Source organism: Tympanuchus pallidicinctus, unplaced genomic scaffold, assembly GCF_026119805.1.
Source record: "Tympanuchus pallidicinctus isolate F22 unplaced genomic scaffold, pur_lepc_1.0 scaffold5, whole genome shotgun sequence".
NCBI lineage: Eukaryota > Metazoa > Chordata > Aves > Galliformes > Phasianidae > Tympanuchus > Tympanuchus pallidicinctus.
In genome coordinates, this window is record NW_026294769.1 from 30,012,207 (window position 1) to 30,131,955 (window position 119,749).

Here is a 119,749-nt window from a genome sequence, read left to right on the forward strand (position 1 = left end):
GCTAGCAGAACTTTGCTGCCGAATTCAGACTGAGAACAATTTTGGATAGAATTTCCATATCATAATTTGCATAACTGAATAGTGTTTTCCACTCTTTTGCTATGCATTTACTGTGCAGGGGGGGAAGAGTTTTTGCCTTTGATATTGCTTCATTCTCACCTCTTTTATGTCATTACAAAGAAGTGACAAAAATGGCTTATTGTGAACAAATCTGGTAAAAATATTCCCAAGAAACAACAAAAGCCTTCTGTGACTAATGAATCTGACCTATCCAGATGTGTAATCAATCCTGTTAATAAGTTTACCCTCATCTAAGAACTCAGACTGTTGAAGTGCAGTTGGAGTGATGGAGGTATATGAGGTTTTGCTTAAATGTTTGGCTTGTACAGGCAAAAACAGTCTCTCTGGATTTGTGTACATCTGTTTCTATCTGAAAGTAATACCCAAAGCAGCAAGAGCTGGAATATCTTTTGGTGTTGATTCAAATGGTGCATGAAAAATAAGGTCAGTTCTCTCTGGATCAGCACCAATTTCACTATTTCCAGTCAAAAAGTTATGGTGCTTCTTGTTAAGACGTTCTTGGATGGGACTGGTGAAAAAACTGCAGCATGCCACAACAGTTCTTCTGGACTGGTGCGCTACCCATGGAGAGATCACTAATAAATGCTGCTAACAAATCTGCCCTTCTTGACCTCATGCTGTGAAGTTACCAAAATAATTAAAAGAGTTCCTATATCAAATAACAAAGCCCTTTTTTGACAGAGGAATGTGTAATGTTTGTAGATTTTCCTCTCCAGTAAGCTGTCAACATCTTCAAAGGCAAACAGGAAGATGTCTAGTGGTGAAATCACAAGATAGGGAGTCAGGAGGTCTCGGTCTATTCTTGGCACTGTCACCATTGCGCTATGTGACACACGGCTCCTCTCTGCTTCGTTTCCATCTTTCACCATGCATAGCAGTGGCACTCATAGACACTGCACAGCTGTTACAATGGTAGCTCATATCCATAATAGTTAAGAGAGACTGAGGAAATGGTGTTTCCAATCCCTGCCTAGCACATGTGGAGAGGGATCTGGGGATCTGAGCTATGATGAATGCCATGGGTACGAGCAGCCATCAGGAAAGTGCTGGCAGCAGGAGGTTTCTGCAGGCACCCTCAGCCCCTGGGCATCTCCAGCAGTGCAATTGTGCAGAGAGCTCTGACTGCCTCTGAAAGATGCGCAATGGGTTTTTTGCCTTGCAGAAAAGCTGAGCTGCTTTGCTGGGAACATTAACCGCTCTCCCATGAGTGCACGTACTGGTCACAAAGGTACCATCATAATAGCTGTCATTTAATCTGATGTTTGTCTTAAGCAATGAAGTTTCAGCAACAGTCCAATCATATTTCCATGCAATCTCTAAAGGCTTCTTTTTCTTTTCTTTCTTTCTTTTTTCTTCTGAAATTACGTAATATAAAGAGTCTGGTTTTTTTGTTTTTTTTTTTGCTTTTGCTTCATAAATGATTCCTTGTTAGACACAGTGGAAAAAGAACACCCTATGACAATCCAAAATGAAGACATCTGGCTTTGTGTTGGTCTAACAACATTAGCAAACATCCCACATCTAAAAGAAATAAGAAACACTATTTCTGTTATGTGTTCATTTGCTTTACTTTGAAAAGGCACATAGCACTTAACACATATTTTCAGTAAAGCACATATTTCTTCCTGTTGTTTCCATGGCATTTCATGGTTTCAATGCTTGTCTTGCCCTCTGCAGTGGAGATCATTAAAATAATCAGAAAAGTGAACCAATTTTCACAGTCACGACCTCACTCTGCAGTACCCTCCTGTGTTATCCTACCTTGCAGCCAGCAGCAGGAAGCTCACCCAGCCGTGACTGCAGGTAGAATCCTTTACACAAAGAGGAGATGGAAGGGGTCTGCAATTATCTAGATGCAGCTACGCCATAAGCTCACGCCTTTAATTTATTCAGAATAACTTGTTTGTCTGTCCCTGACGGGTGGAGCCTTCCAGCAAGCAAGTACACTGGATGATGCAAAATAAAGATGTTCCCATATGAAAAACGTCTCTCTGTCTGTTGGCATTTTGGTATTGCTTCTGAGAAGAAGAATAGAGCAGAAGGGATTTCAAGCTTGAATTAGTGCTACTAGGAAAGTCTTAACCATTCGTCTACATCCGGGCTTTCCTTAATGTGTGGTCTTCAAGACATCAGAAAGGAGACTGTGAAACAACTGTGAAAAATTAAGGCACACATGCTCACATATTCCCACAGATACAAATAAGGGAGCAGACAAAAGGGGAAAAATAGAGCTAATCAAGGTGTTTTTGTGTCCTCGCCTTAGTGTTTGGTTGTAGTGACAACCATTCTGGCAATGCCATGCAAGAAAGTGCTTGGACTTTGATCTCTCAAACCATTTCATGATCCTTCAGTTAGGAGGCCTGATAAACATGGGCAAATGCCTTTAGTGAGGATAACATGTCCACTAAAAAATGGAGTTATATGTTTATGTTGCAAAGAGAGTCTGCTGGTAAAATCTGTTAGTTTGAGAATGCTCCTTTCTGATAAGACATACACCAACAGAACTTCACAGCGTGACTCTTGATGAAAACCACCAGGAGGTAGGCTGACTGATGAAATAGCTCTACCAATAAGTGAAGATGGGCATCTCTGCAGCTGCAGCCTTGTTTTGATTTGAGGGAACTGCAATCCTCCTTGCAACCTCCTCCACGAGTTGGCATCTGCCTGGTTTGTTACGCCCCTTTTGTGGGGATGAGCAACATCCCAGGGCTTGTGCTGCCACAGCTATCCCCAGCCCTCCTCTCCCACCTCGGAGGGAAGCTGTTGGTGCTGAACAGTAGGAGAGTTTCTGCAGGACAGCTGGGTTAGCTCCTCTTCCAGCCCAGCACTGACACAGATGCGCAATCAGAACTCTGTAGGACAGCCAAGATTTACGACAAGCAAACAAATGAATAAAATAAAGGTTTAGATAGCCAATCCCTAATTTGTGTAAAGCACGCACCTACAGAAATCATTCTGAACATGACTTTTTGACCCACATGAAGAATGAGAATGGCTTGGTATTTACATGAGCAATTTACTTGTTCTTGCTTATAAGAAAGAAAAGTCCAAGAAACTCCCCATCATTAAGGGCCAGGTTCTAGGGCAGCCACCAGCAGAGCTGGAGCTCTCTTAGGTGTGAACGAGGATGTATCAAGCTATGAGAGCTTGTTTTAGGATTCGCCACATTTGCTTGTACACACGCTTAGCTGATGCAGCTTCAGTGCTACTCACAGCTTTGCTTCTTCTTTTTTCATGGCCATCTGTAATTTTGACTCATTTCTTGCAAAACTGCCCTGCTCACCCTGCACAGCTATCTAAAATAAAAGATCTTAGCTCATCTTAGCTGGCTCTTCCTTTCCCTTTTTTTTTAAATTGTGGTTTCATTAAACTGCTTCTGCTCTTGTGACTGGAAGGAGCTCAAGCAGATGTCACACACTGAGACAGTCAGCCCAGGTAGAAGTGATGGAATCGCCATCCCTGGGGGTGTTCACAAAACATGGGCATGTGGCACCGAGGGGCATGGGTCAGTGGGTATGGTGGTGATGGGTTGGACTAGATGATCATAGAGGTCTTTTCCAATCTTAATGATTCTGTGATTCTAAGGCAAGGAAGAAGAGCCCAGAAATCCTGTACAGCGGCATTTCCTTGTAGGTTAAATTGTCTGTCAGAGCACTGAAATCTTCTGCGTCTCTGCCTTGGACTTTCTCTTTTCCACAGCTGTCACCACAAGTGTTTTCTTTGCTGTTAGCTTGCCACGTGGGAATCAGTGGCTTAGTATGCATAACAGTACAGCAAAAGTTTAGAATATGCTACAAAGCTTAATGACAAAAATATGTGTAGAATCAAATAAATAAAAATCTTACTTTTGGACTGGTTTCTGTGGGCGGAAGGTTGTTCTTTCATTTCATTTTAAAGCCTTGATTCATTTTTGCAGTGGTAAGCAATGTTTTGTTTCTAATTTGGTCAGCTTCACTGTTCTTCACATGCGATAATCTATAAAAAGCAAGAGCTGCACTAACTGTTAAACAATAGATTTAGGATACCTCTTTTCTCTGTTGTCTCTTGATCCAAGATCTTTTTAAAAGAATGTGATGTTTACAATTTGATGGAAAATGAGATCTTTTACTCATCTTACAGGGCTTAGCACCCGGGGCCCCACCAAATGGATGTCTCTTAATCACAGAGCCGAACAGTTAAGCTGAAAAAGATGATTCTTTTTAACATAAGCCATGCAGAAATATGTCTTGTGGAGGCCTCTCAGTATGATGTAATACACAAAATATATATAAACACAGGAATCATCCTGTGAAGTTTTGCAATCATGACAAACTATTCATTGCAATGTTTTGTTGTGTTGGTTTGTTTTGTGTTTTTTCCTGAGAGGGAAAGCTAATCTTAGCATTAGAACAGAGCCACATTCAAAGTAAAAAAGTGAAAAGAAGGGGGCTATATTTGTTTACAAACAGCTTGAATTTGCATAGATCTTCAAAATGTTTCAAAGGAAGTCTGCTGAATTTTGCACCAGCATGTAGAGAACTGCAGTAGGATTGGTATGAAAGGAGAGGGAATGGGAAGGTGAAGATGGGCAACCACGTGCAGAGCAGTAGGGCAAGGTCTGTAAGAACAACAGTGCCTGAATTAGCCATCCATGAAGATCCCAGCAGATCTGTGGGATGCTTCTCAAAACAGTGAGACATAGAGGTGAGCTGGGATGTAGCAATTAATTATTCTCAACTCCTAGATGGTGTGGAAGAGGTGCACTGAAAACTGGGTCATTGTTACTAAGCTGAAATGAAACCACAAGATGTGGAGAAGACTTCATAGGTGACATCCCTTGTTCTAGCTGCCAGAGAGTCCTGATCAGACCACCTAGATACTCACATCTGGAAGCCTGAGTGTTAGACAGACAATTTGAGTGTATATACTCTGCCACTGTTTGTCAACATGAGCGTATGGACTCAAGTGCGAGTATAATTGAGATGTATTCAAACTTTCATACAAAATCACCTTTCCCTCTATATGGCCTTGCTTTGATCTTTGCTATATCACTGCTAATGTTGGAGCATTATTTCCTGCAGACATGTGGGAAACTCCAGCTTTTGAACAACTTTGCATGCTGTTACGAATCAGCAACCGCTCTGCCACCTGCATGAACACAGGCAGGTTCCAACATAATTTGCCTCAAATACAGATACAGAGAGCAGTTATGCATCCAAACCCACCATATGTTTGTTTAACTATATTGGATTTGCACAGCTTTCCTTTCGGACAGTGAAATTTAAAAAAAAAAAAAGAACAAGAAGTAATCCTCTCAACACATAGAGAAATCTTGGCTGCACTAAAACCAGTGGCAAATATCCCATTGACTTCAGTAGGTCCAAGATTTTGATTTGGCTTCTGTCTTTCAAGCTGCTGAATTTGGTAAACCATCATCAGAAAGAGGAAAAATAGTAAAAGTACTCTAAAAGGACCTATTCAAAGAGCAGTTGAACTTCAAATAAATATTTAATAGCTTTTAAAGGACTAAACAACACAGAGTCCTATAAGGGACAAAACAAAAAAAAGTATCTATTCCATTCACTTCAATGGTGGCTCGTTCTGCTTCTCAGGAAACAAGCAGCAATTTCTGTATCTACATTTGCATACATCTTTGAAATACATTTATTTCCTTCATCTAAAGTTTGTAATAAACTGCCATCCTGTCTTCGAACGGTACCTAAAATATTGGCTGGCTTTTCCATCGAAATGTTTTCCTTTGCAGCAGTGCATTTTTCATCAAAATGGAAACATTTAAAAACATGTTGATATAAATGAGCCCCCCCCCCTCAAAGACTTTCAGCACCAGCACTGACTATTTCAGGAACATAAAATTCATCATAACTTCATTTTGACATTCCAAAATGATGATGCTATTTGTCTTTTATTCATTTTACAATGTTTCTATAAAGTATGGCATGTTACAAACTACTGCAGTTGGCAGGAGAGCAAAATGTAATGCTGTACAAATGAATATCATGGTTGAAATATTACACTCGTTTCTTGGGCGGTGTCATCTTTTTGAATTATTATTGTGAACTGCTATTTAACACTGAATTAAGCGTTTTTCCTTGATCACAGTGTCTACTCATTGTTGCAGAGAAGTGGCATGTCACATCCCTCCAAGTATTTCCTGTTTGTATTGGTACTGAACAAGCTGATAAACTGTTTCAAACCAACGGAAATAGGAGACATTTACATCTACAAGATAAAAACCTTCAGTGAAAGGTAAGCAGGAGCCCATACTAACAATTTTTTTAATCTTTCTAATAAAATATGGTGCCGCTGAAGTTGGTATATATATTCTGATTTCTAAATGCTAAAGATGAAATTATCGATATAAAAATGTAAAAACACAAAATAAGAAATACAGAAAATATTTTAAAAATCTAAGCCAAAATTTTTATTTCTATAACAGCCATGGGATGTTAAGAAAATAGGCTTCAAATTAATCTCTCATTTGATTCAGAATAAAAACACATTTGGAATGGAAAAAAAAAAAAAATCATAAATGCATAAATTCGATGTTTTGACCAGGACTGGTATTTGCACAAACAAGTTAGAAAACAATTCCTCTTTGCAAAAAGCACCACATGGCTATAAAACAGCATGTGTCTGAGCAAGCATTCAATCAAAACTGCTTGAATTTGGAATGGTATTAATAAACCATGAAGGAATTTGGCCATTGTTCCAATATCAATTCATATATCATCACTATATATGGTGTTAAACTATATATAGATTCCTTAATAGCCAAAAATGCTGCCCATTGGCATAATTGGGAAGTAGAAATCAAAGTGAAACTGTGTAATTACACATAAACCATGTTGGGTCACTCTTGCCAAGAAAAGCATTAGCAAAACTATGGGTTGCGTGACCAGCTAATTCCCACAGAATAGTTAGCACATCAGGCCATGAAGGAGCTCTTCACCTGCAATCCTTGATCTCCCTGCTCCTACTCTGGCTGCACATCTGCCTAGGCTAGCGTGTGAGATCAGACATCAGCTGCTGACAGTTTACGTGACAGTTAAAGACATTCAGTCACAAGAAACCCTACAAGCAACAGCAGGAGGAGAGAATGGCTCTGAAGTCATTCTGCTGATTCCATAACACCAGGATCTGTAGCTAAGCAAATACTTTCTGTTGTCTGAATACCTCATGCGTAAAGGTGTTTCTGCATGACTAGCATGAGGCTGACATAAAATCACTAAGAACAGAGAGAAAGCAGATCATGTCCCAGTACTGTGTTCTTCATCTTTGGATCTCACCATGTAGGAAATTCTGTTCAAGTCTTCTTGTCTGTTGATCAAATGGCCACATAACAGTGGACAAAATTGATCTCCAGGATTATCACCTCCTGCCACAGTAGAGTTCCTGGGGAAACTACCAAATTCAGCAAAGAAACTCCAAGGTGCTGAAAATGAAGGGTTCAAGGGAGCATATATACTTCCAGTTGGATGGAGGAAGCTGGATTGTGAGTATGCTATGTAACACACGATTACATATTGCAAATGATATAACAGCAGAGAGGATTTTCATGTTTTTTGGGCTGGAAAGTGAACAGAGAGTGGAACCCATTCTGTGAAGACATTAAAAAAAAAAGAAAAAAAACGTAAAAAATGTTACAGATTCCATCTTTTCCAAGCAGCTTGTACAAAACACACGTTCTTGGTTTAGCTTCACTCCGGCAAGTTCCTCGCAGGCACCTAGTATGCATAACAAGTGCAGTGGAGCCAGCTTAGGCTGTCAGAAGGATCACGATGATATTTGCAGTCTGCCATCTTTCTAAATGTGTAACTCTTCACATCCAAATGGATAATTCAAACGTTACAAGATCATTTATTTTGAATAAATGGAAAAGTGGAGCATTACTCTAATTATTTATTATTTTAAAACCCTGCAGATGTTAAAGAAGCTGGTACATGAGCAAGCCCAGATATGCACCCAATTGCACGGCTAAAAAGACAGTCTTTGTGGTCCTGTTGCTAGCTGAAACATTTGTCAAGGCAGGTATGTACTGTTCTCTGAATTCCTGTATCCTCTTAGAGCCTGCAGTCTGTCGATTCATCACAGTTATCACATCTCCTGGAAAATGTGAAACAGTTTTTCTTAAATAGGAGGCTGCACTTCCGTGTTCCTTTCCTTCACCCCAAAGCTGCAAAAATGTCAAAAGTGGTAGGAAGAGTTACCAGAAAGCACTGTTAGTCAGAAGGAACTCTCCCTCCAGGAGGGGGAAAGGAGAGATGGCTGCACTACAGCCAAGGATATATCTGACTATACTTGCTGGCAGCAGCTCATTTCCTTTCAGGCAAGCTAGTATTTGTTTCCATAGAGAGCACATACAGCCAGTTCTCACCCTCATCCCAGGAGGCGCTGAGCTGCTGCTGAATCAAGGTTGCACAAAGACAAATGAGCCCAAAGGGAAGGGGCAGGGAAGCAGAGACAGCTTACACTCATAAAATGAGAAACACAGAGTTAGGAGAATTACAGAAACAACAAAATCCATCTGCACTTTGGAAGGTTCTTCTACCAGCAGAGCCTGGGAAGTCCTTTCCCCCCCGTAATGCCTCTTATATATCATCCAAACCTCAAATTCCTCTCTGGAAATGAGTGTGGATGGGGCTATATTTCCCTGTGGTTATTTTTGAATGACTCAAAACTTTTGCCTCCCTTTTCCTTTGGGACTGAGGGGCTGTACCAACCACTAGCAAATATTTGCATTCCATGCTTCAGTTCTGTGAAGGAAGTGGCATCTGGGACAATGTGGCACAACAATGGCTTAAAAGTCTCAGCTTTAATTGCAAACATATATTACCAATATGTAAAATAATACAATAACATAAAGTTAAGTTCTTTGATTACATTGAGTGAGCCTTGCAGAGGGGAACAGAAAGTACACGGTTCCATAGCAGATTCAGAAATCCTGCCTTCACTACAACTATACTATCACTTCTTTTTGCTGGGTCAAATCAAATTGCCTCAAAGCATCTTTGTTGCATTACCACAAATACCCCCCACTTAATACACTGATACACTGATTGGGCATACCTCTATGCTCTTTTTAGGATATGTCTGGCAAGATCAAGGGAGAAAAATCATTGTCAGGAGCATCTGGTGGTCTCCAAACTCAACTCAATACTGAATGTAGCAGATCAATCAGCGGCAGCAGATGCAGATAAGGTTGAGCAATGTCTTCTTCACAAACAAGATCTCCCAGGCCTTTGTGCCTAGCTGTAATGGTTAAGGAAAGAAGAAACTCCTGAAAGTGGCAGGCAACTGCATCTCTTGGGAAACCTAAATGCATACATGTTCATGGAAGCAGATAGGGTTTGCCCAAGGGTCCCAGAAGAGATGGCTGTGATGTGTCATTGCATGTCATCATCATCTTTGAAAGGTCATGGAGGATGGCGGAGGCTGCCAGTGACTAAAGAAAGACAAATGTTACAAACCTTCAAAAAAAGCAATAATGACAGTATGGGAAACTACAGAATAGTAAGCCTTGTATTGACCTCTGAGAAAATCCTTGAGAAAGTGTTGTTGGCTTCTGGGCAGATGAAGGAGAAGATGACTGGGAGCCAAGGATAAATCACACCTGGCCAACCTGAGGGCCTTGTGATGAGATTAGTATACCTGAGAATGAGGAAGCACCAGTGGATTTCACTTTTCTTGATTTTAGGGATTCTTTCAACATGGTTTTCCACAGCAAAGTACAAGCATATTAAAGATGGAATGCTACAATAAAGGTGGTGGACTGCTCAATGTGCGAAAAACTGGCTGGGCATCAAGCATAAAGGGTAGTGATTAATGCTTCACCCCCTGTCTAGAGACTACTGACAAGTGAGGTCTCTACTATTTTATACCTGTATTATTACTGACCTGAAGTAACTGTTGGGCTGCAATCTCATTAAGTTTGCAGATGAAACCAAACCACAGGGAGCCTAGTCACTGTGCGTGAGAGCAGTGCTGCACACTCTGGAGGAATGGGTCAACAGAAATGTTTTGAAATTCAAGAGCACGTAGAATGTTCTGCACATGGGATGGAATAATCTACTGCAGTGAGACTAGCTGCCCAGGGAGCAGCTGTGTGGGAAGGGAACTGGGGGCTGCAGAGGACAGCAGGGTGAAGATTTGCAGCAGTGTGCCCCAGTATCAAGGAACATTGTGTCTACCTGGGCTGCATTAACAGGAGCACAGTGATCTTCCCTTTTACTTGGCACTTTTTAGACCGCATCTGTATTACTGCAGCCAGAGTTGGGCCCTTCAGTACAAGAAAGACAGCCAAGTGGAGTGATTTCAGCAGAGGGCCATCAGGATGGTAAGGGGCCCTGTGAATAGGGATAGTGGAACCACGGCTGGTTCAGCCTGGAGACAGGATGGCATTGGAGGCTCCTAACAGCACTCCTGGTACCTGCAGGGAGGTTATGCAGAAAAAGGAGCGGGGTTCTTCCCGGTGGTGCACAACGGGAGTGTGAAAGACAATTGGGATATGACAGGATATATAGAAAAATGGTTTCACTCCTAGGACAGCCAGCTAGCAGCAGCACAGCTTGCCCAGGAAGGTTGTGGGGGTTTCAAGGTCCAATTAAGCAAAAACCTAAGCAACTAAGTCTGATCTCACAGCTGGCCCTACTTGTAGCAGGGAGCTGGACCAGAGGCCCGAAGGCTCCTCCAAACCAAATTACTCTGTGTTATAATTTTGTTATCCAAGTAACTTTTGTCCTCTGATGCTTCTTTAAAACATTTCTGCATATATTTCAATATTTGTTTCTTTGCAAGTACTTACACAACATCCTCTTAATAATCAGTAGGAAAATTGAGCTTAATTACACAGGCAAGTATCTCAAGTGGAAAAAATACACGTAACAAGCAGACTAGCTGCCAGTTACCGATTTTCAAGTATACTTTTAAAAGTAATACAGAGCGAAAGTAGTAACTCTAGTAACTTAGAAAACTAAATGGCAACCTAAAAAACTGAACTCCTCCATACTTGAACATTTAAATAGCCTCCAGCAACAGCAGTCAAGGGATGCCTTGCCTTGCTGTTCTTTCTCTGGGAAATGTTTCTTGCTTGTGTTCCATATGACATATGGGTTGAACACGATGTCTACTGTTGCTGCATGCTTCACATTCCTCCCTGCTCTTGCAGTTCTCCATTGCCCAAGAAACTCTAGACATCTATGCATCATAAGGGAAAGCTTTGAATGAACAGATGCCTGCATAGTTGTTCTGCAGTTCATACTGGTTTGGGCAGGTTTGGACCAAAAACTGCTCTGAAAACAAGTATACCTGGTCTCTTTCAGAGAAAAAGACAGTATTACAAATGGCAGGATGCAAACTCTGCCCTTCAAAGTGTTGTTTTATCAATGTGTAACAGAACCCTTCCCACTCCATCACAACTGTCCCTGCAGTAACAAGAGAGCTTGCAAGTAAAACAGAGCCAGCCAAGGCTTCACTCTTGGTCTCCGTGCTTTTGTCTCTCTGGGACCACTCCTAAGTTCACATCATACAGCTTTTTTCCAGGCCACCCAACTGAACTGCTTGCTCAGAAAGCCATCCCTGCTAACCACAGCCAGCTAAGCTATGGACCTTTCCCCCAGGCCACCTCCTTTCACAAGCTCTGTGCATCAGATGGGCTGGAAAAGAGGCCAGAGCGGGTGGAGGGCTTGAGGCCTTGCTGCATTCTGTGAAAAGCTGCAGATGTGTTGCCAGATTGTAAAAGAGATTTTTCCAATCCCAATACTCCACTGGAGCACCTGCATTGAAATGGCCTACTAACAGTGCTAGTTTGCTGAACTTTAAACTGAAATGTGTGACTATCCTGTCCACGTACATACAAGACTCTGCAAAACAGCTGCATGCTGAAAAGTCTTAGAATCAAAAAATCATACGATCGTTAAGATTGTAAAAGACCTCTAAGATCAAGTAGTCCAATCCTTCACCCATCCCCACCCTGCACACTGACCGCGTCCACACAGTTCTTGAACACCTCCAGGGATGGTGACTGCACCACCTCCCTGGGCACTCTGCCACAGCATCCCCATTTTTTAGGAGAAGAAGTTTTTCCTAATATCCAACCTGAACATCCCCTGGAGCAACATGAGGCCACACCCTCTTGTCCTATCACCATTACATGGGAGAAGAGGCCAGCCTCCATCTTGCCATGACCTCTCTTCAGGTCACTGTAGAGAGCAATAATGTCTCCCCTGAGCCTCCTCTTCTCCAAACTGAACAATCCCAGTTCCCTCAGCCTCTCCCCATAAGACGTGCTCCAGACCCTTCACAGCTTTGTTGCTGCTCTCTGAAGATGCTCCAGGGTCCCAGTGATTTTCTTGCAGCGAGGGGCCCAAAACAGAACACAGTACTCAGGGTGTGGCCTCAGCAGGGCTGAATACAGGGGGACAATCACCTTCTTGATCCTTTGGTCATCTTTCAAGTGGAGAAAAGGACAGTCTGTCTTCCGTCCTGGAAGGTCCAGATGGCTAACTCAAAGCTAAAGGTCAGGAGAGGTGTTATCAGCTGCCATAAGGTAGATAAGAAAGTGAGGCAGACATCAGTGGTGACCAGGAACTTCAGGTCTGCTGCATTCTTCAACACAGTCGTGACAGCTCAGTAAAGTGTCTTTTGCTCAGGTAAGCTTGTGGGTAAGTTTATATGGATCTAAGAATGACGCAAGTGTACATATCTCATTTCTTATGCATTTGCCAGGCAGAGAAATTTGACTTTTCTGCTGGATAGAAAACTTCATTGGGCTTTTGGAAGACCAGGCATCCTAGAATGACAAGGAAGGATCAAAATCAGCTTGTTCCCTGCGCCCTCCTCATAGATACCTCCAAACACATTTTGGACTAGCTGTTCCCTTTACAAGACTGCAGGATAGATGAAAGATTAAAATCACTATCCACCATGGTCGTTCCTTCTTCATTCCTTAACTGTTTTTGGCCTTTTACAAGAAGTTACCCAATACTTTCCATTAGAAGGCCCTATAGCTTTGCCAAAGTTCAGTCATTCTAGCTGTAATTTCTCCTGCTGGCTAGATGCCTCTGGCTGATTTTGTTTGGATCTCTTTTAATAATTTTTTGGAAAATTTTCAGTCATTTCCAGAAAGAACCTATGGGGAAAAATGTATATATTGTTGCCTATGTCAAAAACTTACAGACATTTTGTTTTAAAAACTCTTATTTCCCAGGCTTTGGGAAATTTGGTGAGTCAATGATCCCTAAGTTTGGAATGGCCTTTTCTCTTTCCCAGTGGAAGCATGCAGAGCATAGAAGAAAAATGTAAACCACAGATCTATATAGCAAAGATGATTTCAATTCATTATGAGTTCTGCTTCACTTGTTGTAAAGGTCAGAGAGTGCGTATGAAGGACGAAGGAGAAGAGGCAGGGGAAAAAAAAAAATTCTTGCTTTCAAAACTGGTGTCTTCAGTACTATAGAACAAGACTGACTCTGCCAGAAAGCTCCTACGCGATGTGAGCAGCTGTGTGGGGTTTGCTTGGGATGGAGTGAGTTTTCTTCACAGCAGCCCATGCAGTTCTGTCCTTTTGATTTGTGGCCAAAGCACTGTTGATAACACCAAGGTTTTAGCGACTGCTGAGCAGTGTTTGCACAGTGTCGAGGCCATCTCTGCTCCTCATTCCATCCCTGCAGCATGTGGACTGGGGGAGGGTGAGAGGCAGGGAGAGAATACAGCCGGGACGGCTGACCCCAAGTGACCAAGGAGATATTCTGCATCACGCTCAGGGAGAAAACAGGAAGGCTTTTTTTTTCCAAAAGTAGTCACTGCTTAGAGACTGGCTGGGCATCGGTCTGCTGGTGGGAGGTGGTGATTGATTACCTTTGCATCAGCTGTTTTTTCTCTTGGTTTTGGTTTTTTCTTTTTCCCTTCTCTTATTCAACTGACTTTATCTCAGCCCACGGGTTTTTCTCACTTTTTCTCTTCCAGTTCTCTACCCCCGTTCAGTTGCAGGGCAACATGCAAACGACTGGGTGGGGGCTGAACTGCTGGCAGGGGTGATACACCACAGCATCTCACCAACATCCAGCTCATCCTGGCTTGTGACTTCCCTTGTTTTTCTCAGCAGTCTTCGTAGGAGCCCTATGGTGTCATTTGCAGAAGGGCTGAGTGCTCACCCCTGCCATGGAAGTCAGTGGGATCTAGCTTGCAAACACACAAAATACTGAGTATGACTGCAGCTAGATTGCAGCATTTGTGCCATCTGCAGCACACCTAATGTCACAGTCTTTCAACACATGGGTTTGGGCTCAGGATTGCTTTCTGTAGGCTTCACACACATGGAAAGCAATTAGAGGAAGGGCAGAGGCAGCAAAATGTACAGCTAAGTCTCGTGGGGCTGTGAGTTGAGCTTTTAGCCAACCCTGCCAACCTAGAAGTGGAAGGTGCTCTTGGGTACGTAGCTTGCACACTGCCTGTAACCCTGAGTACTCTGAGAAATCAAAGCATTTCAAATGAAGCACTGCATAAAAGAGGATAACTTTTAAATTTAATTTTCCCATATCTCAGTCCTATAAAATGGCAGTCATAATACTCCTTATTGCTGGCAAAGATGCTTGCAAAATTTAAGTCACATTTGTAAAATATATAAATGTTACTTTGATGATAGGCATGGAGGAAATAAATTATTTTGTCTTCAGAGCAGAGCCCAAATGTTGTAGTGAATAGTACCTAGAGGGACAATGAAGAGAAGATAAAATACTGAATGAGTATTCACTAAATGGATTTAGTCCCTTTTCTGTACTGAATAAAGGAGAGCTACTGGAGAAGAGTGAACACGTTACTGCAACCCAACATCTATATAAATACTTTTTAACAATAACCCCAAATGCATACAGGTAAGTTCAGGTCACACAGGCAATCTTTCTACTGGCATTTGCTAGCCCATGAGCGCTTGATTTCACAACCTCAGAAATGTTCTTTCACAGCAGTTCCTTGTGAATGGTTTTTATGAAATCTGACAAAATGAAAATACATGGGATGTCTCCAAAACTCTAACTAATAATTCAAAAGAATAACTAGTGTCACTTAATCTACCTGAAAGAAGATAGACATACTGCGTGCAACTGATGATAACATACATGATCTCTGAAGCAATATGCAAGGGACTATTTATCACTATCTATCTTTTTGATTCATCTGTTCCCTTTGAAATCTGTTTAGTCTAAAAAGCATATTAGAGTGGCTATCATTTATTGTTATATCCTAACAAGCAAAACTTCAAAGGTTCCACATACTCTATAAACAGTCGTTTACATAAATTACGGATGTGTTCTACATAGTAAAGAAAATCCTGTGCATTTGGAATCACGATGTTCCCAGATTTCCAAAATATATCCTGTACTTTTTTGGGCCAAACTCAGAGATGAGGAGTTGTAATTTAATATTCCCCTGACCCCACTTACACCCACTTGTTGAAGCGTCGGGGAGTCCTGGTGGGTGTAACTCACATGCTGAAGAGCCAAAATACGTTGTAATAAAATTAACTTAATGCAGGGAGGATGCTCTGTCTTTCTGCTTTTCTTGCTGTGTCCGTCTCCTGTGGCCAAGCAGTATACAAGAAATACTCACTGAGTGCCTGCTTGACCCTGATGTCTACGAGGGAAGAGATCAGGAAAACTAAAAATCTGGATGTGCCATGTGGATCTATACTGACATAACCAGTAAATCTGGGGAGAAGGCACATCTTACTGTAGTGTCATGTCAGTGTCTGATGGAAAACTAAACTGTACGTCAGCTTACACTCTCCAGTGTCAGATCATCTTATGATGACATCTCTACACATCATCTTACTTTCAGGAGAGCTTTCACAGATGGGCAGACGTATACAGAATGTGCCTGGCCATCCCTGAACTATACACAAAACACATGGCATGTAACAACATCTGTAAGATGCTACTCAGAGTAGATAGAGCCAGCCTCTCCAAGGAGACTGCTGCTTGCAGGCAGATGAAGATAACTGGAGGCAGCAGGTTGCTGGCATTTGGAGAGCCACAAAACATGGCAAGATCTTTATCTGCTTCTACCAACATGACCCAAAACATGCTCAGTATCATTCTGATATACTCCAAACAACTATCTGACTCTATCAGATCCTGAGCAATCAGAAAGTATTTCTGAGGAAATTGGAATTACCTTACTGTGTTTGTTGAAATAAATCAACACTATAAGCAAACAAAATGTTATTACTAATCTATATGAAGCTATTTCCACTAGCATCCTAATAAAATCTGGCATTATTTGGTTTTAGTTTTTCCACCCTTGAGAGTTAGGCATTCTAGCAATGAAATTATTCTTCATTATGTGAAATTTTGGAGCACTAAAGTCAATTTTTCATTGCCTTAAGTGCTCAGCAGATGCAACAGCTACAGTTGTTTTCAGTAATTCTAACAAAATACTGTGAAAAAAAAAATTGTTTATAAATTGCCAGAATAAAATTTTCCAAACTTTCTGACCCAGCAATAGTTACTTTTCATTCAAATTTAAAAAAATAAATCATAATGATGTATTTCATCAAATACAAAATACATGACAGTTCTCCCTAAGTATTGTCTGTAGGCAATTGTAATAACTGCACTTTTATTTGCATTCTATCCATTTGTTCTTCTCTAAATTCAGAGTAATGTGACTATCTGCTCCATTCTAGAGCCTTGCCATGTCATCCTTTCAGGAAGTCAAGATTTTAGAAGGAAAAAAGTCAATTCACAATTGACATAAAAAAGAACTGGTGCATAAGCCTTAGCGTCATCAAAGTTCAAGCCGTATCTACAACAAAAGTCTGTTTCTCTGAGTAACTTCAGCAGGCTGAAAAGATAAGCAGGTGCTTTGCTGCTTTCAGAATCTCTTTCAGCTTCCCAGTTTTTCAAAACAGGAAAGGGAAAACAAAAAAAAACAAACAAAATGCCTTGTCAGAGACAAGTCTACATAACTAAATACTTTCAAATTGTGATGCTAATTACACAGATTAAGGAAAGGCTCATTAGATTTAACTAAATTATCAGTAAATAACTTCACCATTTGTGGATTTAATAAAATTAATAGTAAATAACTTAGCCGTTTGTTCAGGAGCATTTACAATCCTATTACCCAGATCCAAGGATGATTTCTTTGCTCTGGGCACAGATCCAGAATGGTCATTAAAAACAATACGAAATTGTTGTGGAGAAAAAAAATTATCATTAAAATGTGTCGTAATACTCAACTCTCACTTTTAAAATGCACATTTTGTATTGAGCCCAAATGATGCAAACTTCAGACAAATGATCTCCCACATACAGTTCCTTCTTCACACGCAGTTCTCTTCAATGATGCATTCAAATCTTTTTCAGATTTTTGTATTTAATTGTTGCCTTTTGTATTGCATGTGGGCTCAGGCTGTTAGAAGGCTGTCAGTCAAGGAGAATGCCACACATATCTTTTAACATGCTTCCAGCATCTCTCTAAGGCTCATCAAATTGCCAAGTGGCCTGTGGTTGGAGAAGAAAGGAACGATTCTGACAAAACATTGTAAGTTGAGCTCTAGGAAAGAGGCAGGTCAGAGGAATGGACTGTTGTGGTGTCCAAGCGAGCAGGAACTATACACATCATGTTTTTGCATAATTTCAGCAAATTCTGCACAATTTGTTCAAACATACAGAGAGATTACATTTGTATCTTTTGAATCACTGTCAAGATTGAACACATTTTGCAGAGTAGAAGTGAGTGTGAACTAAATTAACTTCCTTGCTATTCAAGGGAGGACTGTAGCAAGGAAAACAAGAACAACCAATGTGACTGGTAACTACTTATGGTCACATTATGCTGCAGTGCTCACTTGGGTGACTCATTTCATTATTTGATGAATAAATTTTAGTAGGTCTGACTAACCAAGTCATATTGAGTGGATGTAGTATTTCAGATGGACATTTTGGGACATTTTTGTTGCTTAGTGTACAGGAGACTGAAACAGAGACAGTGGAGAAGAGACCAGAATTCTCCTGTTAAGCCAAACTGCTTTTGATGGAGAGGCTATGTGCTTCATAACATCAGCAATTCAGTGATATTAGCCTCATTAATTACATTTGCTAAAGTACCCTGTATCCATGAACCATCACCAGTGTGGCTTCCCCTTTTATGTGTTCATTAACCCTAAGACTGATAAATGTGACAGTAGCTTTCGGAAGCAATACCTACTTCTAGTAAACAGAGGTGGGTCAGTGGGAAGAAAGAACATTGAAATGAAACTTAAAATACTTGAGACTGTTCATCTCCCCACACAGAGACCTTGATGGTGATCATGGCCATCCTGAAGAGCGGGCAGCCGGCTCTCAGCCTTGCCCACTCTGGATGCAGCCAAGGCAGAATGGATGGTTACATGGGGCTGCAGAATGACATCTCGTCACACGTTGCAGCAGAAAGGACACATCCATTTGAAAACCGTGTATATTGCACATTACATGGCCTGTGCCACTTGGAGACTAAAACACAGTGATTGCCCATAGTGATATTTCTAGCCACCTACAAATGTGTGTTCTTGTGAAGGCATGCTTTTTTTGTTATTAAGTAGGCATGTAAGCTTTCTTATGTAGTTATTAAACTTGTGTTTGTGTTAATACTTATATAGTGCTAACAAATTCTGCAAGATTTGACATCTTCAAGGTGAAAATCTACTTATCTGTAGTGTGTTTCAAACCATAACAACATTCAGAATGAAACTCAAATTACGGCAAGCTCAAGTAATGACAGTTCTGAAATATTGGATAAACACAGTCTTGCAAACAGTGAAAAACATGTTTCCATGCTTTTCATTACGATAAAGGAATTTGAGAATAAGCTTTAAGATGGCCAAAAAAATCTCTTTTTTTTTTTTTTTTGTATATTTGCAATTCCATTTTCGTTTGACGTAAATACGTTACCTGCGTATTTTCAAATGCAATGTGCAGAGTTGAAATCAGACACTGAATTCAAAGAAAAATATGACCATGTCTCTCGATCAGACTTCTGTGAAGTGTCTCTCACAAGAAAGAAACACCCCATGCTTCACAGCCACACCTTATTCATGTCACTGCCTTTTGGCACTATGAACATTTGTGAACAACTTTTCAAGGATGAAGTGTAGGAAGAACAAAACACCATCAAAAATCTTTGATGAACACCCAGAGAACTCACTGCAAATTGTGGCTGCTGCCATTGAACCAGACACTGATGTGTTAGTTCCAAAAAACAAGGTCACATACCCTTTTTGTTGCCCTTGTTTTTTCTTTTAATAATAATAATAATAATAACAACAACAACAATAAAACACATTAAAACGCTTTATTACTTTTAAACATTAAATATATTATATATTTTAAATGTGGCCCAAGACAATTTCTCTTCACTCCACGCAGCCCAGGCAAACCAAGAGATTGGGCAACTATGGAGTAGAGGAAAGATTTAACACACAAACAACAGTGAGATGTGTCAAAGAAACCATGAAAACAATAGAACAGTTCACAAGTTTTCTGAATTTCTTTACTAACACATATTTTCAAAATTTTATTAGTAGGAGACCGTCAGTTATTTAAATATGTAAAGGATACATAAGAAATCTGATGTGGAATACAAGGTACGTGACTAAAAGAGAACACAGAGGCATCTTTTAGAAATACGAAGTCTCTCACTATCTCCACAACTTACTAAATGCTTTTAAAATCACAAGAATTGAGGTAGATTTGGGGCCTAATTATTAATCACACTTTTTTATGGATTCTAAATATTCACCATTTTTCTTTCAACAAGTAAGGAGTACGCTTCCCTCTGATACAGGAATTCGTAAGTCACAGACCACATGGCTCTTCACTGTTTGGTTGCTATCCGTCAGTTCCTTATGGTTACTCTCTGAAGAGCTGAAAGAGTTATCAGCAACTGCTTCTGCTGAATTTTCTAAATTCTTACACATTTCTGCTCCTTGTGCATTTTGTGATATCATAGAGTTTGGTAATTCTTTCTTTGCATTCCTTCAGCGTTGTGCTCTCAAATAGTTTTCCTTCAGAGAAGTGGGGTTTCATTACTGTTCTATATTCAGTGCTTTATAATTAATGAAAAGATTTCTTCTTGGAAACATATCCACGGTCTTTGGATCAGAGGTGGGATAGGCTTTTAGTTTGGGAAGCTGATCAATATTGATTCTTCAAGAAAGCTGTAAGTTGACTTAGGATCCAAAATGAATGGTAGAACTGACCAAGTATTAATCAGTCCTACAAATACTGTCAGTGCTGTTGGTTTAATCCAACACTCTACTGCAGGACTTCCTTAATTAGCTGATGACTGCATTCAGATTTAGCAGTTTTATTCATGACTTGCACCAAAAACAGATATTCCAGTCAACAACCAGAGTGTCAGTGAAAAGCTGAGTCATGTCTCTTTGATACCTGAGCCCTGCTTTAAAGTAGCAAATGGCTCCTGCAGCTGGTGTGCACACATCTCTGGAGGTATCAAGCTGGAAGAGAATGAGTACTGCAAAACTTGCTCAAGAGGTTGCTAAACCAATCAGAAAGAAACATTCAGATTTCTAAATCCTGGCTTCAATTTTTGTTACATTTGATGAATTTACTCCCCCATTCCTTGCTCAGGAAAGACCCTACCTGATAGGTTTATAGTGTTTTTTGACCTGGTGTTAAACCAATGCCATGGTATCACACTACAACTCTGCTGGGATGCTGCGATCCCATCAGAGCCACCAAATGGCTGAAAAGACCATATAGCACCATTCCTTCTTTCAGCATCGTCCCATGCAGCAGGCTGGGATATCTCCAGCTGCACCGCAGAGCCCAAATCACTCACGTCTCCTTTCTGCAATGGGAAAGCCCCTCAGGCGCCTGCACTGCTTTGCTCATCCCCAGAATGAATCGGCGTAGGGTGCACGAGCTCTGCTTCATCAGCACTGCTGTTACAGGTTGGAGTAGGATCACAAACCTGTATTGCCACCTTCGATTGCCAAAGTAAGGGCAGGTTTGCAGCAAAACCCCATGCGCCTTTCAAGAAAACGGGAGCCTAGAAATGCTGCATTATTCCTGGCAACATCCAGAATGAATGAAATAAAATACAACCAGCCTGTACATCTCTAACCTCACAAATATTTACACACACTCTTCAGGACACGCATTGAGGGGATTCCTTTGAATCCAGCAGGACTTTTCGGGGCTGAGCGCCGCACGTCCCAGCCGATGGGTATGCATCCGCGATTCGGGATTTCTCACTTGGGTACCAACGAAGCGTTCGGACTGTCAGGAGACCAAAACTCCGTGTGCCTGCCACACGCGCAGGGAAGTCAAGAAGGGATACCGCATCCCATGCGGGATGCCCACTCATCACCGACGGGTGACGGGCGAACTTCATCCCGTCCCACCGCCATCCCAGCCTCAGGCGGGGCCCCGAGCCCGCCCCCACGGCCCGGCCCCGGCCGCGGCCCCTTCCCCGGGGCGGAGGGAGGGAGGCGGGGCCGGGCCGCTGCTCGGCGGGGCCGGGCCGGGCCGCTCGGGGCTGGCGGCGAGAGGAGCCGCGACGGGCGGCAGCGGCAGCGGCAGGGGCAGCGGCAGCGGGCAGGGCGCGGCCGGCCCCCGGCATGGCCCGGCATTAGGCAGCCAGCCCACGCCGCGCCCCGTGCGTCCTATGCGAGCCGCCCCGGCGCCAAGATGAAAGGTAGGGACGGCAGCGGGGAGAGCGCACACGTGTGCGGCGGGCACCGGCGGCGGGCAGGGCAGCGCGGGGAGCGCGGGGCGGGCGGGGCGCATCCCCGGCTCCGCGCGGGGCAGCGAGGCAGAGCCGGAGCGGATCCTGCCGTCCCCCTGCGCCGTCCCGCTCTCGGCACCCGCTCTGCGTTCCCCTCATCCCCATCTCCGCTGTCCCGCGGACGAGACTTGGAGTTCTCCCCCAGCGGTTTGTTTATTCCCTGCCAGCGCTGTGCGATGTTTCGCGGTGTTGCTTCTAAACATCTGGCAGTGATTAGGTGCCAGCGGAGGCTTGGCTGGCTTGTGAAATGTATCTGGCATATTGCTCCTCAACATCCACCGACTGGAAAATATTTGGGCTTTGCTTTGCATCTGTTAAAGCTGAAACTTTGTTTCTTTTTATCTCGTTTTTCTCTCTCCCTCTCTTGTTGGGTGAAAGTCTTCTCTTCTGCCGACTGACCCGTCCCAGCAAGCTGGGACTGAGATAATGCCCTTTCAAAGTCAAATAGGCAGACTGCCGAATCGATGTAAGATACACTGGGGGACTACAAGAAAGCCTGTTTAGAAAATCGACAGCCTTGCAGTGAGAGGCAGAGCTCATGCACACCGGAGAGCAGTCATAATGGGAACATGAAAGGAAAGTGTAGGAAGAATCGGGAGTTCGCAAGAGTTGGGTCTCAGTTTCCTTCGGAGATGAAAGTACACTCGAAGGGTGGAAGGGAAAAAGCACACACGAAAATTGCTTTTGGGCAGTGGTGTGGCTGTGCTTGGATTGCAGGGGCTGGTGCCAGATGCCAGATGCCGGTAAACACGGCGACACTGACATGGAGTTTCCAGGGCCGGGGACACCGAGTGGTGCGATATTGACTCGCTTTGCCTGAAGGGAAGAAAGGCTTTGGGGGATTCTGATTCTGGTTCCAGTACCTGGAGGGGGCCTACAGGAAAGCTGGGGAGGGACTTTTTATAGGGGCATGTAGTGACAGGTTGAGGGGAAATGGCTTTAAACTGTAATAAGAAGATTTAGAGTAGATATTAGGAAGAAATTATTTAATGTGAGGGTGGTGAGACACTGGAACATGTTGCCCAGGGGCTGTGGATGCCCCATCCCTGGAAGCATTCAAGGCCAGGCTGGATGGAGCTGTGAGCAACCTGATCTAGAGGTGTCCCTGTCTATAGCAGGGAGTTGAAACCAGATGATCTTAAAGGTCCCTTCCAGTCCAAACCATTCTATCAAAAAAAAAAAAAAGAAGAAGAAAAAAAAAAAAGAAGAAAAAAAAGACTTCTATTCTATTCTATGGCTCCACAAGCCCACCCACACTATTTGAGTTACTGCTGGTGTTGTGACATAATCTCCCCACAGGGCCCTGCAATGTATTTAAAATAATATATTTATAGTGTATTTGTATGTTACTCATGCCAAAAGCTTTGTCACTGGCTTGTCACTAAGGGTGTAAGTGTCATGGCAGGAACAAACCAAAGCAATGGGAACCCAGTAACATCAAGCCATGGGTGTTACCACTGTGGCCTTGCTTTGGGACTGGAGCAGGGCTGTTGTGCGGGTCAGGCAGGATGGCGAGGGCAGAGCAGAGCAGTAACACATTGGAGCAGCCAAGCACTGTGCTGCATGGCACCTGGAACAAGGCACTGAGCCCAGTGAAGCCAGCAGGTGCTTTGCTGTAGCAATAGGTGGGTACAAGACATGAGGGGGCTGGAACTAGGTGATAATTGGGGTCCCTTCTGACCCAAGACATTCTATGGGTCTACGATTATATTTCTGCCTCCTTCCACTCTGCCTGCAGTGCTGTGTTTTGCTGAGTGGAGAAGTGGCACTTGGATAGCCATGTGCTCACAGCCTGGCAGGGGGGATGCTCTGTTCTGCTTGCCAACTCCTGCCATCACCTTCCCCAAAAGCAATCACAGCCATCTCATTTCTACCTCCCCTAGAAATCAGTTCCAAAACATGCACAGAACCGCTAAATGATGGTGCTAATAATCGAAGAAGCCTTCCAACCTATCATCAAGTGCCATTGCTTGTGTCATGGAAACTGCAGAGCCAAAGCAAACTTTGACTCCATGTCTTCTTTCCCTGATGCATATTTGTTTTTTCATAATTTCTCTTTAAACTTGATGGGGGTGATAAGTGGAGGAGTCGGTGCAGTGACACCAATAGCAAAACGATCTGTTGATTGCAGCTGTCTCTGCATCTACCCTCTCTGGAGGACGGAGGAATATCTAAATAATTACATCACTGAGTATCTGTACGGAATAAATTATATTTTCCACTGCTGGTGTTTGTAACGTGCTGTGTTTTAAATCAGTAAAATAAATGGAAGTTTACATTTGATGTGCTTGCAGTTGGATTTGCAGCAAACTACACTGAGCTCACAAACTTTGCAATACTTTTAAGTAATAATTCATGTAATTTTTAAAGGGACTCAGCTGGTTCACAGTTACATATATTTGTATCAAATGATATGTTTTCTTCTAAATTTTAGTTATGTATTGGGGAATGAGACACTGTTTGTTGCCTAGGAAACAACTGAAAACAGCTTCCCACAGTCAACACCACATGCTCAAAAACATCGACCCAAGTGAAGAAAGAGGAACACATTGTTAAAACTTTTGTGATACCTTTTGTAAAGATCATCTGAAACCATATCTGTAACTGGTCCAGTCATGGCTGCTGTGGTTTTGCCATTTGCAACGTGGCTTTTGTTTGGACAGTGACCGATCACTGCTGCCCCAGATCAGGCACTGCCATGGCCCAGGTGGTTTTGTGGGATGATGGCTCTGGCACAGCAGAGGAGCTCTGTATCCTTCCATGGATCCTCCTCTTCTGATCCATTCCTCCCACCCTGCTGACTGCACTGCTTGGAGAGCGGCGCTCATGGTGGACAAAAAGTCGGCTGTGCTGTAACAGGAGGAAGCATCTGGAAGAATGCCCTATCCTGTGCAGTGCCTCTCATATAATAACAATAACAACAACAACAACAACAGCAACAATCTCCTCTGCATTCTAATTTAGAGCCCAGATGCAATCTGCAGGTGAAGCTTCCACCTTCAAAACGGGAATGTGCATGCACCGTTCAGTTGCTCTTTCACAAAAAGCCTTGAAATAAATGGTCTGTTTACATGATGTCCACCTCCTTGGCAGATTTTGTCTTTCCCTTGAATCATTTTGATGCCACTGCTGTGTTTGTAGAATAAAGTGAGGTTGCTAGTGGAGAAACGTGTCTCTCTCCCTCTGTAATCTTCCCATGCACAAAATCAGATGAGTGGTTGTCTGCAAAAAGTCCTTCCCAGGATAGAAACAGCAAACTGCATGTTTCAAACAACCCAGCCCAAAGCGTTTTGCAGGAGCCAGACAGCATCTGAAAACCAAGGACGAGGAGCGGAGCGATCCAATAACCTTCACTCAGTGCAGTTATAGCACGGCTCATATGAATATAGTGACATAAACATGAAACATATGCAAAGCTCGGAGTGGTGTGTGTTGGACATGTCACAGGACCCTACCGCAGAAGTTCAAAGGCATGAGCGGCTACAATAAACGTGTGATAAAATGCAGAGCAAATCCCAGGCAGTGCTACTCCACAGCCGGTGTAACCCGGACTGGCTGGTAGCGATGGGGGTTTTTAAACATATGTATGAGAGAGATGATCATGCATGCGTGTGTCAAAGGATATTCTCCTCAATGCCGAAGAGGAAAGAAAGCAGAGTTTTAGGAGCTGTGAAAATAAGAGGGAAATCTGTTTTTGCACAGATAGAGCTGTTACTCTGCAGGTGGCTATTGAGCAGAAGTAGCTAGTAAGCTATTGAATGCAGGGTTATTTTTGATAAGAAGTCGTGACTGTGCATCTTGACTTTGAATGTTCTGACTTTCCTGGCCACACAGGACCAAGAAGAGTGAATGGAGCTGTGTGAGGAAGGCTCTTCCTTCTGCTGCTTTGGAGAACAGGAATTTATTCTGGACGAGTTTCGCTACAGCTGAGAGCTGAACAGAGCCCTTTTTTGTCACGATCACTTAATGCTTCATTGAGATCCCTGCTCAAAGGCCATTGTACTCACAGGTCCAAACACCTCTGCTGGCTTGGTTGGCAGGGAGGGGGGGAAACATGGTCCTGCACAGGGGTACAGCTGGTACGAGCTGGCAGAGCTAAGCCAGAATCATAGAAAGAGAGTGCAAGAAATGTCAAGGATGAAGGCAATTCAGCACTGCAAAGGATGTGTGCCTAGTTATCTCCAACTGCACGAAACACTTCTTATCATGAGGTTCTCTTGTGTCAAAACAGAGATATCCCCAGTGGAAAGCAAAATAAAGACACCTTTTAGCAGGCACTGAAGGTGAACATGATCCTCCTAATAGTGTGAGTGTGGTCTGTGTAAGCGAGGGATCAGGGCAAAATGAATTGTATTTGGAGTCTGACTGCTCCCACCTGAAGTTACAATCCCTTTTGGTGCATAAATTTGAGGTGAAGACTGGGATGTCGCTAGGAAACAAAGTGGATGACTTATGGGAGGCAGTATAGGAGTGTGGCATTCAGGAATGCTGCTGTTTAATGCTGTTGTTAATTGCCTCCTCTAACATGCAGACAGAGAGGCTAAATTTTTCAGTGCACTAATGAGAACAGATCTGTTTGCCCTTAAATCATTATGCTGAAATATGATATGATTTAATAAACCTTTAACTTCTAAGGTCGACCCTCTGCACTGTGCAGCTGGTGCTGGCCCCAGTGCTACAGCTTTGCTCTGAGGCACTCAGAGGCTGTGCAGGTTTTGGTCAAGAAACACCACTGTCTGCTCTCATCATTTCATCCCTAAAAACGAAACTGGAGCTTTTTAATCTTCTGTCTCTTTTTGTGCACTCTCTCCATTTTGGGGCTGTAGGAGTTGGGCTGTAGACCAGGACCATAGCACTGAAAACCCATTTGTAATGACCGTTGGTTTTTTTATTATGTTTTATGCATGTGTTAACTGATGAGAGACACACAGTCTTGCTTTTGGATTATAAGTCTCAAGAGAGAATCGATCACCTGGGACTTTGCCTCTTGCTTTCTTGTGATACTGAAAGCAGACCAATTCCTGGTTGTGAAGGACAGGGATAGGGAGAAGCCTCAGTTTCTGTCTGGATCTAGCCTAATGCCAAAGGATGCTGGGGGATGTGAGGAGGCAGACTTTCTCCTAGAGCTCACAGTGATGAGGCAAAGGACTGGGTGGAAAAGCTGCACTCAGAGCCAGCCACAGTAATGTGTTGGCTTGGGACTGTGTCAGTAGGGAAGGGTTTTCAGGATGGGTTGTGTTCTTACAAGGGAGGACTTGTCAAAACAGAAGCAAAGAGAAAGACCTGGATATGAAAAAGATCTGTACAGAAAAAATGAGTGGAGAAAGTCAGGGAAGGAAAGTGAAATGAAGCATCTGTGAAGAAAGAGGGGTCAAGCAGTTAGTGCAAGCAGGAGACTGTCCAGAGTAACAGCCATGAAAATCAGTGGAAACCAATTAGACTGATGAAGTCATCAACATCTGAAGGCTGCAGCTGCTCCCTGTTCTTCTGCTGGCTCAGTTTCACCAGTAGGTCAGCACTTTGAAAGTAGACCCTCTTAATAGTGACCAGAAACACATATAAATCTGATCACTCCTCAGAAAGCTTTTGTAATCTGAGATGAGAAAGATATTGGTGCTCACTGTTCTCTTCTGTCTGAACGATTGTTAATATTACAGAAACCTCACAAGTGGACAAGTTTTGTCTTTTGGAGGGAGGGCTGATGTGGAGAGGGCAGCCTTGGGACACTGCAGTCGGTTCCTCCCAGGGGCACCATCTGCGTCAATGCTGATTTATGGGTTCACAAGAGGATTATCATAATTTTTTTACTAATGGGCACAGCGTCTTCACAAATGGTTAAAAAATAATTATAAAATGTATTCTTAGTAAAATTATGAGGACTGTTTCAAAAGCTGTGCCTCCTATCTTGTAATGTTGTCCCACAATGTCAGAGGCGGATGTTGGTGGTATTGCAGTAGGGGTTGAACCTTCCCACCAGTATCTCATTATGTGTTGCTGCCATGAGATAGATGGCAGCAGAGGGGCAGTCTGACAGAATGGCGTCTGACATGGAAGTGCAAATGAGGCAAAGGTGTGTCACTGAGATCCCCTATGCGGGAAAATGGCACCTATTGACATTCATTGACACTTGCTGAACATCCATGGAGTGCAACCAATGTATGCGAGCACAGTGAGCAGTGGGTGCTACATTTCAGCAGCTGTGAAACAGTAGATCACCACTGTTGTGGTACTGGGAATGAGAGGGTGGTTGGACTAGATGATCTTGCAGGTCGTTTCCAACCTTGTGATCCTATGATTCTATGATTCTATGTTGGTACATATTTTTACAAGCACAGCATGCAGGCTCTTCTAGCTGGCAAAAACGTAGAGCCAGTAGTGGTGATTGTTAAAAAATAATGTTCTGTAGGAGAGCATTTGCTTTATTGAATAGTGTTATTGTGCTCTTTGTATCTGTTGGTTTTTTTTTTTCATGGAAAAGAAATAGGAGGCATTACTTTCACATCAAGTGGCATATAATGAATTTCACAGAGTCGCACTGAGATACAACCATATAGGTCCCATTAAACTGGTGAGAAATGCAGGGCCTTAATGATTAAAGATCCTGGAGAATGCATATTATGTGGAGATTTATTTTAAAGGAAACTCCTATACTGGATGTCATTGTTGCTGCAAATTACTGCTATAGTCCCAAGTTCCCAGTGTGGTACTTAGGGGTAAATTCTAATGTGCTGTAAATCCAATTTTCAGGGGGCTATAAATTAGTACCTAAAATCTGAGGTGAAACTTGGTATGATGATTTTCAGCCCAGATGCCTCCTTCTCTCCTGAACTATATTTCCACAGAGTTTGAAATTTTATTCAGAACATTTGTGCCTTTCCTTAATTAAAGACTTTCAACAAAGATTATTTTCTAAATCCATGTTTCCCATGTGGACAATTACTAGGAATAATTGGATGCTATGTGTCTGTAGCCAGCATATGACCCAGTATCTTTATGGTTCTGAAGTCTACTTTGCTTCATTAGCTCACTATACTGAGACTGTTGAAAGACGATAGCTGGACATGTGCATTAGTAGCTTTGTGATACACCTCCCATGTGTCAACAATGACACCCATTAAAGCAAAGAGATAAAATGGAAACAATTGCCCTAAAACCACAGTGCACCAAAGACTTCTCAGATCTGGTGCTGTTTCAGGGAAGGGACCAAGTGATGCAGTGGTTATAGGTCCTGTGTAGTCCGAGGGCAGATTTAGCATCCTTGTCAGCTCTAGCCAACCTCTCTCTTATTTGACCTAAGTACAGACTGCAAAGTGACCTGTGATTAATTTATTTAAGATTTAAGAACAAGAACCAGAAATTACACGGTTCTTCTCAACATATTTTTGCTTTGCCTCTAGCAAATTAATCAAATGAGAACCCAATTTGTTTTAGATTAAATGAATTCCCTCTGTTGACTGTGATAATCCCCAGTTGAACCACCTTCCACTCCCTTGAAGCACTGTACTGTAACTTATTTAACTCTACAACTGTATTTATTAGAAGTGTTGCAGTAACGGTTTATAACTGGAAGGCAAGCAGCATTTGGCATTTCTACTCAGGAGGGAGGTTATATTGCCAAAATATCTCCAAGCCTTGGTTTTGGATCAGAGCTTTTGTTTTGTGCTAACTACTTAAAATATTTGATGTACTCCTGCTAAGCTACAGATAGCCACTTATTTTCAGCAGATTGCTGTGAGCTCTGAGTGCTGATCTGTTGCTGGCCTCCAAGGGGATTCTTGTAAACCCGATACAACAGGTCTCCAGTGGTCCTTCTCCTGTGCAGTTAAATACAGTTGGTTGTTCATGTGTTTTGCCCAAAGTTCTCTTTTATTAACAGACCCTCAATCTGCCAGAGCTCAGTAGAAGTCAGTGGAATAAGAAATGGCTTTTTTTTACCAGATCTTTTCTTTGTCTTTCTTATTCTAGATTACCTCTTTCAGCTGACAGCTCTGTAGAGCAGTCTGTAACTAAGCTGTGGATATCTTTTCAGCACTAAGGAGTAAATTCTTCCATCTAGGATGTAAAAATGGATTCTGCTTTGTTATCTGCTTCAGGGAGGAGTATGTTCTTCTTATTTTGCACCTAAGAAAATATTCCTTGCCTACATATAAATATACACCTATGTAGCAGAAATAATGCATTCATTCCAGTTGTCTTTGAAAAAACCAAGGGCTGAATTTAAACTGAAGTAAAATATTTCAAACTCAGAGTTTTCACAACATCAAACAAAGCTGTCCTATAGCGGTTGCAGCCACATTGAACTGTATGGACAGCACTGATGTAAAATATTATATCATTTTTCTTAGTGTTAGCCACAGATACTCAAAACTCATGTATTTCTTCCACTCCGATTTTTTATACTGTCTTTAAAACCATAAGGTATAAAAACATCTGGAGGTTTTCTTACTATTTACTTTCCTAATTGGTGTGTATTTTTTTAACCTTTGTAATTCATCACAGACCACGTTTTCTCTGAAAAACCTACACATTTGCTTTTCAATGAAAAATTGGATTCTCCTGTATTTCCCTAATTCAAAGATATCACAGAGCTGTGACATTTTTGTACACTTTGTATGAATCAGGAAGGTTTTCAGCGCTGGAACTTGTGGCAGAGAACTGAGCGTTTGCCAGCTCGTCAGCACAGTGCTGCGAGGAGCAAGCTGGGGCAAATGGCTTTGCCTCAGGACTTACATTTATGGGCTTGTTTCCCAGCTTTATTTTTAATATTTCAAACACAGGTTTCTCATGAAGAACCACTAAAACTTTCAACACCTCCTACTCTCTTTTTTTCCAAGGGATGCAGCGCTGCTAATTTCTGAAAATGTAGTCTGATCTCATTTTATTCATTATCTGCCTCGCATCTTTATTTCCCTTAAGCTTGTTACACAGCAGTTAATATTATTCAAGATTATTTATATTACATTTGAAATATGTAAACACTGCATTTGCAATGTATAATTTGGGCAAAGGTCATAATGGTGGTTGTGACTGAAAGACCTCTGAGCTTAGATTGTTAAGGCTTCCCCTAAACTACTTTGTTGCCTGCTGCTAGACCAGCCCCTGGGATTAAAATAGATCTTATCTGATACCTGGATTTTAGAAACAGGAGGCCAGCCCATTTGCTGACAAAACTGGCCTAGCCCATCCCCACTTCATTTCAAATGCCACTACTGCTCTTCAAAATGAGAACTGGAAAAAAATGATCCCTAGCAAGCATGTAACATTGAAAATATTAAGAAGTACATATGTATATATATATATGCATACATCCACATATATATATATACGTATATAAGAGTCCAGAGAAACAGCAGGATGACAAATGCCTTACTAGAAGTGAACACAGTTGGCCTATGTGTGAAAAACCAAATGGGTGATTTCTCCCTTCAGCGACTGACGAGAATAGAGGAAGGCCTTTGGCCCGGTCCAGTATTAAATGTGGAGGTTGGTGGCCCTGCCTGTGGTGGGGGGTTGGAGATCCATGATCCTTGAGGTCCCTTCCAACCCTGGCCATTCTGTGATTCTGTGAAATGCCCTTCAGAGGTACAGGGCCCTCCGCTGCTGGCAGCAGCAGTGAAGGGATGTGAGGGCCTGAGACGGTGGGAAGGCACAGCCCTTGGCATAAGGGGGGCCCTGGGGAGGAGGTGCATGGGCCTTGGAGATGGGGTGCAGGATTAGGCCACAGGGCTTCAGCACGGCCTGGCTGCACAAGGCAGATATGGATCAGACAAGGCAGGTTATGCTCCCAAGAAACAGGAGGCGATTGTGTTAGCAAGAGAAGGCAGGAAGCTGAGGGCTCTGGCACTGATAACTTTTCTTTGCAGCTTTTATCTTTTGTGCAAGAGGGGAAGGCTTTTCCGGAGTAATTTACTGCTGGGATGAGAGGCTTGGCAGTTGACTCCTTGTGGTCACTTGGTTTATTCGTATTTGTCGTGTTTTGTCAGGTGACGTCCTCAGATAATATCTGGTACAATGGGGAGGTGTTCTTTGTTAGAGGATAGTTGCTGCCTTCAAAATCAGGATATGTTTGTTTTGCCTGAGGAGTGCCCACTGGTTCTTGCATTTCCTTGCATAAAATGAGGGTGAAGATAGACAGGAGCACCTCTGGCAGTGAGCAAAATGAGTATTACCTGGTGAAGAATCTGAGTTTTGAGCTGTTTTGTTTAGACTTTGCTGAGCCTGGATGAGGGCCATATGTTTCCTTCACTTGAGTCCACCCTCCCACAGCCATGCTGTGTCCCATGTCAGCTGCAGCACCAGCCTGGTCTCACGATGCCAGCAGCCTGTTCATGCACAATAAGGCTGTGGACACCAAAGGGCTACCCAAGCCCAGACTCATTCCCATCATGCATACTTATCTGTCCAGAACCTGCTTTTTCACTGCAGCTCATTAAATGTTCCATTTTGGTGAATTCCTTGGCTGGCCTCTGTGCTTCTGTTTCTTTCCGTCCTTGTGTTAATGTAGGATCTTGATGGGACATTTGCAAGTGAGGCGTCTTTCTTGGCACCCAATGCAGCAAGGGTAGTGTGAAGGCTCAGCAAGCTGAATCTCCATAGGATGCAGCAGCTGTGTTCAGTGGGATGCAGATTTCTGCCTTGCCTCTACTGCAGTGCAATCAAAAGCTCAAGAGCAGGCATATTTTGGTAGGGGCTGCTGTCAGATGCTGGTGTTTTCCGCATGGTAGGCTTGCAGCTCTTGGGAAATGATGCAGTAGGTGCTGATTTAAAAGAGCCCTGGAGTCTTCCCCAGTGCATGAAATGGCGTGTGCAGAAGAGGAAATGGATCTCCTCTGTTTCCTTCTAGAAATCAGGAAGCAGGAGTTGGGCAGTGGGGTTGTACTGCTCTTCCTGGGAGCCAGGTTCCAGCAGCAGGCACAGCTCTCGCCTTGCCCTGCCTCAGCAGAAGGAAGGGCTGGGCTGGTAGCAAGAGACTGAAAAAAAAAAAAAAAGTAGTGAATGCATTTTTTTTCTGCTGATGCCAGCCTTTTCCTTTGAGTAATTGCTGCTGGAAGGAAGTAGAAAGAAATTAAGCTTCTGACAAAATAAATATGTGATTAATAGCATTTTGCTGCCTGCCGACTGAAGATGAGAACAAAAGAGCTGAAATATTTTTTGTCATCTGTTTGTATTTGTCAGTTCTCTATCCCACTGTTTATCAGATCTTGGGGTAAAGCTAATGCACCTGTAACAAATTCTTCCCGTATTTTTCGAGTGGTAGTAGTAACCTGGTGCTCTGTCTTTCTTTCTGTCTCCAGACGATTTTGCAGAAGAGGAGGAGGTGCAGTCCTTTGGCTACAAGAGGTTTGGTAAGTGGCAGCAGGTCTTTCACTGCTCTGTGGCGCAGCACTTACCTTAAGAGAAGCAGCTGCTATTAAAGCCTCCTTTACTGGCCTGGCAGCATGATAACATGTAGGTACAGTCCCATCAACCCATTCAGTCTAATGTCTGGCCAGCAGCAGGTGTGATGAGAAGTCATCAGCTTTATTACTAGACCCTTGCATGAAGCAGTGTTATAAAAACCAACCCCACACTTCATGAGTGTGCCAGATGTGCATGTACAGAAAAGTACATGCCCCTGAAACTTCTGCTGCCCCTGCTGTGCTCTTCATAGATCCTAAATTATGCACAACATGGTCAGCTGTGGTCATATGGGACCTCTTCATGCTCTGCAAAGTCAGAATGGCTGAGCCAGGAACAATTCTGTGAGTTTATCTCTAAAAAAAAGGAGCAAAAGCTTATGGGATGATTGTGTTCTGAAGCAGTCCTGGTGATCAAAATCCCTTACCACAGCTTTACCTTCTCCTGATTTGGGACGTGGTGATAACTTCAAAACATGGTTAAACTCTCCTGCACAGTGTTTGAGACTTGAGCGTGTTCTTGTGCTTCTGTATATACAGGGAAGCTCTTGCTTCTATTTTCTCTTGAATGAACCTAAAGGTTTTACTTAATACATTGCAATGTAACCTTTTATAAACCACACCTTAAGCTAAGAATTCCAAAGAGATAAATTCTTAAAATCATATTGGTCACTCTCTTTTCTTTTTTTTGATGGTGGTTCATTGAAAATGGCCTTGTCATGTGAAGGAAGTAGTGTTGTGCATCTATCACAGCCCTCAAGGCTGGAACAAGAGTCATTTTCAAAAAGGAAAAGGCTGAACTGAAAAAAAAGAAAAAAATGTCAATAATTCACCTCAAAAGAAGCAGGGGGAGGCACGCTCGTGGCAGTAGGCGTACACAGAGGCTGAGAGGTGGGATCACATTCGCATGACCTCTTCCACCCCCTGAACTGCTGCATTGCTCCCTGCTGTTGAGCTTTATTTTGGGTACGTCAGCCAACCACAGAGCCAGCATCTGTGGCTTAGAAAGTCCTGCCATAAGGCTGCACGTAGGTTTTTTTCTGCTTTTTGTTTTATTCCTCTGGACTGGGCCCTGGAATAGCAAAAAAAAAAAAAAAAACCTAAAAAAAAAACTCTGCAGAACTAGGAAGAAATTTTAACTGTTCTGCATGTTTTCAGGAGTGCTTGTAGTTGTGTTGTGTTTGTCAGGGTGAAGGGAAGGTGAGCAGAGTAGCAGGGGCAGGAGAAGGATGTCAACACTTGTGGAGGTCCCTGGAAGGAACAACCAACTACAGGGCTGTTTTCACTTCCTCAGAAAGACTGCCTTAATGTGTTCCCATTTCTACAGTGATCGCAGCATCTCCAGGCAGCCTCTGAGCTGAAGGTGATGCGCATCTTTTAAAAACCTAGATCCACTGACCAGTCACTTCCAGTACTTCCAGAGAAGCACTACAGGAGCAAAAATACAGCCAAGTAGTTCAGGACCCATAGGAACTGTTATGCTTGTTGTCCCAGCTTGTGTTCCTTCTTGGCCTTGCGTCCTCTCTGATAGTAGCAGGTTAAATTGTGGGCATTTGGATAATGAAAAATACTATTAAAGATATAAAGAAGAAAATAAACTTATTATTGGTAGTAAAGAGAAAGAATGAAATACTCCTTTCACATCACTGTGAGATTTTACTTTTGGCAATAAGGGGTGTGATTTAGTGATGGGTCTCAGTAGGTCAGACTGACAGGCTTGATGAGCTTGGAGGTCCTTTCGCACCTACCTGATTCTATGGTTCTATGGTTCTATGATAGTATGATTGGAGAAGCCCAAGGCAAGAACCAATCTTTGCTATAGAAGCCCTTGATAAAAAGGCATTTTGAAGGAGGCCTATCCTGTCTGAAGGCTGGTGCTGTGGAAATCAGCACTTTTTGCATAGAGCTGCTGAAGCAGGCAGCAATAACAGCAGCAGTTGGTTGGTTGGTTCAGGAGCCATTCTGTATGAACAGCTGCGTGAGTATTTTGTGACTAGAGTAGTCCCTGTGTGCTCTGTTAACATGAGACAAAGTAGAAGGACCATGACTCAGGTGCCCTCGGCTCCATATTTTGGAAAAAGTAAGCCTTGTTTGGAGCAAAATGTGCTCCGAGAGGGAGATGGCTAAACCACAACTGCTTCATAAAGAACCCGTTCTGCAATGAATCACTGCTGGCAGCTGGGAACACATGTTGGTCAGCACTTGGCTCACAATTCTTGACTTCAACTGCTTTCCTAGAGTTCAGCTGGGGAGTTTATTATTAGCTGTCTTGTTGCTGGACCCTGCCATTTGCTTCAAGAAAGCAAGAGATGTGCTGAAGGGTGGAAGGCACACTCGGGCAATTCTCATTTTGGGAAAGAAGTATTTGAAAAGAAGATTGAGCAGTCACCATCCTGCCAGCATGCACTGCTCCCCATTTTCCTGAACATTTCTCTTCTTCCTCCTCAGATACACTAATTTCAGGGAGTGTATTGTGCTACTTTTTAGTCCACCAAACTCTCACTGCTTATATTAATCCAAACACACTGAGCATATCGCAGTAACATTTAAAAATATTCATCAAAGATGCAGACAGCAAAGTCAACACCAGCATGTGTTTACTTCTGAGTGCAGGACAAATTCACCACAGGGAGTCAGGGAGGCCGAGGAAGATGCTCTTTCCAGCTGCCTGGTGCTGTTTGCTTCTTCTCAGTGGGTGCTCCAGATGTGCAGGGATGCAGCCAGAAGGGCACTATCCAGTGTCTCAGGTGCCCGTGGCTCTGGGTTGTGGTGGTGAGAACATAACGAAGGATGTTTCTTATTGCTGTTACTTCATCATAAGTCACTGCCAGGCTGCTTTCAAGTGATCTGCTCCAGATAACAAGCTGTGCCCATCCATGGTTTTCCTCTACCAGATTGTCATCAGTGTTAACCCTTTCCTTAGGCAATGCTTTTGGTTTGTGTATCCCCTACTTCCTCTTTGGGAAAGAAGGAATGAAGAGAGGGCAAAACATGCTTTTCAGAATTATAGGGTTTTTGAGATGCTAAATCTCAGGCTTGAGAGCTCAAATCATAGAATCATAAAGTAATAGAATAATTTGAGTTGGAAGGGACCCTTAAAGACCATCTACTCCAGCTCCCCTGCAATTAACAGGGACACATACAGCTAAATCAGGTGCTCAGAGCCCTGTTCAGCCTGACCTTGAGTGTCTACAGGACGGAGTATCCACCATGTCTCTGGACAGCCAGTTCCAGTGCCTCATTACATTTAACATGAAATATTTTTTTCATTCTATCCAGTCTAAATCTCCCTCTTTTAATTTGAAACTATTTCCCCCTGTCTTATCACAACAGACCCTGTTGAAGACTCTGTTCCTTTTGTTCTTATAGCCCCCTTTTAGATACGGAAAAGCCACTATCAGGTCTCCCTGGAGCCTCCTCTTTTCCAGGATGAGCAGCCTGGTAGATATTAGGATGAGGTTTTGACTCTTCTCTGGCTCTGGACATCAATGAAGGCACAAGAATTAAAGGGAGTTAATGGACTTTTGAGGTAGCATGTCTGATCTACTCAACTTGTGGCATTCCCAGGCAATAGATGCATAGACAATTGCAAATTTAGAATTTCTGTGTTAATGCTTTAGAACTTTAAACCTGCACTTAAAAGAGCAATTAGTGTACAAATTTCAATGTGAAGTTATTCAATGAATAGTTTGAAGCTATACCACAACATGAAATAACTGGGGAAAAAAAGGGAGTGGTCTTTGAACTGATGTGAAGCCCAATTTTAATGTTTCAGAAAGCAGGCTTCCAAGAATAGAGCTGAAAGCCCTGCTGACAATGAGAAACCTCGCAAGGAATAAAAAGACAGGGCCAGTACACTGCAGATAAGCAGAAGACTAAACAGTTTGTGTGAGATAAGGACCCTTTTTTTGCCGTTAAGAAACATAGCCAGAGTTGGAGGCTATCAGTTTGTCCTCCATACTAGGGCCCACCTTGTCCCCTGTCCTCCAGACCATGAGCTGGGATCTTTCATCTCCCATAGGGTATGCTAGTCATGATGTCCAGTCTGTGCAGCAACAGTAACTTAGCTCCTGAGCATCATTCCAGTTCTAAGAATTAAATCTAGGTATTTCTAGACCAGAAATGGACAAATCATCTTGCGAGACAATAATGAAATCTGCTATGCTAGAAAGAGTTGAGAAAAATGCCTCTGGTTTTAAAGTATTCTTGGAAAATATGACAGTTTTTTTGCTGATAAGTTGCTGAGGGGCAGCTGAACTTGATCCATGTGATAACTGCTTTCTCACTTTATATTGTTTTGAATATTTTAGGCAGAGAGAAGCTATATATCAGTTGGTGTGTGTGTATATACAGATGTATATTTATACCTTTGGTAGAATACAAATGGAGAATTTTAGGAGTTTAACAATAAAAGCCTTATGAATGGTTTACAGAGAAAAAAAAATTGATATTTTATAGACTTTCAGAAAGAGCTTAATATGATATATTTTCCTGCCTGTAAGTAACAATTTAAATGTGATTACGGTAATCCTTCTTAAAACTTGTGGCTTGGACTTTTGTGATAGTTCAGGAATAACGTTAACTCATTAACACTGCACAAAAAGCCTAACTTCAGCCTTTAACCCTGGATAAACCCAGGCCATTGTTCACATCTGTAATACCACACGTGGAAAAATGCCTGGCATCAGCATGATGGTGAGCTACATCCACACAAACCTTAAGCCTGTAAGAAAAATAAATAAGTAAAGATCTAATCTTAAGGAATTTATCAACTTTTCTTTATGGTTTGTAAATGACCAGCAAGGGATTTCAGGTGCCACAAGCCACAGAGTTCTCTGGGCATTCTTTCACATGTGTGCCAGTGACACACAATAGTGTGGCTCAGTAATAAGTCAGGAATCACTGTTGTTCACAAAGCCAGAGGAAAGTCTGGCACATTGCTTCCAGGCCAGCGATCTTGCTGCTTTTATTGGATAGAGGTTCCATCTGCATGGGTCTTGGGGTAATTAAACCTACACTGCATGGTAGTATCAGCATGTCTGTTCAGTATAGGCCAAGAAATGTCACTTGGAGACAGTCTTTCCACTACAATGGCCGGTGGGACAAAAGGGGGCACCCAGGTGAGCCCAGTGTGGACAGCATGTCCTGGGGCTGGGGCCTTGGGGGCACACTGGGGACTGCATGTATATGCAGGAGTTCCTTTGTTTTTTTTTCTTTACCAGGGTGCATCCAGAGTTCCAGGGCCATTGGAGTTGAGCTCTTGATAAAAAAATTAAGAGGAACATCTGTGAGGAGCTGGAGTCAAGGTGCTGCATGCCTCCAGCTTTGTCCTCACTCTGTCAGCAGCTTCGGGATTATCACTGATACCTTCCAGCTGAAAATTTAAAACTGCCAAAGCTTTCCATGCTGGTAAAGATGGAAAATAGTTGAGGCACCCTGAGTGATCCATCAGCATCAGACAGTAATAGTGCGATCCAAGAAGCTGACAGAGCTGTGTGTTCTGTGCCAGCATAGCCCAGAGATGTCAATGCTGTTGGGGTTGATGGGCTTGGGCTGCCCCTCTCCAACCTCTCCTGCTGTGTCTGCATACAGGCCTCGTAAGGAGGCCTCTTAGCAGTTGAGTGGGTGACCAGAGTCATTCCAGCTGTGTGCTGGTCTGCAGGCAATCTATTTTTTATTGTTATGTGGGGTGTTTTTTTTTTCAATCGAAGTACAATTAAAATTCTTGACATGTTTCTTCCTACATTGCATCTGCATGCCTGGAAGCATACCTTCTCAATCAATCTCTGTCTTTCAGAGATGTGCTGAAAGGTGGCATGGTCACTGCTACATGTGAAGTCTGCCCTCTGTTTTTCATTAGGGCTGTAAAATAGGTGTGTGGGCTGACTAGAGTGTTGTATTTACAAATGGAATGAAAAATATTGGTTGCACTGTAAGCAACACCTGGGGATTTTGTATTTGTTTCCCCATAAACTAGCTGGACAAATAATGAAGCACTTTGCATCAGGTTGCTGCCAAAACACCTAGGCTGCAAGTTGCGTTGTTCTGCATCACAAACCATTACCTGTGAGAGAGATTAATGCATTAGAACAAAACTAAGAATTGTGTTTTCAGCTTGGTGCTGTTTCTATTGAAAGGAGCACAGGAAAATTGTGGAAGAAGTGAAAATTTAAGATAAGAAGCCATCCAAAGAAGGAAGAGGAAGATAAAATATTTGGAGATACCAGCTAGTGGGTTCTCCCAGTGCTGCTGTTGTAGCATTACTGATGTCCCTGGTGAAGCCTTTTTGAGTTTATCGAAAGCAGAGCTCTGCCTCTGCGGCTAGCAGCTGCCATATGCTGCTCTTTACAGCCTGCTGTAAACTATAAAGCTGCAAGTGCCCAGATGTATCTGAATGATCCTTGGCTATTCTTTATTTGCTTCTGTTATCCCACACCAGAAAGCTGCTGTGCTGTGCTTACTGCTGACAGTGACATTTTAGAAGAGGCACACTGGTGCACAATGAGGCAGAGGATTCCTTTTCTTATGGGGCATTTTCCTCAAACCAGACCTAATGGTCTCTTCCCTGTTCCACCGTTGACAGCCAGCATCTTGGAACTGGTGAGGCCACCAAAGTAATGTTTCACACACTTGTTCTGAGCCAATTTTATGATGATTTGCCAGGAGAAAATTTTATTTGTGAGGATTGAATTCCTGTGAAATCTAAATTTAGGGCTCAGCATTTTGCAAGCATTTTGCTTGCTTTTAGGTAGCCAATAAAGACACCCATCCTTCAAACAGTGGTAGCAAGGAGAGACAAATGCTGAGTGAAGGTATGGCCATACTGAGCAAGAGCTTCATGTTCCTACTCACTTTGAGTCACTCCACAAGTCTTGAATTCCAAGTCTCCAAACTGTGTGGGGAAAACACATAAATGCTTAGGGAAAAAAACCGGTGAGAGCTAAAGGAGATAGTGTAAATAAGGAATCACAAAAATACCATATTTTGCCATTCAGAGAGATGTAGACTGGCTTGTGCCCAGGAGAACCTCATGAGGTTCAACAAAGCCAAATGCAAGGTCTTGCACCTGGATCGTAGCAACCCCTGCTATCAATACAAGCTGGGGGACGTTAGGATGGAGTACAGCTCTGCTGAAAAGGACCTGGGGTTAAAGGTGGATGGCAAGCTGGACATGGGCCAGCAATGTGCCCTCACAGCCCAGAAAGCCAATTGTATCCTGGGCTGCATCAAAAGAAACGTGGCCAGCAAGGCAAGAGAGGTGATCCTGCCCCTCTACTCTGCATTGGTGAGGCCTCACCTGGAGTACTGCATCCAGATGTGGAGTCCTCAGGACAGGAGAGACATGGACCTGCTGGAGCACCTCCAGTGGAGGGCCACAAAAATGATGCAAGGAATGGAACACCTCTCTATGAGGACAGGCTGAGAGAGCTGGGTCTGTTAAGCCTGGAGAAGAGAAGGCTCCGAGGATATGTGAGAGCGGCCTTTCCGTATCTGAAGGGGAGCTGTAAGAAGGAAGGAGACAGACTCTTTAGCTGGGTCTGTTGTGATAGGACAAGGGAGAACAGTTTCAAACTAAAAGACAGGAGATTTAGACTGGATAGAAGGTAAAAGTATTTTATATTACAGTTAAAAAAGCACAAGAACAGGTTGCCCAGAGAGGTGGTGGATGTCCCATCCCTGGAGACACACAAGGTCAGGTTGGACAGGGCTCTGAGCAATCTTCTGTAGCTGTAGGTGTCCTTGTTCATTGAAGGGGAGTTGGACTAGATGACCTTTAACTCTCCCCTCCAACCGAGCAATTCTGTGATTCTGTTTTAAGCTGTTTTTGCCTATCGCAGACACTGACAAGGGGCAGCATGTTGCTTCACTAAACTAAAATTAAACCAAACTCTACTGTGCTGCAACACAACAGTTTAGCCAAAGGAAAGCTGGAATAAAATTTTATCCAGTCTCAATTAATCTCCTGCATATTGCTAAACTTCAGCAGAACAGGCAGAGTGCCCAGACATTTCCACTGATTCTGCTTCAGCAAGGGTTGTGCGGGTGGCTTAGGGGTCTGGTAACAGGTAGGTGGTGGGGGACCACGAGTGGGAAAGGGCTTTGTGAGTGCCTGGAGCTGATGGGTCCGTGCATTATGCAATGGGAGCTTGGAGGTTTGTGTTCTGCAGACGCTCTTCGGCTCAGTCAGGAATGTATCTGGAAAATGCACCCTGCCAGGGTGAAAGACAGATGCCTCACATTAATAAAGTTTGTATGGGTTTTCCGGGTTGCAGCTAGTGGCTTCTAATGGAGGCAGCTGGAATTTTTGTGGAAGACAGAGTACAAGACCCAAGGGATCCACTTTTCAGCCCAGCTTGTTGGGAGGTTTGCATTAGTGGTTCTTTGCAGATGTTCAGTGTGTTGGTAGCCGTTCCATAACGCCATAAAGAGGCAGGGCAGGTAGGCTTCATTTTAAGGATATCAGGCACCAGGATATCACACAATCATGGAATGGCTTCATTTATAGGGGACCTCCAAGCCCACCCAGTCCCACCCCGTGCCATGGGCAGGGCTGCCACCAGCAGCTCAGCTGCCCAGGGCTCCATCCAACCTGGCCTTGAGCGCCTGCAGGGATGGGGCACCACAGCTTACATGGGCAGCTGTGCCAGCGCCTCACCGACCGCTGAGTGAAGAATTTCCTCCTAACATCTAAGCTATGCTTAACAGGGCTTCGCTGCGTGTGTTTCAAAACAAGAACATTTAAAATTTTGAAAAACGCTGATCGATTTTCTTGATGTAATGTATTTTTGTGTTCGCATGGTTTTGGCCAGGAACATGGAAAATACCACTGAGTTTTATATTCTGAATTTGCCCAGGAACAGGCATGCAAGCTTTTACTTGCCAAACTTGTAAGGTCATTGGAGCCTACTCGGTCGTGTCCAAAGGCAGGAAAAACACTGTCCTTGTATATTTTGTTAAGAGGCTATGGCATGATTTCAGAGCATCTGTGTATGTAGGAACAACCAGTAACTGGAAGATTTTCTACATACATTTCTACTTTATTGTATAGAGAAGAATATGATTACCAAAAAAAAAAAAAAAAGAAAGAAAAGAAAAAAAAAGAGCAAAGGGATTTTTTTTTCCTTCCTCTTTTAACCCCAGAAGTTAATTGGGTCAGATGGAAATGTGGCATATCATGCCCAGTGTAACTGATGGTTTCATTCTAAGTCTGGCCTGTCAGAGTTGAGTTTGGAGTGAGAGAGCTCTTGTCCTTAATTAACATTTTGCACGACCTGAAGCCAGAGTAATTTGAACCCCCGCTGCGAAGTTTCAACGTAGCATCTGTGCACAGCTAAATTCACTTCTCCCCAGCAGTGACTGCATATCGCTGCTTGTTTATATATCAGTGTTTAGATATCATTTTCATTTAAATACATCCAATGTGAATTTGGGTCATTGTATTGGACTGTCTAATAGCTTGACTTCAAATATACAAAACCCAGACATGTGGACATTTAGATATCCTGTCGGTTCCATCTAGAAAGACAAGTGTGTTCCTGGATGTTCCCAAGATCAGGAAAACCAAACACCTATGAGTTCGGTTCTGCTTCTCATCCTGCTCCAAGACCGCAGTCGAGAGTTCAGAAGTCATTTTGTTACCCCAAGCACTGACACTGCATATACAGTTTCCTAAAACAGGCCATCAAATCGCTGCTCCATAGAATCATAGAAATATAGAATCACAGAATTGCTCAGGTTGGGAAAAAAAAAAAAAAAAGTTCCTTAAAGAACTTATTTGTCTCCTTAGGAACACAGCTTTCTGGTTGATGGATGGTACTACGTGCTTAACCTCTTTCACAGATTTTAAAAGTGACCACATGCATATTTCAGCACTAAGCAAAGTTTCTTTATTAAGTGTACTGGACAATACTCAGCATGGCTCATTTCTGAGGGGAAGCAAACAAAGCAACATCTGGTTCTTCTGCTTATTGCAGTGGATCTGAAAGAGCTTTCCAAAAACTCTAAAATTGGTGTATTTGTTAAGTAGTTTAGTTTAGCGAAAACTAGGAGAAAGCTTTAAGGTGTATGTGAGGGACTGACTAACCAAAATACTGGAGGAAGCAGAGGAGGAACAGATGTGTCCATCTGGGTCATCAAGCAGAATTAAAGTATACAAATTATTTTTCAGAGGTCCTTAATTCAGGCCCTGCTGGATTTTCCTCTGTCACTGATCAGCCTTTCTGCAGGTTCCAAAACTGCACATGAAACCACATCAGTGGAAGATCCCTTTTTTTTCTGTGGTGTGCACAGGAACTTTTAGGGACATGGTGGGCATGGTGGGAATGAGCTGATGGTTGGACTAGATGATCTTAGTGCTCTCTTCCAACCTTAATGATTCTATAATGATCTGATCTAGGAAAGAGCTCTGCAGTGCCATATGGAAACCACACATCCTTCTGCATCTTTCCTAGTGACAGCAGGGGCAAGGCAGAGGTGTGTCCTGTCCTTTTGCTCTACTCATGTCATGGAGTAGGTCAGCACAAGGTAAAAAGCAAATCTCTCTCAGTCCCAGGCTCACTACCAAGCCAACTAAGGCAGGGAAATTTGGTAGCTGGAAGAAAACCCACCAGTGTCAGAGAGCAGCCTGTAAAAACCATAAGCTTCAGAGCCAGCCTTTTGCTGCAGCTTTGCATCCCAGCCCCTGAGCAGCTTGTATTTGTGGCAAGTGGCTTTGGGGAATGCAGGGCTGTGGGGCTGTTTTTGTTCTCAGCCATCTATGCGAGAGGTTACTGTGAGTAGTTCTGTGATTTAGTAGAGAGAAATAGAGCTGTGTTCTCCACAACAAACCCTTCCTATTGCTCTTGGTTTGAATACCAGTTGAGTCTCTAATTACGTTTCCAATGGAAAGAGAATTCCTCATTTATTGCAAAGAATGAAATTACACATGCATGAAACCAGATGCCCTAATAAAAACCCCACAAAATAATCATAAGATCTACAAGAACATGTATTTGTCCAGCAGATGATTGAGGTGGTCCAGAAAAGAATGAGGGGAAGTCTCTTTGCAAAAGGAAGCAGAAGAGCTGACAGTGAAATCAGAAGTCATCTTATGTCAAAGCAGGATTTACGTCACCATGGTTCTCTTAATTTTGAGCTTGCTGTTTGCGCTGATGTGGCACTATAATTTAATCACTTTATTTTCTTTTTCTCCCTCCTGGGAGATTTCTAAAACACTCTTTTAGAAAGAAAAATAAATAATCTCTAATGTCTTTTCAGTTGTTCTTCTGGGAAGACTTGTGGTGAGTTAAAAGAAAATAGTGAGTGAAGCTGTGAATGGGAGATGTTTCCAGGGTGGGTGTGTTTGAGGTTTGTTTGGGTTTTTATAATACTCTACTCCTATGTCTATTTTTTTTTTTTTTGTCTTCTTTTTTTTTTTTTTTTTTAATAGTTTTCATATGCTTTTAATACAGTGGAAATTGGATTAAGAAACTGCTCCAAATTCCACCAGTGATGGAAGCTTTGTGGAGAGATGTGTTGTAGGACCAGCTCCACTACTGCACGTACACCCTGAGGACAGTTCTGCTGGAGAGGAGTTGAGATCCTGGTCTAGTCTTGCAGCTTTTGCTTGGACAAATATGCAGCAAAGAGTTTTTGCAGTCGCTTTTCTCTCCTTTTGCTTATAGATCCATACCTAAAGTGGATTTCTAACCTCTTAGTGTTCATGGGCACACTGTTGTTGACACGAGAGTTAGTGAAGCTGTATGATGTCAGCGTGGATCTTTCTTCTGCCTGTGTTGAAGTGTAATGCTAAGAGCAGCACAGAACAGAGGGAGGTGCTGCAATGCACGTGAGATGCTCTGGGGTTGCAGCTTCCATCATGAGGGTTAATCTACTGTTTTGTGAAGGCTTCTCAGCACAGTTCATATCACTAAGGAAAAAATTCTTCTCTGAAAGAGCAGTGAGGCAGTGGCATAGGCTGCCCAGGGAGGTGGTGGAGTCATTGTCCCTGGAGGTGTTCAAGAACCATATGGTTGTGGCACTGAGTGACATGGTTATTGGGCATGATGGGGATGGGCTGATGGTTGGATTGAATGATCTTAGAGGCCTTTCCACCCTGAATGATTCTGTGATTCTAAGCCTATTCACAGAAAGCAATGCAAAGCCCTGCTCCAATAATTCCCATGCTGCTCTCATCCTGCAGAATGAGGTTAAAACATCTGTAGTTTGGAAAACAGTGGCGTCCTGTCCTAGGAGAAGCATGGCAGTGCTGACCTGCTTCCTGTCTTTATTATGATTTCTGTGCTATAACCGAATCTCGGCTGGAGCCAGTGTGGATGGGCACCATCCCGACACAGCTGTGTCAGCAGGGCAAGGGCTGCCACTGCTCACATCTGCATGGCTGGCTGCCCAAATCCCAGTGGAGGATTTGCGACTGACAGGTTGTGCCAGGCAGCACTGCTTGCCCAGGTGCCTCCGCAGTGCTGCTCTGCTGCCCTCCTCCCTTTCTCCCTAAGGCCACAGCTTGCAAGGGTCACCAAATCTCACTCTCCCCTTCTGTTTGTTTTTCCTTCTTCCTTGTGAGGCTGATGTGCACTGGCTGCACTGTCGGGCTGGTGTTTGATCTCATCCATGCACGGGCTGTGTGTTTTTCAAAGTACTTTGCTGCCAAAGCTGACCACTACTAAGGGAGAGGAAAAGCAGTCAGCAAACTTCCATGCTTACAAGTGTGCTGCTTTAAAGCTCTGCAGATCACATTGCTTGTTTTTTCAGACCAGCTCACAAAGATGTTGCCAGCAAATTTCCAGTAAACTTGACATTTCAGTGAAAGTGGCTTCTTAGAAATATTCAAGCAGTGGCCTATGGAAAGTTTTGGCGAAAAACCAGGGGGGAGGATCTGTAATCTATATGCAGCTCTTCCTGGAGAAGATGAGATATCCAACGCAGTTAAGAGGATTTTGGACTTTCCACACAAATTTGAAGTACAGATTTGAAGATTATGCAGTTCACATGTAGGCAGAGAAGTAGTTCTTTTGGGGAGTTCTTGCATCAAGCTCTTTTTAGAATGCATGGAAGCTGTCTATAGCACAGTTTTCTCATAATAATCTTAAACAGCTTTTAGGAATCTGAGAATCTTCTGACTAGTTCTCACAAGTGCTTACCTCACAGGTAGATCTGCTGTAAACAGGTGCATCTCCACTTACTAAAGTTGTATGGTCCCCACTGGTGTCTAAGTGTGAAATGATTTGGCTGGATTTGATACAGGGAGTTAAATGATGCTCATGCAACCCATCATAAAGGTTTAAATAAAAGCGTTGTTTTAAATCACAGTTCCTTTTAATACATAACATGCCTGTGGAGACTACCAAGGCAAGGCTGGATCGGGCCCTAGGCAACCTGATTTAGCTGTGGATATCCGTGTTCATTGAGGAGGAGTTGGACTAGATGGCCTTTAAAGGTCCCTTCCAAGTGTAAGGATTCTATGATTCCATGATTCTTTAACACTCATCATATATTGTCATAATATTTAGTGAGTTGGAGTCAGGCTCTCAGTGAACAGGTCTCATTTCCTCTGTGATGGCACTGTCGTGCAGTCCAATAACACCCGTGAGAGATGCCTCCTACAGAAAGTAAGGCACTGAAGCACTGTTTAAGATCTCAAATACCCTTATGGACCTGTACCTGGGCATGACAGGGCACTGACACAGGTTGCCCAGAGGCCTTGGGGACCTTCATAAGTTACCTGGGCACAACCATAGGCACCCTTCTCTGGGTGGCCCTGCTGGAGTGGGGATGGGCCGGAGGGACACAGAATGCCCTGCCCCCCTCAGCCATTCTGGGATTTTAATTTTGCATCCTTCTATTTTGTTCTACATATTATAAAAATGAAGATAGCTTACATTATTATGATAATATATCTAGCAAATAACATAGGGTTCTCTCTCTTCACTCCCAGTTGAGGAACACGATATAAATACATAAACAAGATTTAGTAGACTGGCACAGGGTCAAAGTATTATTGCATCTCACTGTGAATGTTTTATAGTTCTGCAATAGTAAAGATAATCCCACTGGGGAGTTTGGCATAAGGTCAGAATAGGAATTACTAAAAATAAATAATATTTTGTTTAAAATCCAGTTCCGGGTCTTCTCATTAAGCGATAGCAATAAGAGAGTCTGTGTTCCTTTATTTACATAATAATTCGGAATTTACTAGAAGTTGATTCTGATGGATGCTTCTACATCCTCACTGTTGTATTAATGATTTTAAATGAATAAAATGGTGAATGTGGCCCTAGATTATTGGGGATGATAAAATGGCCAGCAGTTCAGGTTGGTTTTATAATATTTTATGCATCAAAGCAATATCCAAATATCCCTATTTGATAATATGTATTATCCCACTGATATTTTCTCATGCCTTTATTGGGGAAAATCATAGAATCACAGCATGGCTCAAGTTGGAAGGGACCTTAAAACCCACTCAGTTCAAACCCCAACTGCTCCAAATGCAGTTTGTTGCTGCATTTATGTAACCATCCCTCTGGGTCATGTGCATGTGCCCACTCAGCCTGTGACCTGGGACAGCACCATTCATTGAACACCCAGATGTTGGGTTTTTCATGTGAGACTGCCTGGAATGCTACTCAAAACACGAAATAGGAACACTACCCCTTGTTTTTAACACCAAATATGATTGTGAGCATCAGCAGCATCATGATCTCATTGGGATATCATGTTTCCAGCCATCCACTATATGGCATTTCCATCGCCACCACTGGGACTGTACTGCGAAGAAACTGTAGGAGAGAGCACCTGCTTTGTTCCCATTGCTGCTCATTGCAGAATCAGCAGGGTCTGGGCTAATCAGAACTGACAGCAATTAAGAGTAATTGAGTAGTCTTTCTAACTCGGTGATTTTCCTGTAGTTTTAATAAGGAGAAATCAGAAGGAAAAACAAATGCTGTTGTTTGCTAAGCTCTCACAAGCCATTTCTGGTTATCTCAGGATTCAACAACTCATTAGATGGAGAATTGGCAGTGTTTGGACTGAGTAACACCAGTTTTCTGCATGTCTTAGTAATGACATTCTTGTTTACATTCTTTCAACATGTGGAATGTTTATTTTTCAGTGTATTTTTTTTCTTGGTACAGGGACTCTTGGGTTATTCTGAGTCCAAACTTGTCTTCTTCCATTATGTAAGAAGTCAAGATAATAGGAAGCATGATGTGCTTTCCTCTTGTGATACTGCAACTAAGTGAAATGCAAAGGTAGGGCTGGCCAAGCAAGGTTCTAGTCATTGACCTCTGGTCATAAGAAATCACTGGCTTTGGAAAACATAGTACTACTAATGATTTTTTTACTTTAGTTTTGGTGTAGAATATTATCTGTGTTTAGCATTGTGAGGTCAAGTAAATACCCTGTAGGCTGCAAAAGGGAAACATGTTTGTGGTGGTGACAGCCCTGGCAGCCTCACCTGCAGCCTGTGCACTGGGACTGTGTCTGACACACCAAGCCTGTGAGCAGTGGCCCGTGACTGCCAACGAAAAGAAAAAATGTCTAGAGAAATAGTTCTGTCTTGTCCCCCTGTCTCAAAATGTGTTGCCTTTCATTTTTTCTTCCCATTTATTTTGGCCTAAATTCAGACCCCAGATCATGGATTGCAAACAGGGAGATGGGGCAAAGAAGGATGTGTGTCAACTCCTCATCCTGCTACTCATGCAGGAGAAACCCTTCATTACCGCCTGGGTAGGAGATGCCTTTGCCACCTCACACCCTTCATGTTCATGCATACCAGAGAACATGTATCTTCAGTAGCCTCCCTATGAAGAGAAAAACTGAAATAGTAAATTCCCTGCCATGTTCTCCTCTAAACTCAAGATTCTTTTTACAGTCAGGCCATTGTATCGTTGCTTAGTGTCAGTAGTAAGCTGTGGTAGAAAGTAGACTCATAGTATCATAGAATCATTAAGGTTGGAAAAGACCACTAAGATCATCTAGTCCAGCCATCAGCGCATCACCCACCATGCTCACTAACCATGTCCCTTAGTGCCACAAAGGAGAAAAATGCTGGGAAAGTTGTACTTGTAAATGCATAAGCTTTTTCAGATAAAAGGAGGAGGCGGATGCTGATAAGTTCTTCTAGTTTACCACAGTTTCCCATAGAAGGTTTGCATTTTTCTCTTCCTTGAAATCAAGGATTCATGAATAAAGGCTTACAGACTTGTGCCCTCGCTGGGCACCTCTGGTTAACTCAGATATTATTTTGCACTCTATATTCTCTGTCTGTAAACAAAATACATATGTATATATCACATCTCATAGAAGAAGCAAACAGAATGGAAGGTCTTCATCTGTGTTTATCTACAACTTTGAAAATACTTTCTCAAAATACAGTTTTCGTATTTAAATAATAAACAGTTGTGTTCTTTTTTATGTACCACCTTATTCACCTAAATGTTGATAATCTTCAAAATTCCTGAACTACTGAGTTATTCCACATTCTGCTTTAGTATTAAATTGTTTCTTTGTTTCATGGGAAGAATTAGATAACCTGTGTCCCAGTTTTCACCTGGAGGATGGGTTCTTCAGCCAGAGATACATGGAGTCTCACTCACAGTGATTTATTTAGAAGTCCTGTCCGATTTTTCCCTTTTTCACTGCCTTAAGATAAATACATTTAAATTGAGTGAGCCAGTTTTTCAGTTTAATAGAATGTTTTGATGCTTGTTAATTAAAATTACTTTCTCCAGAATCTAAGTACGTACAGCTTATTTTAACTTTCCTTAAAGAAGGTCTGAAAATGTCTGTAAAGGTTAATCCTTCAAAACAGCTGTGCCTTATTCCATATACACAGTATTCTACAGCAGATCCCCACTGGGTTTTATTTCCAAAAGAGGTGTCACATTCTTCATTGCGGTTTAATCAGTGCAGTGCTCTAAAAATATTACTGACTGCTGAAACTATATATTTCATATGTACAGTGAAACTGAAAAGTGACTAAAACACTTCATACTTGCAGAGAACTGTTCCTTTTCGAGTGCCTATATGTTGCTGTTGCTGTTACTAACTGTATAGAAATAGAGGACAGAAGGGTGCAGTGAGTGTTTAGGCAGCATTTTGTGAGCATTCAGGATTCCAGGAGAGTCTGTCCACAGAATAAGTCCTTCAGCCTGAATAAGTAGTAAATATATGAGTTTTTCTGTTAGCTCTCATATAAAAGACACGGGCTCCCAGTGGCAGGACAAGAGGCAACGGGCACAACTGGGTCACAACAGGTTCCCTCTGACCATCAGGAAGCACTGTGTTACTTCACAGCTGGTGGAGAACTGGCATGGTCTGCCCAGAGGCTGTGGGGTCTCCTCCTTGGGGACCTTCATAAGCTGCCTGGACATGGGCCTGGACACCTTGCTGAACCTGATGAAAGTCTTCCTTAGATTATTCAGGCAGCCAAGTTCATCAACTCTGTGGAGTTTTTATCTGAATTGAGTTGAATGTGATAGAGCTGGGTATAGTAAAATATGCTTCTATACGATGCATAGTTGATTGCACTGATATCAGCAGTTTCCTGAAGGCTTGCAGCCAGGTTTGCTTTCTCTAAGTGGCTGCTGTGAGTGATTCAGCTCCACAAAGGGAGATCAGTGTTGCAGATTCCATGGCCCTGGAATCGGCTGAAAATCTTGAGCTACAGCATTACAGCTGAGGTCTTGTGCATCCCAGCTCCCAGAACACGTCACGTGAACAGGATGTGTTCACTGCTTTTTCTGGAGAGATCTGGAAGGAGTTCTTCAGAACTGCTGTGTTTCTCTCCAAAACCTTCTGGACAACTCACAGGAGTTAGCAAGCGGACAGGGGGTTGAAGTATTAAGCTGCAAGAAAGGTTTTTAAGAGTCAGTTCACGATGCACTCACTGCTGAGAGCTAATGAACTTTAGCTGTTTTTGACTAAGCATGCAGTAGTAAAGGAGGGGCTGGCTCCCCTGTGAATCACCCTGGATGGAACGGTGTAGCTTTTCGGAGGACAAGAGCTATCCTGAGCTGACTGGACTGCTTGGGCTTGTGCATCGTTTTCTGCCAGCACATGTGCTTCTGGCGTGTAGTGGTGGGGAAGAAACCTTCATACCCAATGTGAACACTCACAGCTTGCTCTCAACTCTCACTCCCATCTCCTCACCAAGCTACAATAGGCTTTTTTTGGTGGAAACTCCTGGCTCCGGTACTCCTCACATGACCCTGTAGTGACTCCCTCTATTCCTGAGGGATAATACTGAGGCATTTAGCCTGTGGGCTAATTTCACATAAATTAAAGTCCTGGCACCTTCCCGTGTGATGGAGTTGAGATTGCACCATCCCTTCTTCTATTCAGAGCACTTTTAGGGTGGTCTTCACAATTCTGGAATTTGCACATCTGTACCAATCTTATATCCTAGGCAGCACTTAGCACAGGAACCTGTTCTTTCATCCATGGTCTCCATCTCCAGATGAAATGCCAACAGGGTATGGGGGCCTGGAGCCACACTTCTGGGTCTGCATCTTCCTTTGTGAATGAAAACCTGAGTTGAGAGATGTTCAGCAGAAGTGTTTCTTGAGAGACATCAGACATGCCTCCTGGGAGTGCTGACCCCTCACACTGTCAAACTGCGGAAACAGCACTTGGTCTTTCTCAAAAATTTAACTTGTCCGTTCTTGAGCTTTTTCACCACTGAATACTTTTCATTGTGGCTAAATGAATTAAGGAGGCACTGATGTAAGAGAATTTTGTGTCCTGGGTCCTCCATTAACTATTGTTAACATGTGAACTGCAGGCTTTTTCCACTTCGCCTCTGTCTTTACAGAGCTATCTCCACAAGATTAAATAGCCTTTCCCAGGATGCGGGAAATGGGGCTCAGGAAACAGTCTTTTGGAAGAAGTATATAGCAGTGTGGAAAGATGTGTTAACCTGGGCATTGAAATAAATTCTGGATTCTTGAAAATGTTTTGCAGAGGCCATCTCAAAGCCCATGTAGCTTTAGTAACCCATGATCTCTTCCAGCTGTTAGTATGAGCACCACAGTATAATAATCACCTCAGCATGCATTACTCATTCCCCATTTTATGGTGTCTCTTTACTTATTAGATCATTGACAGAGGGAACAAACCATCCGTTGAATGAGACCTGGATGTAATTATGCATAGTTCAACTGGATCCTATTTGTGCTAAACAATCAGGAAGAGAAGAAGTGATGCTTAGCAGAAACTGCTGCTTGTGGAGATGCATCCTGATGACATACTAGCCGTGATGCATGTTAGCCACGGGTCATTATTTTTTTCTTAAAATTCTCTCCAGAAATGAGAAACCCTGAGGTTACAGAGGATGATTTGACTAATGGCAACTAACTCCCAGGCCTACCTGGAAAGAACAAAAGGTTTTTGCTGTTTGTACTGAATGTATGCCCAGGATCTGTGAAGACAGTAAACATTTCAGGCTGGTGCCTCTGCTTTGTCGCAGTAATGAGTGTGAAATTCCTCGGGAATCCTCTGGCCCTCTGTAACAAAACAGCAAGAGGCCAGCCAGACTGCTATCAGCAGTCCCCAGCACAGACATACCATGTGATGCAAGGCAAGGACATGCAAACACTCTTCCATTAGTACCACAACACTCAGGAGTAGGGCTACTCAATCTCTGTGGAACAGTCCAAGCAGACTAATTAATCCCCAGCCCTGCCAAGCACCTACACTGTTTTCTGACTAACTTGCATCCAACGTGCTGTTTGCACTTGGGCTCAGATCACTAATAGATTTAAGGGATCAGCTTTCGGCTCTGCTAGATGCTCAGCTTGCCAGTATAGCTATACTCAAGTACTTCATTTTGGACAGCTTTCCTCTTAACACTTGGAGACCTATAAATACATAAATGGAAAGGGTAGGGAAAAAAATCCCTCAGAAGTGAAACTTGATTTCCCACTTAACGTTCTTGATATCAGTGCAATACTGTTGGCCAACTGTAGCAGTGTTAGTCCATCATGAAAAAGAATACAATTCTCAGCCAGTTGTGCAGGCTTTCCTTGGCATGGTGGCTCCTACAAGCTTCCTGATTTTTTAATAAACATAAAGTAGCTCTGAAGTTTGGTTGGTGCCTCAAGCGTTCCAATACAGTGAAGCACCACAAAAGTTAGGGCCAGCAGGCAAATGTACTGAATGCAACAATGGTGAAAACAATGCCAGCAGAATTACGGAAATATCATCATCATTATTATTATTTGCTATTATTATTTCATTAGAGGCCATTATTCTACAATTTTTTTTTCAGAACCAGATTTCAAAACCCATGAAAAGATTTTCTTTACTCGGTCATATTTCAGGAAATGTCATTCGCACAGCATATACTTACAGAGGAAGATGCTCAGTTACATCCTGCACATCCGTTTGACCTATTAAAGACATCTGAAGCAAAGATGTTTGCTAGCCGCTCCTCTTTTATTAGAGAAAAAGAAATTACTCTGTCTCCAGCACAGCTCTCCTGGTTTCTCAGTATCATGTCATAGAAAACTACATATTCATTCAGAGATGAAGAATTTTTATGGAAGTCTTTTTATCAATAGCAGTAAGAATGATGATCACTGATCTTTCCAACAAGGGAAATATGTCGTCACCCAATTGGCATAGAAAGGGATACTGAAACCCCGAGGCAAGGAATTTGCTTGCAGTTGTACCACATCAGTGATCCTGAGGAAACCGAGGAACAGATAGAAAATTATTTATGCTCTGATATGGTGCAGGAGGAGAGTCAGGATATCCTGGTGGTCTTCTAGCTCTAGTGGGAAGGTCAATCTACATCTGAAAAGGTAAGGAAGAGAAAACACTTCAGCACCATTGTGTGGTAACAAAAGCAGACCACAGAGCTCAGGAGACAGAAAGGGAGCTGAAGACAAATTAAGGCTAGAGAAAGGGATTTAGTTAAGTCTTGTAAGACATTAGATGCTTTTATTCAAATATATCTCATATCCATGACCCCAGAATAAAACAAAAAATACACTTAACAAACATTCTGTACCCCTAGAGGCATACCAGAAATTTTAAGCTGAAAGCTTAGCATTACTTCAGGAGATTCTTAGATTTCAGCAGTGGTGGAGAATGGCATTGCTAGGGAAATTTATAAGCATTTCTAAATCTTGTAAAATCCTTGGTGAGAAGTTGCATAGCAGTACAAATAACCTTTTGTGTAAGTTATCTTTAAGTAACTATATGTCTACTTTGCACTGTGGCTGAGAAATTTTATAGGACCGAATATAACATACAGGTCTTTTCACTGTGTGATCTTTAATAAAACCCCCCAAAAGGCCCTAGGCCCCAGACCAGTTTCTTCATTGAACTTCAACTATATTATGCAAAATAATGTCTTTTAATTAAATATATAACAGCTTCTCTAAAAGACACCTGTTCTGCTTAAGAAGAAGCAAAATTGTTTCTGACAGGTTGTTGATGATAGCAGGTAAAGTATTTGTGGGCAGGCCAATAGTCATATACAGAACAAAGAGTGGAACGCACCCCACTGGTGAAGGGGCTCTCTGGCCACGCAGCACTTCTTCTCAGGGAGCAGCCTCACCCAAAAGGATGCTCTCCCTTCAGTATCTGACCCTTGTATGAACTAGTGTGGGTCCACCCTGGGTCCAACTTTTCTGGGCGCACAGGGAGCACAAGTGCAAATTGTCCCTATGCTCCCTGAGTCAGTCACACCCTTTCACTCAGTGCTCAATCACCAGCTCAACCCTGACCTAACAGTTCTGTCCAATACCCATCAGGAATTCCATCTTCTTCCTCATCTGGCATTCAGTCCATAAATTCAGCCCAATGTCTCAGCTGAGAGCACATTCAGAAGTCACACCAGCATTCAAGATGAGTTGCATTAAACCAGAGCTGGCAGAAATCCAAGCTCTGTTGTGTTTCAGTAAGAAGAAATCAAATTTCAATTTTAAATCAAACTCGACTTTGTGATCTTGATTGTAAAGTTATTTCATATCTGGTAGGGACTTGTATTTTGCAGATAGTTCAAACCTTAAGATGTTAGTTTTTCTGAAGAGGTTTCTGCCATTCAAAATAAGGGATAATATTTTGTTAGGTTCAAACAAGAACCTGATTTATTTGTCCAAGTAGCAGCCTCTCCAGTTTTTCTTCGGTAGTTGTGTTTGTCTGAGGTGAAGGATTTTTTCAACTGCAGGAATTGAACATTGCCCAGTTCTCTGTTTCGGGTTTTGTTTTTAAATGAAACTGTAGAATTACACATTCTGTCCTGACTGAAAATGTCATAAAAGTAATCACCTGACAGAAGTTTGATACTATGTTCAGAAGGTCTATGCTACTATTTTCAGGTAAGACATTAGACCGTAGGAAATAAACACAAACCTTCCAAGCCCAACGTTTGAAAGATATCATCTAGATTGTATGCCAGTCTGTGAAAAGACAGACATTTGGACCCACAGATTTTGTCCTGTGCCTGTGCATTACTTTACTTGTGGATTGATATGACGGATGGTCCACTAAGACATCCTATTTGGTTTCTGAGACACATCCTAGTAGGCAAGTAAGTGCTTGTGGGGACTGACTTAGGAGCAGCTCTCAGCTGGTATTAGTATCTGCTGACAGGCACAGGTTTCTGGGAGAAAGAAGAGTAAAATCTGTTGTTAGACTGGCAAGGATGCAGTCCGAGCTCTTTGGCTTCTCTTTGACAAGAGCAATTCCCTCATTTGCTAGCATGCATGACTCTCCTTGAGCTTGGAGAAACGGAGAGCTTGGAGAACTTTGGAGAAGCGTTACATCAGATGCTTGCTGAGCACCTTTTTTCACTTTCTTGAGATCAAGATGCATTTTGGCATTTCATGATTTGCTGAAAAAATTCCTTGCTGGCATTGAGCCAGGGTGGTCATCGAAAAGGCAGCTTGGCTTGAATGGCTGTTGTAATTCTTAAAATTGCATTGAGCACCCTGTGCTACTTTGGGAGAAATAACTTTTGAAGCAACGTGATTCTTTCATGGTCATGTAACCTGGGCAGTCTGTGCTGCAAAGTGCTTTGGAGGCTGCACTTCTGCAGGAGAGGACTCTGCAGTCTGCTGAAGGTTGGAGCTGCAGTTAGCTAAATGGTAATGTCACTGCATGCCATGCCAACAGTGAGCTGAAGTTCTCTGTTGTCTTCTTTGAACTCAGGACCCCAAAGCAGAGTTTCTTGGTTACACAATAAGATAATAAAAATGCTAGTTTAAATTTCAAATTAGTAAAGGACTATTTTTGGCTTTCTCAGAGACAACATCTGTAAATAATCAGGCAGAAGCCTTTCCATAAAACAACACAGAAAAACCTCAAAGAGCATTTAGATTCTGCAACATTTAAACAAGATTTTTAACCCGTGGGGAAGCCAAAATCAACACAATGCTTCCTGCACATAAAAGCATGGAATTTCTTAGCAGTGTGGGGGCAATAAATGACTATCACATTTCCCTCCTTTCTAAAAACTAAATATTTTTCAATGGAAATAGTAATATTGATGGAAAAAGAAAAGAGGATGGTGAGTTATGTAAGAATTGATTTAAGCTCTGAACCCCCATACATTGCAGTCTGGAGGCTAATTAAAGAAAAACGTAGGCTCCTCCGTTTTGCTTTAATTGTCCTCCAAGCTCCAGAGATCAAATGTGCTAGATGAGAACCTTCTTGTAATCATCCAGATTCATGACCCAAGTTCAAGTTCATTCCTGCTGGTTCCAGCCAAGTCCATCCATAATGCAAACAAAAGAAGGGAATAATATACTCTTAATTATGTTCTCTACAAAGACAGGGGAACATGATGACTAACAGCTATACATACATATTCTCCTAACAATCTCTGACCACAGCGTTTACCCACAGCATGTGTGGAATCAGATGTTTGCCTGTAGCCAAGTACATACGGACTGGTTATTTGTTAAGGAAAAATGTAAACACTGTCCAGTTTAAAAAAATTAATACTTTATGTAAGATGCTGATACCTTGACTTCCTGTTTTTTGCAGGAAGAGTGCTGTTGTCTTAAGGGGTGCTGAATCAGGCTCTTGTGCATTACAGTAGAAAACTGGTTATGAAGGAAGGATTGACTACATTTCTAGTCATTTGGTTGACCTGATTGAAACATAGATTTCCAAGTTGTGGATGAATTAACCTGTAAATACGATATTCAGGGGTAGTAGCAATGCAGACAAACAGAACTGGGAAATTTTATAATTTAATACAGTTTCGTGAGCAAGCTGTGTGGTTTCATGAGCCACCCCTGGTTTGTGAACCACTACTGGAGAAGGGCTGAATTAAGCATTTATTTCAGCTATGTGAAACTCTGGGTAAAGAGGTAAAAATCACAGTCTTGCAGTTCCTGTTTACCAGTCTGGTTAGTTTTTAGCTCTAGTTCCTAAGTTGTCATTTAGAGTGACTAATTGTCTTACTTCCCACAAACAGCAGATTTGTGTCTTTTCCCAGATGAGGCACAGTTATGAGAAGTTATATAGTAAGAGAGACAAGCTAATGGCATGGCCAAACTTTGCCTAAATCTGTTTTTCTCTGCTAAATGACTTACTCATCTTGATTTTCCAAGAGATGCCAAGGCGATTTCAAAAAAACTAGTGTTTTGCTTCATCTGCAGCTTCCAGTGAAAAAATGAATAAATTGTTGTGGCTCCAACATAGGAAAAGATCATCACAGAGATATTGAGTTTACCAAAGTGCATCAACTCCCATAGCTCCCAGTCACACATCAGAACTGGTGGGACCTGGATGCCTGGTATGGCCGTAGCTTTCTGCAGAGCCATGCTCCCAGTCTCCTCCTACTGGATGGAGACTTGTTCTTCGGAGACTGGGGAGGCTTTGCTCTGTCCCATAGTAAGAATTTTCTTTTTCATATCTTTTTAACAAAGTTAGGACTTCTGATTGGCACACTGTGATCATGGCGCCATGTGGAAACCAAAAGTTTGTGCTGTAATCACCTTCTAAATGTAGTTTTCTTTCCAAACCAATCTCAGCTGCCATCAGAAAAACAAAAGGCCAGCCAGGAGTCTGTTATCATGAAACTAAAAGACTGCAGTAATGAAAATGTGCATCATACCCTATATACCATCTGTGTGTTTGTTTACTTGTTAATGTTAAGTTGTGGCTTTTTGCATTTTTCTGTGACTATAGCACTTAGGATTTAAGGAAGATATGCCATCAGTAGGAAGGATATCAAACAGAGGAAGTTGCACAAGAGTTAACTATCAAAGTAGGGCAAACCTGCAGCTCTTCAACGTGGAATAAGAAATTATCACCTGATGGCAGTATGGGTGATGGTCATGGTTAATACAGATGTCTTCAGTATACAATTACTGAGTTGTATAAACCTTTGATTATAGATTTTTAGTACCAGAACTGAATACATAAAGAGTAGACATATTTCTCTGTTGTTTGACCACACTCTTAGGCTGCTACATTTTCATACCGGCACTCAAATTTGTTCACCTTAGATGCAGAGCCCATTCAAGTTACAAATTACAGAAAGTCAAGGTAGGAACAGAGTTAATGCAATCTTGTAGCTTAAAAAAAAAAAAATACCCACCTTACTCAGGTATTAGCAAACATTTTCTACTGTCTTCTACTTCTACTGCAGCATGGTAAACACAGAAGTAAGAGCGTGCAGTATTGTTCTAAGTTTTTTGTTTGCATCTTACCCATTCAGATTCTTCATACCATGTGGGTAGCAAACAGATGTATTACATTACACTACATTAAATCCTGTGGAGGCAATAGTCTTAAGTGCTGTGTCAAATATTTATAATGTGGAATTATTTTAGGACAGGAGCCAAGTGCAATATGGCATCCTTCATAGCATCTCTCTTGTTTTTGTAAGAGCCAGAAGCTTAGCTACTGCCTTGCAATCAGGCTTCTTCTCTTCTCTAACCGTCAACATCTCTTTCAATTGTCATCATTTGAATATGTTTTGATTATTATCATCTACTAGTGCTTCTACTGTTTTATAAGCCTTCTCTCTTAAAATGGGAAGAGCCAAGTTTTCAGGAGCCCCTTTCTAGCCTGATCACTCAACTGAGTGTACAGGACGTCATTTTCTCATGCCTCTAAGGAGCATACGTAGCACCTCCGTGCACCCTAGCAAGTCCATGGCTACAAGGCAAGCTTGCCTCATGTCATATGTCAGTGGTGTGGGCTGTGTGTGGGATGACACGCACCATAGCCCTGGCCACAGTGGGGTTCTTCAGATAATTTAAGAGCTTCTGGCCCAAGGGTGAGAGTGCAAAAAGGGGGCCCATGGGGGACAGGTCAGAGCAAATAAGTTTGCACATAGAGCCATCCTGATGTACTGCAAAGAGGCTGTGTGATGGCTTTTCAAGACTGTTTTCTCTTTCTTATGTGAGACAATAATAATTTCAACAGCAAGAGTAATTTCCACCATTAAATCTAATTTATCTGCAAAACACTATGTTTGTAGGTGTTGTCTTGCTTTTCTATTACTTTGCAAAACTGAAGCTCCTAGCCATAGCAGCCTATCCTGAAAACATTCAAAATATCTGCAGCTATTTTCTCTTCAGAAAATTGGCATGCTAAAGGAGTTTGTTGTTCATCTACAGCCATGTGTCTTCTATTTACAAGTCTATTTAAATGCCAAACTTTTGCATGCTTCTTTAACCTCCTTATGACTTCTAAGCTTAGCCAAATCACCTTTTTATGGAATTAATTTACATGTTAAGTTAGTTTTCAGAAATTCTTTACTCAAAAATATTGGCAATATTTTTGTTCTTTACTCAAAAGTATTTGTATCTGAATGCTTTTGTTGCTCACTTATCTGTAGAGCTGACTTCATAACTGAATTTGATTGTTTTAATAGTTTACCCACAAACAGAGTTTCTCACCTTCCAGCTTCGCAGTTCGGCATTCAGCGGGAGAACATCCTTGTTTGCCGACAACTTTCTGAAGACTTTGAATGTACTTTTTCATGCAGATGAAAGTTTTGGACAATCATCTGTGCCTACAGTAATTCACAGGGTGTGAGTTTGGTTGAGGACAGTCTGTTGCGGTGTCTCAGTTTGTGGAGGCAGTGGAGATACACAGCTGGTCTACGGTGGGCTCAAGCAGCCAAGCGGTGAGGCTGCTCCCCTGGTAGGTCCCCCAGGCCCTGATGCTCAGGATTAGGTGCCAATCAGCATGCTCCACAGCCTTCACATAGAGCCTGCAGTAGATCCACAGATTGTTCAAAACCTCATGCAAGGCCAAGTGCAGACTGCCTCACTCATACAGTTTTTACTGCGTAAAGATACAGCCTTGTATAACCTAAGCTACACAGGACTGGTTTGTCTCCCTGTTACCTCCTCTTTGTGGTAAGGTGTTTGAATATTTAACATATTGGCAGCTGCATGAGAGCTTGCAGGTCAGAGCTGCCAGAACAAGAACATTGCTCTTCATAGTGTGCTGCCTGAGCCTGATGGACAGATGGCACCAGTTCCTACTTCTTCAGAAGAGGACACACATTCATTTAAATGCTGTCCATCTACTGGACATTTTTCTCCACATTTAAGAATTTGGAGAATGCATTCAACTACATACTGGGGTTTTATTGATTTTTGCTTGCCTTTGAGCTGATTTCCAAACTCAAATCAACACCTTCCTTATTCTAATGCTTATTGTGCTATGAAGAAGGGCAGCTATGAGCGGTATGTAGCAGGGAAAATGAGGACAGCCTCCAAGTTTCTCTCTCAGGGCCCTCTTTCAATATTTCCAATCCCAAATCCTAATGTGAAAATACCGTAATTCTTATCATAGTGTCTTGACAATCTTAATCCTCTCTGCTGGCACAGGCTATAACTCAAATGCTTCAACCCCTTTCTCTCTGTTTGAAAATGTCTCCAAGGAAAATGGAAACTACTATCTGCTGTTATTTTTAAAAAGCAACTGAAACATAAATATCTTGGTGCAGAAATCCAAGTCAATCTATTTCTTTAGTTTCTCAAATTCAGCACAGCATTTTGTCTTTCCATAAGAAACATTGCCTGAGGTTTCCAGTTCCTCTGGGTGGGCTCATGAGCCAGTGAAATGGAGATATAGTTTCTACCAAATTTGGCTCAGGTTTGTGTAGCAGCTCATAAACACAGTCATTTGCATAACCTCTCCAGTGTCTGAAGGAGGGAGACTGTCAGGCATGTAGAATCATAGAATCATAGAATTCTATGTCAGGGCCATCTTAGTGCATCTGATCTAAAGGTGAGTTTCATCTTCCACTGATGTGACCCACATATCATCTGAGATGGCAAATGATAATTTCAATCAAGTCAAAATGAAGATGACTACAAGCTGAGGCCATTCAATCTCTGAGCCTTTTGTCAGCCAAACTCCTGTGAGATATTCTTGAAACTATCTAAACGTGCCTGTCTCATTGAGACATAACACACTCAAACCATCAGTCTGGTTTTCATTTGCACTCCTTCTAGCACAAAAACAATTGAGAGCAGGTCTAATACAGTGTATCTGTAGCTTTCAGAAACCTCTTTTAGTCCTGTTTGATTCCTGGTTTCATACAGGGTCTGTGAGAATGGCAATGTAAAACAATTTCTGGAAAAAAATAGAAAGTGTAGAGAATATACTTTGCATTGACAGCCTATTTGACCAGATAATCCTGAATCAAAATTTACATTTCTAATTCATGCTTACTTTCAGTGTAGCATGATGATGTTTTTTTGCTTGTTTTTTGATGCTGCTTTGTTTTCAGAAGGATTAAGTTGTTGAGGGACTTTTTCATGGGAGGTAACTATCTTCATCTTTAGGTGCTATAAGTGCTTTTAAGATGCTTTACCTACTTGACGTGCTCTGAAGCCTAATGGAAGCCGATGGAAGGACAAGGCTGGATGTGGCTCTGGGCAGCCTGGTCTGGTGGTTGGCGACCTTGCACATAGCGGGGGAATTGAAACTACGTGATCTTTGAGGTCCTTTTTAACCCAGGTCGTTCAATGATTCTATGATTTTTTATTTCTATGATATGACATTCCAAGTCAACATGATAGCCCCTAGGCTGGTTTTCCTTAGCTGTATTATAGTGTGGGAGGTACAATAGACCAGTGAGAAAAATTTTAATTAAATTACTATTTTTTAAAATTTTACTGAGGCAAATGACATTGTGAAAATATTCTCATTTGTCAATATTCCCTTAAGCTATCTGGCATTTCCAAGGACTCATAAGAGGCATTGCAGTCCCTGAATATCTGGAACTGCTTTCACATTATGCTTGTTAAGTGCTATGCCTCTCCATCTCCTAGCAGGCTTGGAAGGGGGATTCTCTTACTTAGGCCTTTTGAAGGTTTATCCACTGCCTTTTCAATGCCTGTAATGGCAAACTAATCAGCTTCATTCTTTACATAGCTCCTCAACATTAGTTTATTGTTGTTCATTAGGATTTTTTTCTGGTTCACTTTAGTTTTAATAAGTTGTTGGATGTTCTGCTATGTTGTGGCATGTGTTATCCCTGAAGTCCATTTATTGCCTAATATTTTTCTGAAGTGATTGTTTTCAAAAGCATTCAGACTTTGTATATCTGTAAAGGATTTAAATCATTCACATCCAAATATGATGACAAATATAATATCTGAGCTGGAGATTTGTACTTTAGTCTTTTGGCATTAGTTGTTTGCTGACCACACAGTGGTGAATGGCAGCTGTTGTCTTGCCAGTTTATGGCCTCATCTCCTTTTTGCTATGTCTAGGAAGACAGTTTTGTTTCCAATGTATGAAAAATAACTGAGTGTATTCATTCTTCTGTCCAAGTAATATTTGTACTGTCACAGAAATTCTCATCAGAATTAATAGTAATTTGTTTTTGTGATGTAAATGCTATTTAAATAATTGCATGTTGCCTGAACTGTCACTTAGAAGAGCAGGGCTATTAGCAAAACATAGATTACTGTTGAGAAAAACTGCTATAATTATATTGTAGACCACCACACTTTTACAATTTTCTTTCCAGTAGCTAAATGCAATTCAACTATTAGAGACAGATATAGGAATATTACTCTGGAAAGGCCCAAGCATGGGCCCCAAGTTGCTACTGTTATGAGTAAGAGAATCTGGGAAGAAAAATAAGAGAAAGCCACAGGGAACACAACTCTCTGTGACATGAATAGGGACAAAACCATAGTAGTAGCATCAGGGAATTGTCAAAATCATCTCTATTGCTTTGGAAATTTTCAATATTTGACAGACTGTTGAATTCAAACTGTAAAACTGTCTTCAGAATTTTTCTAGAATTTTTCTTTTTTTTTTTTTTTTTTTTTTTTTTGTGTGTGTGTGTAACCATGGGCAAAAATATCCCAAGAAGATATGATCTGGGAACTTTCAAACTTATTCAGAATGATGACACCTATAGTTACCTTCCTTTATGTGGAGGAGGTAACAAGCAAATGTTTTCTCACTCAGTTTCCACTAACAAGGGTTTGGATTTTACTACCAAAATAAAAAGTCAATAAACCCTGTCAGCGAACACAGGAACTCTCCTGGTTCAAAGTTAAAAATCAACTTTATTCTCATGGGCTGAGCACGTAGGAGAACAACCATGCTTTCTGCTTCTCTTCTCAGCTGTGGGCTCAGAGGAACCAAAGAAAATGGAGAACATGGAAGAGCTTCTCCTTGATAAGCTGATGGTGTGCTGCCCCAACGCATTCTCACTGAGGTGTTGGACGTGCGCTAGCACTGGCCTTGGGAAAGTTAGGGAGAGTGTGCTCCCTCAGGGGAGTGCCCTGTGTTCCTGAACAAATTCATCACGGCTTTACTGAGGCAACACTGTTAGCACCAAAATATTTCATTTGTCTTGAATGTAAGAAGAACATGCTTGTAAAATTATAGCCAGATCCTCCCTAGGATCTGTCTGTGATTATGCCTGCCTTCTGCAAACCTGTTTCTATTATTCATCTTAAGAAGGGATTGAAATATGATAACACCATTTAAGGAGAAACAGTTAAAGTAGAAGGGTATTCAAATGCAGATTCTTCTTCATTTTAAAGAACTTACAAATGACAAAATCAGATTTGTTTTCTGGTGCTTTTTGTCAATTGATTTTACCTTTCTTTGACAGCTGCATCTCCATGCAAACATTAAATTTGAATTCCTTGAGTTTGGAATAATTCAAACCTCATCTGAAACTTCTTTTCCGAGTGTCAGATTCTTTGTATAAATATAAAATGCAAGGCTTTTTGTTACGTGAAAATGAATGAAAGAAAGTTTTTCTTAACTCAAGACTGGTTGAGTAATATTTAACTTATTTAATTCCAAACAATCCATTCTGTGTGATTATAATACGCTTTGCTTTTGCAAAAAAAGTGAGCAATTCCTTATTGTAATTTTATAATGCCAGTACACCTTTTTCACGAATCTTCAACATTACATGTAGCCAGTAAGAGCGTTAAAAAATGTGCCAACATGTTTGTATGTACATACGCATAAAATATGGGCAAGTGTCACACAAGTCTATGAAGTAACAGTTCTAGGTTTATCTTTTGCCACAATTATGTTGTTTAAGATGATAGTAGGTTTCCAATCATATTTTGCATATGTTACACTGAGAAGCAATGAGAGCTTTCCAAAATAGTTTAGATGCTGTATAATTATTTTAGCAGCTGTGGTTTCAGTTACCTTTAATTGGTAACCCCTGCAGCTCTGTATAAAGACAGGCTTCTGTTAAATGCAGTTACTTTCTTCTGCAGATGGTGTGGTAAACTATGGCTACTCATAAAAGGAGGCTACTGAGCATTACACGGCAAACCTGGGGGCTTTGAACAAATGCAATTATTAATTTAGGACCATTTCAACATGGATTATTCACAATTTCCAATAATCACAGCTTTCCACCAGAAAGGTCAACCCAGAGTTTTATGCCAGCTAACACTGCCGGAACAGTTAGCTTAGATAATTCAGAGATGTTGAGACAACAGTCCACCATGGAAGCAAATGGTGTATTGCTCTGTATTTTTCTTAAATCATTTATTTGGTTCACTGACCCTGACATTCCTAGAGTGTGTGGCTCTGTCTCTAAGAACACGTGTTAAGCAGATGAAAAAGCCTCCCGTAGAGTATTTATTTCTCTTATGTATAGGACAATTTCTCAGACCCTGGGGAGGCCAATGTAGTTTTAAAATGCTTTGGATGGAAACTGTAGAGCCACATTCTGTTTCCATGGGATGCAATGGCACATGCCAGCTGGCATTCATAGGAAGAAATGTAGGCACTGCTTCTTTGTAATAAAGATTTCATATCATCATTTCTTGTACTATCCTTCAGATGAATCAACTCTGTTAACTGTGATTTTGCCTTCATAACTACAAACAAGACGAACGTGAAACACAACAAAGGTTGATCACAACACAACCTGCATTTTAAAGGTTAAATTTGTCAATTTTATTTTTTAGTTTAGCAGGATCAGGCCACTTAGATAAATATATCTGACTCTTGTTTCCGCTGACCGACCGCATGTCAGTAAAGGAGTGTCAATCACATAATTATCAATTCACATCACTGAGTAATGTTAGGTAGATCCAGCAAGGAATTCTCTGAAGGCTGACTTATCAGAATACATAAATATTTCTATTAAAATATTATCATTTTCCAGGAGGATGCAGATTTAGGATGAGTATTCCTGTTAGGTGTATAGTGCTGAGCGCAACTATGGCAGCTCATGGGTGCACATCCTAAAGAAATTTCTGTATTGCATTTGCAGCATTGGTGTGATTTTGCTAATAAAACTAATCTCTGTCAACAGGAAACTAATTGTTTTAGTGGAGAAGCCTGATCAGAACGGGTAAGAGTGCCATGAAGTCTCTGGTTTTCCCAAAGAGACCAACTGTGTTATAGTCCTTTGGCAACCATAAAAGTGAAATGCAGAGAAATAGTAGGATGGTGCCAGAGTCGTGACTTTATTCCTTGAGCATCAGCCAGGAAGGCACTGTAAGATTTAGTGCAGTAGGTCTCAGTAAGCAGGGGAGCTCTGCTGGCTTCTTTCCGTCATTTCTGGATCATTTAATTAATTAAAGAATCGTTTCTGTTGCAATCACAAACGTTCCAGTTTGCACTATTACCCAGGGTCAGAACTTGCCTGACCTCTCTGGCAGAGGAAGAGAAGACCAAGGAAATTGGAAAAAAAGAGAGTAAGTAAATCACTTCAAGGAAGCTTTGTTTCCTTTACTCTCAAACTCAGAAGAGCAGAGAAGGCTGAATTGAAGGGGAAAAAAAAGGCTAAGACTGAGGCTGATTAAGAGAGGTCCAGCTTGGAGAAAAGGCAAAGAATGAAACAAGTAAGACAGAGAAAAATAAACTACATTAAGAGAGAGCTTGGATGAGAGAGTCGGCTTGCAGCCAGGAGGGAGCAGCTGCGGCAGGAAGGCCCGGATCCCATTGAAACAGAAAAGGGGCCATCTCTCTGCTGGAATGAAAGGGAAACAAAAAATAATTCACCTTTAAAGACACAGAAATGGGATTTGAGGTGAGGGGAAGGGCAGAGAGAAATGAAATCTTGTGAATGAGATATTTTTTCTAAGAGCAATTCAATGACTGTTAAAATCCTTCCGAAGAGCTGTGATGGTGCAGATAAATTGGAGTGGGCCAGAACAGATAAGCCATTCCGAGCAGTTTGACGTTGCATGAGGACTTCTGAATGAATGCTGAACATCAAGCAAATTTCCTCATTTTTACCAGGAGAGATGAGGCAGACGACATACCATATTGATGACATCATGCCTCACTCCAGATGTGAGAAAAGAGTAAGACAGATATTTTACCACAAGCCAGAGCAGCTCTCAATATTGAGACATGACGTGATCTCAGCACATTGTGGTTCAACAAAATAAAGGACAAAAAGAAGCAAGGTGAAACCCTGGGCAATCCTGAGAGAAAACATTATGTTCAGGCAACAGAGAATGTACATCTTGATTTACTTACATCTTCAGTACATGAAAGACAGTCGACTGGAGCAATTTCAGTAGAGGGCCATCAGGATGGTCAGGGGTCTTGTGAGGAGAAGCAGTGGGATGAGGGCTGCTTCAGCCTGGAGACAAGATGGTGTTGGAGGCTTCTAACAGCACTCCTGGTACCTGCATGGAGGTTATGCAGAAAAGGGAGCCGTTCTCTTCCCAGTGGTGTGTGGTAGGAGGAGGAGAGACAACAGGCATGAGTTTAAACAAAAGAGGATGAGTTTAAACAAGAGACAGGATACAAGAAGAAACAATTTCACTCCAAGGACTGACAGGCAGTGGCACAAGTTGCCCAAGGAAGACATACAGTCTTCAACCTTGGAGGTTTTCAAGACTCAGTTAGGTTGCCTTGAGCAACCCAGTCTGATCTCACAGCTAGCCCTGCTTGGAGTAGGATGCTAAGCCAGTGAGCTCCTGACAACCCAAATGATGCTGTGTTACCGTTTTGATTTGAGTGATCTTTGAAGATAGCTTAAGAGAAATAAACAGTGGCAGATAATTTCATGTGGAAATGATGAGAAGGAATTTCTACTCCTATTAAGAAGCTACTAAGAAGCTACACTATAATATATAGACACTATATATAGACAGTATACATATAGACGCTATATAGACACTAATATAGCTATTCAGCCAAAGCCTAATGTTGAGATAAGAGGACTCACAGAGAACTGAAAGAATATGTTGAACAACCTGTTTCCTGTGGTTTCTCTCCTTTTTGTCCCTTCCCAGTTTATGAAGCGTACATAAAATTGGACTTTTTGAAGGGTTCTCCAGTAAAACAGAACAAAATAACAACAACAAAAATTTGATTCTGGAAAGGAAGGAAAATAAATAATACAGTTGTTAGATTTTTCACACTTTTTTTCACTTCTTGATATCATAATTTTTATTTTTCATGATGGCAGATGTTAATTAATAATGAACTAGTGTGAATCTCTTGGTAGTGGGGCCATTATTTTTGACTAAGTAATTTATCTTGTGTACCCGATACAAAAAGATCTTACAGCTGTGCCAGAAATAATTGTTTCTTAACAATTCTTAACTTTCTTAATTTCTTAACTTCATGCTTTGTCCCAAGATTTTTACTGACAAAGACATTCTGAACTTTAACAAAATCATAATGCACATTAAAACTCTCCTATTAATTATAAACGTTAGGTTAAAGAATGACCACCATTTTAGCTATTTGAATCTTTTGCAACATTTTCCCAAACTCCCAAGTAGTACTGTAAACAAACAAACAAAGCCACAGGAATGACTACAATTAGGCAGTATAAACAAGCTGCATCCAGATCAAAACACTCATGGTTGCGTTCTTATGCAAAAAAAAATTGGTTTGTAGTCCCAAAAACTCTACCCTTGCTTATTTATGTTTGCATTTCCATTATGGTGTTTACTGCAAGGATCTACTATTAGATGCACCGGAGGTTAGAGCACAGCCTTGAGAGTCTGTTTCTCAGCTGTGGCTCTCCAGAGTCATGGCATGAGTACCTATTCCTGCTTGGTGCAATGATGCACAACACTGAAAGACCACCCCAGGTAGACAGCTTTGCAGAGATACTGGTTTGCATTTCATCCTTTTCTGGCAGAGAGTCACAGAATCACAGAATCGTAGGGGTTGGAAGGGACCTCCAGAGATCATCGAGTCCAACCCCCCTGCCAAAGCAGGTTCCCTACAGCAGGTCGCACAGGTAGGCATCCAGGTGAGACTTGAACATCTCCAGAGAAGGAGACTCCACCACCTCCCTGGGCAGCCTGTTCCAGTGCTCCGTCACCTCACTGTAAAGAAGTTCTTGCACACATTTGTGCAGAACTTCCTATGCTGCAGTTTCCGGCCGTTTCCCCTTGTCCTGTCACCACTCACTGCTGAAGAGTCTCGTCACTCCGCCCCCCACACCTTAGATATTTATAGACCTGGATCAGGTCCCCTCTCATCTTCTTTTCTCAAAGCTGAACAGACCCAGTTCACTCAGCCTTTCCTCATAGGAGAGATGCTCCAGGCCCTTCACCATCTTCGTGGCCCTCCGCTGGACTCTTTCCAAGAGATCCCTGTCTTTTTTGTACTGGGGAGCCCAGAACTGGACGCAGTACTCCAGATGAGGCCTTACCAGGAGCCCTTACAAGAGGCCCAGCAAGGAGAAATGTTGGGATGAGAGAGGCAAGGAAGCCCGTTGGTTAAAGAAGGGGTGTGAGACAGAGGTATGGAGAGGGCAGGAGCAGTGAGGTCCAGCTCTAAAAGTCTTGAGAATCACTGAATGTGGGAGTGCTCCCAGAAGTAAGATGCTGCCTCATCTTTGTGTGGATCAGGCCCTCGGTTTTCCAACCCAAGCAAGCTAGCATAAAGATAGCAGCTTCCATGTGTCTCAGCTAGTCTAGATTAATGCAATGTTGAATATGAGAGATGCAAATCTGTACAGTGTGTTGAGTTGTTCTGATATATTGCCTGTGGTGAGCAGTTCCTAGCAAGTGGGAAGCCACAGTGTGTGGCAGCTGTTGCCTCTGAGTGATCTTCAAGGGTACCTCCAAGCATGACTGCACTGTAGTAGTTACATCTTGAAGAAAGATTAAGTTGATAAGTAGAAAGTATTGGTTAGCTGCAGCAGAGCCCAAGCCTGAAGAAAAGGTTGTGAAAAGTCTTCAGTGATTTTTAATGATGTAAACACTCTGTGGGGACGTAACAAGGAGGATGGTGCTACATCCAAATCATGAGTATCTTACGTGAGATAAGAAGGAAGGTTTTCAACAGAAGTAGAAACAAACCCTTCCAGTCCATCACTCTCTTGTTTGTCAGTCATGTGCCCTTTTAGAGTTTCATCCTAGGTCAAGCTCAACTTCAGCAGAAAGCCAGACAGCGAGAAACAAAGAAAACTGTACTGCACTGCTTTGTTGATGGCAGATTTGACAGAGACATTTTGCTTCTGAGTAATGTGGCAGCACCTTAGCACTTGCTGAACTGGACCATTGGCACTAGGATGGCCAAAATAAATTGCATACACAACTATAATTTCTAATTTGATTTCTGCGAAGTCTATTCCATCAAACCACTGTGGAATGTTCGCTAAGCTTTTACTATCAATTTGCATAGCAGAACAAGTATTTTGTATATGGTTATTGTCTCTAGTTGAAATTCTTTTTAATCCAATACCAAGTTTCCATGATTTTCTATAGATAAAGCCAGAAATGTTAACTGTAGTCAAATGTTTTACGCTAGTTTGGTATTAGGAACATGAGAATTTAGGTGCAGTTAGACTTAGCTTTGGTTTTGACCTATCTGTACCCAAGTGCTTTCTTTCTAAACTATTCCAGTTGTCTATGTTATGCTTTAGAGAACATAATTCTTGTGAGTGGATATGTAAACATCCCCCCCACAGTGTGAAACGAGGTGGCGTGCAGGACGTGTGGTTGAAGTTGTCAGCTACAGATATTTCTCAACATGAAGAAATGGAAATCTCAGTGATATTCAGCTGTTTTCAATCTGCTGAAGTATTTGGATGGTGGTTTTTTGTTTTTTTTTTTAAATCCAAATTCTTTTAGGCTTTTGGTTAAATTAAAAAGATGACAGTCACCTTATAACTTCTCCATTGAATTTATAGTGGATGTCTCTCTCTGTAATTGCTACATCACACAGATATGCTACACTAAGCAACTAGAGACAAGTTTTCATGTGCTTGTGGTAAGACTTGGAGTCTGGCACTGCAGATCCTTTCACTCTATACCCCCTCACCAAAAGCTGTGAGAGCTACACCACCCCACCCTGATCCTGTTCCATTTTCAGAACATTCTTTAGTAGAACTAGACAAACAGTGTTCTCTGTGTTTCTTGATAATTCTTAAAATCTTGCTGAGACCTAAAAACTTAGACATGCTAAAATGCTTTTGGATTTAAAAAAAAAAAAAAAGAGGTAGATCACTATTCAAGGTAGTTACAGTTACAAACATAGGTCTTTAACTTACAATTCAAACTCATAAAAAATAGTACGTGTGGCTAGCCCTGCACAGATTTTCAAGAGAGTTAAGAAGAGAATAATAATATGAAGATATTTCCCCTCTCTGTGCAAGGAGAAACCAATATCCTTTGACTTTTGCTCCAGAATGGCGATAGTCTGGATTCAAAGCCAGGAATTTTCTCTTTGGTATAAGGAGCAGTTGCAAGTTGAGTACTGGCTGTAAGATCAGACCTTTAAACAGCTTTGGTCAGCATCAGAAATACTGAGCGAAGCTGCTGAATCTGCACTGTTGTCACATCAGCTGAGTGGGTCATAAGGCTGTATCCATGGAAACTTTGCCCTGTACCAGAACTTGTGTCCCACAGGTTAGCCTACTTTGAGCATCCTACAGTGATAGAGGATGGCTTATCTGGCTATCTGAGTGTGTAAGGTCTGGAGGAGTGTTCTCTGAGAAGCACTTTTCAGTCTGAAGAGGACATCTTGTCCTTCCCCAGTACTAATCATTCAGCATTTTTCATTTCTAGATACAAATGCTTTTGCACAAGGACACTGGCATCTCTTCCTGACTCCTCATTGCTTTTCACTATGCATTACAGTTGTAAAATGCCTCAGCTTTGAAGCTGGAAAGTGAAAGCCTTTTTATTCTCCTGGATAAGAGCAACCACATGAGGACCTAACTTGCTTTATTCACATGCAACACACTTCATATGTCTAATTGATTTATCTTAGCTTTCCCACATGTCTCCATATAGGCATGCCTCAGAGTGGCTTGAAAGGAGGGAGTACAGCCTCGTGGCTGAAGAGCTGGTGGTGAGTAATTAAACCTAGCAGCAGCAAGAACCCCTGAGACAAAATTTTTGGCAGTTTTCTACACCATGTAGTGAGCTTGGGTCACCAAGGGCCTGTAAATAGCATCATAATGATTGGTTCCCCAGCAGGGATAAACATGTGCTTTGAGTTTTCTAAATGATTCAGAGGCATGCTGTGAGATAACTACTGATAACAAGCAGATGTGAAGTTTGCTTTTCAAGACAGGGAGGCAGAGGGGGAAAGTCAAGTAGATTGTTGGCTTATGGTCCTCTTGGAAAGCCTGATATTTGAAGATTATTAAAGCTCGGAACTCAGTCATTCCCAATGAAGGTAATGTTTCAGTTCTCATGAGAGCCAGCAAAGTAACGCAGACAAGATTTTCTGATGGTCTGTACCTGAGGACAAAACTAGGACCTTGTTTTACAAGATGAGGAATGCTGTATAATTTCTAAGTGCATTTTATGTTATGTCATTATCTTTTTGAAAGCTTTCTCAGAAGTTGTATGAGCAGAAGTTTTGTTTTTAATGATACCTAAGCTTTGAAGGGTGTGTTTTGTCACACTGGGCAGCAGAAGTAGAACCTCCTGCCCAGTAGGAACGACACATCCATGCTGATGTGGAAGTGGTATTCAGCTGTATTAGTGCTATGATGCTGTGAGCCCAGGGATAGGCTGGGTGTTAACCTGGGGCTCCTAGCACCGTGTTTTATGTTAGCAGGATGGACACGAGAGCAGTCTTATAGGACGGTGTGTTTGTAGTATCTTGGGCAAAGTCTTTAACAGCCTCCTAAGGCAAAAGCTCTTACCAACAGCTCACCTGTTCTTTCTCAAGGAGATCTGGAGTTTTGTTAATAATATACAGGGGGGGGTAAAAGAAAGAAATTGTTGGCTTTTTTTTTTTTTTTTTTTTTTTTTTTTTTTTTTTGCATTACTTAAAAAGCCAAAGTACATGTCAGTATTTCTCTCAGTAGAAAGGATTCCTGGCAAACTGAAAACTGGGATAAAAGCTGTTATGGTATTCAAGCAGAGAGTGGATCATTCACTAAGAATAGGAGTCACTTATCCACATTTTCTCCTCTGAAACATGCTGGAATACGTTGGAATAGTGTTGGGATTTGGATTTTTAAATAAGCAATATTATATGTATTGTTTAGGATTTCCCTTTCAAATGGCCTAACCTGATGCCTTACAGTACATTAAAAAATAAATTTTGAGAACTTCCCTAAAATAGCAAAGGGAAAGTCTCCCCTTGGCTGTTTGTCTTGTGCTAGAAATGAAAAGACACCATGGAACCATACTGAGGATCATCAGTTGTGTCTGCCTCTGCAGGTCCTCCTTTGTGCTTGATTTCTCAACAGGAGTTCCCTTCCCTGTAAGGTATGGGTTCCCTGCCCAGCACTGCCTGCGTACAGTGACTTGAATGCTGAACTTTGCAGTGCCCTCATGAGATACACTGCCTGCATGGGAGCTTTAAATGCATAAATGGACAAGCACGTGGTTGTTAATGTTTTCCTTTCTGGGCTCCTTCTTCCCAAAAAAGAGCCTAATATGGCTCAGGCAGCCTCAAAGAGTCTTTTGCACAAATATCGACATGGCATCTGTATGTTTACTGTTCGCATCTGAGTCCATTTCCTATATGTATCGCAGCTGGTTACTAACTGTTGTGAAATACTCTTTTCAGCCTCTCCATCTAGACAGTGACTCATTTTTATAATCACATAGTGTTTTGCAATTAACTTCAAGAGCTTCGAGTGCTTTAAAAATGCATCAGCTTATGACTTTACAACTGGAGGGGACCATTATGCCCATGTCATCTGACCTTTGCATAATACAAGACAGAGTAATTGCTGAATGATTCCTATAAATTTTTTTCTGTATGCAAGGCGTGTCTTTTAAAAGACATCCAGTCTTAATTTTAAAACTTCATGTAGCAGAGAATCCATTAAATGTCTTTTCCACTGCTTCCTATCATTAATCATTTTCTCCGATAAATGTCATCAGCTTATGTCTGCTAGGAACATGTTTAACATCCCTGCCCACTGCATACGCTCTCCTTGTGACTTTGTTTACTAGAAAGCCCTTTATTGTCGGAAGGCGTTTTGCCTATGAGCAGAACGTGGATGTCAGCTTAGCCTTGTCTTTGATTAAATGTTTAAAATGAGATTCTTCAGTCCCTCACTTAAGGCAGCTTTTAATCATCCTTTCTCCTTTACTGTCCAAGCCATTGCTGCATTTCAGGTTTTCAATGAGTGGGTGCAAAAATGATGTACGTTATTCCAGTAGCATTGCTGGCTGCAATTATGCCACATCTCTAAATCTTGTTTATACACCCAGCTGCTGCCTTAGTTCTCTCTTCAGATAGAAGGTTGCCCACTGTCAACTTCTTGTGGTTAGCCACACTGCCTCATCCTGTTGCTCACCTCTCTCTCCAATATGATTGGGCCTTTGGTTTTTAAGTTTAATTTAAATTTAAAACAAACAAACAAAAAATAACAAACAACACGGCCAAGTTGTTTGTCCCACAACCCAAATGCTTTGTAGATCCGATTCATCTGTATTTTCCTAAGCTGCATTCCCTGGTGAAGCTTTCAGCTCTGACCCACAGGCTGTGTTGAGCTCTGCTAAGTATCCATGGCAGCTGTCAGGTATTTTACATTGCACAGACACACTCTCTGCTCTTTCACAAGTCTTGCTAGTGACTATATTGCCATTTGAAGGAGTGTGGTGCTGAAAATTGACTTTGCATCAGGTTGTTTCTGGCTTAGTACCTCTGTGATGTGTCCTCTGTCAGCATCCAGGTGGGCTGTCAGCTTAGTAAAAAGTCCTTCTGAAATGGATGGTGAGTTTATCAGTGGGGTGATAACTGTCTTTTGATGTAACATCAGCATCTGTCACAGATGTCTTATGTGACATAATTTTGGGAAGGTGGGTATTCCTCTGAGTCTCTGTTGAAGTGGTGTTACCACAGAAATGGGTTGGTCATTCATATCCTATTCTTGTGGTGCTGGGAGGGATTTTAGAGGGTTCAGGGCTATTTTTGGTTTGGCTTGTTTTTTGTTGTTTTGTTTTGTTTTTTTAATACAAATTTTGCTCTGCAGTATTTCTGAGGCCCTCAGGGTCGAAACTCCAGGTGGAGAAGCTTTACTTCTTTATTTACTAAGTCTTGCTCTGTGGAGGAGCAGGAGGTGGTGGAGCAGGGCTGGGGCTCAGTGCTTAAGGACCCTGGTGTAAGAGGCATAGAGCAGGTTCAACTCCCCACTGTGTGTCACTAGTTTTTCAAGGGAATCTTAGAATCATTAAAAGTGGAAAAGATCTCTAAAATTGTCTAGTACAAACCATCCACCTACCACCAATACTGCCACTGAAACATTTTCCTAAGTACTACATCTGCCCTTTCCTTAAACGCTTCCAGGGACAGAGACTCCACCACCTCCCTGGGAAGCCTGTTTGAATGCCTCACCACTTTCTGAAAAAAAATTCTTCCTAATGCCAAACCTGAACCTCCCCTGGCACAACTGAAGGCTATTGCCTCTCATCCTATTGCTGTTACCTGGGAGCAGAATCCAAACTCCATCAGGATACCACATCCTTAAATCAATAAAGATATTCAAGCAGAATGGGCCTCAATATCAACCATTGGGGACCACCACTTGTGACCACATTTAATTCTATTTGCTATTACTCTTTGGGCCTGGCCTTTTTTACCCAGCAAAGAGTGTACTTGTCCAAACCATAGGAATGGCAGGGTGTGGAAAGAAAGACTTCAGGATTCAGAAGGTGGCTATAAACAGGCCTCTGGAATGACCAGTGAGTTCACTTATGTGTTACAGAGATGGAGACTCAAACGCAAAGAGTGGAGATGTAGCAGAGGAATGTGAGAAATGCAGAAGAGTCAGATGGAGGAAGAGGAGGTAGCAGCAGCTGCAGGGCTCTGCTGGAGAAGGTCAGAAAACAATGTAAAGAATCTGGTGTTAAAGGGATTTTAATCATGGAGTCAAGAGGTGGCCAACTTAGGGTCCAAAAGTTTAGAAGAAAGAATGTGGAGAAAGTTCATTGCAGAAACTTCTGAAGAAAGAACACGTAAGACTTAATGACAGCTTCAGACTCAGTTAAAAGTCTCTGATTTTTTCATAAACCAGCAAGGAATGAACCACTGATAGGCTCTGCTTTGAAACGACATGGACGATTAATGTTGTGGATGCATATAGTGAGGATTTCTGGTGGTTTTGATCTCATGTTGCACAAAGCTTAGGCGGTCACACACACAGCCTGAATTCTTGAGCAGGGGAGAAACATCCTGCAGAAGCAAGGCAGAATGCCAAGAGAAGTTCTTGTGGTATCTAGCCTTATTTATGCTTGTACAGGGGAAATTAGCTGTGCATCAGGTATTGTCAGTGAGGTGTCAGAAACCTGCAGAGCTCTCTAAGGGGAAAGATACAGATGTGTGAAGAAGACTGAAGATGACTCACTAAATAGGGAGTTATCGCACCACATGTGAGCCACTGCACCGCATGCCAGTCACTCAATTTTCCCTTCATCTGGCTTATATTCAAAGCCTGGTTATAAAGGACTAAATTACCCCAGAGTTGTTGCCATTTCTCCAGTACTTACCAAACCAGCTGGTGCAGAAGAGAGACCCCAGACTGGGACAGCAGGGAAGCTGGGTAAGGATGGAGGCACATGAGCTGAGATCACATTATTCCTCCACTTGACTAAGTGATATTAACTTTGCAGCATTCTAAATGCAGCTCATTTGCTGAAGTTCTTAAGTGAGCTTTTACCTTTTTCTCATGTTCAACATGCATGAGGAGGGAGTAATTTAGGTACAGAAGGCATTGCAGTCATGCAGTGATCAAGCAGAGAGGCTCTACTTTGCGTTAATTTCTCCTGATTATATTATTCCCTATGGCCTAGACTGTGTCTTGTGTATTTGTGTCCCCAGTGGTATTTATGGAAGCACTCCCTTAACATGGAAGCAGTAAGAGCTAAAGAAAGATTTGGTCCTGAGGAAAGAGAAGATGATTTTGAGCATTATTTTTTGCTCCGGATTAGTGAGCCTTCTTTGCTTTTCAAGTCCTACTGGATATTCCAGAAGATAATCTCAAAACATATAACCAGAGCTCTTGGACAAGACCTCTACAGTTGAGTTCAAAAAGAAGTACCTTAAATACTTTAGGTGTCGTTCAGTTTTCACTTGTACCAATTTAGATCTGGAGTTAGAACATTGGAGTGATTATGGATGTGAAAGGGTTGAGAATTTGGTTCAGAAGAAACAGTTTGCTAAAAAAGCAGCAAATCCTATGGAAAACCTGTGATTATTGCTTTGTTTGATGCATCTCTGCTGTAGAGCGGCCAGATGCTTTAAAATCTACCTGCTGAGGATCTGGTTTTGCTCCTGTGCTATTTGGAGAGGACAGGGGGACAGGCTGTATTTCAAGGTCAAAGATGTAATTAAATAAAAATACACTTAAAATTCCTCTAACAAATGTGTCAGGATTCTGTAGACCTAGTCGATGTACATATTTTAGGGCTGAAGATGCTAAAAGCTAACTTTGGGGGAACATTTTTGTAACTAAAGAATTTTCTTTATTTAAAAAAAATAAAAGTTTAAAAGTTTAGAATATATATATTTTTTTTGTCTTCAAGTTCTACGGTTGTTGAATTGTAGATTTTTCCCATGTATCCAGTGTCTGTTGCAAGCATGTAGTTTTCTTTTTCTGGAGCTGTTGTTCCATTGTGTCAATGAAGCCAAAATCAGGAATGGCAGTTTCTTTTTGATTGACAAAAATGAGCAAGGAAGTGGAATTAGTCCATGTCCACAGGAGCCTTGGTTATAAAGAAACTTGCTAATAGAACAATTTCAAAGGAACTGAACCACCAGCAACTTTAGTTAAGCTCCTGCTCGTGTATTTAAACTGGTTTTTTGATGAAGGATCTCAGTTTCAATAGGAATTGCCAGGTAATTTTTAAATGCAAGCTCTTTCTTAAGTAATTCCTGTGAACCTGAAAGTACTTTACATTCTCATGGCACATAATGCATGTAGATGCAACTGGTGTGCTAATATTGAAGAAATGCTTGCTCTGCTGACTAGCGCATCAGAAGCAGAGGAAGATACATTTGAAAAACTGCAGTGAGGGCAGAGCCAGAAAACCCACTGATTTCCACAATATTTTGAACGGGTATTCTGAAATGTTGCCTTACAAAACATTAATTTTTTCACTTGAAAGCCTCAATAATATGATTGTGTCATCAAACAATTGCAGATTTAGGGACAAATTCTGCAAATTTCTGAGTGTCTACAGCTGTAAGCGAGCTGGTGCATCTGCAAGGCCATCTGAATACCAGACTTCATTTACACTACAGAAAATTATCCTAATTCATTATAACAGTCTTTCATAACTGAGTTTCTGCTTGTAATAGCTGCTAAACAGTTCAGTCTGTTTAAATAAATGTATGTCTTGAACAGGCAAAGGGAAAATGCAAATTTGAGAAGCAGTGTGTTTTGTAGCAGTCTGTCCCGTACAACTGAAAGATGGTCCATCCTTTTGTTGTTGTTGTTGCTTGTTTGTTTTTGAAAAAGTGAGTGGGCAGCAACTGGCAATTTTGGTCTGCATTTGACTTCTGTACTGTAAGAAAGTGAAGTAGATTGGTCTGTGACTTTAGCTGTAGATGGAGTAAACTGACAGGAACTGGTGCTGAATCCAAATGCTAAGACTTAATGAAAGTTCAAGGCAATGTTTTCTACTTTGTAAGGTTGCCAGGTACAATTCAGAGAAGTTAAGAAGACAGAGGCCCTCAGTCTGTCTTTTTGCAGCAAAATTAAGTGCCCTTGTTGAAAGACGCTTTCACTTCTACTACAACTTTTTATCAGTAAGTGCTGGGCCAATTATACAATCCATTTGTCTGCAGGGGGAACCCAGCTTTCTGTTTCTGCTGCCTACTAGGCAAAGAAGCTGCAAAAAACAGTGGTATATCTGCAGGCTGCTGAAAAACTCATCTGGAACTTGAGCTCCTTGACTGTAGTGAATATAGTGGCTAAAAAAAGTTCAAACTCCCGGCGAGGCAGGTTTCTTGGCTGTGTAAGGCTGGTGCACTTAGTGTGTGGTACACAGTGAAAAGCTGACAAGAAATCTCTTTGCTCTCTATTCTCCGTACAAGTTGAGGGAACCATCCCAACAGATAAGGATGAAGAAAGTACTGCAACAGAATAGGCTTTAATGCTTAAGCCTTCTTGCAGTAACCCAGTGCTTCTCAAGATCTTCCAGTACTCAATCTGTTAGATCCTTCTTTCTACCTTTTTGGTAGTAATTGAAGTATCCTGAAATGCAGCTTTTACCTTTATTGATGTAACTAAGCGGGGCAAACTGAGCAGAAACTGTGCACAGGGTAGGGACTGTGCAGACTGGCTGCATCTCAGTAATTTTTCATGAATATCAAGTGAACCCGATCTTAAATAGTAGTACTTCAGTAAGTAATTTCAGAAGCCTGTCAGTTATCATTCTCCAGGTTTTTAGAGAATGCTACTCTTTCCCAACTCGATCTTAAATCCTTACTTCTTATACTGTGACTTTTAGTACTCACCAGCATCATCAGCAATTGGTTTGTGTACTGATGGTGTGTGTGCTGTAGTACTATAATCTTTTCTAGTACTGTATTAAATGACTGAAACATTGCTCTTCCATTGTATTTTTTCTCATATTTCAAATGCACTTTGCTAAAGTTGCGCTTAGAGAGCTTCCCACTAGAATTTGGTAAGCAGTGTTGAAGAAGCTCCTAAGGAGTCAGCTTTAGGACTTTGATCCAGTACATTAATTAATTATTGATCAAGTACATTTATTAAAATGAAATTAGAAAAAGGAAAGGACCAAGATCAGAATGGTGTCTTTTCATCTGCAAGTAAGAGACACTTACCTGCCTTGCTTTGCACCTCTGCAGATTTCTGCACACTGGGGGAAACCTTGGTGCAAAGGGCCAGGTCACACACTGCAGAGAGTGTCCACTCTCAGAGAAAAACAGCAGAGAGAATGTCTTTGCTAACAGGATGAAAGATATCTCACCGAAGCTCTCAGCATTTTCTGGCAGTGTCCCAGGGCTGTGATTCAACATAATGGACTGTCCCTGAGCAGTTTCTCCCTTTGTTTTAATACAAATAGGTTTTAATTACCCTCCAGTCTTTATTCCTTTTGATTCATATTATTTTGTTCCTTGTACAAGCAGACTTACCACATGTTTTATAAGGAAAAAAAAAAAGTGCTACAATGTTCCAACATGCAGAGCTATGCTGACCCTTATCATCTGTATCCAGTGCCATGAAACATCTGTGAGGACCATCTTCTTGCTCTCTGCTTTCATTCTGAGCCCAGCTGAATCCAAATGGCACGTCCTCCTCAAGGTAGTGAGATACTATGTCAGCACTGTAGATTTTCTCCTAAATACATGTGCAGCAGGACAGAGCAGAGACGCACCTTTTTCCATGTGTAGAGACTGGAGCCAAAACGCTTAAACACTCTGACCTCATGTGTGATAAGACATAGTCATATCCAGTTACTCCTGTACAAACTCTAATGACTTGGGTTTTGGCTAAAGAATATATTTTAAATAAGGAGTCAAGTTTGACCTAGAGACATTAAAATACAGGGAATCCCTAGTGATGGTAATTTGTTCCAGTTGTAATTACCTCCACTGCTGGAATTTTTGCTTCATTTCCAACAGGCATCTTTTTTCTTTCTACCTCCAGCCAGGGATTCAAGTTAGAATGATAGAATCATTAAGGTTGGAAAAGACCTCTAAAGTTATCTGTCTGCTGCCAATGTTGCCCACCAAGCCATGTTACTTATTACCACATCTACACATTTCTTGAACACCTCCAGGGATGCTGACTCCACCACCATGGCAGGCAGCCTGTTCCAGTGCCTGACTGCTCTTTTGGAGAGGTTTTCATAATATCCAACCTGAATCTCCCCTGAAACAGCTTGAAGCCATTCCCTGAGACTTGCAACCTCCATTCTGCAGATGTAGGAATTGAAGGCAGCCCCCTCCGACATGTGCTGCCTTGAAGCTAGTAGCCATGGAGGCCTTGGCCACCAACTCCCAAAGATCTTTTCTCATGGTCTTTGCCTGACCAGCCTGGCCCAGAGGCCCAAGGTTGTCAAGGCTGCAGGTGTTGTCTCCAGCCATAACAATACGTGGGACATTTGGGGTCCCTGTGACAAACTGTGTGTCAGCACCATGTTTCCCAAGGTCTGTTGGGCTTCTAGATCTTTGCACCTAGCTGAATCCTCTCTCTTTGCCCTAACATCATGGAGGAAATTATTTGGTAGCTTCTTTGTCATCTCACCCATGCTATCTTTCTTGGAACTACTTCTCTCCAAGCACAGCACACAATTTTATGCTTTTTGTTCCTTCCATTCTCTTAGCAGTGTTAACAGTCATTTTCTGTAAGTGGTCCCCAGCTTATCCTGTGATTCACCTTGCTTGAATGGCTGCCCTGCATGCCTCATTAGTTAAGTGTTAGATTTTGTGGTCCTTTGGAAACCTTACAAAGATTGTGTCCACAGCTGAAAGAGGCCCAAGAAGGATCTCCCACAAAGCTGGATGCCATTTTCAGACAGCACAAAATATTACAGAGCAGCTAAGTAGCTTAGTAACTAATGAAATGATTAGAAGTAAAGTGCTCTTCTGTCCTCTGGCTTCCATCCATGTACAGCAAAATTTTGACCTGAATTTGCTCATGCACCTTGGCAAAAGACCCAGAGGAAATTTCCATAAGTGCCTCTAACTTTTGCTTAATAGAGCTCTCAATAGAAGAAGGAATGGAAGAGAGAAGAACCTGCATAACAAACCAGCCTGGAGAAGAGAAGGGTCCCAGGATACCTGACAGCAGCCTTTCAGTATCTAAAGGGGAGCTATGAGAAGGAAGGGGACAGACTCTTTAGCAGGGTCTCCTGTGATAGAACAAATGGAAATGGTTTAAACTAAAAGAGGGGAGATTCAGACTGAATGCAAGGAAGAAATTCTTTACAATAGTGGTGGTGAAGGACTAGAACAGGATGCCCAGAGAAGTGGTAGATGTATAAAAAAAATATATCTTTCATCAGATTCATCCTAGTGTTTCTGATCACGCTGAAAGCTCTGCTTTTCATGGTCCTGCTTGTGATGTGAGTCTTTAGCTATAGTTCATGGCTTTCAACATTTCTTGCTCTGCTTTTCAGGAGTATATAGTTAATATATAGCCATGGAAAAAATCATACTGGGCTGAAATTTAGCGTATGAGGAACCAGACAAAAAATAAATATTCAGAGTCAAATAAAATTGCTGAGAAACATGTATTTTTAGAAAATGCTTTTAAAGTGTGAAAATTATTTTTCAGCCTATCATTTAGAAGACTTAGAACAGTATAGGAATTTAGTGCCTGTGGACTCTGAATACAGAAGGAAGGGTTATTTCGCAACTCATTAGACTTTTTAAAAATAAGTTATAGTGCTATGTGTTACTTTTTTAATCCAGATTTTCCACTGAGCTGCCAGTTTGGCTACTTTCCTGCTTTTCTTGTTCTGTGCTTTTAGTTTGGCATGGAAGTAAAGCCATTTTCCAGCTCCTTGGTTTGAGTGATACACCTGCAATTGTGTGCAAGTCCGTGGAAGCCAGAGAGGTTTCACTTGTGTGGCTGAAACTGAGAAGGAATACGTATGTTTAGTGCAGTGATCTACTGAAAACATTGGACGCTTGCATTGAGCAAATAAACTGTAGTGTCTCCACAACCAGGTTAAAAGGCTATGGGTCAGCGGTGCAATGTATTTCTCTGTTGGAGTTCCAAAAAGCAGCTGCAGAGTATGGCATAAATAACAGCAGATATTGACTTGTTTTGGAGTGAAAAAGCAGGATGTATTGACCCTGAAGTTAAATATTGACCCCAAATTTGCTTCAGTCATTTTTTCCTTGGAGCAACATAAATCTTGGAGTTTGGCAAAAAATAAGAGTTGAAAAAACAAATTCAAGCTTGACATAGTTGTGTGCAATTCCATTAACATTCTGAGCCACCTTTTTCTGTCACCTTTTATAATAAGTATCAAAAGGGACGTTTTTCTCATGCGGTGTATCAAAATCAGGACTTGATTGTTAGAGCAATTATTTGAGAACTTCAACATTCTTTAACAAGTTCAACATATGATGGAATTGCAATTGTAGAAAAAACACTGGAAAGCAGTAAGTTAGTTTTAAGGTAGATATTTAGGTTTGCGGTCTGAAAGACTTTGGCACTTGCTTCAGGAAGAATAACTTTTCAAAATAAAAAGAAATGTACATCCAAGTTCACTCAGGACCTTTCTTCCTCCTTACCTGAACTGTTTCCCTCCAAACGAAGTGTTATTTTCTGTTAAGATTGTTTTCATTGAAAACCAAGTTAAAATTCAGCGTTTTCGTTGCTTTTTTTTTTTTTCCTTTAGTTTACAAAATTGCATCTTTCTTAAGAACTTCTAATAACATATTTGTAAATCTTTTGAGGAAAAAACAAATCTCACTTGCAATTTCTGGTCTAAAATATTGTCTTCCAAATTCCCACGCGTAGCTGTAGATTTGTTTTACGCCTTTTGTCTTTTAATTGAAATGCCATTAAAGCACATAAAGTTTGTAGCAAAATCTACTTTCTTTCTTTGTTCTTTGAAATAAGAAAATTGCTCTGTCCAATTTAAGACTCACAGCAATGAGCCTGAAACACCCAGTTAGTACTTGAGAACTCCATCTGCAGATGTGGGAGTCACAGGGTCCATGACCTCAAAGCAGACCCCTCTCCTGTGTGCTGTTCTGGAGCCAGAGACCCTTAAATTCCTTGGCTCCATTAAAAACAGTTTGTAAATACTTGGTTTTCTGTGATTTCATAAAGTAGTCATCGAAGAACTGTAGATTTCTTTCTATGCAAGTTCAGCAAAGGGTATATGTTTCAGGATTATTATTATTATTGCTATTGTTACTGTAGGAACAGAACTAGTGGTTTGTAAGGGGTCATCTAAGAAATTGGGTGGTTGTTAGAAGGCAGGTTATTACAAAGCTTTTAATAGATTTGTCAACATTCATATTTCTGTCTTTTCAGTAATTTTCATCTATTTAACATGACAATTGCACTGACAGTAGGAAGACAGTATATGGGTACTGTGTAAGTAGCTGGTATGTCACTTGTTCTGGCCAGCTGCTTATCTGTGACTATAGTGCTCTGGATGCCATTCAGCACAGCTTCTCTTCACTTGCCATAAGTGGACTTAATTCATCTGTTTCCAATGATTGTCAACAATGATTGTCAAATATATATTTGCTTATTTATTAGAACGGAAAACAGGAATTGCATTTATTGGCCACAATTCTATCTTTGTGCAGAAAGTTGTAATAATTTATGGAATAAATTTTCCTCTCTAGATACAGCTGAACACAAAGCAGGGGAAAATCATGGCAACTGCCATGGTAATAGGTGGAAATACTCCATTTATCAAGGCTGTTCCTCCTTACATTGCACAGCACATTGGCACAACTATGTGAAAATGTTCTGATTGCTTGAGGTACGCACTCTTAGTCTGCTTTTTATCCAGGAAATTGGATGCTGATGAGATTTGTCTGAGTCAGGACAGGAGGAGAGCTCAGGAGGTGGAGAAACTGCAGGACACAGAGAAGTCAGGAGAAGGGGAGAAAAGGAGAACAGAATGACAGTACTGAAAGATGGTAACTGCAGTGGGTCACGGTCCTTCATTTTAGCCTAGAAATCTAGCTTAACAGAGGAGGAACCTCTCTTGAAAAGATAACATTCAGGAAAAGGAAGTGGAGTCCGAGCTTGTTTGCAGGGTTGATTAGGTTAGAAATGGAAACAGGATTTATTGTCTCTGCTGTCAAGCCTGCAATATTTCTGAAGAAAAAGCTATACCTATAGTGGCTTTATAAGAGCAGTGAGGTGAAAAATAAATCCTACCCCTGTCAGCCCCTTGCCTTTAGAAGTGATTTAATGCAGTGTTCTTGATTCTCCATGTGGCACCATTCCAGAGGAGCTCTGTTTGTACCTAGATGTAATTTCTCTCCTGTAGTTGAACATGTAGCCTCAAGAGATGAAGAGTGAATTTACAGTCAGTGGAGTTGTGTCTGCAAACTCTGTTCAACACAGTGCCTGCCTTTCTTCTCCATTCAGCAATGATACCTCAGCCAGGCAGACTTGGTGTTGTCATGGAGCAGGTCAGTGACAAGTGACAATTTACATTCACCGCTGTAATTAAATAACTAAGAGGAACATGCCTCCATATGTCTATGGCTCTAGATGTGCTCTGCTTTGTATCCCCTTTCCTCCAAGAGTGCTCTTCATCAAGGCCCAATCCAATCACTTGATCAAATTCCAAATACAAAAATCCAGCAGTGATTGAAACACCTTCACCTCCTTTTTTCATCTGAAAATAAGTCTTCTAAATTTCCTCGAACAGACTTTTCAGCTGGAAAGAGGCATTTCTTGTAATAGAGGATGCTTCCTAATGAAAGCAAAAGAAGCCTACTGCTAGGCCCAACAAAAGGTGGATCAAGGTCTGCATCTTAACTTGAGGCATCAAATCTTTATTAACTTTCTTAAGCTCTCTTGATGTCGGTTGTTCGCCACAACATTCCAGCTGGATACTGGATTCTGAATTTTAATGATAACTAATCACAGTCTTTGTAACTTTCTCAAACTTTTGCTTTCCCACGTTAAATTGGAAATACTTGTTCATAGCACACAGGTAATTATTTTTCCATTCCGAAAACTTCATTGAAAGTAGCACTCTGTATTTTTCCATAAGGGAAAAAGAGAAATACTTTTTTGGCATCAAATACAATTTGAAACTTTATTTTGTTCTGCCCCACTAGGTAGTGGAGATGAGGAAAAAAAAACCAAACATGATGAATGAGAAGGGCATTCATTGGGCTTCCTCCAATCCAGTGAAAATTGGTTTAGATTCATATTTCTTGCAAGAATTTGAAAGCACACTTTACAGAGACGTGGAATTTTATAATGCACTTAAGTGAACAACCTGCTACAATGGCACTAGAAATGCACATGTGCAAGTGTGCACACTCAGACACTTCCATAGAAAAGATGCGTACTCCCATTTGACTTGTGCCAGCACATAACAAGCTTAATTTTTGCAGAAAGCTGGAGTAGAATATATGGCAGCATCAGCGAAGCTCTTCTTTGGTCTGTAAAGAAGTGATCCAACCTATCACATTTTAGCATTGTCCTCAAAATGATGTTAAAAGTTGCAGAAGAAGTTAATAAAACCAGTTGTGGAAGCTCCCTGCAAAGAGAATGGGTTTTACACCTGTGCCCTGGCTGAGCTCACCATTTCCCCAGCAAGTCCTTCTGTGGTACAGGTGTCAGGGCTGGCAGCATCAGGACAAGCCACATTTGCAGCCTCAACTGAGACCATGTTGCCCTCTTAAAGAACTGCATCTTAACAGCCTCAAATCACAGAGTTATTTTTTTTTTACCTACCAGTTAATGTAGCATCATTCAGGCCACTAACACCTAAATACTGCATTATAAAAATAGAGGATATTAGGGAAAATATATACATAGCCTGTTACCTTTTTCCTCCCTCCAGCATAATGTAAGTTGAATTAAAGCTGAATATGTGCATTAATCATCAAATAATACCATCTTAATTAGGAGCTGCATTTCACAAAGCAGCTTGCTTACTTAGGAACAGAGGGATCAGACGTAGGCAGAAGTGGCATTACTTTATCATCTGGCTAAATGCCTTAGGTCTCAAGGACAGATCACTTCTGTGACTTTGCTATGGCTTTGTTCAGTCTAACTCAGTTTTAATTAACTCACTGAATGAAGCATCCTCAGATTTTCTTCAGACGCTGTTGCACAAACCAAAGATCTGGCTTTGATCTCCCTGTAGATCTGGCTGTACATCTTGTGAGTTAATCTAAAATTGTCCTGCTTGGGCTATGATTGGAGAAAGGTTTTTTTTTCTGTGATGTATTGTGACTGTTTTGCCTGTCAATGAACAGGTCTTTAATTCATACATGATTTTTATCTTCTTTTAACTGGTCTAGTTTTTCTGTCATCTTCTGAACTGTTTAATTGGATTTTGGGGTTTAGTTCCAGAGACATGCACAGAGTGATCCCCTTCTTGAGTTTCAGTAACTGAGGGCAGACACATCTCTCTAGTTCCAGACGGTATTTTGAAAGCAGCAGCACTTACTGTTTTTTTGTTCTGGTTTGAGTTAAGCTCTAGACGTGTCTTTAAATCTAATAGCCTATGGGATGTTGGACCCTCTGGTAGTGTGATACCCTTATACAACTTTGCTATGGCTGGATCTTAAACTACTGCAAATCTCTGATTTTTGTTAATGCAACTATGCTAGTTCTTCAGTTCTGCTCATAGTATTTTCATAACATACAGTTCAGATACTCAGCAGTCTTTGCTCATCCTCTGTTGTGGCTGGGCTTTTTGTATCCTTTCAATTAAGATATTTGATGTTTAATCACAGTAGGACATTGTTTGGTAACAGTATGTAATTAAATGGTGATGGTTGTTGAAGTGTATAATTAGGATTTTTGACGATTCATTGTGAATCTCTGGTCTGCTGTAAAGAAGAACAAAGCCAGAGAGAAAATGCTGGCTGGGTTATATAAATAAGTGAGAGATGATGGTCGAGCTGAAAATGAGGGTTCTTCCCTCCTGTAATGAAAGGCTTTGTGTACATTACATAGAATATAGTATTTCTTAGGCTGAAAGCTTTCCAGAGATAATAGCGTTGGCCCTCTGAGACTCTTCATTATGTCAGATGTGGAATTATGAATTTACGGGAAGCAGACGCTGCCACTAACAGAATCAGTCTCATAGAGGAAACTTTTCCTCTCCTGTCTGAAGAATTTCAGGCTGCAATCTGCATATTATCATTGGTGAGGTTTTTCTGAGGTGCCCAAGAGAAGAAATCCCCCCATTTACAGTGAAATATGCTGGGTATTTTGGACAAAATGCCTCCTCGTGTCTGCCTCCAGCATCAAGGGACAAGGGATATGGTGAACCCTGCTGGCTCCAGCCCAAGCAGCACCCTCCCAAAAGTGATGATGGCTTTTAAGGGGCAGGATTATGAAAACCCTGTCAACGATGGATTCTTCTATTTTATTCTGACTTCAGCCTTAGAGAAAGACTTTTCTTTTAAGAGTCTAAGAATACGCTGTCCTCCTAAAAGGCAAGCTGAACATCACTCATCACTATATAGCTGCAAGAAAGGAGCATCCGGGTGAAAAAGAAAGTGTGCAGCTCTTTCGATGCATAAGTTCCCATACAGAGAGCTGGCTTTGGGCTGTGCTTTTTTCCTCTCCAGAGGTCATGCAGACAAGTTGTCAGCTGTGTGATGGGGTGATCAGGTTGTGCAGAACCCTGCAGAAACCTGTGAGGACAGAGTGGTTTGGGGTTGGTCTGTTTATTTATTAATTTATGAAGAAAGAGGCACTGTGTCTTGTGATGTTTACATGAAATTTCGAGTGCCTTGCTGCCATGTTTCACGATTTTCCACCTGGTGCAGGAAAGCTGGCACAAGCAAGGTAAGTACATAAACCACTGCTTAGATTTCGGGTTTAGTTGCTTTGATTCCTTCCTTGTAAATAGCAAGAAACCTTTCCAAAATAAACAAAGCTTACATTTTAAAAAAATCGGGAGCAGAACTAGTGAGCTCCAGAACAAATGACAGTATGTTTGTGCTGAGTATTCTTAGCAATGGCACAGCAAAAATCTGAGCATGGAGTTAAGCAGGCTGCTCCTACCTACCCACCCAAAAGCTGGCACTGCATCCCTTGACCTAGCAGGACCTTTGCCATTGCCAAGCGTGTGGATGCAGAAGAAAGGCAGGTACCCATGGCCTCAGTCATGGCTGAGCATGAACCACTCTGTTTTTTTGCCATTTATAACCATTATAAGGAATGATTGCTTTCTGAGGTCATACGGAGCCATCAAGTCATCAGTTTTGCTGACTGCAGCTAAACCATTCATGGAGGATCACAGGAATTGTTTCCGTGAGGGGTAGGTTAATAACCTGCAAAACCACATGGAAAAAAATAGAAAAGCTCCAGTCTGAGTTTTGTGGCTGGCTAAATCCAGTAATCACAGAGCTGTGTGAGGTGTATTTTTTGCAACGATGTGTCTGTTTTGATTTCACTGTGCTAATACAGTATTCTGATTTTTGTGTTGGTACAAGTGCTTCTTTCTAAAAAACATATACACACATCTCTGTTTTTACATGAGCACATGTATATATGTATGTGTATGTTCACTCATATATGCCCAAATTTGAAAATCCTAATGGTCCTGTAAGATAGGTTTACTTTCCTAATGCCTAATAATGCTAATTTTATGTATATATATATATATACACATAAATATACATACATACATTTTGCACTTGGATGTGTACATTTCAGTGCTTACAGATGTGTTTTTTTTTTATAATGGGCTTTATCCAGATATAGGTTCCTCATGGGATTGCCTCCTTTTGCTGGTGATCTCAGCACCCACTTTGCGGTTAAATACCTCTCAGGATTTGATTCCTACCTACATGTTGTATGATCTCAGTAGTTTATTCAGGCCCCTTAAATATAGCTATTAGATCTGCTACTCGTCAGTTTCAAAAACATTATCCTGGAAAAATTTATCACTTGAAGGATGCAAACCAGACTTGTCTTCTTCCTTCCGAACTGGAAGGGATGTTATCTCTTCACATTGAATCACACTGGGGAGAACCCCTCCTAACTAATGTACATATTTTTGTTTCCTGTACTCCACTTCTTCAGTTGTCTTATCAGCACCATTTTTATCGGGGTTACAAAGGGAACCTTGCATCTTGGTCAAAATTGATGTGCTAGCAGAAATATGGTGGGGCCACCTAAGATCCTGCAGCAAGAGCCAGGAAAAGGACACGGAGGAAAATACTTCTAAAAGAATTATTCAGCAAGAAAATATGTGTGCATATCATCCTCAAGTGTTAAAAGACATGCTCCTGACATGCAATATAGTTGAGAAGTTAAGCATTTTGTAAGGTAGCTGCTTTGTGTCAAAGAGCAAAGATACTTAGTCTCCCATTAAAAAGCACAGAACAAAAAAAAAAAAAAGAAAAAAAAAAAAGAAAAACCTCCCCCAGCAAAACCTCTGCTTATCTGGAGCACAAAAGGCATCTGCAGATGTCTACCCCCTGCATAAGAACAAAGTCTTCAGCCGCTGGAATGCGATGCTATAAAAACAAATACTACAAAGCCTGGTAACAGGGGGATGTCTCACTTGCATATTTTTTTGTGACCATCTTGGTTTGCAGAGAAGGGAGTCCCCAAAGTAAGTAAGCCAGCAGGATCTCTTTGTACTGGGTCGCTGTCTGTTTGGCCAGATGTCTTCCCAACAGGGAGATAGAAAAACCAGAGCTCTTATTAAAATAAGTTGGGAAAGGGAATGGAAAAAAGCATGTGTCCAACAAAACGAGGCACATCATGTCCCATCTGATATTTATTAAACGTTGATCAAATCCACGGTGAGAAATGCACATCGTGCGGAAGTGACCTTGGCTCCCTGGTTTTTGAAGTTAGTGACAAATGTCTGGGAGCAGACCAGCATTAAAACCATGTGTACAGGACACAGAGGAGTATGCTACACTAGGAGCAACAACACCAAACCAAGAACAGACTGGAGCCAAGAACCCAGCTTTGCAGGTTTTACATATGTTCTGGCAATGGAATGGACATGTAGGGTCTTTCTCTGTACATTTTACTATATGGCTTTCTGGATAAGATGTAAACTGTGTGAGTCGTGAAAGCAGGCAATCATGTGAGTAAAAGTGTGATCAATTCTTGGAAGTAGAAGTTTTGTTGAGGTTAAAGCCCAGGCATGGATTCCTTCAAGACCTGACTTTGTGCTTTTGTGATAAGCCTGTGTAATTTTATGCCAACTTGATGGGTTTTGTGTAATCACAGTGAGCATTTGAAATCATCTCCCATCTTTTCTTGCCTACTACTTTGGCTATCATGTTTTTCAGACCAACCTTTCAATAAGAAGGAGTGTCCTTAGAGCACTGACTAAATGTTTCTCCTCTATCAAAACAGTCTTTGGGACTGGTCCTAAAACAGGGAGCAGGGAAGAACGACAGGGAAAGTTGAAGCCAGATTCTTTGCTTGGAGGGGTTATGCAGTCCTGATTGCATAATAATTCATCACTATATGGAGAGGGCTGTATTCCTGGCTTTTACCTTTGCTCATTGCCACTATTGTAGGACTGCACTAAAAGACATCAAAATGGTCTTCCACCTTTCCTTCAAAGCACCTCTATCTTGAATAATTTTTATATGCTTAGTAGGCTGGGAATCCAGCTGGTGCTAGCAGAGTTAAGGGCTATGTATTTGCAATAAAGAGCACATTTAATGATTCTGAAAGACTTTACTGTGCCCATCTCTAGTAAAGGAGGACAGTGGAGTGTGTTAGATCTCTCTGGTGTTTCACTGCATCCTGGACCTGCGGCACGCTCGATGAGGCTGTGGGGGGAATCACTGGCAGGCATGCACAGCTCCAGCCCAGATTAGTTAATGGACTCGCTCTCATCTGTGTGATCACATTAGTACGCCGTGTTTATGTTACTGATACCAGCAGTGCTGGATTGTTGAGGGACGGAAAGCTCTGGCTTTTGTTCGGGTGTTCTGATGTCTGTTTGAAATATGCTGAAAGTAAAAGTTCTTAAAGCCAAAGTGCTGTTTTATTGAACCAGCGGTAGAGAGGACTAAGACAAATGAAACAAGATCTTTGTGATGTATTGGAGCATACATGATACATGATGCTGGACTGCAGTACTTCCAATGACATCAGCAGCATTTCAGCTCATTACACTACCCAGGAAGTTGGAATACAGTGACAGAAAGCAGCTCATGTTATAAAATGAGTAATCTTAATATGAGACTGCAATCAAGTGATACTTTTCTATGTGCACTGTCAAATGTTTTGTTTATATTTCTTACCTTTCTCTAGGCTTTGTACCTCCACAGTCTGTCAGTCTTCCCAGTCATGGATTTGATTCTGCTTCCATTAACATTAAAATAGTAGGGAGCAAGATTTCTGTTGTCTGTACAGCATAGAAGGTAAATGTGATGTGCTCTGTGCCCCAGGCCTCCAGTGTTTTTTTGACATGTGAAATGTTCAGAGTCTTAGAGTTCTGGAATCTAAGTTTTAAATGCTTTTGAGGAGGAACCTTATGTTAAACACACAGTACAGATCCCTCAGTGAGCCCATTAATACTAGTTAACAGCAGCAAAATGGTGCTCCAGACACCATGAGCTTCCACTGTGAAATAACTTAAGTCTCCAAGTAAATTACTACAAAACTTTACAAAATTGCTTTCTTCCTTCAGCTTTTTCAGCAAGCATAACTTCCCCACTTGTAAATCCCTTGCAGCTATCAAGCAGAAAAAGAAAACCAACCCTCACACCAAGGTCTATAACCAAATGTGGCAACCAGATTATGGACTCTTCACTTTTTTTCTTTTGTGGTGCAGGTATTACCAGTCTTCCAAGTCCAAGCACCAATAAATGGGCTCTTCAGATGCCCAACTCTGTACCAGCTCCTTTCCTTTCACTTCCAGGGCTTACACTTGCAAATCGTTTTCTTCTGCTGTTCCTGAAAAAAAGAACTGGTTATTCACAACTGATCTCATGCTAAACATAAGGTATCCCAAACCAATGGCATTATATGCATCATGTAATAATAGAATGTGGCATCCTAGCTGAAAAGACTGGGAAACATGAGATAATGTGGAAAGAAGGTTGTCCTGTTGACCTATGAGATACACATTTCTGTCTTGTGCATGGCTAGTGTATGTGCTAGCTGGAAACTTCGTATAAATCCTCTTCCTGAGTTGCTCCAGTTTGGTAATCCCTCCTTCTCTTACAGTGGGCCTGAGGAAGTCACTAGACTGCAGTTCTTGGAAAGAGAAATACAGTTGACTTAACATGCTGCATCGGTCACCAGGCCTTGGTGACCCCAGGGGAAGAGGCCTGTGCTTTTCTCTTACAAAATAAAAGCGAAAAACGACTCTACAGAAGGTCATGAGTTGGGAAAAGTAAGATCAGCTGTGGGCTAGGCCTCAGGGGAAATATAAGTTGTTCATAAAAAGCTACAGAACAAATCTTGATTAGTTAAGTAATCTGGTACATAGAATTTATTAGAGCTTAAAGCTTTCCTGTGGGACTCCCCTAATAGTACACAAATACAGAGAAATATCAAAGAAATGCATATTTTTGTCAGACACTGAAAGCTGCGTTTATCCTGACCTACTAATGCACATCGGAAGGAGGGATAAATCCAGTTCATTCAGTTCAGTGCAGTGGCCCAGTTTGCATATTTTTACATGATCACATTTCTCCTGAATTTCTTTGTATCTTAGTCGATGCTCCCAAAACCTTCAAGCTGTTCCTGAGGAGCGCACCAAAAAAAGAGAGGGACTCAAAGATATTAAAACATCCTGAAAAAAAAAAAAAGAAAAAAAAAAGTTTGAATTTAAAATAATAAGGGTTTGTTTTCTGTTTTTGTGGCCCTTTATCTTTAACATGTCTACAAGGGAAAATTCAGCATCATTTCTCTGCTGGTATGTATGTGCCACTGGCTTTACTAGCACTGCAGTCCTTGTTCTGTTTGAAAATGGTGCACTCCAAATCAAAAATTAAAAAATCTCTCTCTCATTATGGAAAGAAAGCTTTCACACAGTCTGCATTTGCGGTAGTGCTTGTAAGGCAGATCCTGTACTCTTACCGTGCTTTCACAATGTTATTTTTTATTTCTGTCTCTTCTTCCTTCCGGAGTATTTACTGTTGTCTCTGTAGGTTGCCTGAACGCTGAGAAAGAACTGCTATGGCAGCATCCTGACAGAGGATATAGTGATAAATATTTGGCTTCCAAAGCTCACCACAGACTTGGTAGCAGAGTCAGAAAATGATCCTGTCTCCCAGAAAAGCCCCAGTTTTTCCAGTGAAGCAGAACCTCCTTCTCTTGCACAGCCTAAAACCCCAAAGTGGCTGTATCAATAAGCTGATGCTTTAACCACAATGGAACTTCCACAATGGAGGTTATCCTGGCAGAATAGGCAGAGAGGCACCCATTTCTCATCTGATAACATAAATATTTTGTTTATTGGAACATGGAAGAAAAAAAATGTGGAGATGAAACCAGCAATGTGTCTTTTGCTGTTGTTTTAAAATTGTTCGTCTTTTCTTTTGCAGGTATTCAGGAGGGGACTCAATGTACCAAGTGTAAAAATAACTGGGCGCTGAAGTTTTCCATCATCTTGTTATACATTTTATGTGCCCTGTTAACAATTACCGTAGCCATTCTGGGATACAAAGGTAAGTATGCATCAAGTGCAACAGTTCTCTTTCAGTCAAGCATCCAAGGAGGTTTCTGTGTATCACATGGACAGTTGATCACGTTTTCATCTTGAATATGAATACTATTGTCAGTGTTGTTTGTGGTACATATATAGCAACAAAAGCTCAGTCTTAGGGTTTCACTTTCAAGCAATTATGATGTTTTGAAATTAGATTAGAAATTGTAAAAGACGAAAAAGTTAAAACAAACTGGTTTTTCTTCTGCTATGAAAGGGTACTAACTGAAAGACTCAAAGCTCTGCAGTATGTTAAGCCTTGATTTCATTGAGCCCTTTTGTATATCAGCACCCTTCCAAAATAAATGTCTTTCTTGATGGGAGAAACAGGAATAATCTTAGTAAGATAATTATAATATTTTTCACAGGAAAAAAAGTGTGGAATCAATATTACTTTGAAATACATGGAAGAAAGATTAAAGTAGGAGGTGCTAGTTTATTGAGTTTATTGAGTACAATGAACAGAGATGCTTAGAAGCTTTCAAAGATTCTGGCAGTTGGGCAACCCAGTAATGTAGGAAATTTCAGTTTTGCAAATCCACACAAGGGTGTATTAGAAAGCACAGCTTAAAATTTCTATACCTAATGGATACTATTAAGTGTAGCCATTTAGATATTGTTATGATTGAGTCAATGTGAATGTCTTCACAGCTATGCATGAAATAAGTGGGATGTGAGGTTCTACTAAGATAATGAAAATGAATAACATTCTGAGCATTATAGTAGAAAACTGCAGCATACTGTGGAGAAAAACAGGCAAGGTTCAATCTATTTGAGCACAGCTTTCAGTTGTAGCTTCATAAACCCTCCAAGAAGCTGAGTAAATCTTCACATGATTAGCATGCAGTGCATCCTATGCCACCAACAGCTGTGCTATTAGCAGAACTGACATCACCTCTGGTCATTTGCCGCTGAAAAAAAAAGGAAATTGTAGAAGTAGAAAGGGATAAATACTTACTTGAGAGGATTCACTGGAGTTTTAAGTAGGAAGAAAACTACAACTGCTTGCTTTAGATGGAAAATTTAAGAAGGGAGAAGAGAGAACGGGAAGAGTATTCTATCCAAATAGAGATATTCTTTTTTCACTATAAAGCAGACAGAATGTGGTAAATTAAAAGCAAATGTGGGGGGAAAAAAAGCAGTACATATATACTTACGCAGATGTTCTCCTGAAGAATGTGTAAATGGTTTCTGAAAGTAAGATACTGAGAAAAAAAGACTTTGAAGGATTCTTGATCTGTTAAGAAAAGATTGATTGGTTATACTGTTTAGGGGAGGAGAAACTTGGGCCTTTTGCATGTATAAATTTGCAGATGTCTGCTTATGCCGAGTAAAGATGTGATCTTTCCGGACTATAACCCAGACACTAAATGACTGGGATTTAGTGGAGTTTTCCTCAAGAGCTTTTTATTACATGGTTGTCAGTTCTGGGGCTTACCAGAAGATTCAGACCTCACTTGGCATCCAAAAGAGTCAAGTTGGAGAGACCACTGCTCTGTATCTTGCTTTGGCAAACATTTGCTTGTATATGTGCAGGAAGCAATAGCAATAAGGAAACTGTCCAGAATATCTTTTGGGGATATTCCTCTTCCTCATTTCAGTCCACTGTTTTCCAGCTTCATTCTCTACAAGCCTCCAGCACAGTCTCTTCCCCAAGCTTCACTCCCGTCTTGAGGCCCCTTCTTTGCTATAGTCAGTTCTAAACCTGCTTCTTGCACTGACTAGTCACTGCTGCCTGAGCTGGATCTAGCTTTTCTGTCACATCCATATTTCTCCAGGGTAAGGACAAAAGAATTTCCTTGCCCACAGAAATGGGGAAAAAATGCACATCTTCACTGACTTTAAGACATCTTGGTGATGGCTCCGCCTGAATTCCAAGAGAAAGACTTTGGAGAAAAGTCCTTTTTGGTCCCAGGTATCTTCTCAGTAACTCCAAGAAGTAAGTAGCCATATGCCAAGTATTAATTTCACCCTTTGTACCCTGCAGTTTAAGAGCTTTGTCTCCACAGTGCCTAAAAAGCGAACTTGCAGGGAAAATTTGCAATTGAACAAAGCCGCAGTCGATGGTACACATTCAAAGGAATTACTGCAATATTTTTTCTTAGTGAGGAAGGAATTAGGCCTTAAAGGAAAAACAAAATTTAAAATAAAATTTTATAAAGCTCTTGAACTCTCCCCTCTGCATCAGAGTTTGGCTCGTCTTTTTTATTGCAGTATTACAATGAAAGAAGGAATTCTGCTGGCATCAGGGATTCTTTCAGTCTCTTAGCTAAGTTTCCATTAAATTTGCCTCCCACGCTTATGTTTATAAAGCCCAAAACTACTTTTAAAACTTTCATTTCCTACATAGTATTTAGATATCCTTTGTGATTTAAAACATTAAAACTACTAATCAGTGAATTAAATATGGCAGGCAAAAAAATAACTCAATGGGAGGCAAAGTCAATACAGAACAAGCCTCTAAATTGGTGGTAAAAATTACAAAGTAGGTTGGAGAAACCTGAAACCAAAACATGAATTAAATGTTGAGGTCGTGGAGGAATAACAAGCTGAGTTTACTACTAGTTCACTTTTGGAAGAAATATGAAATAGCTGTTTAAAAACATTAATAATGCAAGCTGTGATTTTAAAATATGCTTTCTTAAATAAAATGCAAAAATACAAAGCTATAGAACTTCTGGCACTGGGCAGTGCCAAATTAGTCTATGTGAGGTGAAAGATCATTCTGCAGCTCTCTCCATTAAGGGAACCTCTTGCTCTCAGTTTGAACTCTTGATAGTTATCAGTGCTGATCAGTCTTTGTTTTATATATTTTTGACTAATGACCACTATGACTTTCACCTGCTTGCTTTTCCTGTCTCCCAGCTTTTCCCTGCGGTTACTCAAGATCAGTGCACCCTGGTGAGAGGGTACATTTTCTCTCTCCTACTTGACTGAGGCTGAAACACAGAGTAGGTCAGGTACAGACACTCTTCTCTGTTCTGGTCAACAATTACTTGAACATTTGGCTTCTTCTGCAGGACCTTTAATAAATTTTTCACAGTGGCCTTGTCAGAAATTTAAGATCACAGTGTAGAGATATCTCATCAAGTTGAGAGTTAAGATGAACTTGTCCAAATGGAAGCTCAAGGCACAGACAAACTTTGCATTTTTTGAAAGCAGCAGACTGTTAGAAGCAGCATAATGACCTTCAAAAAGAACATCAGGATCAGTCTGCCTTTTAGCCTTGACATTTCTGCCTTTATCCACACTTTGCACTGCGGTGTTGACACCCTGTGAGGGGAAGCAGAACAAAAACCAAGGAAACGGTATGCCTGATAAAACTAATTCTGCACTTGACATCAGTTAATCTGAGTAAGTCGTCAACAGTTTAGTATCTTATAGACAAAACCACTACATTGTATATTTGAAAGCAGCATCCCCTTTCCAGCCTCCCTAAACCAGCATCTTTTTGCTAATGAACCATGAACCAGCAGTGTGCTCTTCTGACCAAGAAGGCCAGTGGAATCCTGGGACACATTAACAAGATCGTGGCCAGCAGGTCAAGGGAAATGATCTTCCCCCTTTGCTCTGCCCTGCTGGGGACACATCTGGAGTATTGTGCCCAGTTCTGGGCTCCTCAGTTCAAGAAAGACAGGGAACTATTGGAGAGAGTCCAGCGGAGGGCCACAAAGATGATGAGGGGCCTGGAGCATCTCCGGTATAGGGAAAGGCTGAGAGACCTGGGGCTGTTCAGCCTGGGGAGAAGAAGACAGAGGGAGAATCTTATCACTGCTTATAAATATCTAATGGGTGGGAGTCACAGAGATATGGAGCCAGGCTATTTTCAGTGGTGCCCACCAGCAGAACAAGGGGCAATGGGAATGAACTGGAACACAGGAAATTCCATCTGAACATTTACTTTGTGGGTAACAGAGCACCGGAACAAGCTGTCCATAGAGGTTGTGGAGTCTCCTCTGGAGACATTCAAACCTTGCCTGGATGTTTTCCTGTGCAACCCTCTGGAGGGAACCTGCTTTAGCTGTGGGCTGGACTGGATATCTCCAGAGGTCCCCCTTCCAGCTCCTATGATTCTGTGATTCTGTGATTTGCCATCTTTCAGGCACAGAGTAGGCATGGTCTTCCCTACATACTACAGCCAGTTGTCAATAGTGCCAGTAAGACTTCTCATTAAATTGCCGCTTCAATGAATGAAGTGCCGCTTCAATGAATGTTCAGAGTGTTCTACACAAAGAATATTCATAGCTACAAACCAGCTACAAACCACCTTCAGTCTTTTTGGTATGGCTGTTTTGGTTTTTTGGGTTGTTTTTTTGTTTTGTTTTTTTTTTTTTTTTTTTTTTTTTGAGTTTGGTAACAAAAATACCATATGCTGTTGTATATGCAATTCCATCCAATCTCACCAGCTGCCAGTACAGGCTACTGCATATTGATAGTATTCTACTATTTTCATTTACTTTAAACTCTTCAGGGGAATACTGTGATATTAGTTTCCAGTGTTAGATTTTATTCAGTCAACATTCTTGCTGCTACAGAGCAGCAAAAAGCCTGAGGTTTACAAACTTTAGATCTGAAATACTGACTGTCAGTCAAACTGCAAAAGGAATAAACTATATTTCCTTTCATTATTGTTAATATATATTCATTTTTCAACTCCAAGTGTGCTGCATAACTGGAGTAAGCAGGTGAATAGTATGCAGAATCTGAGTTAACATAGACAATGTGATATTGGTAGGCAAAGGTTCAGCAAAAGCACTTGGACTGGGTCTGCTTTTTAAATCCAAATGCTTTTGCTAGATCTTTTTTAAGAGCATAGAGTGAGCTGTATCCTTCGTGATGACTATTCATAAACAAAGCAAAGCATCGTGGAATGAACAAGGAGCTGCCTAGTGCTGGCCAGAAAGAAATACCAAGTAGGGTCCCCATGCTCGCTGTGTATGATGCATACATGCATCAGTTACAGAAGGACCTGGGCTGGGCTCCAGCCTGGAAGACAGTCAGTGAGAACTAACAGAGGATCAGCTTGGCTTCATTTGAGAAAAATGGTGTACAACAGGTACCTTTCACAGGCAGAAGAACCTGTGAAATATTAGTGTTATGCTTAGGGAGAAAATCCTTTCTAAAGCAAGCAGTACTGAGTAATAGTCCCCCTGAAAAAGAAATAAGATTTTGTTGCCAGGGTCATTATTGTAGCATAGCTTTTAGCAGGCCATCATCCCAAATACTGAAATCTGCACTCTGACTCTATCTTTACACTCACAGTAGAGCCTCTTTTTTATTGCACTGTTAGCAGTTAGAAGGGAGTAGGAAGGTTATTCATCAAGGGATGTCCAGTCATTTTGAAAATCTTGAGATTTTTCTTCTGTTGCAAGTCTACTCACCTCAGTGTAGTTACATCAGAGATGATCTTGATCTGCTGTTTGTCTGTTGATTTTTTGGAAAGCATTAAAACTTCTGTGTACCTGTACCCATGAACAGAAAAACAAGGGCAAAATGAAGAAGGAGCACTTGGTGGTCTGCACTTCAAAGTTCTGGTTGTGGTTGCTCAGAATAGCAAAATATCGCTTAAATTTCCACTCCTAGTGAAAAACAATTCTTTACATAGCAACAACTTCTATGAGGCTACTTTGTGTCTGCAGATAATCTCACAGACAGAAAGAATTGGTTGGTGTCTTCAACCCAGCACAGGCCTAGAGAATTCGGTTTCCTAAAGGCATGGGAAACATTATTTCTCCTGTCTGAATAGGGGACTGGCACAATGCCTCATGCAGCCTCTCCAAGGGTTCACGCAGATCTGTTCTGCTCCCAGTGTAACCTGAGGGCCAAATAGTCAGGTGATGAGAATAAAATTTCTGCCCATGGTTGCTGTTTGAATGCCAAGCATGTTCAAGTAGATTTGCCATGGAAGCTGAAGACAGCTCCTCAGCCTTGCAAACATTTCCCTGGTTGCTTCAAGTACAGATTTCTGTCACTAGAAGCCTATCCAGGCTCTTTATTTGTTGCTTTTTCCATTGCCATGTCAACTCAATCAAATCATCAAATTGTCTCGGTGACAAGAAAATGACTCAGACATTACCAAATAAAAAACACATTAAAGGAAGCCATAAGGCTGCACTTGCTGACTGGCCACCATTTCAATCTTAACAAGTCAGAACAATTTTGAGAACATTTTGAGTGATTTATGCCGTTATTAACACATTTAAATGTTGATTTCAGAAACGTTGGTTTTGGAAGTGCTTAATAGATGCATCTTCAAACTGCTATGGCAGACCAGAGCTTGTATCCAGGAGACATTCTTTTAATGATTAAAAGGCTCAGGGGAAAAAAAGAAAAGAAAAAAAAAAAAGGCCTCTTCAAGGAGTAATGGCTCAGTGGATCATGCGAAATAAAGGGAAGGCTTCTCTCACATGTATGAGCTGTATGAGCTTTTAGCAACCAGTCTACCACAAAACACTGCACTTGTAGCATGGAAGTACTGTGAAAAGACAAGTCTATAAATATCCAAGGTGTGGGGGGCAGAATGGCGAGGCCAGACTGTTTTCAGTGGTGAGTGGAGACAGGACAAGGGGAAACGGCCGGAAACTGCAGCATAGGAAGTTCTGCACCAATGTGCACAAGAACTTCTTTACAGTGAGGTGACGGAGCACTGGAACAGGCTGCCCAGGGAGGTGGTGGAGTCTCCTTCTCTGGAGATGTTCAAGACCTGCCTGGATGCCTACCTGTGCGACCTGCTGTAGGGAACCTGCTTTGGCAGGGGGTTGGACTCGATGATCTCTGGAGGTCCCTTCCAACCCCTACAATTCTGTGATTCTGTGATTCTGTGAAAACAAGGACTTGGTTCATAAGGAGAACTTACAAAGAGGGATTTCTTTATTCATAAGGGAGGTTGCTTCTGAGTAAAGAAATGTGTGGGAACTGTTGGCAGAGTGAAGAACTGGAAGTGTGCTGGGTACCACCAGCAGATGGGAGTTCATCCTGCTGTTGTTTCATAGCACAACAACTGAGTGTAGTGGCATCAGGCCAGATTTAATGCTTTTTTAAGTTTGATGCTAGTAGTGTTCTTTTGGTTTGTTTTGTAGTTTACTGCACTTCATAATTTGACTTTTTCTTCTTTCCATAACACACTGTTTTCTTTACCGTAGTTGTTGAAAAAATGAACAATGTGACAGGTGGCCTGGAAACATCCCATAGAAGATATACAGAAAAGCTCACAGAGGTGCAGAGTGATCTGAAGAAATTAGGTAATCTACATGCAACCAAAGCCCCTTTTTATCATGACTTTTCAGTATTCTCCTGGAAGATACAGGCCAGAATTTTGTCTGAAAACTGTCTGGCTATGTCAAGATAGTTCTGTTTCAATTTCTCAAGTACTTGGGAGAACACTTGTTAAGGCTGTCTTTACCTGTGGCAACATTTTAAGCATACTTTAATATTTACACTTCCTACTGAAGTCACTCTGAATGTATCCATACCTAAATAAGAACTTAAAAGTTGTCCTCGAGAATCTTTTTCTGAGTTAGAGATGTAAAATATAGCAGAAGCTCCTCAACAAAGGCAGAGATTCTACATAAAGTAAATATCTGTCACCTAACCATCTTGATGCCTTTGTAACGCTTAAAGTTCAGAACCGATGGCCATTATAAAGGATGCAAAAATAATCAGCAGTTCAGGGCTCTCATGTCTGAGGCAAGTTGAGAACTTCCATAAAATGTGTCTTAATCATCTCAGAGAATACAAAATATAAAGTTATTGTGAGCTCAGGTCTCCCAAGTGTAGTCACAGTTCTTAATTATCAAGAAAATGGAAAAAAATCATGGTAGGGATTCCCAACTCACTCTATCTACATTTCTACCTTTCTTCCTTGTCTGGAAAGGTAGCAAAGCTGTTTATTATCAGCTTATAGATACACAGATTTATAGTTTATGTAAATACTTCTTATTTAAGTATAAATATGTGCATACATGCATGTGCTTCTTGAAATACATTTTGTTTCACTTCATAAACAATATATTGAGATTTGTATTGCTTGGGAAATTCACTAGCTTGCAGCTTGATGTTCACAGCTTCTTCCGCTAAAAACCAAGCTGTATTCTGAAGTATTTGCACACTGCATTTATTTCAACAGTGTAGGATAATTCAGTGGCATGTATTTTTGCTGATACATATGTAGGCATAAATGCTATACCTGAAAGCACATGCAATCTTTCATGTTGATTAAATTAATCACCGCTTGGAGCACCTTTGATTTAGTTCATGTCCACATATGTTTACATACTACTGATGGATGGCCAATGAGGTGCTCAGACCATCAGTCCCAATTTAAATGGATCTGCCATGGAGGAAATTAAAATGTTACAGGGTGGTGTGTGTGTTTATGTTCCATAAACACTTCTGGTTGAAGTTTTCTCTTGCTGTTCACCATTGCGACTCATTCAAACACATCAGAAGAAAGCTCCTTACAGAGCCATATTCACTGTAGTTTATGAAAACCATCCTGCCCCCTCTTGGAGTCATCTGAAGTGGTGGACTTCAGGCTACATTATTCACATAGTTATACTTTGATAGGACAAAAATATATGGACTGCGTTTAGCAGAGGGAAGTGATTGAGGTCAAGAAAGGGAATATTCGCTCCAAGTGAGTGTTGACTGCTTATTTGTGTACTTTCTTTGTCCTGAATGATGAACTGCTTTGTCCTGAATGATGAATGATTTGTCCTGAATGATGAATGATGAACCTGCTGTAGGGAACCTGCTTTGGCAGGGGGGTTGGACTCGATGATCTCTGCAGGTCCCTTCCAACCCCTACAATTCTGTGATTCTGTGATTCTGTGAACTGTGCAACCTCAAAAGCTTAATTACACTCAAACAAGGTTCCGGGAGTATACTGTAGAGCAGTGCAAGCAAAAGCTGAGATGTTACCTTAATGGTTATGATTTTGCTTTCCTGAAAGTCAGAACATGAGGAAACAATAAAAGCAAAAGAAACGTCATTAGGAGCAACAGTGGTACATTCAAGAGAAAAAAGGAAATGTATCCTGTCATGTCTACAATAACCTGATGGCAAAGCTTTTGTCTTTACCCAAATTGTTTTAAAATTGGTATTATAACCATTTTAAAACTAAACCCAAGATTTAAAAATACAGAACTATTTGTACTAAATCACAGTGAAGATATTCCACCTGCCAGAGACAGGAGAAAGAAAATATGAACTGTTAGAATCTACTTCTGAACTTTCAGCAAAAGCCAGCTGTAGCTTCAAAGCATAAATTTTGTGTTACCTCTTTGGTATTTTAAATACTTTTTACCATTCAGTTTTCATTCAAAATAGAAGCACTACTTGGCAGTGTGTATTCGTCATAGTTTCTAATGGCAGGCTTTCATATTTGTGACAACAGAAACACCATTTTTTTCCCCTCAGCAAGATACAAAGTTTTCGTCTTTTGTATTTCTACTCTGTCTAGTGACAAAATTTTGCTCAGTAATTTCTCTTGTCTGGAAAAGATATTGAAGAAATCCTATTGACAAAACATTTTGACAGCCATAACATACCTAAAATATACTGTAATTTTTTATAGTTTGTTTTAAAAAACATTTTAAATTCTTTCATTAATATTTTTGTCTGTACAACAGATGACCAAGCTGGACAGAAAGCCCTGAATACTAACACTGAACTGTCTAGCTTCAGATCTGACATTCTGGCTCTTCGTCAGCAGCTTCATGACATTGCAGAGAAAACTACCAGAAACAAAGATACACTGGAGAAGCTCCAAGAATCTGGAAATGTACTAGATGATAGACAGAGCCAAATGAGAAGTGCCTTAGATAGTAACTCTTTCATGATCATCAGTGTCAATAAGACTCTTCAGGCATATACTGGCTATATAAACAATCTTCAACAAGACACAAGTAATATCCAAACAAATTTGCAAAACCAAGTGCATTCTCATAATGTGGTCATCATGAACCTTAACAACTTAAACTTGACACAAATACAGCAAAGAAATCTTATCAGTGTCCTGCAGAAGTCTATGGAAGATACAAGTTTGGCTATTCTAAGAATCAAGAATGACTTTCAAAACCTGCAGCAGGTTGTCCTTCAAGCCCGGAAGGACACTGACTGGCTTAAGGAAAAAGTACAAAATTTACAGACTTTGGCTGCCAACAATTCAGCATTAGCAAAAGCTAATAACGATACACTTGAAGACATGAACAATCAGCTCAGTTCCTTCAGTGGGCAAATGGAGAATATTACCACAATTGCCCAAGCCAATGAACAAAATCTGAAGGATCTCCAGGAACAGCAGAAAGAATATGAAAACAGAACTTCTGCCAAATTCAGCCAATTGGAAGAGAAGTTCCAGGTCTTTGAGACTGATATAGTCAATATAATTAGCAACATCAGCTACACTGCTCATCATCTACGGACATTGACTAGCAATCTCAATGAGGTCAGGACAACTTGTACAGACACCTTAAGTAAACATTCAGATGAGCTGATTTTTATGAACAGCACACTAGCCAATATTCGTTTAGACTCTGCATCACTCAAGATGCAACAGGATTTGATGAGGTCAAGGTTAGATGTTGAAGTTGCCAATTTGTCAGTAATCATGGAAGAAATGAAGCTGGTAGATTCCAAACATGGCCAGCTCATCAAGAACTTCACTATCCTACAAGGTATGTAGGTTCTCCAGTGAAGCTCGTAATGGACTGTGATGAATTCCTATTTGCAGTACTTTATTTCTGTTTAAGTTAATGCACGTTAGTACACAGTTCTGGTGTTTTCCATTATATAATCCTGAACTTCGGAAATGTAAATGTAGCTTGAATTTTCCTTACTAATTTTCCTGTGCCTTCGCTACATACCTAGAATGGGGATGTTATGAAAGAAGGTTCTGACTTCGCAGATTTTATTCTGAGTGACTGCCTGGATCTGCTTTTGATTTAGTTTCTAAAATAAGTTAGTGAAGGTGTGGAACCTCAAGAAACCAATCCCAGCTAAGGAGGAAATGGCTAAAAAATATATGTTGGACTATTCCCAGAAAGGTCCACCCTAACTGAAAAACAAGTTACGATTTTACTTTAAGCCCGTTGTTATTTCGCCAGAATACATCCTACTTTGCTTATTTTTTAATCCTGGAATATTTTATTTTCTCCAGGAATAAATAGCATCAAGTTTAGGAGGTTTCTCCCAGTCAAATGAAAAGAACATGAATATTGCCAACCTGATGGAACCAGCCAGGCCTAAAACTCTAATCACAAGTGAAAACTAAATGTTCCAAATAGACTAAGTGAATTAGAGCCAAGATTACAAGTCAGTAACCTTAAGCTTTTTCATTTCACACAGGTCTAAATTACTGTAGCTGAGTAATTTATGTCTGAAGGAATTTAAATGATGCTGAAAATAACATATGTAGGCAAAATATTTGATCACCCATGATCAAATAATTTGAATCTAAAATTATTTTGATATTTATATATGGAAAACTGCCACAGCATTACCATTTCCTATCTTGTATATTGTTCTGTTTCCTGTTATAACCTACCAGCTAGTGAATATAACTGGCCTTTCCTATTGTTGGCCTATTGCACATTGTCCATCTTTTTTGTCTCTTTGACAACCCACTATTGACAGAGTAAGAAACAGCACTGCAGGAAAAGCAGTCCAGTAGTCTAAGAGAGGAGATATTACTGGAAGGAAAAGGAAGTACAGCAGAACAGGAGAATGGGAGTGCATGCACAACCAGCACAGAGCATGTTTTGCTGTGCACCTCAACTGGTCACCTGAGGCATCATAGTGCTGTCATAGTACTGTAGGACAAGATGCATCAGATGATTTTCTTCTAAATTTTATATTTCGTGGAAGCTCAGAAAAGAGAAACGGTGTGTAGAGCCCGAGAAGCAGACTTACTTTTACAAGCACAGCTGCAAGTAACTGTTAGCCTGGTTTTCACAGTGCTGCATATCCAGCGTCACTGATCTGATATATTAAAGAGGGACCCCAGGTGGGCTTTTTGTTTGTTTTCTTCTGTATTCCCACTTTGAATGCTTACGTTGTTTCAGGCCCTCCTGGTCCAAGGGGACCTAAAGGTGACAGAGGCCCTCAAGGTCCTCTTGGCCCTGCTGGCCTAAAAGGACAAAAAGGAGAGAAAGGAGAGCCTGGACCACCAGGACCTGCAGGTGAAAAGGGCCCACCTGGGCCAATTGGGCCACCAGGAGAGAAAGGAGGGAAAGGCTCAAGAGGATCACCAGGCTCCAAAGGTCAGAGAGGTTCTCCTGGCAAAACGGGTCTTCCTGGACCAAGCGGAGACCCAGGGCCACCAGGTCCACAAGGCAAAGATGGTCCACAGGGGCCACAAGGCCCACCAGGATTTCAAGGCCTGCAAGGAACTGTGGGAGAGCCAGGAGTACCAGGACCTCGAGGACTACCTGGGCTACCTGGAGTCCCTGGGCTGCCTGGTCCCAAAGGCCCACCTGGCCCACCAGGACCACCAGGTCCAGGGATGCCAATGGCACTACAAAGCGAACCAACATCAGTGCCTGAGGCTAACGGTAAGCTATTGAAACGTGTGCATCTTTCACTGTGATACAGATATACCTGGTGGAGGGTGTTCACCAGAGTCACTGGTTCATTCAACGTCTGCTACATCTCAGTCTCTGAGATTAATCATAAAGACCCTTGTCAAGTGAAGCTATACCTTAGTCTTCCCACTTAGAGTCTGAAGCTGGTTCAATTTATTGTTTACAGCTACAGAAAAATCCTAAGTTGTATGTGGAATAAATGGTCCCATTGGCCTCACGGTTTAACCTTGATTTCACAGTCAGGATTTTCGTAAATAGATTCTCAAAACATACCTAAATATGTTAGATGGCAATGCATTGTAGATGGGATACTCCCCTAATTATTGGCCCTATGCAGAAAGTTACTGTTGTCTCATTGATTTATGAATTGTGTTTCATGCAAAAAAAAATCGTATCATAGGTTGTTCTCCTCATTGGAAGAACTACACAGAAAAATGCTACTACTTTTCAATTGAAAGAGAAATTTTTGAAGAGGCAAAGTTATTCTGTGAAGAGAAGGCATCGCGCTTGGTTATCATAAACAACAAAGAAGAACAGGTAACTAGCTTTTCTTTCAATGTTTCGAGGGAATCTCTGCTTATTTAACATATTGAAGCAGCAAAGTAAGTGGGAAGCTGAGAGCATCATAAATTCATATAGTGAAAGTGCACACAGTGGTTGATTTACTTCAGTTAGCATTTTGTCCACCTTCTGCTCAGCAGTTATTCCTTGTGAGAAGCGTCTCACCCTGAAGGTTCTGGTCACAGAGCACAGGAAGAATGGTGAGAACTGGAGGAGTTTCAAACCTCTGAAGATGCAGTCCAGTATGCTGTGCATACAATCCAGAATGTGGACTTTTTTCAGTGTTGAAAATAATTTATTTTAAAATTCTTTTTAATATATGCAACCTGACTACTGTGACGCACAGATGTTTTTAATGTAACTATAAATCTAGCTGTACTTTTAGTACTATTAAACATAATTACTCTGTGGCTATGTGGCATAGGGAACATCACGATACAAGTGCTTCCTGTCTGTTGGTGGTTTATCGGTTTGTTTTTGTTTTTTTTTCTTCCATTTGTATCTGTAATATGTTACATCCACTTTCCTTTGATGACTAGCTCTCTGTACCTCATCTGCAGATAGTACTAATAGATATGTTGTCACAAAGCAAACTCATGAAACCTGTCTTCAGCTTGAAAAAGTTTCTCCAGGCATTCCTATTCTGATAGCAAAGATGCTCTTGTAGCTTAATATCTCCAAAGACTGTATTTGCTTGTTATGCACTAATATCTTTCTTCCACAGCAATGGATAAAGAGGCAGATTTCGGGGAAAGGCAGCTTCTGGATTGGACTTACAGATTCAGAGAAGGAAAATGAATGGAGGTGGCTGGATGGATCCTTACCGCTTTACACGTATGTAAATAAAAACAACAGTGTTTATTTTCTGCAGAATCTACCATTCTTGCCAACCCTTCTGTAAACAATACCTAGAAATTATCCCATGGATCCAGAGGTTTGTAGATGCCAATGAAATAATTCTTTACTGAGGGTGCTGTTGAACTTTGTTTTCTCTCTCCCTTCTCTATGCACACAGCTTTATTTCCTCGCCAGAAGGAAGGCTGAACACTGAATGAAAGAATCACGTAACTACACAGCAAAGCATTCCTTGCCAAAACACTGCCTCCTGACTTTTATTACAAAGTTGAGATGGAAAGCACAGACAGTTTTTCTGTCTTGGTTTGAATTTTCCTTATTTGCATTACAAGTGGCTATAAATAGAGGGTTCTGATAAAAAATGGCCAGCCTTTAGATAAAGACCAAAACCATGTGGAAAGCATTGAACATAAGGTAAATGCTCGAAACAAGGGTGTCTAAGCTTTGGCTGGCCAAGAACTGAATTGGCAGCTCTCCAGAAATCCTAGGGTTACACCTAATTTGTCCTAAATTGAACAGATTTCAAACACCCAAATTTTTAATACCAAAGAGTTTACAGAGCTGAGCATGCTGTGCTCCAAAAAAACAGGCTCAGTCAGTCAATTGTTACAAATTAATTAGCTGTGATCTCATAGGTGCTCATTTTGATGAGAAACATTGAAAAAGTCAGATGCATTTCAAATGAGCCATAATACTTTTCCCTTTTTCTCCTTCCATGCTTTCATTTTTCATCCTCTTTATGGCAGCACTGTGCCAGAGTCCTGCTTCAGCCACTGCTTTCAATAGATTTCCACCACACCATGGGTTTAGGTGCCCTGTAATAACCTCAGAGCTGTCAGTTTCTTATTTTCAAAGTATTTCATTACTCGGAATGCCACACGTCTTCCCAGGTGCCTGCTCAGATGCTCTGTGTCAGGCAGGCAAATTTTCTACTGAGCGCAGCCCATATCAGCCAGCAATCACAACTTCTGGTCAACAACCTGTTCCTTCAGGAAAACTGAGCTTTTAAATCCCAACTTTGGAAGTGTGTCTCACTTGTTAAACAAAAACAGGATGAGGAAACACTTCCTGCAAGCTCTTTACATACTGTGTTAACTTTCCCCATGAAGACTAATGATCTCGAAACATATCTAGACACATACTTTGTACATTCTTTATAAGCTCAACATTTCACCTTCTATTGAAACACTGATCTCTAAGTTAAATAACCCTTGCTGTGCCTCCCAAGAGGTCCATCTCGGTTCAATGACTGGCCAAGTCACCACACTGCCATCTTTTTCTGCCAGCTTCTCACAGTACCATCTGCTGGCAGGAATGAAGAGTGCACACTGTGCGGGTTCAGAACGATGCACATGGAGCGCTCCCACTGCACGTGCATGTACATTCAGAAACAAAAATAAAGTTCATTGGTCTAATTTTAGGTCTTTGAGTCTTGGCAGCCTGAAGCCAAATAGATTCCCTTCTCTGTTATACATCTGTTTTCCATTTTCAGCAAGAGTCATGTATTGTTTGTCTCAACGTGTATTTCCCTTTCAGAACAGATCTCATGATGTTTTTGTTAATTTCTTGTGGTTGAAAAACTATCATGTGTGCCGCATTGTGCAATAATATCTATTGCTTTTTTGTTGAAAGAAACTGGAAAACTGGGCAACCTGATAACTGGAGTCATGGGCACGGGCCAGGAGAAGATTGTGCTGGGTTAATCTACGCTGGGCTCTGGAATGACTTCTACTGTGAAGACGTTAACAATTTCATTTGTGAAAAAGACATGGATAAAGGTAAGTGAGGCACGATTTGATTATTTCACTCTATATGTGGCAGGTCAAATTCAAGTACATTTCACACAGATGGAATCATAGAATCATTTGAGTTGGAAGGGACCCTTAAAGATTATCTGGTCCAACTCCCCTGCAATGAACAGGGACACCTACAGCTACATCAAGTTGCTCAGAGCCCTGTCCATCCTGACTTTTAATGTCCCCAGGGATGGGGCATCCACCACCTCTCCGGGCAACCTATTACAGTGCCTCACCACCCTTATGGTAAAAAACTTTTTCTTTATATCCAGTCTAAATCTAGGTAATGGGTAGGTAGTGAGGAGATGAGCCAGGCATAAGGTTGGTTCCAGTAGCAGTGCTAATAATGTACATGATGTGGATGCTGGATTGATCACTCTCTGGAAAAGCAGCCTTCAGACTGACTGCAGGCATCATGTGCTCTGCCTCTTGGCCACTTGGAACATGCCTAAAATTTCAGACATGGTTTGGCACATGTGCTTCAGACCCTGGCCACACTGCAAGTTGTTTTTATAAACTCAACTGCCAAGCAGGTGTGAAAACTGGCCTTTAGGCTGGTTCCGGGACCAGCCTTCAAAAAACAAACACTGTTCTGAGAGTTTATGCAACAGGAAGCACTTGGTGACTGCTACGAAGGCCTTAAAATTCAGACAAGAATGCTGCCAGGAGATGTCCCATTGGGCTGAGGAGCCAGGTCCCATGCCACAAGCAACTGCTCTGTTGCAAATAGTAGCCAATGCAGTGGACAGCTTGTAAACGGCCTCATGGCTGAGCAGTCAGCCAGGCAGTTGCCATGGGGGCTCTCTTTCTAGATATACAGGCAGAGTGCAGAGTGGTTTGCATGGTTTCTTGGAATCCATCCCCGCCATTGTGCAGCGAGGTGGTAATGGTGTTGAGGGCCTTGTTCCACCTAATTGTTAACACCTACGTACAACTGGTGTAACATTGCTTTGCTGAGAGTGCCCAGCTGCACCACTTGTAAACATGTAAGCTGAATTTTAGCAAAGGCAGATGGAAATGCCAACTAGAGCCAAAAGTACTTCCCATTCACAAAAACATCCCCCTACAGCAAAACCAAACAAAGTGCTGAACAAGCTTTGTGTGTGTCTAACACTGTTTGGGTATCCAGAGTGAAGGACTATATGTAAGTAACAACACAATGTGTCCTCCTTTCCCTGCATACATTTGTTATTTTAAAAAAGCCTAATGGTTTACAAATATTTATCCTCCAGGACTTATGGAATCTGAATATGAGTCCAGTTAGAATTTTAACATACCTTGATCTCAGTAAGTTTTCTTTTTAGAAATGTGTTTAATCTTCACAAGCTTTTTATGTGATGTTTTTCTGTTTGACTTTTTTCTCTCATATTGTAGGGCAAATATTTGGAGCGTAAAAGGCTGTGACTTTACAGATACCTACATGTTGTGAAAATTCACTTCAAGAAAAAGAAAATCCCAGGGGAGAGCAACACTGCCTACAACAGCAACAACAACAACAACAAAAGAAAATAAAGAAAGAAAGAAAAAAATATCAAAACCAAAAGCAAGCACTGAAAACTGGTTAAATTGCATAAAGGAATTCATCAGCAACTCTTCTTCAGCATCCGACTGTTTGAAGCCTTTCACCCCACAGCATCAGGAAATACCATTGGACTAATTCTGCTATAGATTTTTTTTCCCAACCAGTAACCACAGATATCAGCAGCTTGTGCCTTCCAAAAAAAGACATTCTCTCAATCTGAGTAAGACTGTTGGTCAGTCATATATAAAAAAACATATAAAGCAACCGTGTAAACAGGATGTTTCATTTGCTAAAATCCCAAATGTAGGAAAATTATACAGATACACAAATATATAGATTTTATATAAATATATATATATAGTCCAACTCTTATCAATAATATGGAATATACTTTTAAGAGCTTTTAAAACTTTGTATTTTTGTACAAAATATTTGCTTTTTACAATTGTTCTCTTTTTTAGTGACTTTTTTTTACAAATATAGTGCAGAGGGGCCAAAGAAAACAATAAAGGTACTAATAATTCACTAAGGTTTGCTACCAGGCCTAGCTCAGCTGTAGAGAAATATTTTTCCAGTTAGAAATATTTGTACTTTCCCAGATGATTTGTTCTGGTTAAATAACTTTTAAAGCAAATTTTAGGTAGTGTTTTCCTTGTTTTACGCAATCTAGTCTGCGTGTGTAACAATGAAGTTGACTAAGGACTAGACACTCGCTGTAGCTCTGATCTCACCTGTGTTCCATCAGGGTACTCTGCCAAGACCGTGCTAATAAAAGTTTTTCCTTCCTTCCTTCCTTCTTCTGTGCTTTCCTGCCTGCCTTCCAACCTTCTTCCGTTGTTGAGGAAATGCCACAGAACTTGAAATGTTTTCATTCCTTCTCCCTGTTTGTGAGGAGTCCTGCCCTAATAGGTGCTACCCGCATTGCCCCAAGGAGGGATTTTAAGAAAACAGAAACAGAAGAGCTGCACTTGCAGAAATACGTTTCTTTTCAAGATAGATTTCAAAATTTGGTAATAAAAACATGCCGTACTCAGAAAGTCTGATCAACTTGCATTTCTCCAAAGTACTTTGTAAATTGATCTCTCTGTTTTCTTGGACTAGTACTTCTCTCCCAAACAAACTGGAAAATAAGCTACAAAACAGAAAGCAGTGTGGCTAAGTGAGATGATATCATCAACCAGACAGCTTCCTCCACGTTCCCTTGAGCCATTGTCTAGGCAGCAGTGCTGCTTATCAGGAATTGAAACAATTAGGGACCTGTTGAAGCTCGTTAGCACAACCCCTGGTTTTGGTTCCCTGGTTTTTATGTTCTTCATATGGCCACATGGCGTATCGAGGGAAGTTGTTTTGGCTTCTTCTGAAGAAGAGTTGTTTTTCCTTTGCTCCCTGACCTGCCATTTGCCTTGGCCGAATGTAGATAAGTTTGTTGAAACACTCCAGCTCTGCTGGAAGGAGACGTGGTTTTGTACTTCAGATTTTCAAATATTGCTCCTAAGAACATCCAATTAAAGACTGCCGCTTTCCTACGTCCCACACTCCCTCCGGTGTTCGTTCTTTGTGGTGATGGTGGGGGGAAGAGATACTTTAAGTATAACTTAGAAAATAGAGAAAATGTTGCATTTGGGAACCTGTCCTGTGGCGCGCAGTAGATGTGAGACAGGAGCGAAGAAAAACGTGTATATTTCTGTAAAATGAAAGGTCTGTGTATTGCAGCCACACAGACTGTGCCGCCATCTTGGAGGCTGTGCTTCTCTTGAGACACACTGCATTTCCAGGACTTTTGGCTTTTTCATCAGGTACCGAATACAGTGTGGTTCTACTATACACCCTGTCTTGTTGCACCTAGGAGTTGAGTGTAGATACATGCTGTAGTCTTTACATATATATTACACAATGTCTGTAGAGATGGTGTTAAGCTGCTATTTTTAGATGACAAGGTACAACACCATTATTTTGCAGAAACCATGGTGAATGAAGCCTTGCAGAGCCAGACTGAGTTAGAGAAGCACTGCTGTCTATCTGGCATATTTTGATATATTAAGCCTATTCTGAATGTCTACCCAGTTAAATGAAGCTCTTTGTGATTTTTAGTGATGTGATGATCCTGTATCAATACAAGAAGCTCACAAGAAACCTCTGTGTAAGCACCAGATACACTCTTTGGTCACCCTAATATCAGTTTTCCTTTAGCAATAGGGGTGATTTTACATTTCAAGTTCAGATAATCCAAGACTCATTCCCTGCCCTCCATTCCCTCGACAGAGGTTTTCTGTGCAGTGATTATTAACAGCTACAGCTACATTTATGCCTGCATAAGGTTACAGATACAGCTGTTCATCAGCAAGAGCTGCTTAGCGTATTGTAATCTAGCGTAGCAGCTATGCCAAATCAAGCATGGAAATAACCACTGAACTAGGACACTTTAAAGATGTAACATTTTTATAAATGAAATACTTATTTCAAGGTGATTTTCAATGCTGGATTGTAATTTGCGTTCTAATTCACCACCTTTAACTGGGAAGCAAAGTGTGCCTGGTCTAAACTCTCTGAAGCTGCCTGGAGATGGATGCTGCATTTGCATGCCTACTGTATTCAGTCATCCTTAAAATCTGGACTCAGTAGCCAGGAGGGCTGGGACAGTCAGTTATTCCAACCCATTATTCCTGCAAGCGGAAAATGGAGGTGTCAAATGGCCACAGAGAAGGAAATCATTGAGAGAACTGGGAGGGTGCTGGGACAGCTCTAAGACCTGTCATAGAAAGAAGAGACTGGCAAGGATGCAAACAGGACACTAGAATGGGCCAAGAAATTGTCAAGAAAGCCAGAGCTGCCACATGGGGTCTGGAAAACATCCCTGTTAAATCTGCTTTCTGTATGGTTTGAGTGACAGCACAGGTTGTATGGAAAATTCTAAGTGATTGGAAGTTATTTTGTCCCAGCTAGAGTTTTGGCTTTCCTTCCTGTGCACAAGTAGTATACCTTGGCATACTGAGTTTACATTTCCGTCACTCTTTTTTCTTGGTTTATATCAAATTGAAGGCAAGTTCCTATCCCCTGGCAAGCACTCAGGGAGGGGAGAGGAAGGCAGAGAGGGTGCAGAGTCATTGTGATTTACATCAGTGCTGGATTTCTTAAATCCATGTCTGAGTCATGTAATTAATTTATTTTGAATCATCTTCAGCTAATTAGAGTTTATAAATCTCTAACTTTCATCCTCTGTGATGTCTATAAATAATACTCGCAGTTGTTCCAATAAAGGAAGCACTAAGCAGAGATGTAGTTGTTTACTTGTGCGTGTTTGTGTAACCAAGAGACATGTGGAGATCAGTGTCTACAAACAGCCAGAAACATTTGGAGACATTGAGAATAAAATTGATGAAAATTATTTTTACAAAAGCCTTTTCACTTACACCAACCTACTTCCAAGCATGGCTGTGGCTATCTTATTCCTTAATAGCAGTTTTAGTTCATCGCTCCTGCAATGAACTGAATGCTAGAAACTTTGTTTTAATGGCTGGAGCTGTGCAAGACAAAATAAAACTGATGGTAAAACATCTTGATGGAAGAATGCAAAGCACCTCAGACAAGCCTCTGCATGAATGTTGCCTTGACCTTGGCCCATGGGACCATAGAATGGCTTGGGTTGGAAGGAGCAGTTTGTGTGCTACCATGCAGGAGCAGCTCACCCCAAATGTGATGGTTAAAGGACAAGCAGAAGGACACAGCTGTCTTCACTGGCACTGCCTCCAGCCTGGGTCACTGAACAGCCCAGGTGGGAAGGGACCTCCTGAAGATCTCCAGATCCAGCCCTTTGGTGGGGAATGGAAGTCTAGGTGAGCTCATCTAGCTGCCTGTCCAACTGCGTCTTGAATGCCTCCAGCAATGGGGTCTCCACCACATCCATGGGGAGGCTGCTCCAGTGACTGGTGGTTCTCACTGCAAGAAAATTCCTTCTTGTATCAAGAACAAACTTCTCCTGTTGCAACTCATACTCTCCATATAGTGCCTTTGAAAAAGAGGGCCACCATGCTCTTCATACTAAAAGTACATGATGGGGTCAGCCCTGAGCCTTCACAGAATCCTAGTTCTCCCATGGCCTGGGATGAGGAGGTAGCTATACAGTTTGCAGTGCGTACTCATGTTCACTCAAAGTAATTTGGATATCTATAGGTAGAAAAGCAATGCACTTGATGGAAAACACCTTTGTTCTCTAGAAACCAGGCCTTCCTCAATCCAGAGTCTATTTATTCATTCACCATTTCCACCTCACTTTTTCCATGCTGTTTAATAATTAAAAAAAAAAAAAAAACTTGGCAAAAATATTTTTGAAAGTTCTCATGTGTTTCCTTTCTTCAGATGGAATACGTTTGTTTTTTTCTCTCCATCTGGCTCAGAGTTGAAAAAAACATTCTTTGATTTCTTTTTCAAAATAAACTCTGTGTAGTGCTCCAAAATTTGTGTAGAGTTTTTTTTTTTTCTTTTTTTTCATTTTAAATACTAGAACAATAGGTATCACCAGGCAAATAATGCTCTCCTTAGAGAATATTTTACATGTGGTTAGGATTTGCTTAGCCAAAGGGCTTCCCAGAGGTATGGAAGTATTGCCACCCCCACTTCGTGACTGAGGGAAAGAGGAGATTTTCAAGCATATGATTCATTTTGATGTCTCAGTTTGGGATGTCTGTTTTCACATGTTAGGGAGGTGATTTATAGAGGTGATTTCCTCCAGTAATACTGACATTGGCATAGAGCACATTCACACACCTCAGTTTGAGAGGAAGGGGTTCTTTTCAGTGCTAAATTAGAGAGAGAGGTGTCTCCCCCACATCACCCTGCACGTGGTGTGGATTTGGAAAGCAGACCTCAGTGTGATCACAGCAGAACAGCATCAGCCAGCAGAGAGCTATGTCTTGCAGGGATAAGAGCTAACAAATGACCTTGAATTACCAGGAGACCCCTTGATCATGGGAAAGCAGGTTAAAGGGCTGCTGAGACTTCTGCAGCCCAGTATGAATAAGACACCCAGAAAATATGACAAGCTCTATTTTAAAACTAATTAGGGTTTTCTACCCCTTTAATATTTCCGGCTGCTCTTCAAAAACTCTATTAAGAACTTTCTTTTAATAACCAGTGTGAAAACAATTTTGTCCAGTTTGGACGAATTTGTTTCTGTAGCATTGTTGTCCCTTAGCTTAAATCGCTTCTCTCCAGGGACTGCCATGCAATTGTAGTGGTCAGTCTGGAGCCATTCATCCTGGATGCAGTGAGGAGTGGCTGGGAACAAACATCCCTCTGACCAACTGAGGAGCCCCTGTGACACAGTCTGGCATTGGTTCCAGCCCCACAAGGGACTCTCTGAGAACACGCCATGCCTCTCACTGAATGGTCAAAGCTTCCATGCTCTTAGTACTGCTAGAGAGCAACAAAATTGGAATGGGGATGGCTTTCTGCCAGAGTAGGGTAGGAGGTGCTTGGGCTTTTATGAGGCAGTGCCACATTTTATAAAGAAATCCATCTGCCAGTTTGAGTTTTGGCATGTTTATTTTGGTTCAATCATAGAATCACCAAGGTGGGAAAAGACCTCTAAGATCATCCAGTCCAACTTTCCACTTATCACCAGCATTTCCCACTTAACCATGTCCCTCGGTACAACATCTAAACATTTCTTGAACACCAACAGGGACAGTGACTCCAGCACCTCCCTGGGCAGCCCATTCCAGAACTTGACCACTCTCTTGGAGAAGAAGTCTCCTTAGGTCCAATCTGAATCCATCCAACCTGGCCTTGAACACCTCCAGGGATGGAGCATCCACAACCTCTCTGGGCAGCCCGTTCCAGCACCTCGCTAGTAAAGAAGTTATCTTGCGATTTCTCTTGGTAAGATTTTCTGGACTATCTGTCTTGCTGAGGCACAAATCCAAAGCTCAGACAGCCACAGGCTTCCGGGCAGTGGGGATTGCTTCCAAACTCCCCCAGTTGCAGCCGTGCTCTCGCCAGCCTTGCCAGAGGTCCTGCTGGTGGAAGCTGCACGTCTGAAATGTGACTTTGGAAGACGTCTGTTTGGGAATCTCTCTCATTCAGAAGTCTGGGCATATTGCAAAAATGACATTTCCATAATTCCAGCTCCATTATCCACATTCATATAAAACAGATGATGAATTATTTTTTTCTGAATGGTAGCAATGTATTTTTGTCCACTACTTTTCTAATGTCAGAATAAAAGTCTGGAGGTGGAAACTGGACAAAACATTGTTTGGCACCACAGTAATCCTACTGCAGAAAGCAAATAAAGTTCCTGGATTAATGCCTGTGAGAACAGCTTGAACTGACATTTCAACAGCAGATAGCTTACTGCTATCTGCTCACAGAAGCAAACTTAGTGCAGATACAGCTGTATTACTGGTCAACCTTCTGAGGGGCACGGGCGGCCCTGCAGTGTTCTAAGGCTAAAGAGAGAAGAGCCGAAAACAGGGGCAGAGGAGAAAGCAAAAAGTACAGACAGAAAAGAGAAATAGGTAGAGAATGGCTGAGGAGTAAAATGAACTCTAATTTCTCATCGTGGTTTCTAGTAAGATCAACCACAGAAGAGCTCTCTTCTCAGAAATAATGTAAGAGGCCATTGTCATGGTTCTCATAACTCCCATTCTCGGCTGGGAAAAGAACACACGCTTGACTTGTGAGGGAAGCCTGCTGGAGCCTGCAGTCATGTCCGACTTTCCCAGCACAAACAAAAATTCCTGGTGGCTCCAAGTCTCCAGAGAGCTGGGTTGGGGGTTTTGGTTTGGCGGTTGGTGTTTTTTTTTTTCCTGCACATCCTTTCCCTCCTACACAAGTTTGGAAACACAGAATACTTTCTAGTCTTCCAGCTGCATTAGAAGTACAGAGTTAGACTTTGGAAGAAAGATTAAAGCAAGAATATACAGCAGTCTCCAAGCAACAAAATAATGTGTGCACTGGGAAATAGGTCCACAACAGAATTTGGACTCAGAACTCCTATTTTAGTACTAAATTCTCATTGGTGCTTGCATGTGAGCAGGTGCACTTTATGAACAATCAAATAGGCGTCTTTAATAATAGCAATAAACAGCAGTAAAAATGTGCAGATGTTGAAAAAGAGGAATTAATGAAACAAAATTATTTCGTTTTGAAAAACAGATGATTGTTAAATTTGAAAATCAAGGACAGTTCAAGCAGAAATATGCAAGTGATTTTCATAGGTAGGAATTTTAAGGGTGGCATTTTTAAACAAGTGATCAGTCAGTGAGTAATCACCAGCTTTCCCCAATTTTTAATTTTAAGGGACAGAATGTAGAGCCCTCAGGAGTCTTTCAATAGTCACCAGGTGGTGATTTTGAGCAAAAAGCTGATTTGAAAGGCGATCGGACTTCTGCATCCCATTATTATCCAGCTTAGCTATATTAGGAGTGGAAAGGTGATCAAAAGTCCTGATTAGAATTTTTACTAACTAAAACTGACTCTCTGTATGTTGTGCAGTGTTAAATAAGGGAGAAAACACTTCAAGCACAGTTTCACTCCAGTCTTACTGGGAGCACTTTATTTATTTAGCAGACATCACCACGAGGTATCCTGGTCTGCGTCCATCTCCTGGCATTTTACATACAAGAGAAGTCTAAAAATAAAACAAAGCAAGAAATAACACAGGCAGAACAGCTGTTGTTCTGTCCAGACAAAGCTCTGTATGAAAGCCATCACGATGGAGCAGACTCTGTAATTGAAAATCCATTTGCATTTTCAAGTCTGATTCCAACTGTAAATCTTGGGTTATATTTACAACAGATTAAAAGACTTTGGCCCTACTACACTTCTCCCTGGCAAGCGGAAAACCACCTGCACAGCATCAGTCATTGCTTCAACTCTGTAGGTACACATTTTTCAATGACAGGGTGGTATATTTTTCATTTCCCATCTCTTCATTTTCACAAGCAGTAAAATCATGTACACTGCATTTTCCTCAGCCTTGAGGTAGCTGGCACTCTCGCTAAGGAGACTGATGTGTGTTTTGATTTGCTCCTTTCCCTCA

The 119,749-nt window shown here is 41.4% G+C and overlaps 1 protein-coding gene across 1 annotated transcript; it reads left to right on the forward strand.

Annotated features, from left to right (window-relative positions):
* Window positions 1–21,637: 21,637 nt before the first annotated feature.
* Window positions 21,638–111,676, forward strand: COLEC12 (collectin subfamily member 12). Its single transcript, XM_052703403.1, has 10 exons — window positions 21,638–21,774; window positions 33,159–33,209; window positions 94,233–94,355; window positions 101,536–101,634; window positions 104,023–105,069; window positions 106,456–106,944; window positions 107,375–107,511; window positions 108,260–108,369; window positions 110,023–110,168; window positions 111,561–111,676. Exons 1-10 carry the CDS (start codon window positions 21,768–21,770, stop codon window positions 111,578–111,580), a joined length of 2,229 nt encoding a protein of 742 aa, XP_052559363.1. The 5' UTR covers window positions 21,638–21,767; the 3' UTR covers window positions 111,581–111,676.
* Window positions 111,677–119,749: the final 8,073 nt, after the last annotated feature.

Bases quoted from the DNA above. Each gene is read 5' to 3' on its own strand.
- COLEC12 (XM_052703403.1), top strand. The intron at 33,210-94,232 runs GTAAGTGGCAGC...TTTCTTTTGCAG, and splicing joins CTTTGGCTACAAGAGGTTTG to GTATTCAGGAGGGGACTCAA. The intron at 106,945-107,374 runs GTAAGCTATTGA...ATCGTATCATAG, and splicing joins ATCAGTGCCTGAGGCTAACG to GTTGTTCTCCTCATTGGAAG.